Raw genomic sequence first — 144179 nt, 5'->3', positions numbered from 1 at the left:
GTATCTTGGAAAATGAACAGGTGCCCTGGGAGAGTGGAAGATTGAATTTTTAATCATTTCCAAAATGAGGGTGTTGCAGGATATTTGATCCCAGGGTGATCCCTTAGATTGTGAACTGTAAAAACCTGTGCTTTGTTTGGTATGGTTGGGCCCTAACACAAACCTTAATTCCAAGAATTTTCTGTTTATTCTAAAAAGGTGATTATGGGATGATTCTGTCAGCCCTGGAACATACCTTTAATTCAAAAGCTCTCTGTGCACAGGATGAAGTAATGTTAACCCTAGGTCAAGAGGCAAAGCAAGAAACCAGCTGACAGGGATTAAAGAGTAAGTGGAAGTTTCAGCTGAAATGTATTTAAGACAGAGTGTAAAAGTGGAAGGAGTTTTAGCTTGGTAAATTTTGGGATTTTTTTAACTTTGAGCTAGAAAGCTTTGGCCTTGGGTTCCTTTGGCCTAATCCCCCCTGAGCTGTTATCTGAACTGGTGAGCTTTTGGGGATTTTCCTCTTGGAGTAGAGGTGAGTAGCAGGGTCAGATGGGTGCTTTCTTTGCCTCTCTGCGCTAGCAGGTTTCAAAATCGAATAATTGGGATTTTCATTCTTTTAGAACAAAACTAGGGTTCTGTGTGCCCATAGGGGTTAGGGCAAAGCTAGAATGCCTCTGCTATCTGCATCATTTGATCTTTGATCCACTGGTAGAGGAGCTACTACTGTCCTGAGACTCAGCTGTATTGTTCAAGCTAATGAGGGACTCTGGGCAGGCCTAGCAGTCAGGAGCAATAGTGGGAGGTAGTTTATCGGTTTGTTCTGGGATTTTACTCTGATGTAGCTCTAAAGAGCTGTGAGTGAGACCAGACCATGTCATGCTGAGTGTGAGGCCATTGTCACCAGGCCAGGAAGAGCAGGCTGCTGAGCTATTCCAGCCTGATCTGCTTTGAACGAGATGGGCTGTGGTTCAGGCTGTGGTTCAGGCTGTGGTTCTGTTGGTCTCTATGTGGTGATCTTGGCAGAGACCCTTGGCCTCCAACCTGTCCTGAGTGTTGACTGTCCAGAGAAGTGAGAACTTTTTGGCCTGGGCAGTAGAAAGTTCTGGTGCTTATAATATCACTATCTAGTGTGCACACACAGGCATTGTTTTTGCAGTGGACAAATTGGAAAACTGAAGGTCTCATTTCTAGAAATGATGAATGATGTATTCCACACATAGTTTTGTGTAACAAATTTTACAAATAGTTTTGAAGCTGGAAGAAAAAAGTTGGTGGTGATCATCCTTCAGCAATAATTGATTATTTGTTTTTGATTTTTTTTTTTACCTTGCATCTACTACCAGGCACAATGGCATGCATTAGAGAAATTCAATTCCAGGGTATAAAATGAATTTCTGAGATGCAGAATTTTGTCAGGTGTGCCTGGTTTTAAATAATTGGATAGGGAAGATTCTACATCTTGTGACATAATTCATGCAGCAGGAAACAGATACTAAATTATTCTCCAACATTTTTTGTGTATGAGTGTCGGCAAGGGCTGGGCTCTGCCTGAATCCACAAGGGGACATGAGGGACTGCAAGCCATAGCCCAGCTTCTGATCACCTCCATTTTCCAAGAGACTTCCAGAGCAAAAGGACTCTCTGTAAAGGAGGTTAGTAGTAGCTGGAGGGTCAGAAATATAACAGTTTAGGTGTCACTTTGTGTTTGCTTGTAGCAGTTGTGAAATATGTGTTTATTTAATTTGTATTAATTAGAAAATCAAAGGTATCTCTGGTCCAGTGCACATTTTTCATGCTAGAGTTTCTTTAGGTCTTTTCATGTAAACTTGGCTATATTTTTGGCTTATGTTTTTGGCTTTTTTTCTCACCTCCTCATTCTTTCACAAACACTGTACACATTCTTGATTATTGAACTTTGTGTTAAGTACAGAAGTCACACCATGCCAGAAGATTATGAGATTTGTGACAATAGAATCATCCCTTATTTTTCTGTTTTCCTCTGTTTCTTACCAGGTGGCTTTTCTGATATGAGATAGAGATTTTGGATTGTTCTTTAGCAATCACATAAAGGCAATTTGCACTTATGTCTGTAGAAGGCAGAAGAGACAACATGAAGGTGAGTGATACCATTTGGCCAGTTTATTCCTTCGCTTTTGACATTTTCTTTTGGTGATCTGTCATTTTCTTCAGAAGTTTCATGTGTCCAGTGGTCTCCATATTCTTTAGTTGGATGATTTTATTCTCCTGAAAAGATTAAATAAAAACCCTGCCCCATCCCTAATTCAGGGGTGAGGGTTGTACCTTTTAGATATATTATATCTTTTATAGAGCAAAATGGTTTTTGGAAATAGAAAGAGTATAATATCTCAATTAAGTTAAAAAATCTTTGAAAGTTTACAAATATACCTTAAAGTGTATTTATTTCTAGACAATAAAAGGCACTCACTTTGATTTTCAGCCTGCCTTTTACAAGCAGCTTTTAAATAAAATCACTGTAAATCCTGTGTGCCTCCCTCTGCCTCCCAGATGGTATGTAAAGGGCATGTGCCTCCAAAATGCTGGGATTAAGGCTATGAACCACCAACACCCTGTCATTGTAACTTCTGAATTTAGAAAACAACTAATTAATAGATAACTGCTTGTCTCTGTTGGGATTAAAGGCACTGTCTCTCCCCACACTGCTCAAAAATTTTATATTCACTCCAAAGTATTCCAATGCAAACAAGTTTATACCTTTGAATTTACTTAAAACATTTTAAACCCCTTAACTGTTTTTAATATGAAACAACAAAAGTATATTTTTTATTTAAGAAGAAAACACTAGTCTTCATAAGTTTGGTTGGACTCAATGACCAAGCTGTCTGATGAAAAGTTACCTCTGCTTATTCAGGTGATCTCTACTATTCAAATATAATCATTATCAATTTTGATAGGATCCACTATTCTTTTCCTGTAGAAACATTCAGTTTTACCAGTGAAGACACAGTTCAACAGTTTCTCACTATCTACTCCTTTTAGTTGTGTTTACTTCTTTTTGTTCTACAGTATTTAGGTGTGCTGTTAAGTTGCTGGGTAGAGATCTCTCTGATTTTTTTTTTTCTGAATGTACTTAGTGCTATGAATTGTCTTCTGGTCAACACTTCTGTTGTGTACTACGAGTTTTGATATGTTATGTATTCATTTCATGAACTTATTGCAATTTTCTTATATCTCTTGAGACTTCCACTGTTCAAGTATTTCATCAATTTTGGAGCATAGTATATGAGTTGCTAAGAAGAGGGAATAATCTTTTGTGCTTGGGTGGATGTTCTGTAAACATCATTTGGGTATATTTAGTTTTTTGATGTTAGTTATCTGGAGCATTTCTCTGTTCCATTTGGTCAGGAGGACCTGTCCATTGGTGAGAGTGATATATTGAAGTCTTCCCCTATCGGCTAATGAGGGCTAGGATGTGATGCAAGCTGCAGAAGGGTTTCTTTTATAACTTGGGAGCTCTTAGGTTCAGGACATAGATGTTAAGTATTGAAATGTTATATTGCTGGATTTTTGTTAATATGTCATGTCCTTTGCCATCATTTGGTTAGTTGCTTTTGAAGTCTGTTTTGTTAGATATTAAAATTGCTATATGAGCTTGATACTCTAGTCCATTTATTTAGAATATCTTTTTCCAAACCTTTACCTTGAGATTATGTCTACCTTGAAGTGAAGCTGTGTTTGATGTGTTTAGAAGAAGGGTGGATTCTGTTTTATCACCCATTTTGTGAGCCTGTGTCTTTTCATTGGTGAATTTGGGTCAATGGTATTAAGAGATATCAATGAACAGTGATTGTTAATCTTGGTATTTTGGTGGTAAAGGTGTTGGTGGTTTTTTGCACCTTGTGTGGGGCTGTATTTATACATACATATTGTTTAAATTTGATCTTAACATGCAACATCTTATTTTGCCACTTGCTGATTAAAAGGTTCTGGGCATAGTTAGTAATTTTTCTTGGCTTCTCTAGTTTATTTAGAGTCACAAGAACACTGTCTATATCCTTCAACCTCTAGCATCTTTACTGAGAATACAGGATTAATTCCAATAGATCTGCCTTTATTTATTTCTTGGTTGGTTATTGTTTGTTTCGGTTTGTCTGATTGGTTTGTGTGGTCTGTTTGATTTTTTTAATTATAACTTTTAATATTCTTTCTTTGTTCTGTATATTTAGCGTTTTTATTATTCTCTGGTAAGAGGACTTTCTTTGCTGGTATTTTTGTATGCTTTTTGTGCCTTGATAGACATCTTCTTCTTTAGGTGAAGAAATTTTTCTTGTATGATTTTGTTAAAAATATCTTCTGGACCCTTGATCTCATCCTTCTGCTAATCTGATTATCAACATGTTTTGTCTTCATAATGTCTCAGAGTTCCTGGATGTTTTGTGATAGGGAACTTTTGGATTTAACATTTTCTTTGACACATGTATCTAGTTCAGCTTTTTTCTGTTTATTTTTTATTGTTTATTTTCAGACAGGATTGCTTTTTATAGGCTTTGCTGTCCTGGAATCACTTTGTAGACCAGGCTAGCCTCAAACTCACAATAGTCTAGCTGTTTCTGCCTCCCTGAGTTCTGGTATTAAAGGAGTGTGTAAACACACCTGTCTTCCATTTCTTCTATTTTATATTCAGTGAATAAATTTATCTCCTTGGTCTCTGTTTTCTCTGTGAACCTTGACTTTGTATTTCCTTGCTGTAGTCTTTAATTTTTTCATTTCCAGGATTCCCTAAATTTCTGCATTTAAAAAATATTTTTTTTTGTTTTTTTGAGCCTTGGATTCTCTGTGTAGCATGCTGTCCTTGCCTTGCTTTGTAGACCAGGCTAACCTCAAAGTCACTCTGCCTCACCTACCCAAGTGCTGGGATCACAGGTGTGCACCACCATGGCCAGCTTGTTTTTGCTTTCTTTATTGATCATATTTCCATATTTCCTGAATATGTTTCATTCTGTCATTCTCCATTCAGCAGAGGCCTGGAGCTCAGCTTCCAGATAGAGAACAGTGGTTCCATTTCTCTCAGGGGTAGCTAGAACAGTTTAGGGCAATACCCATGTTCACTAGATGGGGGTGTGGAAAGAATTTTCTATTGACTGTTACAGGTAGATAGCTCTTTTTGAATGAAATCACCAGTGGTAGTGGAAAGTTTGGTATTCCACAGCCTATGGCAATACCAAAGTGTTACCATTCTCGAATAAGCTGCTGTGACTTGCTCTAAGGACTTTCACCTCAGAGGTTCAAGTAAAAGCCCATGCCTGGTTGGCTTGCAACCAAGACATAGGCCTAGTGAGACACAGACCCAGTGAGGCCTAGGCCCAGTGGGCCAGTGAGCAAGACCAGATCGGTATAAATGATGAATCTCAGAGGCCATGATGGAAGGCTGATGGTATCAGGTGGCATAAAACCTACCAGCACACATGCACCCCCAGCATGGGCTGGATTTCTTAGGAAGAACATTGAATCTGTTGAATGGTTATTATTAATGAGACATTCAGGACCACAGTGAAAGAAAGAGTCAAGTGGAGCAGAAATAAATGTTGTCTTTGGTTTGTAGAGAAAAGCATCACTAGGTAGTTTCAGATGGCAGTCACATGCTGAAACAGAGACAGGAATTTTTAAGTAGATCATCATCATCAAAGAGAAGGTCCTAGGTCTGGATTTGAAGCCTAAGATGGTGTCCTTAAATTTACACTCCCTCCTGATAATTCTTCTGTTAATCAAAAGAGTAGGTAAATGATTCCTAGTACCAGGAAAGAACTTCATATAAAACCTGCTCCAAATGTGTTCCAAGTGTGGCACAGTCCATCCCAATTTGTCCATCCCAACTTAAAATCCAACTTGACAGGCTCACCCATGTTATGCACATTCTGGAAACAAGAAAGATGCAAAATTTAAGATTATTCATTTGTGTTTTCATTTTAACACTGTGACAGCCATCTGTGTTTCGCAGAGTCAGCTGTAAAAGTTCATTGCATGAAGCAGTGAGTGTGAAGCCTGAGTTGCATCTTGACAGTACAAGATGTTGAGGTACATAAGTTATGAGATACCTCCCATAGAGTGCTTCCTGTAGTGAGTGGAAGTAACCAAACTGAGATGTATGAGACATTGTAGGGATAGGGAAATCTAAGCCTTTAAAAATAGCAACAGAATTTGTTTTCCTAGCTAATCTTCTTGCCTTGGTCCAGTCTTCCCACACTATGTATACATTCCTCTTTACTGGAATGGGAAGGGGTTTTCTGTGCATCTAAGTTGGAATGATATGATTTTTTTTTCTGGTGTTACAAGATGTGGCAGCCAAGAGATTTTATTGTGTGTCAGAAGAAACATCGAATATTTGAACAGTGTATGAGCTATTGCAAAATTTTAGGATCATTGAAGTTAGACTACATTTTCATCATGGGATGACAACAAGCCTATAGGGAATTTGGTCAGAACTTATTTGCTTGAATCAAAAAAGCTTCCAGAGAAGATGATGTTTCTGTTTTTGACATTGAAGAAAAAGTTTCTGTGTAGCCCTTGTGGTCCTGAAAGTTGGTATGTAGACCAAGCCAGTTTCGAACTTACAGGTTTAGCTCCAGTGGAGTGTTGGGTTTAAAATTAGGCCAACATGCCTGACATCAACATCATCATCATTGGCTGCTGATCCTGTTTTTTTTTTTTTTTTAATTTTGTTTTGTTTTGCTTTGTTTTGTATATGTAAGTGTAGGTTACTGTGTTGATCTTCATCCATATCTTGCATTTAAAATTTGGCAGAGAGTATATTTAATTTCTTAGGATGACATGTATTCATGACACTAATACTGCCTGAGCTTTCTGAGTCATTGAATTGCAGGTGTGTGACATTCTTCTTACCTGTTGTGTTTTTTAAACTTTATGTATTTATTTAATTCACATTTAATTTAAAATTGTTTTCTGTAATTTATTCTCTGTCATGAACTCATGTCTTTGATCACCTCCTCCTGAGGGGTGCAGCCTTGTGAGGCCACAGAGGAAGATGACGCAGCCATCCTTGATGAGACCTAATAAGCTAGGGTCAGGCAGAAGTGGAGGAGTTCCTCCCCTATTAGGAGACTAGAAAAAGGGCATAGAAGGAGAAAAAGGAGGATGGATAGGGCTGGGAGGAGATGGGGGGGCTACTATTTGATATCTTTACCTGATCTTGATTCAACTTTAGTAGGTGAACAATTGTATATTTCATTTAGATTTTCAAATTTTGTGGCATATAGACTTTTGACATAAGAGTTAAAGTTTCTTTGGGTTTTCTCAGTGTCTGTTATATCTGTCTTCCTTTCAGACTTTGTTATTTTGGGTAGTGTCTCTCTGACATTTACTTAGCTTGGCTAAGAGTTTGTCTATGTTTTTGATTTTCTCAAAGAACTAGCTCTTGGTTTCATTGATTCTTTGAATTATTCTTTGTTTCTAATTTATTGATTTTAGCCCTGACTTTGGTTATTCCTAGTTGGGTGTGTCTGCTTCTTTTTTCCTAGGGCTTTCAGGTGTGCCATTAAGTTGCTTGTATGGGATGTCTCCAATAACTTATGAAGCTTTTAGTGCTATTAAAAGTCCTGTTAGGACTGCTTTCCTTGCATCCCATGAGTTTGGGTATGATGTGCATTCATTTTCATTGAACTGTAGGAAGTTCTTTCTTTATTTCTTCCCTGACCTAGATTTCATTGAGTAAGGAGTAGTTCAGTTCTCACATGTGTGTAGTCTTTTTATTATTTCTGTTATTGTTGAGGTCCAGCTTTAGTCCATCATGGTCTGATAGGATACAAGATATTATTTCAATCATGTTGTATCTTTTGAGGCCTGGTTTGTGACCTACTGTATGTTCAGTTTTGGAGAAGGGTCCATGAGTTGCTGAAAGAAGATAGATTCTTTTCTGTTTGGGTTAAAAAATTCTCTAGATATCTGTTAGGTTCATTTGATTCATGACATCCATTTGTGTCATTATCTCTCAGTTTAAGTCCTTTTCCATTGCTCTGTCCCTTGATGATAGTGACATGTTGACCTCCCCCACTATTAATGTACAGTGATTGATATGTTCTTTAAGTTTTATTAATGTTTCTTTTACAAATCTGGGTGTCCTTGTATTTGGGGCATTGTTGCTCAGAATACAGATGCCATCTTGGTGGAATTTTCCTTTGATGAGTATGAAGTATCATTCCTCATTTCTATTTATTTATTTATTTATCTATTTATTTATTTATTTTTATTTAGGAGCAATGACTGATATCAGGCAATATTTTCAAAGTTTGAAATTATGTATAACAGCATAGTTTTTAAAAAAAAATCTTTCAACATTTTATTGTGTTCTTTTTAAATTTTTATTAATAATGGTTTATTCACTTTGTATCCCCCCTGTACCTCCCTCCTTCCTCCCCTCCCAATCCCACCCTCCATCTTTCACACCCCTATCCCTTTCCCAGTCCACTGATAAAGGAGGTCCTCCTCCCCTTCACTCTGATCCTAGTCTATCAGGTCTCATTAGGAGTGGCTGCATTGTCTTCTTCTGTGGCCTGGCAAGGCTGATCCCCCCTCAATGGGAGGTGATCAAAGATCAGGCCAATGAGTTCCTGTCAGAGACAGTCCCTGTCCCCATTACTATGAAGCCCACTTGGATACTGAACTTTCATAGGCTACCTTTTGTGTAGGGGTTTCAGGCCATCTCCATGAGTGGTCTTTGGCTGGTGTATCAGTTTCAAAAAGACCCCTGTGTCCAGAATTTTTGGAACTGTTTCTGTCCTTGTGGAGCTCCTGTCCTCTCCAGGTCTTACTATCTCCCACTTCTTCCATAAGATTCCCTGCACTTTGCCCAAAGTTTGGCTATGAGTCTCAGAATCTGCCTCTATACCCTGCAGAGTAGTGCCTTTCAAAGGCCCTCTGTGGTAGGCTCCTGTCCTGTCCCTGTTCTCTCTCTCATCTGATGTCCATCCTCTTTGCCGTTCTGCATGGGGTTTGAGGATCTTAGCCAGCATATTCCTTCCTGATTAACTTCCTTAAGTGTACAGATTTTAGTATTTTTATCCTATATTTTATATCCAATATCCACTTATGAGTGAGTATACACCCTGTGAGTCTTTCTGCTTCTGGGATACCTCACTTAGGATGATCTTTTCCACTTACCACCATTTACCTGCAAATTTCATGTTTTCCTTGTTTTTCATCGCTGAGTAATATTCCATCGTATAGATATACCACAATTTCTGTATCCATTCCTTAACTGAGGGCCAACTGTGCTGTTTCTGGCTTCTGCTATTACAAATAAAGCTATTACAAACTTAGTTGAGCAGATGTCCTCGTTATATACTTGAGCGCCTTTTGGATATATGCTTAGGAGTGGTATAGCTGGATCTTGAGGAGGCGCTATTCCTAATTGTCTGAGAAAGTGTGCCAGGTTGACTTGTAAAGTGGTTGTATAAGTTTACATTCCCACCAGCAATGAAGGAGGGTTCCTCTTCCTCCAAATCCTATCCAGCATGAGTTGTCACTTGAGTTATTTGTCTTAGTCATTTTGATGGTTGTAATGTGAAATCTCAGGGTGGTTTTGATTTGCATTTCCCTGATGACTAAGATTTTTGAACATTTCTTTAAGTGTTTCTCTGCCATTCTATATTCCTCTATTGAGAATTCTCTGTTTAGCTCTGTACCCAATTTTTTAATTTGTGTTACTTGATTTGTTGGTGTTTAACTTCTTGAAATCTTTATAAATACTGGATATTAACCTTCTGTCAGATATAGGGTTGGTGAAGATCCTTTCCCAATCTGCAGGCAGTCATTTTGCTTTGATAACAGTTTCCTTTGACTTATAGAAGTTTTTTCAGTTTCATGAGGTCCCATTCATTGATTGTTGCTCTTAGAGTCTGTACTGTTGAAGTTCTGTTCAGGAAGTTGTCTCCTGCTCCAATGAGTTCAAGGCTCTTCCTCACTTTTTCTTCTAACAGGGTTAGTATGTCTGGTTTTATGCTGAGGTCTTTGATCCACCTGAACTTTAGTTTTGTGCAGAGTGATAAATATGGATCTATTTGCATTTTCCTACATGTAGACATCCATTTAGACCAGCACCTTTTGTTGAAGATGCTATCTTTTTTCCATTGTATGGTTTTGGGATCTTTGTCAAAAATCAGGAGTCCATAGTGTGTGGGTGTATTTCTAGGACTTCTATCTGATTCCGTTGATCCACTAGTTGGTTTCTAGGCAAGTACCATGCAGTTATTATTACTGTTGTTCTATAGTACAGCTTGAGACCAGGGATGGAGATACCTCCAGAAGATCTTTTATTATGGAAGATTGTTTTAGCAATTCTGGGTTTCTTGTTATTCCATATGAAGTTGGGAATTTTTCTTTCAAGGTCTGTTAAGAATTGTGTTAGTAATTTGGTGGGAATTGCATTAAATCTGTAGATTGCGTTTGGTAAAGGACCATTTTTACTATGTTAATCCTGTCAAGTCATGAGCATGGGAGATCTTTCGATCTTCTGATATCTTCTTCTATTTCTTTCTTCAGAGAGTTGAAATTCTTTCATACAAGTCTTTGACTTGCTTGGTTAGGGTCACACCAGGGTACTTTCTGTCCTTTTTTACTATTGTGAAGGGTTTTGTTTAAGTAATTTCTTTCTCAGCCCTTTTGTCTTTTGTATACAGGAGAGCTACTTATTTTTTGAGTTGATTTTGTATCCCGCCACTTTATCATCTGCAAATAGTGATACTTTGACTTCTTCCTTTCCCATTTGTATTCCCTTGATCTTCTTTAATTGTCTTATTGCTCTAGCAAGAACTTAGAGAACTATGTTGAAGAGATATGGAGAGAGTGGGCAGCCTTGCCTTGTCCCTGATTTCAGTGGGATTGATTTATGTTCCTTTCCATTTAGTTTGATGTTGGCTATAGGCTTGCTGTATATTGCTTTTCCTATATTTAGCTATGTGCCTTGTATCCCTGATATCTCCAATACTTTAAACATGAATGGATGTTGGATTTTGTCAAATGCATATTCAGAATCTAAGGAGATTATCATGTGTTTTTTTCCTTTCAGTTTCATAATATGGTGGATAACATTGATGGATTTCCATATATTGAACCACCACCGCATACCTGGGATGAAGCCTACTTGGTCATAGTAGATGGTATCTTTGATGTGTTCTTGTATTGGGTTTGCAAAGTATTTTGTTGAGTATTTTTGCATCAATGTTCATGAGGGAAATTGACCTGAAATACTCTTTCTTTGTTGGTCTTTGTGAATTGTAGGTACCAAGGTGACTGTGTCTTCAATGAGTAAGTTTGGTAGTGTTCTTTCTGTTTCTATTTTGTGGAATAGATTGAAGAGAACTGGAGTTACCTCTTCTTTGAAGGTCTGGTAGAATTCTGTACTGAAACCACCTGGCCCTGGGCTTTTTGTGGATCTGAGACTTTTGATGAATGCTTCTCTTTCCTTAGGGGATATAGAGCTATTTATTTGATTTACCTGGTCTTGATTCAGCTTTGGTAAGGGGAATTGATTAAGAAAATTGTCCATTTCATTTGGAGTTTCAAATTTTGTGGCAAATAGACTTTTGAAATAAGTCCTAATTGTTTGGATTTCCTCATTGTATCTTGTTTTCTCCCCCTTTTCATTTCTGATTTTGTTAGTTTGGATAGTATTTCTCTGCCTTTTAGTTTGCTTGGCTAAGGATTTGTCTATCTTGTTGATTTTCTCAAAGAACCAGCTCTTGGTTTCATTGATTCTTTGAATTGTTTTATTTGTTTTTAATTGATTGATTTCAGCTCTGAGTTTGATTATTTCCAGACATCTATTCCTTTTTGGTGTGTCTGCTTCTCTTTTTTCTTAGGGCTTTTAGGTGTGCCATGAAGTTTCTTTTTTTTTTTCAATGCAGTTTATTCAGAAACCTTGAACAATCCTTGGACCCTGGGGAAAGCCAACCCACAGCTTAAATAGCCTGTGGGTAGCCAACCCAGGCATGCCATGTGGGCAATGCAGATAGGTCCACATACATGGAAGCAAGCCAGATCCTCAGCCTTAGCCAAATGTGGAATTGTTCGTGACAGAGAGCACTCACCATCGGGAAGGTGGAAGGTGGAAACCAGCTCCATCTTTAAGGCACAGCATTCTGCAGCTCTCTACATTTCCCCCTTTTTGTTTTAGATGCATCAGGCAAGAGTAGAGGTCTGATCTCTGATATTAGAAATAAATTGGGACTTTGTACCGATGTTCGTTTGGGTGTCATCCACCCAAAGAGCATCAGACCCATCCGATACCTTTTTCTCAGAGGCGGGACCTGGGGCATCAACCCGCATGCAACCAGACATGCTCTTCTCTGGGTCCAAAGCAGCTGATCCTGAGTGCAGTGCTTAGCCTCGCATCCTGAGCATAACATTTTAGCTTTTTATGGTATCCAACCATGCTTGGGGAGAATGTCCTGCTTCAATGGCTGTAAAGGCCTGAATGATCAAGGCTGCATCACACTGTTGTGAGACTCTAATCTTGCATATATACCACAGGCAAACCAAGGGGACCAACACCAGAAGGCCTGCTAACGCTCCCATGCCCGCCCATTCCTTCAGATGATTCATGGCTGCAGCAATCCATGATGATAATCCTGTGGCTAGTCCTGTGTCCACTCTGGTAGAATTTACTGTGACAATGGCCACTCTCAGCTGCTCCTTCGTAGTATCGAATTCTCCAGTCCAATTACCTAAAATATAGCTCGACAATTGTTTAGACAGATTTGCAGCACAGGAAAAATTCTCATGTTATATGCTAGTGACTCAAAGTCCAGCATATTTTCATTGACAGCCAAGTTGAGCTCCTGCACGAGGTCAATCCTCTGATTGAACACCATCAAGCTTCCTTTTAGTTGAGCATTAATTCCTTTATGTGCAACTAAGGCATGAGCTACATTGGCTAAATGATTGTTCAGGGTCTGAGCAGTCTGCCCAGTATGACTCATGGCTAGTGCCCCGGTGGTAGCTCCAACAGCTGCCAATGAGATGGCAGTAACAATGGTGGCTGTAGTTCCAAGATTCCTTTTCTGTCTGAAGAGAGTCATAGCGTGAGGGGCATCAACGGGCACAGGCATGCAGTGAGGCATGCGAGTAACCAGGGCATACCTAAATTTACTAGCATTCCAGCATTGGGCAAAAAAGCAAGTATCATCACCACAATTACTTGGCTCTATCTGGCTAATAATGAATAAAAATGGGGGATATAGACAAACAGGTGTGGGCTTATAGGAAATATTATGAGAAGCCTTAACCCCCTCATTGGAACTTCCTGCATTAGTTCTAGAACTAGCAGTGGTGGTGTCGGAGGTCTGAGTAGGTTCAGGAGACCATTGCCCCCAGGGGCAAGACGTGCTCCATGCCAATTGACTAACTCCATGTTTTCCTCCACTTTTGAAAGCCATTTAGGGTTCTTAAATTATTTTTTTCCCTTTTTTTTCTAAATTTTTCATCAATTACACTTTATTCATTCTGCATCCCCTCATAAGCCCCTCCCTCCTCCCCTCCCAATCCCACCCTCCTTCTTCCCTCTGCTTGCATGCCACTCCCCAAGTCCACTAATAGGGGAGGTTCTCCTCTCCTTTCTGATCTTAGTCTGTCAGTTCACATCAAAAGTGGCTGCATTGTCCTCTACTATGGCCTGGTAAGGCTGCTCCCCCCAGAGGGAGGTGATCAAAGAGCAGGCCAATCAGATTATGTCAGAGGCAGTCCCTCTTCACATTACTATGTAACCCAATTGGACTCTGAACTGCCCTGGGCTACATCTGTGCAGGGGTTCTGGGTTATCTCCATGAATAGTCCTTGGTTGGAGTATGAGTCTCTGGGAAGTTCCCTGTGTTCAAATTTTCCTGTTCTGTTGCTCTCCTTGTGGAGACCCTGTCCTCTCCAGCTCTTACTATTTCCCAGTTCTTACCTAAAATTCCATTCACTCTGCCCAACAGTTGCCCATCAGGCTCAGCATCTGCTTTCAGAGGCTTTCAGAGGCTTTCAGAGGCCCTCTGTGGTAGGTTCCTAGGTTGTTTCCTGTTTTCTTCTTCTTATGATGTCCATCCTCTTTGCCTTTCCGGATGGGGATTGGACATTTTAGTTAGGGTCCTCTCTCTTGCTTAGTTTCTTTAGATGCACAGGTTTTAGTGGGTTTGTCCTATGTTGTATGTCTATATGAGTGAGTATATACCATGTGTGTCTTTTTGCTTCTGGGACAACTCACTCAGGATGATCCTTTCCAGATCCCACCATTTACCTGCGAATTTCATGATTTCCTTATTTTTCATTGCTGAGTAATATTCCATTGTGTAGATGTACCACAATTTCTGCATCCATTCTTCAGTTGAGGGGCATCTGGGTTGTTTCCAGCTTCTGGCTATTACAAATAAAGCTGCTACAAACATGGTTGAGCAAATGTCCTTTTTGTGTACTTGAGCCTCTTTTGGATATATGCCCAGTAGTTGTATGGCTAGGTCTTGAGGAAGCGCTATTCCTAGTTGTCTGAGAAAGCGCCAGATTGATTTCCAGAGTGGTTGTACAAGTTTACATTCCCACCAGCAGTGGAGAAGGGTTCCCCTTTCTCCACAACCTCTCCAGCATGTGTTGTCACTTGAGTTTTTGATCTTGGCCATTCTCATGGGTGTAAGGTGAAATCTCAGGGTTGTTTTGATTTGCATTTCCCTAATGGCTAGTGAGGTTGAGCATTTCTTTAAGTGCTTCTCTGCCATTCGGTATTCCTCTCCAGAGAATTCTCTGTTTAGCTCTGTTCCCCATTTTTTAAGTGGATTACTTGGTTTGCTGCTTTTCAGCTTCTTTAGTTCTTTATATGTACTGGATATGAGTCCTCTGTCAGATAAAGGGTTGGTGAAGATTCTTTCCCAATCTGTAGGTGGTCGCTTTGTTTTGATGACGGTGTCCTTTGCTTTGCAGAAGCTTTTCAGTTTCATGAGGTCCCATTTATTGACTGTTGCTCTTAGAGCCTGTGCTGTTGGTGTTCTGTTCAGGAAGTTTTCCCCTGTACCAATGAGTTCTAGGGTATTTCCCACTTTTTTTTCAAGCCAATTTAATGTGTCTGGTTTTATGTTGAGGTCTTTGATCCACTTGGACTTCAGTTTTGTGCAGGGTGATAAGTATGGATCTATTTTCATTTTTCTACATGTAGACATCCAGTTAGACCAGCACCATTTGTTGAAGATGCTATCTTTTTTCCATTGTATGGTTTTGGCGTCTTTGTCAAAGATCAGGTGTCCATAAGTGTGTGGGTTTATTTCTGGGTCCTCTGTTCGGTTCCATTGATCCACCATTCTGTTTCTATGCCAGTACCACGCAGTTTTTAAAACTTTTGCTCTATAGTACAACTTAAGATCAGGGATGGAGATACCTCCGGAAGATCTTTTATTGTAGAGGATTGTTTTAGCAATTCTGGGTTTCTTGTTATTCCAGATGAAGTTGAGAATTTTTCTTTCCAGGTCTGTAAAGAATTGTGTTGGTAATTTGATGGGCATTGCGTTGAATCTGTAGATTGCTTTTGGTAAGATGGCCATTTTTACTATGTTAATCTTGCCAAGCCATGAGCATGGGAGATCTTTCCATCTTCTCATTTCTTCTTCTAATTCTTTCTTCAGAGATTTGAAATTTTTTTCATACAAGTCTTTGACTTCCTTGGTTAGGGTTACTCCGAGGTACCTTATGTCATTTGTGGCTATTGTGAAGGGTGTTGTTTCCCTAATTTCTTTCTCAGCCCTTTTGTCTTTTGTATACAGGAGGGCTACTGATTTTTTTGAGTTAATTTTGTATCCTGCCACTTTGCTGAAGGTGTTTATCAGCTGTAGGAGTTCCCTGGTAGAGTTTTTGGGGTCACTCATGTATATTTTCATATCATCTGCAAAGAGTGATAATTTGACTTATTCCTTTCCCATTTGTATCCCCTTGATCTCCTTCAACTGTCTTATTGCTCTAGCAAGGACTTCCAGTACTATGTTGAAGAGATATGGAGAGAGTGGGCAGCCTTGTCTTGTCCCTGATTTCAGTGGGATTGCTTTAAGTTTCTCTCCATTGAGTTTGATGTTGGCTATAGGCTTGCTGTATATCGCCTTTACTATGTTTAGATATGTGCCTTGTATCCCTGATCTCTCCAATACTTTGAACATGAATGGATGTTGGATTTTGTCAAAGGCTTTTTCAGCATCTAGGGAGATTATCATGTGGTTTTTTTCTTTCAGTTTGTTAATATGGTGGATCACATTGATGGATTTCCATATATTGAACCACCCCTGCATACCTGGGATGAAGCCTACTTGGTCATAGTGGATAATATCTTTGATGTGTTCTTGGATTCGGTTTCCCCAATACTTCTGTGCTCCCTGCTTGGGCCCAGATCTGTGATGGCTGGGCGTACTCCCCTGTTTGCTATCTGTGGTCTGCTAGACTTTCCCCAGGCAATGCCTAGGTGACCCCAGCAGCACGGTTTCTTCCTTTCCTGTGGGGCCCTCTCTGGACAGGGATTCCCAATCTCTTTTGCACTGGAGCAAGCAGCTTGTCTGTACTGGTGAGCTGGGCGCGCGCAGCTGCTCTCTGCGTGGCGGGAGCTCAGTTCATATAAGTTTTTTAGCCTAAATAATTTTATACAAATGTGCAATATTATGACGTTTTTCTGTGTTGCCTTCAGACTCCTCAATCTGTTTGTGCACAAAGCTGTGGTCCAGGATTCTGGAAAGTTCTACAAGAAGAAATACCCGTCTGCTGTTTTTCTTGTGTATTTTGTCCAGAACAGCACATTACCAACCAGACAGGTAAAAAACTAATACCTTTCCTCACACTGCTTGGGAATGTACATGGGGAAAGTTAAAAAGTGAGCTTGGTGTCATAATCAGTGCTGTTCCCTATGGGTCTTTCACTCATCCATGAATTCATTAGTAACCACTGCTGATTTCACACAATATTTGAATGGGAGTTCTCATGCTATTGTGTCATATGCACTCAAAATTTAAAAACCTACCTTTGTGCTTAGAATGGCTATCTCAGCTCTTGCAATGATCCATGCTAAAGGTTGGCCATTGTACGTGAGTTTGCCAGTTTTCCAGGATTGATTGTATTTCTGTAATTAGAAAAACTTAATGATTCTTGCCTGAAAATAACTCCAGGAAAAGTGCATTTGTGGATGTTTCTTGAATGCACAAGAAATGGAACTGCATTTACAATACTTACAGTTGCCATTTTCAGTATTTACATTAGTAGAAAAAGCATGTCTTTGTAAATTAAAATATAGCTGCCTGTTTAGGGTTGTGTTCAACCATGTGATAACATATACAAGTAACATCATATGGAACGAGCAGGTTGCATTTTGAATACAAACACACACATACACAAAGATACAAACACAATATTTATTGAAAAAAGGGCATGAATTTGAGAGAGAATGAATATAAGGTGGGTCCAGGAGCCACCAAACAAGAAAAGGCATTATTATGAAGTAATTATGAAGTAATTATGTTATTTTTAAAATGAAAATTTTTACAAAAAAAATGAAGTCAGAAATACATTATAATGATGAGAATCTATATTTATTTTATTCAAAATGGCCAACCCTTAGACAACTGCATAACAAACGGAAATTTTTATGTTTTATTGCAAACAAGCAAATGTGGAAAAATTAAATATTCTTTATATTCTTAGATCTATAGGTTAAATTCCATTCCTTGCAGTGTTCTTTATAACTTCAAGTCCTATGTTGAAGAGATATGGAGAGATCAGGCAGCCTTGCTTTGTCCCATCTTGATTTCAGTGGAATTGATTTGAGTTTCTGTTTAATTTTATGTTGGCTATAGGCTTGTTGTATACTGTCTTTACTATGTTTAGGGTTGTGCCTTATATCCCTGATCTCTCCAAAACGTTAAACATGAATAGGTGTTGAATTTTTAGAAATGATCATGTGATTATTTTCCTTCTTTTTATGTGGTGAATTACATTGATGGATTTCCATAGAATGAGCCGCCTCTACATTCCTCGGGTAAAGTCTATGTGCTTATGGTGGATAATATATTTTATGTGTTCTTGGATTTGGTTTGAACGTATTTTACGGAGTATTTTTGCATCAATGTTCATAAGATAATTCGTCTGAAGTTAATTCTTTTTCTTGGGTCTTTGAGCAGTTTAGGTATCAAAGTGACTGTGGCTTCATAGAATGAGTTTGGTAATGTTCCTTCTGTTTCTATTTTATGTAATAGTTTGAAGAGTATTGGTATTAGCTCTTCTTTGAAGGTTTGGTAGAATTCTGAGCTGAAACCATCTGGCCCTAGACTTTTTTAAATGAGACTTTTGATGACTACTTCTGTTTCCTTGGGGGAGTTACAAATTTTCCATTTATTTACCTGTTCTTGATTTAACTTTGGTAAGGGTAATTTATCAAGAAAATTGTCCATTTCATATACATTTTGAAATTTTGTGATGTATAGGCCTTTGAAGACCTATTCCTTGGCTTCTGTCCTTATATCTCCCTTTATTGTTGTTGTTAATTTGCATAGTGTCTTTCTGCCTTTTAGTTACCTTGGCTAAACATTTGTTTATCTGTTTGATTTAACAAAAGAATTGCCTCTTGGGTTCTTGTTTTGTTTTTTTTTTTTTTGGTTTTTTTTTGTCGTGGTTTTTTTTTTTTTTTTTTGGTTTGTTTGTTTTTTTTTTTTTTTTTTTTTTTTGGTTCTTTGAATCATTTACTTTTTATTATAATGATTTTAGCACTGAATTTCATTATTTCCAGCTGTCTACTCCTCTTGGTCCTGTCAACATCTTGTGTCTTTTTGTTGTTGTTGTTTTGTTTTTGTTTTTTTTCTGGGTTTTTCAGGTGTGTCATTAAATTGCTTGTATGATACATCTCAAATTTCTATATGAAGGCACTGAGTTCTATGTACTGTCCTTTTAGAAATGCTTTCATTGTATACCACAAGTGTGGGCATGTTCTGCCTTCATTTTCATTGAATGCTATGAAGTCTTTAATTATTTTTTTTTATTTCTTCCCTCACATACCTGTCATTGAATAGAGTTGTTTGGGTTCCATCTGTGTGTGTAGGCATTGTGCTTTCTGTCATTGTTGAAGTCCAGCTTTAGAACATGGTGGTATAATTGGATACAAAGGATTATTTCAATCATCTTATGTCTGTTTATACTTGCTTTGTGTCTGACTAAATGTTCAGTTTTGGAGAGGGTTCTGTGATGTGCAGAGAAGAAGGTATATTTGTGCCTGGGAGAAAAGTTCTGTAGACGTCAATTAGGTATTTTACTCATGACCTCGGTAAGCTTCATTATTTCACTATTTAGCTTCTTTCCCAATGATCTGTCACTTGGTGAGAGTGAGGTGTTGAAGTCTCTCACTATTACTGTGCTGAGACTGATGTATGATTTAAGCTTTAATAATGTTTCTTTTACAAATGCAGGTGCCCTTGTGTTTGGGGCATAGGTGTGATATTGTTGTCCTCATGATGGAATTTTCTTTGATGCAGATTAAATATCTTTCACCATTTCTTTGGTGGAAGATTATTTAATTAGATATTAGGATGGTACTTCCACTTTCTCTATGGGTCCATTTGATTGGAAAACCTTCTTCCAACACTTTACTCCTAGGTGGTGTCTGTCTTTATGGCTGAAGTGTGTTTATTGTATGCAGCAGAATGTTGGATCTTGTTTCTGTAACTATTCTGCTAGCCTTTGTCTTTTTGAGTTTATTGATGTTGATAGTCATTAGTCACCAATGAATTTTAGTTCCTTTTATTTAGAAGTTGGTGCAGATAATGTGTTTGTGTGCTTTTTTCCTTTTGATTATTTTGTTCTTGAGTTATCTATATCCTGTGTTTCATGGGTGTAGTTCTCATTGGGTTGTGGTTTTCCTTCTATAAGTTTCCATAGGTCCAGAATGGTGCATTAACATTGTTCAAATTTAGCTTTGTTATGGAATATCTTGTTTCCTCCATCTCTGTTGATTGTAAATTTTGTTGGGTACAGAAATCTGGGTTGGCATATGTGGTCTCTTATTGTCTGAATGACATCCTCTGAGGCTCTCCTTGCTTTCATAGTCTTTGTTGGAAAGTCTTGTGTGATTCTGATAGGTCTGCCTTCATATGTTACTTGATCATTTTTCCTTACTGTTTTTAATATTTTTTCTTTGTTGTGTAGATTTATTGTTTTGATTATTATGTGGCAAGAGGATTTTTCTTTTCTGGTTTAGTCTATTTGGTGTACTGTAATCCTTTTGTATGTTTAAAATTATCTCTTTCTTAAGGTTGGGAAAAAATTTTATTTTATGGTTTTATTAAAGATATATTCTGCATCTTGGAGCCTGGAATCATGTAATCTATTCCTTATTATGCTTACATTTCATCATTTCATGGAGTCATTGAACTTTTCCTTTTAATGTTTTCTTTGAGATTTGAATCAGTTTCTTCAATTGTATCTTCAATGCCTGAGATTCTCTCCTCCATCTCTTATATTCTGTTGGTGATGCTTATCTCTGCGGTCCTTGATCTCTTCTCTTAAGTATGACATCTCTTGGTTTTTCTCTGTGTTTTCTTTGTTGATTTTCTAATTCTGTATTCTAGACTTGAACAATTTTAATCATTTCCTTCACCTTTTGATTGTGGTTTCTAGTCTAAGATGGTCTCTCTTTGTTTGCTTTGTATTTCCCTGTATTTTTTGAGAGGTTTGTTCTTTTCCTCTTAATATGCTTCTAATAACTGCATACACATTGATTTAAAGTCTTTTTTTCTGTTTTTCAGCTGCATTAGAATATCCATTGTTTGAGGTGTGTGTTTCTGGTGGAGCCATGATGTCCTGGTTTTTGTTGACTCTGTTTTTAGGCTGGCCTTTAGCCATCTGGTTTTCTGTAGCCTTAGCTGTTTGTTCTTGAAACCCACACCAAAGACTGGATCCACCTGTCTTTGGAATGTAGTGTTCAGGAAGAACACTACATTCAGTAACTCAAGAATGGATGCTGACAATTAAGATGCCAGTGTCTTGAAAGGCAGGGCAGAGGGCAGTGTGTGGGCAAACAAATATGCTGAGGCTGGTGAACCAAAAGTCAGAGGTCATGGATATACTAGAACCCTGAATTTTGGGGTGCTGGTGTTGGTCATAAGCCTTTTGGGTGTAAGTGACTTAAAAGGCTCCATGCCCAAGTGGCATCTGTGGGATTCCTCAGAAGAAAGTTGGACTGCAACTTACAGGGCTGCCCAAAACTTTACTCCCAGTACTCAGATTTCTCTGAGCTCTGCCATCTTGTATCAAGGAATCATAAGATTCTATTATTCACCTGGTGTCCACAGGGTGACCAACAGAACTGTGGCTTGGTAGCTGGGATGCTGTCCTAGGAATCATGATGCTGCCCTCAGGGTAATGGGAGGGATCTGGAGTCTGGCTGCGACAGCTGAGAGGCCATGAATCTGGGGATCCAAACTCACTGGAATATGTGGAAGGGCAGGTGGCCCACAGTTTGCTACTCCTGGACCAGTGAGATGTTCAGTGGGGACCTGGATCACATAGATCCCAATTCTGAATGTCTTTTTCAGAACAGGAAGCATCAAACTTGATGCAGTAGACATAGCCACCTATTCACTCACTAGTCTCAGAGTCTCTGATCCTCTGCTCTTCAGATATGGTGAACACTGTTCTCCACAATCTTGGATTCTCCTTTTTTTGATCTTTCATCCTTCCTTTCTCTTTTGTGACTTTTTGAATTTCCTCATAAGGCAGTTTAGGTCTATCTAGATTGTTGTATTATTGTTGAATTCATGTTTGAATCATGGTTGCTAAGGCAAATCTAAAACTTATCCATCTCTTGTACATTGTTGTACTTTTTATATTAATTAAAGTTTATTCATTTTGTATCCCAGCTGTAGCCCCCTCCATAATTCTCTCCCAATCCCACCCACCCTTCCTCATATCCTCCCATACCCCTCTCCAAGTCCACTGATAGGAGAGGACCTCCCCCTTCATCTAAACATAACGTATCCAGTCTCATCAGGACTGGATGCACTGTTTTCCTTGGTGGCCTGATAAGGCTACTCCCACATCAGGGGGGAGGTGATCAAAGAGACAGTCCCTATTTCCCTTAAAATGTAGCCAGTCCTGATGACACCTGATAGGCTAGAGTCAGATAATAGGGGAAGAGGAACTCCCTATCAGAGGAGTTAGAGAGTGGCATGGGTGGACATAAGGGTGGGAGGGTGAGATAGACAAGCAATGAGCAAGGAGGCTACTGTTGAGATACAAAGTAAATGAGCTGTAATTTAAAAAAATATGCCTAATTAAAAAAAAGACTCAGAAATATTTTTTCTGTAGAGAGAAATTGAATCATAGTGCAGAAAATACCCAGTAATACAATACAGAGAAAAAAAGAATCCAAAAGTTAGAGACAAAAGAACAATGATTTTTTAACAATCTTCTCAGTTTTGCTTGAATTGCATCAAGCAGCTGTGCTGGCTTAATGACTCTCACCAATTTCACTAAAAATGGCTGTGACAATCCCCTTTCTGATTTAATATTTTAAAGATTTATGGTACTATTGTATGACATGTAGGTCATTTTTTAGTCTTCAGAAAATGACTGGAAGAACAAGAGTGAAAATTAGAACAATTCCCAGTATTATCCTAGAATTAATAATGAAAGACAAAGAGTCCTATACTGGGTCAAAGGATGTCAAAGACTGTAAAAATTTATTTGAAACTTCCACAGCTGAGATAGGTAATGGTTGGTCTGAGCTTAAAGCTGGAGTTTGTTGATGCAAGTATTGGATATTTAACTGCCAAATCAGAATTATTCCATAGGCCATGGAGATGGGATCTATCTAACTTATAGACATAGTACTACAGAAAAATTACATAGAAGAGGGGTAACAAATATCCACTGAAAATGTGAGTAACAAGAAAAATGAGAAAAACTCATGATGATAGAAAGGAAGTGTATTTTTATACACTGATGTCATTAAAATACAATGTATACATACCTAGAAATTCAAAGTAATTTTAAAAAGCATTTGAAGGATTACTTGACAGTTTTACTTTATTTCAAAGTGAGTAAGATATATTTCACTGCCCTTAAGAAACAGTGATAAACTGTTGAACAGAAAGCTTATTGTTAATTAAACAAGATGAACAGTGGAATTGGGAATAATAAAGAGTTCATGTTCTTGGCAGTGTCAGGATGCAGATTATGCTGGGATACACACATCATTGGAAAGCATTATCATGAATTAAATGTGCAATGACCAAACGACTGTAAAAGCAGAAATGTTGAATCACTTTGTCCACACAGATGAGCACAAGTGCATCCCTTGCCTAAGTCAAGCGTACCCAAACCCTGAGAGAAACCAGTGCCTGCCCAAGGCAGTGACCTTCCTGTCCTTTGAAGATCCTCTGGGTATGGCTCTGGCTTGCACAGCTCTGTGATTATGTGTCAGCACAACCGCAGTTTTGGGGATCTTTCTCAAACACTGAGGATCAGCCATTGTTAAGGCCAATAACCAGACTCTCAGCTACATCCTGTTTATCTCCATCCTCCTCTGCTTCCTCTGTTCCTTTCTCTTCATTGGCCACCCAAACACAATCTCCTGCATACTACAACAAATAACCTTTGCAGTTGTGTTCACCTTGGCTATTTCCACTGTTTTGGCAAAAACTATAACTGTAATTCTGGCCTTTAGTCATGAAACCAGAGAGAACAATGAGAAGGTTGTTTGTCTCAGGCATCTATAATGCTGTCATCCCCATCTGTGTCCTGATTCAACTTATTCTCTGTGGAGTCTGGCTGGGAACCTCACCTCCCTATATTGACACAGATGAACACTCTGAACATGCTCATATCATCATTTTATGCAGCAAGGGCTCAGTTACAGTTTTCTACTGTGTGCTGGCTTACTTAGGTACCCTGGCCTTACGGAGCTTCACTGTGGCTTTCCTGGTGAGGAATCTGCCTGACACATTCAATGAGGCCAAGTTTCTGACATTCAGCATGCTGATGTTCTGCAGTGTCTGGGTCACCTTCATCCCTGTCTACCAGAGCACCAAGGGCAAAGCCATGGTGGCTGTGGAAGTCTTCTCCATTCTGGCCTCCAGTGCAGGGCTGCTGGGGTGCATCTTTTTTCCAAAGTGCTACATTATTCTCTTAAGGCCTGATAAAAACTCTTTGAGATGTTTGAAAAACAAAAAAATACCATACAAAAACTGATCATTTTGATGTATTGGTTTATCTAATAAAACCTATTAGTATACTAAAAATAAATTACTTACCTACTTTTCAGAAAATTTTCTGAAATGTATATTTAAACAAAAATAAGAGCCCCTCACTTTGTCTCACAATCACAGACATTTTATTTCAGAAGAGAAGCTGCTGCTAAAATTTTAGTATATTATTCATGTTACTTATGAATTCAATTCATAGACAATATAAATATTCCAAATGTAATTACATGACAGTAACTGAGATAAGTAGTACAAGAACTAAATACTTCTTCTCTTTGTTATTTTGGGGGTATAACAAGGCATTGGGTGGTATTTGAGAGTCTCTTTATAACAGGCAAAAAAAGTCAATCTCTGCAAAGGGGACGGACTTTTAAACAGGTTGAATCATTCCAGATATCAGTATAGAGAATTGTGTAAAAGATATAAATAAATCTACTGAATGAAACTGTTCTCTTTTCCTTTACATATGTAAAAATGACTAGATATCTCACTTAGAAATACTTGCTCAGTCATGTTCATTATTATTCTATCCACAATAGGTAAGAAATGGAAACCCATAAATATCTTTAACACGATAAATCGATAAGAAAAATATCACACATAAATATATGTAAGAGAAAAATTATAATTAAGGTAACCCGTATTCAGAAGACAAATATCTCCCATTCTATACTCTGGGGCATCTAGCTCCAAATATTCAGATGTGAGTATTCACCACGGAGTAACTGTAGAAACAGGAAAACATACAATGGCAGGGTATAATTGATCTGACTGGGATAATGTGGGGGAGGGACTCTAAATATGAAGATGGATAAATATATAAAAGAAGGAAGTCAGTGCGATAATAGTAAATATTTGTGAAAGAGTTTTAAGCAACCATTCTCTGAATTATCTACATAAATCCCTACAATACATGTAAGTCCATTCATGAATATAAACATCATAACCTAAATATTTTTAATAATGCACACAAATAAGTAAAGTTCACAGATAAAGTTTCATCAGTTCATGACTGATGAAAGAAGCTTTTCTTTACACCAACAATCATAACTGAAAAGCACAACCAATCATAAGGCAGAATCCTGGAGAACACTCACACATATCTACAAAACAATTTCCAGATCTAAGCCTCAGAGATCATGCAGCACAGCTGATGAAAAAAGTTTATAAAAAGAAAATCAGAGTAGGTTCTGGTAGTGTGTCTCCTAATAATACCAGAAGCCACAGCCATAAGACTTACCAATATAACAAATAAAGAAAAAAAAAAAAAAACACTTACCAATATACCTGCATAAACATGGACTGAAAGTTGAAAAATATAAGACATGTGAATGTGCTCCAGAAAGAAACCACTGGCCTCAATCATATGCAAAAATCTACAGGGAACTGATAAAGGCTGTGAGTGGGATAAATATTCTTCCCAGGAAAGAGCGTACAATCAGTTATCCAACACCAAACAATCAGCCCTGAAAACATCCATGGAAGCCACATTATTAAACTGAGCAACTAATGTTAAGAGTATAATACCAATTAACGAAAAAACAAACAAACATGAACTTAAGAGAGAAACGGGAGAGGTATCTGGGAAAGTTTGGAGAGAAGAAAAGAGAAGGCACAAAATGATATAATTATATTATAGCCTGAAAAACGAACTAAATATTACCTCTTTAGCTCATGATTTTAAAATGAATTGCTATTGAGTAGTATAAAAATTTTGCAGGTAAAGAGATGGAACTAGAAAAAAAATCATGTTATATGAGGTAATACGAACACAGACAGACAAACTTCACATATTCTCTCCTCTAAGGTTCCTAGCTTTAATCTGAGTATTTATGTACTCAGATGTGAGACCATATCTGGCAGTAATTGAAATAACAAGGAATGACAAAAAGAGCATTTCCCAGATGAGAATGGAGTTGTGGGAGCAGCAAAAAGTAGAAGATTTTAAGTGATTTGAAAGAGGAAAGGGGGAAAACATGAGGGGGTTATAATAATCAGGAGGTGAGAGTGAGAGAAATACAAAAGGGAGGAAGGTAAAAATAACAGTAAGGATGCCTGAAAAAGTAACATGGAATCATACTAGTAACTATCTACCTAAGATATGTATAATCCATATAAGTTGTATAAAACGAAAATTTAGTTTAAATGAAACGTTGTCCCTGTGATGACAATGGTCCTTCCATCTAACAAGAACTCCAACACCAGGCATGAGAAGTCAACTTTTGAGTTTTAGGTAAGGGATTTCTAAGAGAATCCCCAAAAATTATATGCTATTACCTATCTGACGTGAAAACTACAGTCCATTTCTAGCCCAAAAAGATGCTTTCTGTTCAGTCTGAAATACCTGAAAATAACAGGATACAGAATGATTCCAGAACTAGGAAAACGAAGAGGTGCCCTGCTACCTCTTGAACTTTGAATTCCCACCGACTGTCAGGTTCTTGGAATATTATAACCTTAAAGTTTTCCTCATGTGCCTGCTTTTTCAACATTACATACGACATTGAAAACATGGCATGTATGCTTGTGGGTCCTCGCGTTCCACTTAACATTCTCCACAGTCCTGGTCCAATCGCCCCTGTCTTAGTAGCCTTCCAGGTCCTGAATCTGTCTTCTGCATTTCAGCCCCACATCTAGCCACTCACGTTGTATTATAGGTGTCACTTAGAGAAAAATTATCTGTTTTATCTTGTACGACAGTGAACATCCTTATGACAGAGCACTGAACTACTGATGAAATGTCCCAGACATGGAGGTGAACGGTGGACCTGCAGAATTCCTATAGCAGAGCACTCCTTAGCCAGAGAACAACAAACAATCTCAGAGTGCATTGTGCAGGCTGCAAGCCTCTGTGAGAACTACAAACATGGCGGGCCTCGGGGCAAGGCCTTCTGGGATTGTTTGTAGTCACATATGCAGGTCAATTCCTGTCTTCTGGTTTACCGAGTCGCAGACGCGGAAATACAATTTGCAGAATGCTGTGCGCACTGCTCCCACGCCACCCTCTGTATCCTTGCTTTGCCAGGACCCAGAAGTATTCCCCAAAGCCCTTTCCCGTCGCCACAGCGCACACAGCATTTTCTCTGGTTCCCGGGGATCTGTAAATGTCCCTGCCCTGCGCTCCTCGCCATCTTCAGTATCACAAGTCTTTGGTGCCGATTCGTGACGTCATCACCACGCCCCCAGTATCAGAAGTAAACGTGCTGGGCTGCTAGAAGCTGCTTGTGTGCAGTGAAAATGTGCAGTTAGAATTCTCCTGATTAGACACAGTCTAGCCGGTCCCTGGTCCTTGGAGAAGGAATCCTGGGGTACCTACCCACTTTTCTTAGTCATTTCGATTCTCCCAGTCAAAGCAGGGCTGTTCTAGGAAAGAAGAAACGCGCTCACACAGAAAATAAATGATTTTTAAAAGATTTTTTTAAAAAGCTGGAGGCTGGAGAGATGTCTCAGAGGTTAATAGCACTGGCTGCTCTTCTAAAGGTCCTGAGTTCAATTCCCAGCAACCCGTTGTGGCTCAAGACTATCTATATTAAGATCTGCTGCCCTCTTCTTGGTGAACAGGCAGAATGCTGTAGAAGAGATGGATGGATGGATGGATGGATGGATGGATGGATGGATGGATGGACGGACGGATGGATCGATCAAAAGAAAAAGGAAAAGCTGGACTCAGTGGCTCACGCCTGTCATCCAAACTGCCAGGGCTCTGTGACACAGAATGCATATCCCAGGGTGCCGGGTTCAATCCCCAGTGACCACACGATGGCGCTCGACCCATCTCTCAAGGGATCCTGTGCCCTCTGGTGGCATGCATGTGTCACTTACTAACTAGATTTATAGAAATGATGTGCTTGATTTAATACTATGTATATATTTCAATTTAATAAGAACACACAAAGGAGTGTCTTGAGAGCTGGCCTCCTCCCAGAGTCCTGTGGGGTCAAGACGCGGGAGGACTCTGTGCTAGATCAAAGCAGGGCCTGAGGCCACCCAACCTGTGTCCATCCTCTCATGCTCTCCTCAACCTGATAGTAATAGTATGTTGCTGAGGACAACACCTCTGCAAGTCATTAGACACAGAGAATCCCAGCAGGCGCCTACCTAGAACCTTACCCCCTATGGACTACTGTTCATGATACTGGAACATTGCTGCGTGCCACCGGAAGAGAAAAGTACACACCAACCCAGCCATACACCCTTCACTCTCCAATGGTAACCTGCCTAAATTTTTGCTGGTGGGCTTGTGGCACAAATGTCATGGAAGTGACCAACTAATATCTGCTTGGGTTTCAGGACGCCCACACCATAAGAAGGAACCTGATCCAACACTGCTTGAGTGGCCAGGAGCCTGAGTCTTCACAGGCCAGGGATTTAAAGAGAAATCTAAATGCTACAGTTGTGCTAAAGGAGCACAGCCATACTCACAGATCAGTGCCTTGCTCATCCATAATCAGAAACTTCCTCCTACAGCAGATGGTAACAAATCCAGAGAGCCATGTCCAGTCGATACGCAGACAGTGAGAGGCCTTGGACCATTCCACTCTAAGTGAGATATCTCAAGCAAATCCCTCCCCACAGGGCTCAAGGAATTCTTTGTGCTGAGTGTAAGCGCCAGAGGGGATAAAGGACAGGAGGTAAACAAGGCCTTGTAAACACAGCAGGACCAACAAACATATGAACACACCCTGACCCACAAGCTAGCTTTTCTATCATTTTACCCTGTTGGGCTACCTCGACAGGCCACAGGGGAAGAGGATGTGCTCAGTCCAGATGTGACCATGATATGCTGGTGTGGGTGGGTGGGTATGGGGGAGAGGGATCTCATTCTCTGAGGAGCCAGGTGAGAGGTTATAGGGGAAACAGGGAGGGTAGGACCTAGAGGAGAGGAGGTGAGGGTCTATGACAGAGATGTAAAATAAATAAATAACAATAAAAAATAATAAATACGGGGCCTGGAGAGATGGGTCAGAGCTTAGGAGCACCGGCTGCTCCTCCAAAGGTCCTGAATTCAATTCCCAGTACCCAAACAGCAGCTCACAACCACCTATAGTAAAATCTGGTGTTCTCTTCTTTTATGCAGGCAGAAAACTGTACAAATAATAAAGAAATCTTCAAAATAATAAAAGAACTATACCATGGATCATAAATAAAGGTCTCCTTCCTCCAAAAAGAACACTCACTACGTCTTTTAATAATAATAATAATAATAATAATAAATGAAAAACTTAGTTTTCTTCAAGGGAGTGTCGTTGAGGCAACAAACCAGACTAACTTGTGGGTCCCATGAGCAGCAACAGATGACAACAGAAAAACTCAAGGACATATTGTGGGTTGTCAAGGCTTTTATGTGTATACACATACACACACACACACATATGCATAATGGCTTCTGGGTTCATGCTTCTATGGTATTTCTCTATGAATGAACATGTGTATCTCTCTCTGTGCACCCACAGGTATGTCTGGTTTATTATTCACTCTTTTATTGATAACAATAGACAAGTCGATCATTTTAGTGATGACACTACCCATTTCTGGAAAACTGGAGCTGAACAATTTCTTTATGAAATATGAAAGTGTATGTATTGAGATGAACCCACTTCCCCCAACAAATGATCTGCCCCTCATTTTTGGTTCCTCTGGTCATGGCTTTGGCACACCTCTGTGCATCTCCATTATCACTACTGTGGTTTCAGGTCATTTTCTGAAATACTAAGCCTTGCCCCATTGTCAAGGGCAATCCCAGAATTTTAAGCCATCTCTTTATTGTCTCCTGCTGCTGCTTCCTCTGCTATTTAGTCTTCATTGGCCACCACAGCACAGTTGTCTGCATCGCCCAGTAAGTTACTCTGAGGCTTTGTTCATGATTCATTTAGGGTGTGTGTCTGTTTGAGAGAGAAAGAGGCATAGAAAGGGAGATAGAAAGAAAGAATATTGCTCTCTCTCTCTCTCTCTCTCTCTCTCTCTCTGTGTGTGTGTATTACTTTAATGCAGGAACACTGAGGTGGTTGCTGGTATCAGTCGCCTGTCTGTACTCTTCATCTTCTCTTGGATTGGACTTGTGTGTGGAGTTTGGTGGGAATGTCTCTCCCACCATTGACAGAGTTGCACACCCTGAATGTGACTGCCCACCTCATCATGGGAATGAGAATTCCCAGAGGGGAACTGTGTGTACAGCGTCTGACTGACCCATCAGAGGTAGAGTGATGTGGAGATGTTGGTATGTCCAGAGCCTAATAACAATTTATCTTGGGCCATCTTTAGTCACTATTAGCCATTCCTTGCAAGCCTCCTTGTTGGACCTAGTGTCCTAAGACTGATGAATAACTGTAGAATCTAACTGTAACACAGGCTTCTACCAGGCCTGAGTTAAGAATTTTACCTGATGGCATTGGAAGCCTATAGCTGAGGTCTAACTGAAAAGCATTTCTGGTTGTTCTGATAGTATAAATCCTTCATGCAACTGCCTCCACACTGGAACATTGAATTTGGAGTGACCTGAATCTATGTTTACAGGCCTCAGCAATCATCATATTCAACAAGGACACTACTACTATTTTCCACAGTTTCCTGGGACACCCAGTGGTCCTGTCCCTGAAGAGTGTCCACTATGACTTTCTTGGATAGAGCTTTTGTGACTGATTTGGAGAAGCCAGGCTCCTCACACCAAGCATGCTGGTGTTCTGCAGTGTCTTGGCCAATTTCCAGACTGACCCCTATAGCATCAAGGGCAAGGTCACGCTAGCTGTAGAGCATCACAGGAACCCAGAAATTTCAGTGACCGCCTTCTAGACAATATCGTGAGAGGATTTCTACCAATATGCCACAACACTGAGGACAATAGCATTGACACCTTTCATAGTTCAGGGCCTGCAGAAATGGCTTGGGTGTTAAAGGTGCTTGTTCTTGCAAAGGACCAGATCTGTTTCACACCTGATAGTTCACCCTATCTGTAACTCCAGTTCCAGGGGATTCAGCTCCCTCTTCTGGCCTCTTCAGGCACCAGGCATTCATCTGATACACAGGCACATCTACACACTCAGGCAAAACACTGATACAAATAAAAACAAACAAATAGATGGGATTTACTTTTCTTAGGAGAGGAAAAAATACACAATTAGTAAGTAAATACTCCATTAGTAAGTAAAGCTAGTTTATTGCACACAAAGCCCCAGCTTAAATTTATGTAATACCACTTTAAATGTGTCCCATTTAAATTCTCCTGCTTAGCCCAACCAGTTCCTGCTCACTGGAGAAGGAATCCTGGGGTTCCTGGTCCCCTTTCTTTTAGTGAGTTCCGACTTTCCCAGTCAAAACAGGCCTGGTATCATGAAGGTAGACAGAGATTATAATCATTTTTAAGAACTATAAAAAAAGCCAGGTGTGGTGTCACGCCTGTGACCCTCAGTGGCACAAGCAGAGGCAGGTGTGAGTTCTGGGTCATCTGGGTTTACAAACTGAGTCCAGAACATGCAAGGCCACACAGAAAAACCCTGTCTCCATAAACAAGAGCTTACACCCCCTCCCAGCAATTCACACTCACAAGTCTAGACATGTTGTAAGTCACATAGTATGACCTCAACTGGGCTATAAGAAAGTCCTTCCAAGCATGGTGGTACAAACATTTAATCCCAGCACTGGAGAGTTAGAGGCTGGAAGATCTAATGTGAGTTTGAGGACTGCCTGGCATACAAAGCAAGTCCAAGACAGCCAGGGCTACACAGAGAAATCCTGTCTCAAATAATACAAAATGATGATGATGATGATGATGATGATGATGATGATGATAATTATAATCCAAACATCACAGCCATGCCTGCTGGCACTTACCCAGGTTCCTTTCACAAGGAAGGCACACAGTAGAGTTTACAGAAAAAATGGCGGCTGGAAGAAAGATTTAAATCTTCATTTATTTCAATTTTTAAATCTCCATTACAGGAAATTCTTAATGTGTTGAAAACAAAAGAAGTCAAAGAAGGCAGGAGAAACTACAGAAGTCCCATGGAATTGTAGGGAGACACAGCATTCTATTTTTGTTTTGTATAGGGAACATATGAACACCTTCTACTGAAGAAGAATGGCGTGAATCACTTGAGGAAATATTCTTCCAGTCAAGGCAACATTATCACGGTGCTTCTCAGCTGCATTTCTTCAAAATATGCTTTCTGGTTGTGATGCCGATTGCACACTTACTTTTTAAAACACATATATTCATGTGTGTGAGAGTGTGTGTGTGTGTTTCCATGGAGGATAGAAGAGGACAGTGGATCCCCTGAAGTTGGAATTACAGTTGGTTAGGGGTTGCATGATATGGCAGAGGGATACATTTTAATAATTATTAAATGTGTGAGATACATTAACCATATCAAGTTTGGAAACCTTAAAAGGTGATAATCCTTGCAAACAGATAAATGTACCATCTGTTTCAGTATTCTCACCTTAGCGGCCCAAGCTTTGAACCCCAGCATTCAGAAGGCTGACACAGGAGGATCACAAGTTCAAGGCTGGCCTCCCCACCTCCCCATGAAAAGGTGCAATTTACTCATCCATCCAGTTAGCTCAGCTAAGGCAGCATACAGCCTCCCAGTGGTCATGAGTAAGAAACATCATCCTGAAAACACAATGATAAATTTAATTCACCATATGGTGACATTTGAGATGAACTTGACAGTATTCATTCAAACTTATGTGTGACCATAGGAAAGAATCATTAAGACATTTGTTAATCATCTTTTCATTTTCTTCCTTGGAAAACAATGCCTCTTTCTACAGATGTTCATAACACATTCATTTATGTTTTAGAAAATTTAAGCAACATGAAGAAGAGTGGGACCAGGCCTAGAGAGGTTGCTCAGATGTTAATAGCATTGGCTGCTCTTGGTCCTGAGTTCAATTCCCAGCAACCACATGGTGGCTCACAACCATCTATAGTGAGATCTCATGCCCTCGTATGGCTTGCAGTGGTACATGCAGCAGAACAATGTAAAATAAATAAATAAATAAATAAACCAACAAATCGGAAGAAAGAAAGGACCACAAACAAATTAATACCTTAAGTTCCTCCTTAATGTTCTTGGATGAGGCTGAAGAGGTGGCTCAGAGTTTAAGGGCACTACTTGCTATCCTTCCAAAGGTCATGAGTTCAATTTCCAGCAACCACATGGTAGCTCACAACCATCTATACTGAGATCTAATGTGCAGGCAGAATGTTGTATAAATAATAAATAATTCCTTAAAAAGTTTTGGAAACATGATCCTCCTGCTTCTGCCTCCTGAGTGCTTATCCTACAGGTGTATTCCCCACACCTAGCTTTATCAGGCCACAGAGGAAGACAATGTAGCCAATCCTGATGAATCCTTATAGACTAGGATCAAAGGGAAGGGGAGAGGGACCTCCTTTATCAGTGGATTGGGGGAGGGGTACTGGTAGGGGAAGAGGGAGGGTGGAATTGGGAGGGGAAGTGAGAGGGAGCTACAAGGGGGATACAAAGTGAATAAACTGTAATTAATAAAAGTAAATTTAAAAAAACATGTAGCCTTGTAAGATGAATGCTAATTAACAGATATAAAGAGGGGGAGACAAGTAAACAGAGCAACTGTGCTTAGCCCACCTCATAGAAATTGTATGAACAGTTTCTAAGTATAAAATCAATGGGCAAGCTGGGTGTATTTTATCATGTCTTTAATTCCAACAACCCTCAGGAGGCAGAGGCAGGTATATCTCATAGAGCTGGATGGTAGCCTGGTCTATGCAATGAGTTCCAGAATACTCAGGGGCACAGAATACTCTGCCAAAATTAATCAAACAAACAATAGATAGAAAGAACTGACAGCCCTTTGCTCAAGTTTCTACACGAGCTATTCATTCCCTCTAGTTATGTACATATCTTCTAGAAACTTGAAGTGCCTCACTTTAAATTGTAAGATTGATATGATCTTCCTAAAATGAAGTCTATGTTTAAACAGTTACAAAAAAACAAAACAAAACAAAACAGATGAGAGCATCAGCAAAGTAAATGTTTATCAAAAATAGGCAACATAGGGTGTGAGAGTTGGCTCAATAGTAAAGAGGTTTTGCTGGTCTTGCAAATAACTAGTCCTGCTTGACAGTATTTACATAAATATGGGAATCAGGAACAATGAGGAACTGGAGTGAATGGCAACAGAGCCCATGCAGAATCCTGGGAATAAAACAACAGAGACAAGACTAAAAGGGGCAGATATAACTTCATTTTCCATTGTAACAGCCTGTAAATGACTGAAAGCCCAATCAGAACATCCCATACTATCCTCAAGTACCAGCAACAATCAATGCAGTTGGTTCAGCTATAAGGAAAAGTGAGAGTTGAGTGGGGAGGCAAGGTCATGTTAGGAGACAATTTGGGAAAGAATCTTCACCAACCCTTTTTCTAACAGAGGGCTAATATCCAGTATATATAAAGAAATAAAGAAGCTGAAAAACAGCAAACCAAGTAATCCAATTAAAAAATGGGGAACAGAGTTAAACAGAGAATTCTCTGTAGAGGAATATCGAATGGCAGAGAAACACTTAAAGAAATGTTCAACGTCATTAGCCATTAGGGAAATGCAAATCAAAACCATGCTGAGATTTCACCTTACACCCATCAGAATGGCAAAGATGAAAAACTCAAGTGACAACACATGCTGGAGAGATTGTGGAGAAAGAGGAACCCTCCTCCACTGCTGGTGGGAATGTAAACTTGTACAACCACTCTGCAAATCCAGCTGGCGCTTTCTCAGACAACTAGGAATAGCGCTTCCTCAAGATCCAGCCATACTACCCCTAGAGATATATCCAAAAGAGGCTCAAGTACACAATAAGGACATTTACTCAACCATGTTTGTAGCAGCTTTATTTGTAATAGCCAGAAGCTGGAAACAGCCCAGATGCCCCTCAACTGAAGAATGGATGCAGAAATTGTGGTACATCTATACAATGGAGTATTACTCTACAATGAAAAATAAGGAAATCATGAAATTTGCAGGTAAATGGTAGGAATTGGAAAGGATCATCCTGAGTGAGCTGTCCCAGAGGCAGAAAGACATACACGGTATATACTCACTCATATATACATACAACATAGGGTAAACCCACTAAAATCGGTACATCTAAAGATACTAATTAAGAGATGACCCTGACTAAAATGCTCAATCCCCATCACAAAAGACAAAGAGGCTGTACATAAGAAGAAGAAGAAAACAGGAAACAACCTAGAAACCTGCCACAGAGGGCCTCTGAAAGGCTCTGCCCTGCAGACTACCAAAGCAGACGCTGAGACTTATGGCCAACTGTTGGGCAGAGTGCATGGAATCTTATGTAAGAAGTGGGAAATACTAAGATCTGGAGGACAGGATCCCCACAAAAAGAGCAACAGAACCAGAAAATTTAAACACAGTGGTCTCTCCAGAGACTCATACTCCAACCAAGGACTATTCATGGAGATAACCTAGAACCCCTGCAAAGATGTGGCCCTTGGCAGTTCAGTGTCCAAGTGGGTTACATAGTAATGGGAAGAGGGACTGCCTCTGACACGAACTGATTTGCCTGCTCTTTAATCACCTCCTGCTGAGGGAAGATCAGCCTTACCAGATCACAGAAAATGGCAATGCAGCCCCTCCTAATGTGATCTGACAGACTAAGATCAAAAGGAAGGAGAAGAGGACCTCCCTTTTCAGTAGACTTGGGGAAGGGCATGTGTGAAGAAAGAGGAGGGAGAGTGGGATCGGGAGGGGAGGAAGGAGGGGCTTATCGGGGGATACAAAGTGAATAAAGTGTAAAAAAAATAAAATAAAAATAAAAATAAATACGCAAAAAATGGGAGGCCACAGGAAGGAGGAAGACTTTAAAGTCTCCTCCTTATCTATACATTGCATATAAGTAGATCATCTGTACATTCAACCACAAAGTTCTTCAATAACTGCTTCTCTCAATGATGCCCTCAATTGGTTACACATGACACTGAAAAACATTCCTTCACTATCTGTGTCCCTGGATCCTGATAACCCATCCTGTCACCTTGTACCTGTTTTGACAGCATGAAACTGAAAACTCAGATTTACAGTGCTTTAAACATATAATGTTATTATATGTTAAAATAAAGAAAATGAAGAATAAAAATAAAGAAAAACAAAACACAGAGCAGCTATCTAGATCTGCTATGGCAACCCTACTGTCAGTCATTAGTCATCTAGGATCCTTCCAGCTCTTTTCTCTGTTACTCCTACCCAAGATGGCTGCTACATCTCCAGTCCTTTGCTTGCTTGCTTGCTTGCTTGTTTGGATTGGGTTTCTCTGGGTATGTTTCATGGCTTTTCTGGAACTAGATCTATAGACCAGGCTGGCCTTTAATGCAGAGATCCAAATGCCTCTGCCTTACCTCCCAAATTCTGGGATTAAAGGTGAGCCACCACCTCCCAGCCAATCTCCAGTCTCAGCTAAAGAAAGGCTGGGAATACACACCATTACCTCCTTACAACCCTTTTGAAACATTCATCATTCTATTTATATTCAACTAATATAGACATAGTCACATGATTAATTAATTAATTTAGTCACATTAAATTTTTAATCTGTTAAAAATTTAAAGAGTGCTGGAGATGACTCAGTGATTAAGAGTACTGACTGCTAACAAAGTGGTGCAAGACTTTAATCACAGGGCTTGGGAGGCAAAGGCAGGTGGATCTCTGTGAGTCTGAGGAAGAGTTCCAGAACAGCCTGGACTACACACCCAGAGATACCATGTCTTGATGACTCCTTCCCTCCCCCACAAAAAAGAAGGAAAAAAGAAATCTAACAACTTTGTTTTAATTTGAAAACAATCTCTTCTGTACAACCATGTAACTAGACAAAAATTATGGCTCATATCACCTACAAGAAAAATAATATGTATTAGGGAGAGCTGAATATCTCTTCCAAGTTCACAAAATTCATTTGCTGCTCCTCTTCTTTCATCCCCTAAGTAATGGTGTACCCCAAAGCCTGGGCCTTCGTCATTTATTCATATCTTTGCTATGCTTGTAGAGAGGAGACCAGCATAACTGTCATCTGAGAAGCTTCATCCAGGAAATAATGGAAACAGTTGCACAGACCCACAGTCAAACAAACATTAGGCAGAACTCTGGGAATCTTGTGGAAGAGTTAGAGGAAGGATTGAGGGAGCTGGAGAGGTAGGACACCAAAAAGAAGACCTACATAGCCAGCTCACCTGGGACCATGGGGTCTCATAGAAACTGGACCACCAACAAAAGAACATGCCTGGACTAGCCCTAGGCCTCTTTCACATATAAAACTGATGGGCTGCTTGTCCTTAAGTCAGTTCCCTAGCAACTAGAGCAGGAGCTGTCTCTGACTTGGACTCTGTTGCCTCCCTTTGGATCCCATTTTCCTAGTAGGGCTGCCTTGTCTTGCCGAAGTGAAAGAGGAGGCAATTAATCCTGATGTAACTTGATGTGCCTGGGTGGGCTGGTTGAGGGAGGGACAGGGAAAGTGTTTGGGAGGTTGGGACTGGCAAGAGATGAGGGAGTAGGGTTGTAAGTGGGCTGTAAAATGAACAAATAAATAAATTAATGAAGAAAAAATATAACTGACCCATAGTCATCAAAGTGACAAGATCATGAAAAGATGAGGGAACTGTTCCATATTGAAAGAGACTAAAGAGATAAAGGACAATGCAACACTTAAATGTACCAGCTTCTTTTGACATTTATGTGAGTAATAACATAGTCAATAAAACCCACATTAAATGGAATACTATGCCAGCGTGAATTTCCTATTTTGATAACTGTACTGTCATTATGTAGGACCACATTCTTGTTTGCATAAAATTGACACTAAACCACTCAGAGTGACAGGACATAAAGTCAGCAGCTTCCTCTCAAAATGTCCAAAGTAAAACAGCAATTAACTGTGTGCCATACTTGGAACTTTTTTCAAGTTTGTTATTGTTTCAAAATTGTTGTGGGGAAGTTGTGCGTGGTCTTTAACTCCAGCACTAGGGAGGCAGAGGAAGGCAGATCTCTGTAGGTTCAAGGCCAGGCTGTTCTACATAGGCAAACCCAGGACAGCCAGGGTTCTGTAGAGAGAGTTTGTCTCAAAAAAAAACCTAAATAAAATTGTTGTAGGGGGAAGAACAATGTAACTGAATACTGAACAAAATTAAAAACAAAACTGATTCTCCACACTAGCAGTCTGGGTAAGACTAAGTCTTTAAGAGACTGACAAAGACATTTTGAAGCAGCAAAAATATTCTCTAAATACAGCACAATGTCTTCTTTTTTTAGTGTGTGTGTATGTGTGTGTGTGTGTGTATGTGTGTTCATGATGCCGGTGAAGCATGCATACTAGGGAACACATAGGAAGGTTAGAAGACAATTCTGTGCAATCACTTCTTGCCTTCCACCTTTTCATAAATTCAGGGATCGAACTCAGGTCTCCAGGCTTGCCCAGCAAGAGCCTTTATCTGCTGAGCCATCTCACCGACTTGCAAGCGATTCTCTTAAGTGACCTCAATTAGGCAGTAGTGAGAAAAAATGTGAACGATTCCTTCTCTTAAACAAATTCGTAGGAATAAATAAACAATAAAGAGATGAGTAGAACAGCAGTACTCTAATGCTACAAATGAATAACAATCATCCAAACACAACCTAAGCACCTCCTGAGACAAAGGGCTGCAGGGCTGGTAGCTAAAATTCCTTGCAAGTGTGAAACTGGAATTACCCTGGCATAAAAGCTTTCCAGGCTCTACAGTAAACTTGTAATTACATCCTGTTTATCTATACATAACAACACAAAGAGATTAAAAATAGCAAAATAAGCCTGCCTGAACCCTGTATACTCCTGATTGTGCAAATCCATCAAAGTATAAACAGCAATTTAACTGCCAAACTGTTCCTTCTGAACAATTCTTTGACAAATAAAGATAACAATCAAATCACGTGAAAGCTAAGTGAGAAAGAGCACCTGCAGTGGTTGGCTGGCTGTCTTAGGAAGAGTCATTTCATTCTGGAATGCCTGCACATAGGCCCTGAAAAAATGTTCCTAGGAATCTGCACGTATCCTGTGGCCTTTCCAATTACCCCACCTTAGTTTGACCGGAATGTCCAAGCTCCCCCACACAGCCTCCCCCAAGGCAAGCAGGAGGTAGCACAGGGCTCTGCACTTCCTTTCCAGGAGGCCTGGCCACAGTATCACTCTTCCTCAGGATGCAGGGCACAAGTGTATCCCTAGGAAATCCTCAAAGTGTGCTCCTGCCTTCCCAACCCCTGCGGCCCAAGGGCGTGGTCCCGGGTACCAACAGCCTCCACAGAAGCTCTTGGCAGAACCTGGGCAGGCTCTCCTGACCCGCCCAGCCCGCCAGCCCCCAAGTGCACAGTCCCGGCCTTGCCTCGCGACCGCGGGTCCCTAGACCGCGGGTCTAGCGGGTCCCTCACACACGCCCACAGCCAGCCAGGCTCGGCTGCTCCGCGATGGCCAACAACCGTGGACCCACCGCTCCTCCACCTTGGGGCCCAACCCTCTTTCCTCCACGACTCCCAGCCGCGATGCCAGGCCCAGCACTGCCTAGGACACTGGATGGCTGCTGGGGGCGAAGGCGGAGCCCAGAGGCGGAGGCGGGGGAGGAGCCCGCGGGTGGGGGCGGAGCCGGGGGGGAGGGAGCCCGGGAACAGAGAGAGGCGGAGCCCTGGTAGCAGAGGCGGAGCCTACTGGGGGCAGAGCCCCCAGGCGGAGAGAGGAGCCCGGGGGCTGGGGTGGAGCCAGGGTTGGGTCGGAGGCGGAGCCCGGGTCAGGCGGAGGCGGAGCCCGGGGGGGCAGGAGGCGGAGCCCGGGTTGGCGGAGGCAGAGCCCAGGCTGCGCCCGCCCCACACCCTTACCTGGCTTCTCCCGGTCTCTGCCTTCCACGATGAAGTAGTCCGCTAACCAAGCCAAGACCGCTGCCACTGCGCCCGGGAAGCGGATTCCCGTCGCCACCCTCGAGGCCGCCGCTGCCCACCTCAGCGGTTTCCCTTTGGCGGCTGTAGCCATAGCAACGGCGCTGCTGTCACGATAGACAATGGAGGCGCACACTGCGCCTGCGCTGCTCCTCGCGCTAGCCCCTCCCCCGCCCCCTCGAGTAGGTTCTGCCTTCGGGTTCCTCCGAGGCTGCTAGGACCCACGGCTCGGGAAGTGGGCGGCCGGGCGCATTCTCGCCACGGAGGCCGAGCTCTTAGAGGCCGGGCCTCTGCCTCAACGCCCCCTCCCCATTCTTTATTTTCCTGGAGCAGGGGTCTTTCTTCCGCCTTCTCTCTCCCTTTTGGGGAGAAGGGCATGGATGGGCGTGGGGTCACTTGGAAAGTTTGCTGATTTCTGCTGCCTGCTTGCCACTGGCAGCGCAGCAGAGATTCTCCCGCCCTCGGCTGGAAGCTTGGAATTTGCACCTCCAAGGCTTTTTGTTGCACTTTTCCTGTTTATGTTGTGCAGATGGGGATTTTAGAAACAAGACACCGAGCTGGCGGGGGGAGGAAAAGACTTGTGCAATCTTCAGAAGCGCCTATGGTTTCTGGGATTCCTGGGTTGGGGGCGCTCACCTTGGGCTTTCCTCTGAGTGCCCAAGAGAGTTGGGTTCCTCCTAGGGACAGGGCATCAGGGCATCCCAGGATCCTCCTGAAATGGTCCTGTCTTTCCTCCGGGAGCCCTGCCCACCTGAATATCACTGCTTTTTTTGTCTCAAAGTTCTGGTAGCTGAAGCAGGTATTAACTTCCAAGTTGCTTTATTGCAAACGTGCAATCAGATAAATTCATGGGGCTCTTTGTCCAGTCTAGAGATCATCCTAGTCGATTGAGTTTATTTTTTATTTCTTTTTTTTTAATTTTCATTAGTTAAAATTTATCCACTTTGTATCCCTCCTGTAGCTCCCTCCTTCCTCCTCTCCCAATCCCATCCACCCTCCCCCTTCTCCGCCCATGCCCCTCCGACAGTCCACTGATAGGGCTGGTTTTCCTCCCCTTCCTTCTGATCCTAGTCTATCAGGTCTCATAAGGACTGGCTGCATTTTCTTCCTCTGTGGCCTGGTAAGGCTGCTCCCCACTCAAGGGGAGGTGATCAAAGAGCAGGCCAATCAGTTCATGTCAGAGACAGTCTCTGTTCCCAAAATATCCACTAGTTATGTTTTCAAATTTGGCTGGCACAACAGTTGGATGAGTTTACTTTGTCACTTTTTCTTAATGATCATGAAGTTTTAGTAGTAGAATATGTACCCAAATTAAGACTGAAGCTTTCAGAACCTGTGGTTTAGAAATTATCTTTGTGAGGATATCATTCATTGAGGGGTTTGATCCTTAATATATTGTATGTAGTAGATGCCAATGAGCTTAGTGCAACACATACACCTTCTGCCAATGACTAGCAGGAAGCTAGTGACTAGAGCTGTGAACTCAAAGAGTCCAAAGGGTCATCACCTCAGTTGTTCTGATTGACTAGTTCTCTTTTATGGGCCAGCGTTTCCCTTCCCGATTCCATGCTGGTAATTGAACTTATGGTCTCATACAGTGTAGGAAAGCCTTCTACCATTAAGCTATATTCCCAGTGACAGGGCAGACTTTTCCAGCAGGGGTCTGAGTGGGTTGGGCTGGGCCATGCTGTAAGAATTGAAACTGAGGGGTACTTTAACTCAGGGCCTCCTTTGTAAATGGCTGCTAGTCAGACAGAGGAGTCACCATAACTGAAGTGATGAAGAGTAGGTTGTTAAAAAAAAGAGTAGGTTGTTTTTCAAAATAATTAAAGCAAACAAAACAGCCAACCACACCTCATATAGACATTTTCCCAAATCATGTCCTTGGGAGCTCTTCCTCCACCTTTTCAGTAAAGAGAATCTCACTTCCTCCCGAGACAGCCTGTTCCAAGGCTTAACAGCCAAGTTAGAAAGAGCTTCCTTATGAAGTCAGGATTGGCCCCCTGTAACTGCACTTGTGTTCTCTGAAGCTACCAGAAGGGGAGGGACACCACATGACTGTGTCTGATTTTTTAAAATTATTATTGTCGGGTTTTTTTTCCTTCAGTTTTACCTATTTTTTTTTTTTTGAAATTTGGGGTAAGGGACTGAAGTGATGACTATGCAGTTCAGAGCACTATTTTGCTCATCCAGAAGACCACATCCAGAAGACTAGATTCTACTCCAAGCATTTGTTTGACAATTCAAAACCATAACACCAGGTACATGATATCCTCCCCTGATCTCCTCCAGAAACAGGCATGCATGTGGCACATGAACATGCAAAATCAATACACATAAAATAAACAATCTTTTTATACTTGGAATAAATTTATATATCATAAAAGTAAATATACACTCCAGTGGCATTTAATATATCTCACCATTGGACAATGAATACAGCTGTCTTGTTTCAAACCATTTTCACCACACACCCTAAATCCATTAAATATACACTACCATTTCTCTCTCTAGGCCCTGGCAATAACCACTCATTTTCTGATTCTATGGGTGTGCCTGTGTCCTATAACTTGAATTAATCTTGTCTGAAATATCGTTTCCTAGGATTTCGGTTTTTGCTTTTCAAGTTGGTTAGTTGATATTTTGAGAGAGGGTTTCTCTGTGTAGCCTTGGATGTCCTGGAACTGTCTTTGTAGACAAGACCAGCCTTGAACTCACAGAGATCTGCCTGCCTCTGCCTCCTGATTGCTTGGATTAAAGGCATGAGCCATCACAGCAGCACCTGGCTTGTTTCCTAGTTTTATCCCTGCTGTATCATTAGGACTGCCTTGTACTACATCAGAGCATCAGTACTGCATTTTCCCTTACTACTGAATAACCCTCTACTGTATGTACACAACAACGCTTTGCTTATCCACTGGTAGTTTGGGGTATTCTTTCTGTCTATCACCATGACCATGTATAGAAAATATGTGAGCTAAAGAGATGTCTCAGTGGTTAAGAGCACTGGTTGCTCTTCCAGAGGTCCTGAGTTCAATTCTCAGCACCCACATGGTAGATCATAACCATCTATACTAGAATCTGATGCCCTCTTCTGGCATGCAGGTGTACATTCAGATAGAGCACTCACATACGGAAAATAAATCTTAAAAGAAAAATAATGTCTCTGAGTACCAATTTGGAATTCTCTTGGTATATCCTTTCGAGTAGCACTGCTGGACAGTGGTGAATTACATATGGTAATGATTTTACCTACCAGCACTGAACAAAGATTCTAACTTTATTTCAAACTTTATATCATTGTCAACACTTGCTTTCTTGTTTTTTTTTAATATTATAAGTATTTTAAGAGGTATGGATTACTTTTTGTTTGTTTGTTTGGGTTTTTGTTTTTTTGGTTTAGTTTTTGTTTGCTTGCTTTTTAAGACAGGGTTTCTCTGTGTAGCCCTGGCACTCACTCTGTAGACCAGGCTGGCCTCAAACCCAGAGATCTGTCTGCCTCATACTCCTGAGTGAGTGCTGGGATTAATGGAGTGCCCTGTCACTCACTCTGTAGACCAGGCTGGCCTCAAAACCCAGAGATTTGTCTACCTCATACTCCTGAGTGAGTGCTGGAATTAATGGAGTGCCCCACAACTGCCTGGCCAAATAAGTATGAATTATTAACCTTTGCTGATGCTTTTAAGACAGAGTCTCACTAGAGACCTAACTAATCTGTAACCTAGTTTACTCTTTTTTTCCTAGTTTGCTCTTAAACTCTGGATCCTCCTGCCTAACTTTCACCCCCAATACTGAGGTTAACAACATGGAATTGACCACCAGGTCTAGCTGAGGAGATGTCTTACTGTCCTTCTGATTTATATTTCTTTAATGACTCACAGTGTTCACCATTTTTTTCTGGTGTATGTCTGCCATTTCTAAATCTTCCTTGGAGAAATGTCTAGTCAAGTCCTTTGCCTAACCACACCCTTACCCTACTCTGCTGAGGCTCTAAACCTTGGCTTCTCCCATGCTAGGTAGGCTCTGTTGTATTGAGCCATACCCCTAACCCAGCCATGTTTGTGTTTTGTGTGTGTTTGTTTACTCTAAAAACAAGATTTCTATCAAATATAAACTCTGCAGTTGTTCTTCCTGTTGACTGTCATGTTATCTTCTTGATATTGCCCTTTGGTTGACAAAAATATTTTACTTTGATGAAGTCCAAACTTTTATTGGTTTTATATTATTTTTATATCTAAGAATTAATATTGAATTTAACATCATGAAGATCCACTTCTATGTAGGCTACGCATAATTATAGCTCTTATATTTGGACCTTTGATCCATTTTGGATTGACTTTGTAATGGTAGGATTTTCATTTTACCTTTTCTTTAAGATCTATGTTTATTTTCTGTGTGTGTGTGTGTGTGTGTGTGTGTGTGTGTGTGTAACTGTGTGTGTGTACATATGTATGGGTCTGCTTGTGATGACCAAAAGAGGGTGTCAGAGTCCCCAGAGCTGGAGTTAGAGGCAATTGTGATCTACCCAGCATGGACGCTAGGAACTGAACTTAGTTCTTTGGATGAGAATCAAGTTCTCTTAAACACTAAGCCATCTTCCCAGCCCCCATTTACTCTTTAAATGCATATTATTTAAATTATATTTGCAAATTTTGACATTAACCCAAGGTAATCATTGTTCTTCCTACTAATACTAAACTACACCCCAACCTGCAAGTTTATTTTGATTACTTTCTTTTTCTTTATCAAAGTTGTTTTTCAAACCAAGAATTGAGCATTACCTTCCTGAGTATACTTATTCTATTAAGGTCTTAAATAGACTAGTGGATATGTAAATTGCTGTTTTGTAAATAAAGTTTTCCCATGACCTAAGGTAAAGGCCTAAAAGTACTGTGTGTTCCTATCTACACATGAACACATTAGCATCCACTAAAACTCTACTTTGATTTCTCACCCCAAAACTGCCAGGCTGCTGAAACTGATAAGCCTGGACAGGGGAGCCTGATTGCTGAGGTTGGCTGAAGGCCATCCCACCTCCTAAGATAGATACCATCACCTTTCACTAACAAGGGCAAGAACAAAGCAAGTTCAGATTTGTTTTTCTGAAGGCTGGGAGCCACAAGGGAGGAAGGCTATACAGCATAGCGATGAAGCTACACAGGAGAGACTAGAGCCTTTTTTGTCTTAGAAGACAAAATGGAGCTGATTGCTAGTGGGAGGATTTCTCACCCTGGTCCTCTCCCAGTGGGCTACAGAGGGGCAAGTGGTTTCATTGTACAGTCATTGCAAGTGATTCTTGTGGTTAGCCACTACAGTTCAAGCAGGCAGTCTGAGATTTGGATTTGACTATATATCCAGCAGACACAACCAGGGCCCCTTCAGATTGCTTCTCCAACCCATAACAAAGGAGACTGAGAGATGTGTTGGAAATTTCCCTTATACATCACCACATCTCAGACCATTCAGTTGCCTAAGAAAGAATCTTAATGACTGCTACCCTTGATACTGGCCTTTCTCTCAGCCCCATATTCGTCATTCAGTCCTGTTGGTCCTACTTCCACCATGTCCACATCACCCTCATATCATTGTCATCTCTAATCTTGATGCTTTATAATAGCTTCCTCACCTGTTTCCTTGTTCGTGTCTTCCATGTATGTAAAAGATGGTTTTATATATGTAAAACTTATTTTTTAAGATCAGGTTTTACGTATATCAGGCTAGTCTCAAACTTGCCAAGTACACAAAGATGACGTTGAACTTCTGATCCTCCTGATTGCACCTTCTTATTGGGATTACAGCTGTGTAACAAATGCAAGGTTTCATGGATGCAACGCAAGACTTTACCAACTGAGCTACATTCCAAGCCCTTACATAGAAAACCTAAAGACAAAAAGCAGTCTATTGAGCCTCTCTTAAAATTAAATCTGCAAGCCAGGTGCAGTGGCGCATACCTGCGAGTCCAGCACTCAGAGTGGCAGAAGCAGGTAGGTCTACAAAGGCCAGCCTGGTCTACAAAGCCAAGACAGACAAGGCTACACAGAAAAGTCCTGTCTTGAGAAAAAAAATGTTTGTGTACAAAGCACACCATTTTCAGGTTAAACTATGTTTTGGATGCAGGAAAGAGAAATTCAGAGATGGTTGATGGACTGTGTCCTAGGCCTTTTAGTCTTGACATATTTTTCTGAAGTACCCATGACTCTAGTGGCTACAGTATAAATAGGTACTGTGTAGCTTAGCAGGTTGCTCTTACTTATTTGCATGTTTGGTAAAGAGGCCTTGGCAACAGTGCAAAACGAAAGTGAAAGACCCCTTGTTCAAAAGTTAAGGATTTCAAAATTTGGGTCTTTCTTAGATTTATTTGTTTATTCTACATACACCGCAGAAGAGAGCACTAGGTCTCATTATAGATGGTTGGGAGCCATCATATGGTTGCTGTGAATTGAACACAGGACCTCTAAAAGACTGGCTTGTATTCTTAACCTCGGACACATCTCTCCAGCCTGGGTTATTTTTTTTTTGTTGTTGTTGTTGTTATTGTTTTTCTTTTATGAGTGCTCTACCTGCATATACACCTGCATGCCAGAAGAGGGCATCATAACCCAGTATATATGGTTGTGAACCACCATGTGGTTGCTAGGAATTGAACTCAGGACCACTAGAAGACCAGCCAGACGTTTTAACCTCTGAGCCCTGATACTCTGCTTTTGTTGTTGGTATTTTGGAGCTGACAATGGGGCCTAGAACTACCTTGTGCATGCTTAGTACATGATTTACCACTGAGCTACACACCCCAGCCTCAAAACGATCTCTGGTTGCTGTTGTGTTGTCATCATTGTTGAGATAATCTCACTATATACCCCAAGCTAAAATCCTTATGCCCCAACCTCCTCAAAGTGCATCATTACACCCAATATTCAAAATTATTGTTTGTAAAATGTGTGTGTGTGTGTTTAGCTTTTAGGAACTTGATTTTCCTTCCACCTATTTTCCCTTTGCTCAGGTGTCTGCAGAGTTGCTCAGGACCATTCAGTGGTGGCTCCAACCCACTCAGTACCCTGTGCTGTGGGAGAACTGACCAGTCATCAGTGGCTGGCTGGGTACTCCAGTCTTCAGTAGGTAACTGCTGGGTGGGTACAGAGGGCACCTGCTTACCCTCAGACCAGTCTGCCACCTTGGGATGAGCGACAGTGAACTCAGGAACTGGCACAGTCCATTCACCCTGGAATTCCTCCTTGCTCATGGCCTTCTCAGCAACAGCCTGCTACTCTTTCTCAGTCTCCTCTGAGTCTATGTAGAAGTAAAGATCAAGCATAACCTCCCATGACTGCTCATGGGAGATAGTGCCATGTATGAGCAGTACTTCCTGGGCCAACATCCACCACATCTGGCCCACTGAGTGAACTCCCTTGTTGTTGCATGGATGGCAATGTCCACATAGAGCAGAAGAGAATCTGTGTTGCACTGAGCGATGGTGGGCAGGTTGACCTAAGCAGCCTCTGTGAGGGGCTGGTTTCAGCCCTGGGATCAGTTACCACTAGAAGCCATGGCTCCCTGAAAGCTGCTTGCATCTAGTTAGTGAATGTTCCAGGTGTGAAAGGGGCAGCAATTGGAGTAGTGGCAAACTTCAGCATAGCTTGCTCACCAGGGTCCCTGGAGGAGATGACACTGACATCAGCAAGGTTCTCAATGGCAACAATAGCCTGAGCTGCAAGCAACAGGTCCTCTTCAGATTTATGATATAGATACCATCACTCTTTCTTTTGTAGATGCATTGCTCCATCTGAAAGTCAAGGTTGGTGCCACATAACTGGGTTCCTGTGGCAAGGCATTTGAGGACATCCTCCTACTTCATCTGCAGGACATCAAGGGCTCAGAACATTGTGTAAGTTTCCCCTTTAAATTATTCTGGGAATCAAGAACAAGACCATATGGACCCATCCCCAGGTAGTGCATAAAAGTGTGTGTATGCTTAAATTTTTGAAATCTTACTATTAATTTTACAGGACAAAAAGATCTTTGAGATAAGTGTACACCAAATCAATTCTATCCTATTTTCAAACCACTTGTCTTAATTACTTTTCTATCACTATGCTAAGATATCATGACCAAAGCAGCTAATAGAAGAAACAGTTGTTTGGGTACTTAGAGTTTCAGATGTTAAGTCCATGAATATCATGGCAGGGACCATGGTAGCAGACAGGAATGGCAGGCAGAGCACCAGAGAGAACAGTGGCTGTGAGCCTACATCCTGATCTACAAGTATGAGGCAAAGAGCTAACTGAGAATCGTGTGGGATTTTAAAACCTCAAAGCCCAACCACAGTGACACACCTCTTCAACAAAATCACACTTCCTAATTTTTACAAAACAGTTCCTACAAATGGGGACCAGATTTTCAAACATATCATTCAAACAACTACACTCCTCAATAGCTTCCTATGTAGCCAGGAATTAAGATAAAATATTTGAATGTCCCAAAGCATCCCAGGCACTCAGATTCTTGTGCTGTTTTGTTGTTGCTGCTGTTTGTTATTAGACAGAGTTTCATATATTCCAGGTTGACCTTCATTCCTGAACTTCCTAATGCTCCATTTACAGGCATGTGTCAACACACTTGCTTTATGATCTTGTTTATTTTTGTATTGTTTTGCTTTATTTTGTTGTTGTTTTGCTTTTCAAGACAGGGTTTCCTGTTTAGCTTTGGCTGGTCTGGACTCACTCTGTAGACAAGGATGGCCTCAAACACACAGATCTGGTGGGTGCCACTATGCCTGCTGATCTTCTTTTTTGAAGGGGGGGTATTTTTAAATTTTGCATAGATCAGTGTTAAGAGTATTTTACTTGTATGAATATAAGTGTACCACATGTGTGTCTTATATCTCAGGAAGTCATATGTCATCAAATTCCCAAAAACAGGAATTATAGAAGATTGACAGCCACCATGGACATGCTAGGAACTTGGCAAAAAAAAAAAAAAAAGCAGAGAATGTTTTGTTTGGTTTAGTTTTAAGATTTTTATTTATTATGTATACAATGTTGTGTTTGCATGTACACCTGCATGCCGAAAGAGGGCACTATATTTTATTATAGATGGTTGCGAGCCACCATGTGGTTGCTGGGAGTTGAACTCATGACCTCTGGAGGAGCATCCAGAGCTCTTAACCTCTGAACCATCTCTACAGCCCCACAGAAAGTATTTTTCATCACTAGGCCATCTCTTCAGTCCCTCTGGCTTCCTCTTTAATTATCATCATTATTATTGTTCCTTTCTTCTTCCCTAGTATATTTCAAACAAATTCACCTTCTTTGATTTCCCCTACTGAACTAAAACTTTCTCACCTCGAGGCCTTTGAATATGTATATTCTTTATCCCTTTTGGGGTGTTAGGTACCTATTGCTTTTCTTTAGGTTTCACAGTGCAATTTATAGTGATGTACGCATTTCTATGCATGGTCTATAGGTTTGTTTATGGTGGATTCCCCCACAAGACTGTAAGCTTATAGAGAAAAAATGGTGTTTGTATGATTCATTTTCGTGTGTTCAGGACTTAGCACAGTACTGAATACCTAATTCACAAACAGTAACTATCTGCAGAAGGACAAATAACATGTTAAACAGTAAATGTTATTAACAAAGTTTTCATAATCTGATAGTAGTACAGAATTCCCACCTAGAGGATGGGAGCACAGAGCACTTTATTTCTTAATGCCAGCCATTATGCCATCTGTAATAAACTTCTCCTAAAATATTTTTTATCTTTCCTCTGTTTCTGCTGTTAGTAGGACAGCCTCTATGTCTGTTGCCTTCTCTGTGTTCTCTTTCATTTATCCCATAACAAGTTACTTTCTTTAAGCTTTAGTGAGTTTTAGCATCTGGCTTTATCATATGCAAAGACTATGTCTATCTGTCTGTTTTGTACAGAAGCTAGAAATACAGCTTGGGGGTAGAACATTTCCTTCACATATATGAGGTAAAGAAAGAAGAGGAAGAGGAAGAGGAAAAAAAGAAACAGAAGAAGCAAAGCATTGCTTTTCTTTATGCAGATGCTCTGCCTTAAATACAGGGATTAACAGTCTTCCTGTCTCTGCCTTCCAGATAAGTAGAAATTACAGGTACAACAACAGTGCTACTTATTTTCTGTTAGTTTTATCCTGGTCCTTCTCCTGACATTCGCTGTATACATGTTTTATACATAATTGGTTTTATGTACATGTTCATTTTCTGAAAAGAGTCTATGTTTTCATTAGGTTTTATGAGAGGTCAGGTCCTCAGAAAATGTCCTGGGCTTTGCATCCTGCCATACTTATCCCTAGGAGACCATATCCACAAAGCTGATCGTGTCCTCTCTGTACATCATTAGATGTTATGACTTCAGGATGCATCTTGAACTTTGTTTTTAAGAGCATGCTGTAAACAAACCCTAAGCTTAACAGGCATTTTGTTCCTCATGAGAAGATTTCATCATAAAATGACCTGTGTGAAAAGATCATCTGAGATCATTGTACAATGCATTCAGTTACTTTCATTTTAGTCACTAACATTACAAGTACTGTTTATTGTTTTTCATTACTTTTCTAGAGACCCAAGTATGATGACTCTGGTGTAATGGACTGTGGACACACTATTAACTAGGAAAATAAAACAACACATTCAAAACAAGCAAAACCTCCAAATATTGATAAGAATTGGGTCTAGATTTAGGGCCCAAAAATAATTCAGTTGAAATGTAAGGAAGACATTGAAACATCATTATTCAGCAAGCTTTTTCATCATATATGTAAATATGATGAAAGGATGTACACATAAACACAACTTAAGAATTCCTGGACACACAAAAGGTGGAAATTCATTAAGCAGGATGTTTTTTCCTTTTCGTTTTCTTGCCAGGAAGATTTTGAACATGTTCCTTCCCGCTCCCTCCATTCCCCTACTCTCTCCTCCCCTTCACTTTCCTCCCATTCCTTTCCTTCATTGCTCAGTGTGAATTTACAAACATTGCAAGTGAATGAATGCAATTCTGCAAAAGCATTGCCAAAAGGACCCCTACAGCCTCACTTTTAGACCTTGAACTAATACATTCTAGCTATTTTTTTCTTGCACTAGTGATTAAGTAAATTAACTTATTTTCTGGGGGGAGGGGTAGATACCCAGACATGGTGAATTCCTCATCTATCCATCTCCCCACCCTCTACTGCACCCTCCACTTAAGTCCTTTTGCTCTTTGAAGAGCACATTGACAGAAGTTCCCTGAGGAGTTTAAGTTAGCATGTGTGACTCCATTTTGAAATAAGGCACCATCTTGACCAGGAGCTGAACTCAGGTACCAGGAAATATCACAGAATGTGCACCTGACAGAATACAAAGTTAGCTCTCCAAGCAACGGCCTCCAGGAAATATGACAGAATAAATGTTTAGTGAAAAATTGAGACAATCTCCCGGGGAATTGTGATCATGTAAACGGTCACCTCTCCCTTATGGCTTCTACCCAATTCTGTAACATCAAGGCACGAACCTTCCTGCTTTCTCTCATGGAAATATGTATCCTCCTGCTTGCTGTTATGGAAACCCACCTGCTTAGAGTCTTTCCCTTTAAAAACCCTGCTCACTCAGGGCTCAAGGTCCTAGTTCTCTACTGCTGTGTCAGTGAGACTTGGGCCCCAAGTTCAGTCACTCTTGTAATAAAGCTCTCTTGCTCTTGCATCAATTCATCTCCTGGTGGTCTCTGAGGGTTTTGTGTTCCTGGTATTACATCCCCACCTAAGGAAACCACAATCATACATGTGCTTTCTAAGATTTTCTAACAAAATTCTTGTAGTTGCCAGTCTGAGACCTCACCTAAAAAAGAATTGGCTGGGTTGGAGAGATAGCTCAGAGGTTAAAAAGCAATGACTGCTTTTCCAAAGGTCTTGAGTTCAATTCCCAGCAACCACATGGTGGCTCATGACCATCTATAATGAAATCTGGTGCCCTCTTCTGGCCTGCTATTACACATGCAGGCAGCACACTGTATAAAAAATAAATCTAAAAATAAAAAGGAAAAGAATTGGCTTAGTTCTGAGGTGACAATTTCATAAGTGCAGTCAGGCTAATAAACCTTGTGCCAAGGTGTGCAGGTGGGCATTCTTGGCACAGTTCCAGTACACTGGCACAGACCCAGGAGCCAAGCCTTCTCCTTTTGGGTTTGGTCCATTTCCTTGTGGAAGCCACCTGTGGTTCAATACAAGAAGCTTGAGGAATTGGGGGGTAGCTCAGTTGTTAAGAGGTGGAGAAGAAGGATCATAAATTTAAGGTCATCTTATAGCTGTTTAATTTCAGGCCAGGCTGGGCTACAGGGAACCCTAACCAAATAATAATAGTAATAACCACAATACATTTTGGCTGTGAGCATATTTGGCAAATCATTATTCCAAGTCAGAGCTAACCTCAGGTCACCAACTTTCCTCAGAGAGGAAGCAAGGAGGCAAAGAGGTCCAGCCCAGCAAGATTTTCTGCACACAGACCCCTCTGCAACTGAGCCTTCCTAGCCAACCATGTAGAAATGTGTGCTCCTACTAGTGACCAGAGGTGCCCCTACTTGTAGTGCTGGAAACATGGGGCAGGCAAAGTCACAAAGAAACACAGCTGTTTGGTCACTGGCCTACTGAGACCATCAAAAACAAACAAAACCACAAAAGAACAACACAAGAAAAGAATGTACCAGGTACAATGTGCACAAAGAGAATGGAAGAAGAAAATACCAAAACTCAGAACAGTGGCCTGTCACTCTACCGGCCATCTATCCTGTTCCATTAGTGGTGGTCTACCACCAAATCAGGCTCCACCCAAGTACACCAGAGTTTGGAATGGTGACCGCATTCAGACAGACCATAGAATAGAGCAGCAACATATCTTTTGATCTCTACCAGATCAGAGGCCAAAGCAGCAGCCAATCTCTACCAAACCAGAGACCATAGCAGCAGCCAACCTTTTCCAGACCAGAGGCCAGAGCAGAGGCTAAGTTCTGACAGACCAGAGACCAGAGGACATTTGCAGAGGTGCCAAAACTGGGGCTCCGTATACCTTATCCATCCCTTGGTGCCTCCTTGCCACTGTCACTGAAGCCTGTGGAGCATGGCTCAAGCCTCCTGAAATGGGAAAGAATCAAGTCAAGGGGGGGTAGAAGGATTCTGTTACATATACTCAGTCAGTCCCAATTAATAAAAAAAGGCAGCTGGCAGCAACAGACAATACAGTCAAACAAAAAGACACAAACAGCCACAACCCACTGCTTGCACAGCAGAAAACAGAGGGCCAGACAACAAATACCACTACTCATGCAGCAGAAAAACTGGAAGTAGGACATCAGTGAATCAGTGCTGCAGGAGCTACCTGTCTTGTCCTTATCCAAAGATTCAGAGATCACAGAAAACTGGGTTCTCTCCCACCCTTTCCAGATAGGGGCACATTCATCATCTCTCCTGGTGACCTTGCAGTAGAGTCAGTAGTCTGGTGACCTTTGGGTGTTGATTTTTAGGCCTAGTTCCTGGTGACCTTGAGGGGTGTCAGGTCTGGTTCTTTCAGTTCAAAAAATCCATTTGGATTTTGTGGGGGTTGTCAATTGTATGTCATGTGTCAGAGAGCACTCCAATATTAAACTGTGATATAGAAGAGTAGAACTGATGATATAAAAGATTTCCTATTGCTGAGAAACTAGTGGCACCAATTAGAATTTAGCTGAGGGAAGCCTGCCTGTAAAACACTCCACAGATAAGTAGTATGCTAACCAGGCCTGTTAGAGAGTAGGATCTGGGGATACATGTTTGCTCACCAGGATTATCTAGGAATGTGGCAGGATGAGGTTTTTTAATTTGTAGTTTTCCAATGTGTATTTATTAATTCATGAATGAGAATGAAAACAGACCAGATTGGTGGGTGTACAGTTTGGGTCAGGTAGCTTGATCCAGTGAATATTGAATTTTGATTTAAGGGACTGTCCTATGCCCATATGTACAATCCTCATTAATACAGTTCTGTCAGTTCAACTTTGAGACACAGGCTATTGGTTAAAGCTGTGTCTGTCAGATTACAGGTCTCATCAGCTAATATGGTACACAGGGACAACCTTAAACAGTATCTTATTAATGGCTTTCCCTGTACAAGAGAATGGCCTGTGTTTTTCAAAGTCAGTATACCTATGTGTATTTTTCAACTAAGAGATTAAGAGCACTGGCTGGAATTTCAGAGGTCACAAGTTCAAATCCCAACAACCACATGGTGGCTCACAACCATCTATAATGAGATCTGGTGCTCTCTTCTGGTGTGCAAGTGTACATGCATGCAGAACACTGTATACATACTAAATAAATAAATCTTTAAAAAGTCAGTTGTTGGTATGATTAAATTTTATTTTGTTGATGCATCACTGCTCTAGTCTCTTATTAGTTAATATTCTCTGATAATCCCTAGTCATTAAGAATTTCATTCCTTTTTCTTTAGTGCTTTGATATTTATGTTTAAAGTAATGTCTCCTGTAGATCTACCTTTCACATGTTATGTAACTGAGACTGTCTTTGAACATGGAATGCTGCCCCTACTGCCCACTGCCTAGAACATAGTCCTGCAGTTTTTTTAGGTGGGCCCTGACTTGTGAGTGTGAAGTAAAAGAGACCAGTGAATGAGTGTCCACTGAACACCCTGAATTTTTGGAGGTGAGCAATTACAAATAAAGAGGGAACTGTGTAAGAATTGAGTTCACTGACCTACTTTGAAGAGTGTGTAGTCACAACACAGAAAGGGTGGGGGAGGAGGGAAGATGGCAATGAGTCAGGTAATCAATTTTAGATGGTCAATAAAAGTGAAAACTGTACATTTGGGGGAGTAATACACAAAGGGAATCAAGAATATAGATTAGTTGCTGAATTTGTTTCTGGAAAGCAAATTTCTATAGTTGCACGAGTTCAAACAACACAGAAGTTCTGGATAAACTGCTGTGGTAGTGACTAACAGGCATGTTTCCTCCCCCCCCCCATCTGAAAATGCACAACCTGAGAGAAAAGTTGTGAGTAATACTTGGTGTGCTCTAATACATATTAGAATTCCCTGAAGAATATTGGACTATAAAGTCATTTTCAACCTTTAAAAATAATTTTTGAGATTTTAATGAAATCATTTCAACCTCCTCATTCCTCTTTACTCTTATGTCTCAAATGCTGGGATGAATTCTTTTTTTTTTTTTTTTTCTTTACTTGGAATCTAACTTTATTTATTTTTTTTTTTTCAATGCAGTTTATTCAGGAACATTGTACAATCCTCGGACCCTGGGGAAAGCCAGCCCACAGCTTAAATAGCCTCTGGGTAGCCAACCCAGGCGTGCCACGGGGGCAATGCAGATAGGTCCACATACATGGAAGCAAGCCAGATCCTCGGCCTTAGCCAAATGTGGAGTTGTTCGTGACAGAGAGCACTCACCATCGGGAAGGTGGAAGGCGGAAACCAGCTCCATCTTTAAGGCATAGCATTCCGCAGCTCTCTACAGTTCCCCCTTTTTGTTTTAGACGCATCAGGCAAGAGTAGAGGTCTGATCTCTGATATTAGAAATAAATTGGGACTTTGTACAGATGTTCATTTAGGTGTCATCCACCCAAAGAGCATCAGACCGTCCGATACCTTTTTCTCAGAGGCGGGACCTGGGGCATCAACCCGCATGCAATCAGACATGCTCTTCTCTGGGTCCAAAGCGGCTGACCCTGAGTGCAGTGCTTAGCCTCGCATCCTGAGCGTATCATTTTAGCTTTTTATGGTATAGGTGACTACTTAACAATCAAAGCAAACGTGGTTGTCAAGTTCTCTCAGCATCCCTCAGTCCTTACCTGTTACAAGGTATGAGTGTCAAACACAGATCTCTAGCCCAGGAGTTGAGCCGCCCTTCTCCCAGCTGTCCTTCCTCCTGTATTCCAACCATTTTGGTTACCTGGTCTTTTTCATTTATCATTTACCCTCCTGGCCTTTTGTTCTGGCTCTCCACTTTCCTCTCTCCTCTCATCTCACATGGTCATGTCAACTCTAGACTGTCCCAGATGTTCCTGTGTCTGAGTATGTTCTCTCATCTATCTATAATAAACTTTCTACTCCAACATACTTAGGAACTGCCACATCCTTTTTGTTTTATTTATCATTTTCATTTAGCTCCCATTAACTACTCCTTGTTTTCAAATTCATGGCCATTTGTTTCTTTAATGGTTGTTACTGTTTGGCTTTGACTGAAGTTTGGCTGAAGGACTTCCCAACTATGAGGTAGAGATGACTGCACTGGACACTGATTTTGTAATGGGATGTGCAACATAAATGACCTGTATCTTGGAAGATGAACAGGTGCCCTGGGAGAATGGAAGATTGTATTTTAAAACATTTCCAAGATGAGAGTGTTGCAGGATATTTGATCCCAGTGTGATCCCTTAGACTGTGAACTGTAAAAGCCTGTGCTTTGTTTGGTGTGGTTGAGCCCTAACACAAACCTTAATTCCAAGAACTTTCTGTTTATCAAAAACAGGTGATTATGGTGTAGTTCTGTCAGCCCTAGAATATACCTTTAATTCAAAAGCTCTCTGTGCACAGGATTTAATAATGTTAACCCTAGGTCAAGAAGCAAAGCAAGAAACCAGCTGACATGGATTAAAGAGTAAGAGGAACTTTCAGCTGAAATGTATTTATGACAGAGTGTAAAAGTAGAAGGAGTTTTAGCTTGGTAGCTTTTGGGCTTTTTGAGATTTGAGCTAGAAAGCCTTTGGCCTTGGGTGTTTTTGTTTGTTTTTTGTTTGTTTTGGCCTATCCCCCCTGAACTGTCATCTGAACTGGTGAGCTTTTGGGGCTCTTCCCTCTTAGCGGTGAGGTGAGTAGGATGGTCAGCTGGGTGCTTTCTCTGCCTTTCTGAACTAGCAAGTTTTCACCCAAGTATATGGCTCCTGGGTTTGTTTTGGTAAAATTGAACAATTGGCATTTTTCATTCTTAATTTATAACAACACTAGGGTTCTGTGTGCCCATAGGGGTTGGGGCAAAGCTAGAATGCCTCTGATATCTGCATTATTTAATCTTTGATCCACTGGTAGAAGAGTTATTACTCTCCTGAGACTCAGCTGTATTGTCCAAGCTAATGAGGGAGTCTGCATGGGCCTAGCAGTCAGGAACAACAGTGGGAGGTAGCTTATGAGTTTGTTCTGGGATTGTCCTCTGATGTAGCTGTAGGGAGCTGTGAATGAGACCAGAGCCCATGCCATGGTGAGTGAGGGGTCATTGTTCCCAGGCCAGGCAGAGCAGGTCTTTTGAGCTATGACAGCCTGATCTGCTTTGACCAAGATGGGCTGTGGTTCAAATTCTGTTTCTGTTGTTCTCCATGTGGTGACTTCAGCAGAGATCCTTGTCCTCTGACCCTTCTTGAGTGTTGACTGTCCAAGGAGGAGGGGACCCTGTGGATAGGCAGTAGAATGTTGTGGTGCTTATAGTATCTCTATCTAGTGTGCACACCCAGGCATTGCTTTTGCTGTGCATTAGATAGATAGATTGGAAAACTGAAAATCTCAATACCTCATGTTATATTCCACACATGGTTTTGTGTAACAAATTTTACAAATAGTTTTGAAACTAGTAAAAAAAAAAAGTGGTGGTGGTCATCATTAAGCAATACTTGCTTACTTTTAAAAAAAATATTTTTTACCTTTCAACTACCACCGGGCACAATGGTGTGATTCAAGGAAATTCAATTCCTGGGTTCAAATGGATTTTCTGAGATGCAAAATTTTGTCAGTGTCAGGTGTGCCTGGATTTAGGTAAGTGGGAAGGGAAGATTCCACATCTTGTGACATAATCCGAGCAGCAAGAAACAGATATTAAATTATTCTCCAACATTGTTTTGTGTGTGAGTGTTGGTGAGGGCAGGGCTATGCTTGAACCCACAAGGGAACATGAGGGACTGCAAGCCATAACCCATCTTTATTATCGTCTCCATTTTCCAAGAGACTTCCAGAGAAAAAGGACTCTCTGGAAAGGAGATTAGTAGTAGAAGGAGGGTCATAAATATAGCAGTTTAGGTGTCACTTTGAGTTTGTCTTGTAGGAGTTGTGAAATCTGTGTTTATTTAATTTGTATTAAATTAAAAAAAATCAAAGGTATCTCTGATCCAGTGCACATTTTTTCATGTTAGAGTTTCTTTAGGCCTTTTCATGTAAACTTGGCTATATTTTAGGCTTATGCTTTTGGCTTTTTCTCTTATCCCCTCATTCTTTCACAAATACTGTGCATTCTTGACTGTTGAAGTTTGTGCTAAGTATAGAAGTCACATCATGCCAGAAGATTATGAGATTAGTGGCAATAGAATTGTCACTTATTTTTCTGTTTTCCTCTGTTTCTTACCAGGTGGCTTTTCTGATATGAGATAGAGATTTCGTGTTGTCCTTTAACAAGCATATAACAACAATTTGCACTTATGTCTGTAGAAGGCAGAGGAGACAACATGAAGGTGGGTGATACCACTTGGCCAGTTTACTCCTTTTCTTTGGGCATAATCTTTTGGTGATTTGTCCTTTTTCTTTAGAAGTTCCATGTTTCCAGTGGACTCTATATTCTTTATTTGGATGTTTTTATTCTCCTGAAAAAATTACATCAAAACCCTGCCCCATACCTAATTCTGGGGTGAGGATAGTTCCTTTTCAGGCAGTTATATCTTTTATAGGACAAAATGGTTTTTGGAAATAGAAAAAGTATAATCTCTCCATATAAGTTTAAAAAAATCTTTGAAAGTTTACAAATATACCTTCAACTGTATTTATTTCTAGATAACAAAGGACATTTACTTTGATTTTCAGCCTGTCTTTTACAAGTAGCTTTTAAGTGGAATCAACGCAAATCCTATGTGCCTGCCTCTGCCTCCCAGGTGGTATGTAAAAGGCATGTACCTCCCAAATGCTGGGATTAAGGCTATGAACCACCAACACCCTGTCATTTTAACACCTGAATTTAGAAAACAACTAATTAATAGATAACTGCTTGTCTCTGCTGGGATTAAAGGCACTGTCTATCACCACACTGCTCAAAAATTTTATATTCAATCCAAATTATTCCAACTCAAACAAGTTTATACCTTTGAATTTACTTAAAACTTTTAAACGTCTTAACTGTTTTTAATATGAAACAAAAAAAGTATCCTTTTTATTTAAAAAGAAAACACTAGTCTTTATAAGTTTGTGTGGACTCAATGACCAAGCTGCCTGAGAAACAGTTACCACTGCTTATTCAGGAGGTCTCTACTATTCAAATTTAATCATTATCAATTTTGATAGGATCCACCATTCTTTTCCTGTGGAAACATTCAGTTTAACCAGTGAAGACACAGTTCAACAGTTTCTCACTATCTACTCCTTTTAGTTATGTTTACTTCTTTTTGTTCTACAGTATTTATGTGTGCTGTTAAGTTGCTACTAAGAGATCTTTCTGATTTTTTTCTGAATGTAAGTGCTATGAATTGTCTTCTGGTCAACACTTCGATTGTGGACTATGAGTTTTGATATGTTATGTATTCATTTCAAAAACTTATTGCAAGTTTCTTATATATTTTGAGACTTCCACTGTTCAAGTATATCAATTTTGGAGAATAGTATATGAGTTGATGAGAAGAGGGAATAATCTTTTCTGCTTGTGTGGATGTTCTGTAAACATCATTTGGGTATATTTAGTTTTTTGATGTTAGTTAACTGGAGCATTTCTCTGTTCATTTTGGTGAGAGTCATATATTGAAGCCTTCCCCTATCAGCAAGCAACAGAAGGGTTTCTTTTATAAGTTGGGTACTCTTGTGTTTGGGGCATAGATGTTAAGTATTGATATGTTATATTGCTGGATGTTTTATTTTAATATATCATGTCCTTTGCCATATTTTTGTTTAGTTGTTTTTGAAGTCTGTTTGTTAGATATTAAAATTGCTATATGAGCTTGATACTCTAGTCTATTTATTTGGAATATCTTTTCCAACACTTTACCATGAGATAATATCTATCTTGATGTGAAGCTGTGTTTGATGTGTTTAGAAGAAGGTTGGATTCTGTTTTTTTTCATCCATTTTGTGAGCCCGTGTCTTTTTATTGGTGAATTTGGGTCAATGGTGTTAAGAGATATCAACAAACAGTGATGGTAAATCCTGGTATTTTGGTGGTGGTGGTGGTGGTTGTTTTAGCACCCTGTGTTGGGCTATATTTATACATACATATTGTTTAAATTTGACTTTATCATGAAACATCTTATTTTCTCCATTTGCTGATTGAAAGTTTCTGGGCATGGTTAGTAATTTGTCTTCACTTCTGTACTATTTTAAGAGTCAGAAGCACACTGTCTAAGCCCTTCAACTTCCAGCATCTTTACTGAGAACACAAAATTAATTTCAAAGATCTGCCTTTATTTAATTCTTGGTTGTTTTTTGGTTTTGTTTGTTTGTTTTTTGTTTTTTGTTTTGTTCTGTTTTGTAGTTTGATTGTTTGGTTAGTGTGGTCTGTTTTATTTTTTCTGTTGCATCTTTTCATATTCTTTCCTTGTGCTGTATGTTTAAAGTTTTGATTATTCTGGTAAGAGGACTTTCTTTTCTTGTCTCTTTGGTGTTTTGTATGCTCTTTGTGCCTTGATAGGCATTTTCTTTTTTTTTCTTTTTAGTTACATTTTGTTAACTCTGTGTCCCCATTGTATCCCGCTCCCTCATTCCCTCCCCAACCCCACACTCCCTCCCTGGTCTCCTTCCTGCCCCTTTCCAAGTCCACTGATAGGGAAGGACCTCCTCCCCTTTCATTTGACCCTGTTTTATCAATTTTTTTTGTATGATTTTGCTGAAAATATCTTCTGGACCTTTGATCTTATCCTTCTTCTGCTAATCAGATCATTAGCATGTTTTGTCTTTTCATAATATCCCAGAGTTCCTGGATGTTTTGTGATAGAGAACTTTTAGATTTAACATTTTCTTTGACACATGTATCTATTTAGTCTTTTTTCTGTTCTTTTTACTGTTGTTTTATTTTATTTTCAGACAGCTTTGCTTTTTATAGCCTTTGCTGTCACTTTGTAGACCAGGCTGGCCTTGAACTCCCAACAGTCCATTGGTTTCTGCCTCCCTGAGTTCTGGTATTAAAGGAGTGTATACACACACCTGTCTTCCATTTCTTCTATTTGTTTTCACTGCATATATATTTCTCTTGATCTCTGTTTTGAGTGTGAACCTTGCCTCTGTAGTTCCTTGTTATAGTCTTTAAATTTTTCATTTCCAGGATTCCCTAACTTTCTTTTTTTGTTGTTGTTTGTTTGGTTATTTTTTTAAATAATTTTCTTTTGGTTTTTTGAGGCTGGAATTCTCTGTGTAGCATTGGCTCTCTTGGACTTTGTTTTTAGACCAGGCCCGCCTCAATGTCACAGAGATCTATCTGCCTCTGCCTACACAAGTTCTGGGATCAATGGTGTGCACCACCATGGCCAGCTTGTTTGTGCTTTCTTTATTACTTTTATTTCCATATTTCCAGAACGTGTTTCATTCTGTCATTCTCCATTCGGGAGAGGCCTGGAGATCAGATTCTAGATGGAGAATGGTGGTTCCATTTCTCTCAAGGGCAGCTAGACCACTTTAGGGCAACACCCATGTTCACTAGGCTGGAGTGAGGAAAGAATTTTCTATTGACTGTTACAATGAAATCACCAGTGGTAGTGGAAATTCTGGTGTTCCAGAGCCTATGATAATAGCAAAGTCTTACTATTCTCAGTTAGGCTGCTGTGCCTTGCTCTGAAGACTTTCACCTCAGATGTGCAGGTGAAAGTCCATGCTTGGTTGACTTGGTTGACTGGTGAGATCCAGATCCAGTGAGGCCTAGGCCCAGTGGGTCACTGAGCAGGCCCAGAGAGAGATGAATGATGAATCTCAGGGACAATGATGGAAGTCTGCTTGTATCAGGTAGCATACAACCAGCCAGCATGCATGCACCCACAACTTGTTTATTTGAAGTCAGGGACTTATAAACCTTGTGCAGAGGGAAGGATTTTGAGGATAAATGTCTGATTTGCTGGGGTCTAGGGTTTAAGGATACTTGACTTACATATAGTGCTACCATGCCTCATTTTCCATGCAGTAGAATAGTTCTATCACAAGAAGGAGAACACAGTACTCAATTATCCTATGTGTGGGGAAAAAAATCTCTGAGTATAGTTGAAAGTCACTGCTGAAGACAAAGATCCTTAGCAGGGTAATCCATTTCTAGGAATTCCCAGATGCTTGTTCAAGCAGTTGTCTTCACAGGAAAGGGTTTGCCTAATAATCTACCCTGAGGGCTATGTGAGGCTCTTTATATGACCCAGGGTCATATAGATCAGGAGGCAGATTTTTAGGCCCTTCACTGAGAAAACAGAGTTCACCATCACAGACTGAATGTAAATAAGTGGCTATCCAGAGATGTCAGACTTCACCCTAATCCTGCAAAGCCTCATATCCCTCAAATGTTTGTTGTTTCATGGCTTTATTTAAGGAAATTATTGGTTTCCTCCAATTTTTTGATTATGTTTTGCCTGGATTTCTATATGGAATTTATTCATACCACATACCACAGCACATATTGAATATACACACATAGCTGAGAGAACAAGAAAAAGATATTAAAACAAACTACATGAACATGATATTGATTGTTAAAGCAATTAGTGCAAAAAAGATGTTTAAGCATATAAAACAAACACAGTTTCTTTAAAATTCTGCTTCCTTCCACTTGGCTTGAGAAGTGTCCATTTTCTTACACTGATGCAGACATATATCCAGTCATAGAAAATAATATGGATTCCAAGTGATTCTAACAGATATCTTTTGATTTATCATAAGAATATGAGATAATTTTAGTAGGCAAAATCATTTATCTAATATTGAAATATTTGTATGCTTTAATGGAAGCTCTTCAATTGGAATAGCCCTCCACCTCCAATACATATTTTATTGTTGCCAAAGGAAATAACCAGATTGCACAAGTTGAGTAATGTCCAGCGATTTCTTTTATTTTGATTTTGAATATAATCCTATTGTATTTGCTTATAGGACTATGTTATATTTATAGGCCTATCTTTGTGTTTGCTTTTGGCAAGGATGCTAGGTATATTGTGTGATTTAATCAGTTATAATCTAACTATATTGTTTCTCTTGAAAGTCATATACCTTTACATATTTTTGCCTTCTGAAAATTTATTATATTAGCTATAATTCCTTAGTTTTTGTTGATTTGGAGACTTGATTTAGAGAAACAGTTTTACTTTTCTCTTCTTGATCTTAAAGGCTTGCCTCTTCTCATTTCTTGGTATATCTGTGTTTTCAAGTTGTTGCAATCATCAATGTCTTGGTTTTTGCTTCTTAAGTGACTGATAAAATTAACACACTGTTTTGGGGTTTTTAAAACTTTCTCCTATATTGTTGTCTCTTTGTCCTTATTAACTTCAGTTGTCAACATTTCAAAGCCTGCAGTTATCTGAGGGAGCCTCAATAAATGGCATGCCCTCATCATTGAAGTTGTTTGCTATATCTGTGAGAGATTGTGATGATAGATGATTGATGTGGGAAGGCTCTTCCACTGAGAGATGCAATATCCCTAAGCAAGTGAGCCTGAGCTGCATAAGACAACTACCTGAGCATGAGACAGTGATGAAGCAAGAAACCAACCTAGGAAACATTTACCCATGGCTTTTGTCTTAATTTTCTTCAAGCTTAATTTTCTATGCTGAGCTCCCAAAACAGTGGACTATGATCTGACAGTACCAAACTAAACAAGAAATCCCATTATTGACCTGAGTGGCTTTTGGTTAGGGGATTTAGTCACAGCAACAAAGTAGCAAATTAGAACAAAAATTATATGCACAGTATGATTTTGTTGCTGGACAGAACCTTGGAATGTTTTCTTTTTAAGGAAAGTGCAAAACATCAAGATTTAAGATGGTAAAAGCATTAGAAAGTTTTATACAAAGCTTCATTAGATTTTCTGGTAGGACCTAGAAGATAGAATGATGAGATTATTGCAGACAGCAGAAGTCCATGTCAAAGGATTTCAGTGAAAAATAGACCTCATGAAAAATTAAACTAGAGGTCATTTGTGTGATATTTTAGTTGCAAATCATACTTATTCTGCCCATGCCTTGGAATTGAGTAAGGCAGAAGTTAAAAATAGTGGGCTGGATGTCTTAGATGGAATATTGAATCTGTTGAATGGTTATTAGTGAGATGTTCAGGACCACAGTCAAAGAAAGAGACAAGTAGAGCAGAAATAAATGTAAATTCTTTGGTTTGTAGAGAAAAGCAGAAGTAGGTAGTTTCAGGTGGCAGTCACGTGCTGAAAGAGAGGCAGGAATTTTCAGGGAGATTATCCAAGAGATGGTTCTAGCTCTTGATTTGAAGCCTATGATGGTGTCCATAGAGTAATACTCCCTCTGGCTAATTCTTCTATTAATGGAAGGAGTAAGCAAAGTGATTCCTAGTGCCAGGAAGGAATTTCATATAAAAGCTGTTCCAAATGTGGTCCAACTGTGGCACAGTCCATCCCAATTTGTCCATCCAGATTTAGAATCCAACTTGACTGGCTCACCCATGTTCTGCTGGTTCTGGAAACAATAAAGATGCAAAATTTACAGTAATAGAGTCTTTCTTTGTGGTTTCAGTTCAGCATTGTGCCAGTCAAGTGTGTTTTGGAGAGTCAGATCCCCAATGAAGATACTGTAAAGGTTCATTTGCATGAAGCAGGGAGGGTGAAGTCTGAGTTGCATCTTGACACTACAATATGTCGAGATACCTAAGTTATGAGACACTTACTATAGAGTCCTGCCTGTAGGGAGTCGGAGTAACCAAACTTGGAGATGTATGAGACATTGCCGGGATAGGACCGTCTAAACCTTTTGAAACAGCAACAGGATTTGTTATTTTCCTTGCTAATCTTCTTTCCTTGGTCCAGTCTTCCCCAACTATGTACACATTGCTCTATATTGGAATGGGAAGGGGTATTCTGTGCATATTTTGGAATGATGTAAGTTGTTTCTGATGTTTCAAGATGTAGCAGCCAAGAGATTTTCTTGTGTGTTAAAGGAGACTTTAGACATTTGAACAGTGTATGAGCTATTTCAGAATTTTAGGATCATTGAAATTAGACTATATTTTCATCATCAGATGACGATAATCCTTTAGTAAATTTGGTCAGAATTATTTGATTGAATCAGAAGGCTCCCAGAGACAATGATGTTTCTGTTTTTGACATTGAAGAAAACGTTTCTGTGTAGCCCTGCCTGTCCTGAAAGCTTGTATGTACACCAGGCTGGTTTTAAACTTACAACTCTAACTCCAGTCGAGTGTTGGGCTTAAATTTAGGCCAACATGCCTGGCATCAACATCACCATCATTGGCTGATGAGCCTGGAATATAGGGTTTTAGGTATTTTGTTTTGAATATGTAAGCATAGGTTTTTGTGCTGATCTTCATCCACATATTGCATTTGAAATTTGGCAGCGAGTATATTCAATTTCTTAGGATGGCATTTTTTCATGACACTAACACTATCTGAGCTTTCTGAGTCATTGAATTGTAGGTGTGTGACACTCTTCTTATCTTTTGTATTTGTTTTTAAAGTTTATATGTTTGCTTTATTCACATTTAATTTATTTTTAATTTAAAATTTTTTATAATTTATTCTCTGACATGAACTTGAGTCTTTGATAACCTCCTTCTGGGTGGTACAACCTTTCAAGGCCACAGAGGAAGATGATGCAGCCATCCTTGATGAGACCTGATAAGCTAGAAGGGAAGGAGTTCCTCCCCATTTAGGAGACTAGATAAAGGACATAGCATGAGAAGAAGTGTGGGTAGGACTGGGAGGAGATGAGGGAGGGGGCTATGGTAAGGATACAAAGTGAACACGTTGTAATAAATAAATAAAATAAATTAAAAATAATTTATCCACTTAACATCCCAATTGTAATCCTCTCCCTTGTCTCTTCCTAGTCTCACCCTACATTCTTCTTTCCCCCTTATCCCATTTCCTATATCTCAGATACAGGGAGCCCTCCTCGCCTACCATCTGAACCCAACCTACCAAGTCTCACTAGGACTGCTTGCATCCTCTTCCTCTGTGGCATAGCAATGCACCCACCACCAAGGGGAAGTGATCCAATAGCAGACAACAAAGTCCATGTCAGAGCCAGCACCTTCTCCCCTTATTATGGAACCTACATGGAGACCGAGCTCCCTATCAGCATCATTTGAGCAGCAGTCTGGGTCCTCTTCATGAATGGTCTTTGGTGGGTACATCAGTCTCTCCAAGTCCCATGGGCCCAGATTTGTTGTCCTTGTTGGTTCTTCTTATGGAGGTCCTGCCAGCTCTGGGTCTTTCTACATTCTATCTCCCCACTCTTTCCTATGATTTCCTGTGCTCTACCCAAAGTTTGGCTGTGAGTCTTAGCATCTGCTTTGAACCCCTGCTGAGTAGAGTCTTTCAGAGAATATATATATGTTAGGCTCTCATCTCATGCTATTCCCTCTCCTCTGTCACTTCTGGTGTCGATTCTATTTGCCCTTTTTAATAAGAATTGACCATCCTCCATAGGGTCCTCCTTTTTATTTACCTCCTTTAGGTCTGCAGATTGTAGTATGTTTATCCTATATTATGGCCATTATCCACTTACAAATGAGTATGTACCGTACATGTCTTTCTGATTTTGGAATAACTCACTTAGGATAATCATTTCTGAAATGATGGTTTCCTTTTTTCTTTTTTAAATACCAGAGTAGCATTCCACTGTGTAAATGTACCACAATTTCTGTAAAACAATGGTTCATTGGAGAGACATGTAGCCAGTTCACTATTCTGACTATTATGAACATAGATGCTATGAACATAGTTGAGCAAATATCTTTGTTGAATGGTGGAGCATCTTTTTGATATATGCCCAGGAATGGTAGAGCTGGGTCTTGAAGTAACACTATTTCCAATTGTCTGAGAAAGCATCAGATTGATTTCTAAAGTGGTTGTATAAATTTGCACTCCCACCAGCAATGGAGGAGTATTCCTCGTTCTCCACATTCTCACTAGCTTGCTGTCACTTCAGGTTTTGACCTTAGTCATGATGGGTTTAAGATGGAATGTCATTTGCATTTCCATTATGACTACAAATATTGAGCATTTAATGTCCACCATTTGATATTCCTCTGTGGAGAACTCTCTGTTTAGTTCTGTACCCCAGTTTTAAAGTGGATTATTTGAATTTTTAGAGTTTAATTTCTTGAACTCTTTATATATCTTGTTTATTAGCCCTCTCTGTTGTATGAAGGGTTGGTGAAGATCTTTTGTCAGGCTGTAGGCTGTCATTTTGTTCTATTGAAAGACTTCTTTGCTTCATAGAAGCTTTTTGTTTCATGAGATCCTATTCATTAATTCTTGATCTTAGAGCAAGTGTTCTTGGTGTTCTGTTGAGGAAGTTACCTTCTATGCCAATGAGGTTGAGGATCTTTCCCACTTTTTTTCATAACAGATTTAGTGTATCTGGTTTTATGTTGAGGTCTTTGAACAACTTGGACTGCAGTTTAGTGCAGGGTGATAAATATGGATCTATTTTCATTTTTCCACATGTAAACTTCAGGTTTGACCAGCACCATTTGTTGAAGATGCTGTCCTTTTTCCATTGCATGGTTTTGGGTTCTTTTTCAAAAATCAAGTGGCCATAGGTGTGTGGGTTTATTTATGGGTCTTCACTTCAATTCCATTGATCCACTGATTGTTTTTATTAGAGTACCATGCAATTTTTATTACTATTGATTTATAATAGTGCTTGAGATGAAGAATGGTGATACCTACTGAAGATCTCCTATTGTACAGGATTGTTTTAGCTATTCTGGCTTTTTTATTTTTTCATATGAAGCTGAGAATTGTTCTTTCAAGTTCCTTATTGAATTGTTTTGATATTTTGATGGGAATATCATTGAATCTGTAGATTGTTTTTGGTACGATGGCAATTTTTACTATGTTGATCTTACTGATCCATGAGCATGAGAGATATTTCTATTTTCTGGTATCATTTTCAATTTCTTTCTTCAGAGGCTTAAAGTTTTTTTTTTTTCATGCAGGTTTTTCACTTGCTTGTTGAGGAGAAGTCCAAGATACATTATGGGTTTTTTTTTCCTGCCTATTGTGAAGGTTGTTGTTCTCCTAATTCTTTCTCAGTCCATTTGTCTTTTGCATACAGGAGTGCTACTGAATTTTTTTTAGTTAACTTTATATCCAACCACTTTGATAAAGTGTTACTCAACTGTAGGAGTTCCCTACAGTAAAATATTTGGGGTCACTTTTATATACTGTCATATATGTGAATAGCAATACTTTGACTTCTTCCTTATCAATTTGTATCCCCTTGATCTCCTTTAGTTGTCTTATTGCCCTAGATAGGACTTTGAGTACTGTACTGAAGAGATTTGGAGAGAGTGTGTGGCCTTGTCTTGTCCCTGAGTTCAGTGGAATTGATTTAACTTTCTTTCCATTTAGTTTGATGTTAGCTATAGGATTGCTGTATATTGTCTTTACTATTTTTAGATCTGTGCCTTTGTCCCCAGTCTCTCCAAGACTTTAAACAAGAATAACTGTTGGACATTGTCAAATGCTTTTTTGGTTTCTAAGGAAATCATCTGGTGCTTTTTTTTTCCAATTTGTTTATATGATGGATTAAGATTCCATATATTGAACCATCCCTGCATGCCTGGGATGAAGCCTACTTGGTCATGTTGGATGATATTTTTGGTATGTTCTTGGATTTGGTTTACAGTTAATTTATTGAGTATTTTTGCATCATTGTTCATAAAAGAGATTGGTCTGAAGATCTCTTTCTTTTTGGGGGTCTTTGAGGATTTATCAAGGTGACTGTGGTCTTTCTTCAAATTATTCCACAAAATAGAAATGGACACAATATTTTGTGGAATAATTTGAAGAATATCAGTTTTCACTCTTCATTGAAGCTCTTGTAGAATTCTGCTCTGAAATCATCTCGCACTTGGCTTTTTTTTTTTGGTTGGAAGGATATTGATGGCTGCTTCTATTTTTTTAGGCAGTATAAGACTATTTAATATCTTTACCTGATTTTGATTCAACTTTGGTAAGTGGAATCTAACAAAAGAATTTTATATTTCATTTAGATTTTTCAAATTTTGTGGCATATAGGCTTTTGACATAAGAGCTTATAGTTCTTTGGATTTTCTCAGTATCTGTTATCTCTCTCTCTTCCTTTCAGACTTTGTTGATTTGGATAGTGTCTTTCTGCCATTTACTTAGTTTGGCTAAGAGTTTGTCTATGTATTTGATTTTCTCTTGGTTTTGCTGATTCTTTGAATTATTCTCTTTGTTTCTAATTTATTGATTTCAGCCCTGAGTTTGGTTATTCATAGAGGTCTACTCCTGTTCGGTGTGTTTGCTTCTTCTTCTTTTTTTTTTTTTAGGGCTTTCAGGTGTGCCATTAAGTTGCTTGTATGGGATGCCTCCAATAGCTTATGAAGGCCTTTAGTGCTATTAAAAGTCCTCTTAGGACTGCTCTCATTGCATCCCATGAGTTTGGGTATGATGTGCATTCATTTTCATTGAAATGTAAGAAGTTCCTTCTTTATTTCTCCCCTGACCTAGATTTCATTGAGTAGGGAGTTGTTCAGTTCCCACGTGTGTGTAGTCTTTTTATTATTTCTGTTATTGTTGAGGTCCATCTTTAGTCCTTCATGGTCTGATAGAATACAAGACATTATTTCAATCTTGTTGTATCTTTTGAGGCCTGGTTTGTGACCTATTGTATGGTCAGTATTGGAGAAGGGTCTGTGAGGTGCTGAAAGAAGATATATTCTTTTCTGTTTGGGTTAAAAAATTCTCTAGATATCTGTTAGGTCCATTTGATTCATGAAATCCATTAGTGTCATTATCTCTCAGTTTAAGTTCTGTTCCATTGCTCTGTCCCTTGATGATAGTGACATGTTGACATCTCCCACTATTAATGAATGGTGATTGATATATTCTTTAAGCTTTATTAACATTTCTTTTACAAATGTGGGTGTCCTTGTATTGAAGACATTGTTGCTCAGAAAACAGATGCCATCTTGGTGGAATTTTCCATTGATGAGTATGAAGTACCCTTCCTCATTTCTATTTATTTATTTATTTATTTATTTATTTATTTTTATTTAGGAGCAATAACTGATATCAGGCAATATTTTCAAAGTTTGAAAGTATGCGTAACAGCATAGTTTTTAAAAAAATCTTTCAACATTTTATTGTGTTCTTTTTAAATTTTTTATTAATAATGGTTTATTCACTTCATATCCCCCCTGTACCTCTTCCTTCCTCCCCTCCCAATCCCACCCTCCATCTTTCCCACCCCTATCCCTTTTCCAGTCCACTGATAAAGGAGGTCCTCCTCCCCTTCATTCTGATCCTAGTCTATCAGGTCTCATTAAGAGTGGCTGCATTGTCTTCTTCTGTGGCCTGGTAAGGCTGATCCCCTCTCAATGGGAGGTGATCAAAGAGCAGGGCAATGAGGTCCTGTCAGAGACAGTCCCTGTCCCCATTACTATGAAGCCCACTTGGATACTGAACTTCCATAGGCTACCTTTTGTGCAGGGGTTTCAGGCCATCTCCATGAGTGGTTCTTCGCTGGAGTATCAGTTTCAAAAGAGACCCCTGTGCCCAGAATTTTTGGAATTGTTACTGTCCTTGTGGAGCTCCTGTCCTCCCCAGGTTTACTATCTCCCAGTTCTTCCATAAGATTCTCTGTACTCTGCTCAATGTTTGGCTATGAGTCTCAGCATATGCCTTGACACCCTGCATGGTAGAGCCTTTCAAAGGCCCTCTGTGGTAGGCTCCTGTCCTGTCCCTGTATTTCCCTCATCTGATGTCCACTCTCTTTGCCTTTCTGCATGGGGTTTGAGCATCTTAGCCAGCATACTCCTTCCTGATTAACTTCCTTAGTTGTACAGATTTTAGTATTTTTATCCTATATTTTATATCCTATATCCAGTTATGAGTGAGTATATACCCTGTGAGACTTTCTGCTTCTGGGATAGCTCACTCAGAATGATCTTTTCCATTTCCCACTATTTACCTGCAAATGTCATGTTTTCCTTGTTTTTCATTGCTTTCATTTTTTCATTGAGTAATCTTCCATCGTATAGATATACCACAATTTCTGTATCCATTCCTCAACTGAGGGCCATCTGTGCTGTTTCCAGCTTCTGGCTATTACAAATAAGGGTATTACAAACATAGTTGAGCAGATGTCCTTGGTGTATTCTTGAGTGCATTTTGGATATATGCTTAGGAGTGGTATAGCTGGATCTTGAGGAGGCGCTATTCCTAATTGTCTGAGAAAGTGCCAGGTTGATTTGTAAAGTGGTTGTATAAGTTTACATTCCCACCAGCAATGAAGGAGGGTTCCCCTTTCTCCAAATCCTATCCAGCATGAGTTGTCACTTGAGTTATTTGTCTTAGTCATTTTGATGGGTGTAAAGTGAAATCTCAGGGTGGTTTTGATTTGCATTTCCCTGATGACTAAGAATGTTGAACATTTCTTTAAGTGTTTCTCTGCCATTCTAAATTCCTCTATTGAGAATTCTCTGTTTAGCTCTGTTCCCCATTTTTTAACTTGGGTTACTTGATTTGTTGGTGTTTAACTTCTTGAAATCTTTATAAATACTGGATATTAACCCTCTGTCAGATATAGGGTTGGTGAAGATCCTTTCCCAATCTGCAGGCAGTCATTTTGTTTTGACAATAGTTTTCTTTGACTTATAGAAGTTTTTCAGTTTCATGAGGTCCCATTTATTTATTGTTGCTCTTAGAGCCTGTACTGTTGAAGTTCTGTTCAGGAAGTTGTCTCCTGTTCCAATGAGTTCAAGGCTCTTCCCCACTTTTTCTTCTAACAGGGTTAGTATGTCTGGTTTTATACTGAAGTCTTTGATCCACCTGAACTTTAGTTTTGTGCAGAGTGATAAATATGGATCTATTTGCATTTTCCTACATGTAGACATCTAGTTAGACCAGCACCATTTGTTGAAGATGCTATCTTTTTTCCATTGTATGGTTTTGGCATCTTTGTCAAAAATCAAGAGTCCATAGTGTGTGGGTGTATTTCTGGGACTTCTATCCGATTCCATTGATCCACTAGTTGGTGTCTATGCAAGTACCATGCAGTTTTTATTACTGTTGCTCTATAGTACAGTTTGAAATCAGGGATGGATATACCTCCAGAAGATCTTTTATTATGGAAGATTGTTTTAGCAATTCTGGGTTTCTTGTTATGCCATATGAAGTTTGGAATTTTTCTTTTAAGTTCTGTAAAGAATTGTGTTGGTAATTTGATGGGAATTGCATTAAATCTGTAGATTGCGTTTTGTAAGAGGACCATTTTCACTATGTTAATCATGCCAAGCCATGAGCATGAGAAATCTTTCCATCTTCTGATATCTTCTTCTATTTCTTTCTTCAGAGACTTGAAATTTTTTCATACAAGTCTTTGACTTGCTTGGTTAGGGTCACACCAAGGTACTTTATTTTCTTTTTTACTATTGTGAATTGTGTTGTTTACCTTATTTCTTTCTCTGCATTTTTGTCTTTTGTATATAGGTGGACTACTTATTTTTTGAGTTGATTTTGTATCCAGCCACTTTGCTGAAAGTGTTTGTCAGCTTTAGGAGCTCCATGGCAGAATTTTTGGGGTCACTCAGGTATACTATCATATCATCTGCAAATAGGGATATTTTGACTTGTTCCTTTCCCATTTGTATCCCCTTGATCTTCTTTAATTGTCTTACTGCTCTAGCAAGGACTTCGAGAACTATGTTGAAATGATATGGAGAGAGTGGGCAGCCTTGCCTTGTCCCTGAATTCAGTGGGATTGCTTTAAGTTTCTTTCCGTTTAGCTTGATGTTGGCTATAGGCTTGCTGTATATTGCCTTTACTATGTTTGGGTATGTGCCCTGTATCCCTGATCTCTCCAATACTTTAAACATGAATTGATGCTGGATTTTTTCAAATGCTTTTTCAGCAACTAAGGAGATTATCATGTGTTTATTTTTCTTTCAATTTGTTAATGTGGTGGATCATATCAATGGATTTCCATATATTGAGCCACCCCTGTATAGCTGGCATGAAGCCTACTTGGTTGTAGTGGATGATATCTTTGATGTGTTCTTGTATTGGGTTTGCAAAGTATTTTGTTGAGTATTTTTGCATCAATGTTCATAAGGGAGATTGGCCTGAAATTGTCTTTATGCTGGGGTATCCAAGGTTGCTTGTTCCTGAATAACTGGGTTCTGGATATGCCATATTGTTCTATATTTTGATGGTTGAGCTTTTACGCTGGCCTCTACCCATTGGGCTATCTTAGGTGTTGGGTGTTTGTTTCTGGTACTTTCTGGAATCCTGTGGTGGGTCGAATCCCCTTGGCAGGAAGATGATTTTTTCCAAAGGAGGTCTCCTCAGCTTTTTGGGTATGGTCACTGAATGGCAGGTGTTTTTTAATAATTTCCACAGCTCACCTCAGACATACAGACCTGAGCAATAATTTTGGCCTTTGTTAGTAAAGGGGGCTATCCTCTCACCCAGAGAAATTCTGGAGACAGCTGCCCTGCTGCTGGGTTTCTTTCTGTAAATTTAGTGAGCTGCTACTGTAACCTGAGTGCCCCATGGTTTGGTCAGTTTAGTTAGGGATGACTGGTTGTCCCTTGGAGCAGTTGATCTCAGGGAACCCAGGATTCTGTAGGTCTGAGTTTGGAGCTCTGTGCCCCAGTACCCAAGTGGTAATCAGTGGCAGGTGTGCACCACTCTCATGTGTGCAGCAGGAGGCTAGAGTCTGGAGCCTGTGGATAACTGAAACTTTTCTGGAGCTAGGTGTCCTGAGGTAGGGCCAGATATTTCCCCCACCTTTGGGCTTTCTCCCAACAGGAAGACCCAGTCTGTAGTGTTGGGGGGGGGTGTAGAGTGCATAGGTGCTTGCGAATGGTGGCTCCAAGCTGGTGACTGGACAGAAACCTGGAAAAATTTTCTGATAATATTCCCATATGTGGTCATGGTGGTGGTGTTGGTAGTGGTGGTGGGCGGGTCAGCTGAGTGCTCTAAGCTGGGACCTGCTGTTTACCTCCCTGTGGGGTTTTCTTTCTACAGGGAAACCCATCCTTTAGTGCCCTGGGGTACACAGTTCTGTCTGTGATGGAGAGTTGGTTACGTGGGTCTGGCGGCTGAAGTCCCACTCAGGGCTGGCTGCTGTGCACCTGCAAGTCTACAGGACCTTTTCCATGGATATACTGGATGGCATTCAGTCAGTCCCACTTGCTTCCTTCCCTGTGGGTTTTTCTTGAGAGTGGGACTCCCAGTCTCTGGTGCTCTGGGGCACACAGTTCAGACTGGGAAGGTGATCAGGACACACTTCTTGGGTCTATTTCCTTGAAAACCTTATTCCTGCCAAAACAGCCCAGGAAATTTTCCAGGGATTAGCTGGGTGCTCTGAGGTTGAACCCAATTGTTTTTCTCATCATTGGCTTTCTTATCACCTGGTAAACACAGTCAATATTGTTTAGGGACCAACTGTTCCAACTATTTGTCACTGTGCAGTCTCTGTTACCCCGCTGATCAGTATGCAATCAGCCCTGCAATCTGGAATCTGTTTTTAATTTTAAATGAATATGAGTATTTTGATTGTAGTCATGAACATGAACCTCTTGTGTGCCTGATCGTCACAATAGTCCAAAGATGTGTTCAGAACTCATGAACTTATAGCAATTGATAATAGTGGGTCCCAGTTAAACACTGACATTTCAGACCAATTATTTGCAAGAGCAGCAAGAGCTCCTCACTGCTGAGCCATCTCTCCTGCCTTATGTTGCTTACATATATCATCATTTACATTGCTAATATTGTCATCTTTGTATTTTTAGCTATTTAAACATGCATTCCTTTTAGTAGATCTTATTAAAGTTACAGTTTAAGCTAGGGCATTGTAGATTTCTGGAAATTGAATATACAACTGGAGTGAATGTATAATTTCTTGTAGAAGCTTCAGTAAACACCTCTCAGTTCTTTCCATCTTTTATGTTTGTTTTATTGAATTAAAGGGGAGACTCTGTCTTACTATATAGTTTTGGCTGTCCTAGAACTCTTTGTATAGATCATGCTGGCATCCAATTCAATAAGATATACCTGTGTCTGCCTCCTGAGTGATGGAATTAAAGGCATGACAGACTATACCAGCTTGTCCATAATTTTTTTTGTAGTTAGACACTGTTCATAAATTTCTCTGGTGTGTACTTAGTACTGTTCATCTGTTAATTTCTCTCTGTGTGTCTCTGTCTCTCTCTTTCTATTTTGCTCTCTTCTCTCTGTTTGTCTTTGTCCACATTAATTGCCATGACTATTACAAACCTCTATTCTATTCAGATATGACACAGTTAAACTTTGTTATTCTGTTTTCCTCTAAAATGACTTAGTGATAACATTCACACTTATTTTTTAATAGAAAAGTTTTAATCTTCATTTTAAACTATAGACTATACATGATTTAGAAAGGAAAATATACAAAACAATGATCAAAGAATAATCATGTGTTCTATGCCTTTTCTTTTGTCTGGGAACTCAGAAATATGATGTTATCAGCTATGATTATTGTTGCTTGCCACTCACATTATTTTTATCCATCTATTCACTGTAGTACAATTTCCCTTCCACAAATATATGAGCCCCCATTTTCATATACTGGTATGCCAAATCTCTGATCCCTGGTCAAAACATGATATCCAGTGCCATGTTGTCTTTTGACTGACACCACCCATCTGTTCACTGTCACCTGATAGCCACATCTCATTTGTTGCTAGATAAGATATGATGACTGTGTTTTTTCCTTCCACCTGTCTCATGACAGGGTCCTGACCTACTTGCCCAAGTAACTAAAGATGATTCATACATCACTCAAGAACCCAACTAATGTCTAATTCATATTCATGCTTTACAAACTAATGAAACGCCTTTAGAAAGGTTTCCAAAGCATGCCTTTGGTTTTCCTTACAATCTAAACTTTAAGCTTTTTCTTCTCCCCTTGTTCACCTGATGCACAGCACCCAACTATCTAACACTAGCACTTCTGTGTCAGAAAATAAATGGAAGCAGCACTAGAATTATATGATTCTATTGCCAATGAAGTATAAATTTATATTGTTGCTACCCTTTCTGTTGTACAAATGCATGGCATATTTTAGAATTCAGTGACCTTCAATGATGTGCATGTGAAATTCAGCCAAGAAGAGTGGGCTTTGCTGGAACCATCACAGAAACAACTCTACAATGATGTGATGTTAGAGACCTGTAAAAACCTCACTGCGATAGGTAAGACAGCAAATTTTCTTTCACTTTTAAAATAAGGAGACAAGTCTTACTTTGTTATTGATCCTGTTCTATGATTCCAATTGAGAATGAGGAGGAATGAGGTGAATAAATCAGGCATGGTTCTAAGGGTCATAGAAGATAGTGATTTAAGTTTTGCTTTAATAATAATATGATATTTCCAGTCATATATATTTTCTGGTACTCTATTTTAGGCTACAATTGGGAAGACCATACCATTGAAGAACATTTTCAAAGTTCTACAAGTAATAAAAGGTAACTTTATTTGCACACTGATATAGATATGAATCTTAAGAAATTTTAATGTGTCCTGGAAGTTTGTTTTTTGTTTGTTTGTTTGTTTGTTGGCTGCTTTTTATTTTCTGTTTTTGAAATAGTTTTTTTTTTCTGTGTACTGTGGCTTGACTTAGACTTGCTTGTTAGAACAATGTGATCTCAAAATCACACAGATCTGCCTGCTTCTGCCTCCACAAATGCTGGGATTAAAGGAATATACCAGCACACCTGGCTGTGTCCTGGAGGTTTTAAAGAAAAGCAACAGTGTAAAAAGAGCACTGTTTTAAGTGTACTGATGATCATTAAAATCTCACAATTCCACGTACCTCAATGTCAGGTATCTGATTTCTATTTGCAAGGCACTCCCCTAAGATAGAAGAAAACAAAATAATGTTGTAACAGAAAATACCATTGAAATCATATAGACATTACAGCTACTGAGTTAAACTGCCAATCTGTTTAGTCTCATTCTATCTACTCAGATATTGTAAGAGGTATACACATTGAATAGGTGATCACTATGTTTCAAAACCTTCTAATGAGCAGATATTTCATAGTACAACCAGTGTTACACATATTCATGTAGTAACACTGTAAAGTTTAGTGAAAGGACCAGCTTATGAGAGTCAAGAATATAATTGTGGAGAAACCTTAATCCCTATATGACATGTCTATGATGAACAAAAAAAAACGTGTTAATTCAATGTGGGAATCTTTTATTATTCTTGTAATTTAAATTGGTATATCATATGTCACAATGTTTATAAGACACATGAGCATAGAGATATTGAAAGAAGCAGTGTACCTGTGTTTCTCCAAGAATAATTAATTTTGTAGAAGTCCTCACTTTGAGTAGATTTTCTGAATGTGATAAAAGGTAACAGTTAATTGGTTTTGCAACTTCACTGAGAATTCATCAGCAAAATCATACTGCTGAAAATACCTATGAATACTAGAAATTTGGAACTTCTTCTGCTTGTCCTGGCTCACTTTGTAAATGAAGTGTCATTCATACCGTACAAAAATTTGTGAATGGGATTGCTTTGGTAAAACTCTGAATCCTTATAATACTCTTCATATACACGAGAAAACCTCCTATAGAAAAATGATGCTATAAAAGTGAACCACATAATAAATGCTCTTACCATCACAGAGATCTTCAAAAATACCCATAATGAAGGGGAATGCCATGAATGTAAATAAAATGATAAAACTTTAAGATTTGATTCTTCTTTATCATTAGACCAAATTATAAAATTGATTCATATAGATAAATATATTTATTAGTGTAATGAAATGACTGTGGTCAATATTTCACATGTGCCAATTATCTTTGCAGGCATGAAAGCAGTCGTACTGAAGAGAAACCTTTTAAATGCACTCTATGTGGTAAATCCTTCCACCATACCACTGGTCTCAAAAGCCATGAAAGAACACATACTGGAGAGAAGCCTTACAAATGTAATCAATGTGGTAAAGCCTTTACAAAAAACAGTCAGCTCATACGGCATAAAAGAACACACACTGGAGAGAAACCATATGAATGTAATGAGTGTGGCAAAGCCTTTTCACAAAACAGTAATCTCATAAGCCACAAAAGAACACACACTGGAGAGAAACCATATGAATGTAATGAGTGTGGCAAAGCCTTTTCACAAAACAGTAATCTCATAAGCCATAAAAGAACACACACTGGAGAGAAACCTTATGAGTGTAACCAGTGTGGTAAAGCTTTTGCAAAAAACAGTCATCTCATAAGCCATGAAAGAACACACACTGGAGAGAAACCTTATGAATGTAACCTGTGTGGTAAAGCCTTTGCAGAAAACAGTCATCTCTTAAGCCATAAAAGAACACACACTGGAGAGAAACCTTATGAATGTAACCAGTGTGGTAAAGCCTTTGCAGAAAACAGTCATCTCATAAGCCATAAAAGAACACACACTGGAGAGAAACCTTATGAATGTAACCAGTGTGGTAAAGCCTTTGCAGAAAACAGTACTCTCATACGGCATAAAAGAACACACACTGGAGAGAAACCTTATGAATGTAACCAGTGTGGTAAAGCCTTTGCACAAAACAATCATCTCTTAAGTCATAAAAGAACACACACTGGAGAGAAACCTCATGAATGTAATCAGTGTGGTAAAGCCTTCGCACATAACAGTACTCTCATACGGCATAAAAGAACACACACTAGAGAGAAACCTTATACATGTAACCAGTGTTGTAAAGCCTTTGCACAAAACAGTCATCTCATAAGCCATACAAGAACACACAATGGAGAGAAACCTTATGAATTTAATGAGTGTGGTAAAGCCTTTGCACGCAACAATAATCTCATAAGCCATAAAAGAACACATACTGGAAAGAAACCTTATGAATATACCCAATATGATAAAGCCTTTGCACAGCTGTCTCCGGAAACATGAAAAAACGCACAGTGGAGAGAAGCCTGGTGAGGATAGTGTGATAAAACCTTTGCATATAACAGTCATCTCCTAAGACAACAACACATTCTGGAGGGAAACCATATAAATTAACTGTGTGGCAAAGCCTTTGCACATAACATCGCCTAATACATAAAAGAAAACATACTGGAAAAAAGCTATCTGACTTTAACCAATGTGAAAAAACTTTTGCACTTCAGAATCATCCTCACACTCATGAAAGAAATCCTAATGGACAGTGCTTTTAACATGGTGAAACCATTCCGTATTTTTATAATCTTCATCATCATGAAAGGATTCATACTGGAGAGAACTTTTGAATGTGTTAAAATGGTGAAGCCTTGCACAAATCTAGAGTCATCATCATCATAAAAGTATCCTTACTGGAGAGGAATTCTTTGACTATAAGCAATATAGAAAGGCCTTTGTGTTCTTTGGTCTACTGAGATCCAACAGAACTGAAAAACTAGCTCAATGGAAATGACTTCCCTTTTGTGAAGGGGACGGGGAAAGGGAATGGGGGCAATAGGAATGGAGGGTAGTAATGGGGGAGAGAAGGGAGTGGGACTACAATTGGAATTTAAAGCAAATAAAATTATTTTTAAAAAGAATACAATGAATGGTGAATATCAATTACATGCAAAAGTATTATAAAATGTGTTTAGGGAAGACTTATTGATAAATCTGATTCTCAACATTTACTGTTTTCAATTGCCTCACTTTAGACAAGAAAAGTTCAGTCCAGTGGATGAATATGTAGGGAATGGTGAACTAACACCAGCCAGGAAGTTCTCTGAGAGTAATATAACAGTGGTAGCCTGTAGAAGTTTCTTTGTGTATACATATATATTGTTCCAGGGGTTCTATTGAAAACCATCACAACCCAGACTGAATTTTGAGATGTGAACGAGGAGGCTTTCTCTTCCATGTATGACCCTGCTGCTGGCCTAGTTGTGTAACAATGTAAGGGTGAGTTTTCTGTCTGACTTCAACTGGGGAGTGTCTTTAGACATAGATGCTACTAGACAAATTTAATAGATGGCTTTTGACACTGATCCCTGCTAACTCTCTCCTCCTTTTAAATATAGGATGATTAGGATCTATGCTCTTGTTCATATGATAGGAATGTGCTATCTAATGCAAATCAAGCATTCTTGAAGTACCTAGTTTTGAATGATTATATACACCTATCCATGGAGCATCCCAATCATTTCCCAAGGGGTATATAGCCTCTGTTTTCTGGAATTCAATTTGAACTTATTTCCTGAGGTGGTTCCTCTAGACAGAAGGAGAACCAAGTTCTTTGAAGTGCTTGTGATCAAATGTTTCAGACTTCATAGCATTTCATATTTCACATGTTTCTGGATGTGAGATGGTCAATTAAACATTGTCTTGTGAGTGGGACTCTGTAAAATGAGTTATGCTTAGTGTTAATTTCACAGTAAGGTTGCAGGCAAGCTTCAGGATATGGAGTCTTCTGACCTGAGCAGAGTGGCCTATGGAGAAGTAATAAAAACAGAAATATTACTTCCTTGTTTTAATAGCTGAGTAGTACTGTGATAAGACATAGGTGGATGGCAGAGGAGGGAAACTCATCTTTTGAGTGGGATAGAGGGAAGAGAAAGGATGTGACCAGTAGGAGTTGAGGGAGGGGCCTTCAGTCAGGATATATAATGAATAAACTGTGAAAAAATTAAAAATAATTAATAAAAGAAAAAAGAATTAGAAAAACAAAACCAGAGAGCAAAAATTTGAGTTCAGTCTGGGTAAATGCCCTTGCTCAAAAAAAAAAAAAAAAAAGATATAAAGAAAGAAAAGAGTAAGCATCTTACCATGGTCTTCCTTCTTGATTACCTTCCCTAGGTCTACAGATTTTAGTATGAGCATCCTATATTATATGTCTAATATCCACTTATATGTGAGTATGTACCATGTGTGTCTTTTTGCTTCTGAGATACCTTACTAAGGATGATAATTTCTAGATCTCACCATTTGCCAGCAAATTTCATGATTTCTTTGTTTTTAACTGCTGAGTAGTATTCCATTGTGTAAATGTACCACAATTTCTTTATCCATTCCTCAACTGAGGGACAACTGGCTTGTTTCCAGCTTCTGGCTATTACAAGTAAAGCTGCCATGAACATGGTTGAGCAAATATCCTAGTTGTATACTTGAGCATTTTTTGGATATATGCCTAGGCGTGGTATGGCTGGATCTTGAGGTATGACTATTCCTAATTGTCTGCAAAATAACAGGAACCTATCACAGAGGTCCTCTGAAAGACTCTACCCAGCAGGGTATCAAAACATATGCTGAGATTCAGAGCTAAACATTTTCAGAGTGCAGGGAATGTTATGAAAGAAGGGGGAGATAGAAATATCTGGATGGAACAGGAGCTCCACAAAGAGAACAACAGAATCAAAAGGTCTGGGCACAGGAGTCTTTTTGAGACTGATACGCTAAACAAGGACCATGCATGGAGAAAAATTAGAACCCCTACACAGAAATAGTCCAATGTGTCTCTGTATCCAAGAGGGTTCCCAATAATAGTACTAGGGACCATCTCTGACATGAACTTGTGGGCTAGTTCTTGGATCAGCTCCACCTGAGTGGGGAACTATCCTTCCAGTCCACAGAGAAAGACAAAGAAGCCAGTCCTGATGAGACCTGATTGACTATAGTCAGATGGAAGGGGAGGAAGTCCTCCCCTATCACTGGACTGGGTGAGATACATAGGAGAAGAAGAGGGAGGGAGGGTGAGATTGAGAGGGGATGGTGGAGGGGCTACATCTGGGATACAGAGTGAATAAACTGTAATTATTAAAATAAAAAAGAAAAGAAAAAATAAAAAAAAATGTTTAATAAAAGAAAGGAGAATCAAAGATGGTGGTACCAAGAGGACAGTTTCTGCAGAGCAGTAGAGCAGTGACTACACAGCAAGCAACAGACCAAACTCTGAGCCCTAAAACAACAGCAATTGTGTTTCCAAGTTAAGAACAAACCCCATGGAGTGGAAAGTAATCGCTTCTTTTCTCAGGCCACCCAGATAAACCATGGAAGAGTTCCTGGGTCCCTGCAGGCAATAGGTCACCAGCCCAGAGCCACATGACTGTGTGCTCTGGTCACCATCCCAGAATGTACTGTGGGCCCCACAACACCAGAGATTGGGATTTCCAGGCTAGAAAAAACCCCATGGAGTAGGAAGCAATCACGCCAGACCTCAGGTCACCCAGAAAATCCCTGAAAAAGGTCTGGGCTCTAGAAGGTGCTCAGGCCAGAGAGCTGCTTGTCTGCCCAAATCACTCTCCCACACAGAACTGTGGGCACCAAAGCACCAGGGACCAGGTTTCCTGTTGGGAGGAAACCCCATGGTGAAAGAAACATCAAGTCCAACCTCAGGGCATCCAGTGGAATTCCCCCACACTCCCCCAACAACTTCTCATGAAAAGTTTTTGGGTTCCTTCAGATGCCCAGTCAGCAGCATAGAGCCACTTACCTGCTCCTGTGTGTTCTACTCAACATCCTAGACTGAACTGTGGACCCGAAAACAGGACAGACTGGGTCACCCTGTTGGGAGGTAACCATAGGGTGGGGGAAACATCAGTTCCAAACTCAGGACAGCAGTTTAGGAAAAGTTTCTGGGTTCCCACAGGCTCCAGGATCTAGCGTCCTGCTGCATGCATGACTGCTGCACTCACCTGCTGCTGATTACCACTTGGGTACTGAGGCACAGAGCTCCAACCTCAGATCTATAGAAACCTGGGATCCACAGATCAACACTAGACAAAACAGTCCCAGCATGATTCTTAAATCCCTAGCAGGGTGGCAGTTCTACCCTAGCTTCGCTCTAACAACAGAGGAAACACTCTGTATGCCCTCAGGGACACAGAGCTAAAGTCAGTTTCACTGTTATCTGCAGTCTGTGGCCTGGAACACAAAATGAGTACCTGAAACCATTCAAGAAAAAGACTGGCAGGCATGAAGGTGCAGACTTGTAATTGGAGGACAAGAAGCTGAGGGAGGATGATGAGTTCCAGACAAACTTGGGCTTCATGTTTCCAACTGCTTGTCCCATCAAAACCCAGAGAACTGGACTGAAGATATAGCTCAGTAATTAAGACACATACTGCTCTTGCAGACGACTGTTTTAGGCTTCCCAGAACCTGTATCAGGTGGCTCACAACCACCTCTAGCTCTTGGGCATCTCTTACCCTCTTCTGGCCTTTGACAGGCATGTATACCCACATGCACACAGATAAATTAAATCTACTTAAAAATTGAGAATGACAGACAGAGAGATATGGATGGGTGGACACAGCATGAGCTCGCCCTGCACTGGAGACTACTAATGTGCCTAAGACCTCTCACTGTGCCTGTCAAGCTGCTGCACCCATCAACCTGCTGCAGCTCCTGCTAACCCTATGTCGAGTCCATCAAATCTTCTGCTACTTTCTCTGTTCATCACTGCCCACTAGTTCACTCTTTTTTTCTCTTTCTTGAGATGTGGTCTCATATGCCCTTATCTTGGTCTGTAGCTGAGGGTACCACAATCCTGAATAGTCTTTTGAGCTTTTGATCTTAGCCATTCTGATGGGTGTAAGGTGAAATCTCAGGGTCATTTTGATTTGCATCTCTCTGATAACTAAGGGCATTGAGCATTTTTAAGTGTTTCTCTGAGATATTCCTCTACAGAAAATTCTATGTTTAGCTCTGTCCCCATTTTTGATTGGATTACTTTTGATTTAAAACATTGTTTTTGAACAATTTTTGAACCACGTTTCTTTGAAAGAAATAACAGATTTTCACAACAATATGTATGTATGTGTGTGTAATAGATATATGACAAAGATGATAGATAGACAGATGATAGATGTGAGATGGATGGCTAGATAACTGTAATAATATGTGTGCAACAATAGGAGGCATGCTTGTATAAAACATCGTGATAGGCTACGGTCAAATAGAAGGGGAGTAGGACCTTGCCTATCAGTGGACTAGGGGAGGGGCTTAGGCGCAGAAGAGGGAAGGAGGATGTGAGCAGATGGAGATGAGGGAGGGGGACACAGCCACAGTACAATTTGAATAAATTATAATAAATGATAATAATAAACAGTAATGTAAAAAAGCATTGTGAAATTTATATTCATCTCCAAAGATTATGAATTCCTAATTCTTTTAAACTGTTAAAGGTCCATGTGAAAAAAGCAGCATTCAAAATCATTAAGTCTGTGAACCTTAGAGTAAAACACATGTAAAAATCACAGCCGATTTTAAAGATGACTGCACTGTACTGAGATATAGTCAGAAAGTTTCAAGCACAAAGAAGTCAGAAAGTTTTGAAGAGTGGAGAGGACTACACATGCTTATTAATATATAGTAAATTTTATATGTTAATCCTGGAGACACAAAGAATTTTGACTGAAGAGATATTCTGTCAATTTTATAATAAAATATGTAGTATACATTGAACATATAATAACCATGGATAAATTATTCAAAATAAGAATGCCTGTCTTTAAAATGATTGTGTTTTGGTAACATTAAAAATTTTTAGCTCTTGCAAAGTGTTTTATTTCATTAACACATGTCATTATACAGTTCTAATTAAGATAACAAAATTCCACCAGACTGTAAAGTTCCTCATTAAGATATTTTACTGAATAATAGTGATATTAAAATTATGACATTTAGTTATGAGTCTCAGCATCTGCTGTGATATGCTGCTAGGTAGTCTTTCCAAGGTCCTCTCTGGTAGGCTCCTGTCCTGTTTCTTGTTTTCTCCTACTTCCAATGTCCATCCCATTTGTCTTGCAAAGTGAGGACTCATCTTACTCCAGAACCTCTTCTTGTTTAGCTTCTTTATGTGTACAGATTTTAGTATGTTTATCCCATTTTATAGGTCTAGTACCTATGTATAAGTGAGTATATACCGTGTGTGTCTTTCTGCTGCTGGGACACCTCACTCAGGAAGATCTTTTCTATATTTCACCATTTGCCTGCAAATTTCATGATTGCCTTGTTTTTAATTGCTGTAGTATTCCATTGTGTAAATGTAACACAGTTTCTGTATCGATTCATCCTTTGAGGGACATCAGAATCCATAACCAAACTTTGGGCAGAGTATTGGGAATCATATGAAAGAAGGGGGAGTTAGTAAGACTAGGAGAGGATGGGAGCTCCACAAGTACCAAATATATCTGGCCACAGGGGTCTTTTCTGAAACTGATTTTCCAACCAAGGACCATGCATGGATATAACCTAGAACCCCTGCTCAGACATAGACTATGGCAGCTCAGCATACCAGTGGGTACCCTAGTAAGAGGAACAGGGACTGTCTCTGACATGAACTCAGTGGCAAACTCTTTGACCTACCCCCAAAACCCGAGGGAGGAGCAGCCTTGCTAGGCCACAGAGGAATACTTTCAGTTAGTCCTGGTGATAACTGATAAGCTATGGTCAGAGGGAAGGGGAGAAAGACCTCCCCAATTGGTCAACTTGGAGAGGGGCAGGGAGAAGATGAGGGAGGGAGGGATTGAGAGGGAATGAGGAAGGGGACTACAGCTGGGATACAAATAAACAACATGTAATTAATATAAAAAATAAAAATTATAAAAAAATGACATTTGAATATTGGAAACAAAAACACATCAGAAGGATATCTATATAATGGCATGTCATAACTAAACCCATTACTATTTAAAAGGACATGAATAGATGTGATGAAAGTAATCAGGCCTTCCTAACAGTTGAAATTAGTTCAGTCCCAGGGAGTGCAAATATTCAAAAATGCCAGTTTAGACCTGCTCAACATGCATTATCAAAGGAATTTGGGTTATTAGAACCAAATAAGAAAAAAAAAAAACATAAAAAACAGCATTCAGCAAAAATTTGTGAAATACTTTTTGTTCATCAAAGTAATCATTCTCCTTGTTCCAACAAAAGGGACCTGAGGATCTCTATTGCCCTGTGGCTCCTATCAGAATACCAACACCCATGGTGGCCTCCAGGTTACCTGAAGGGGAAGTAAATGTTCTTGTTACACATCTCAAAACACACATTTAGATTCCTGTCCCTTCCCAAACATCCTAATCTCTCCTTGCACTATCCAAATCTTCTAAATATTCTAGAAATACCCTGTCTTTTTCCACTAATTAACTTATTAAATTTATATCTTCACCATACACCCCTCCCTTCTTTCCTCACAGTCCCCAAATCATTCTTCCCCTCTCCCTTTTTTTTTCTCTTCTGAGAGACACCCTAAATGTACCAACCCATGCTGACACATCACATCAGGCAGTACTAAGAGCATCTTGTCTCACTAATGACAGGCAAGACATCACCGCTTGGGGAAAAGAAACTAAGGGCAAGAAACAGAGTCAAAGAAAGCTCTCAGTCTAATTGTTAGGGGACCCACATGTTGAGTATCCTGCACATCTGCTACATATGTGTATAGGGACCTAGGTTCAGCCTATGCATTTATGAAATCACAGTTTGTCTCGGTGTAAGCTATCTCTACTTTTCTCCTAATAATCTCTATTCTCTTCTAGACAGCCTCGGTCATATCAAGTCTGCTTCTTTTACTCTCTGCTCTGAACTCTTCCAGGTGCCTCTGAACATTTTTCCTCTCTGACCCAATAATAAAATCATTCCCTGTAATAATGGAGTGGCTACTATTTTGCTGGTCTCTTTGCTGTCCCTGCACATACAGTTTGAATATTTAAAGTACATATTTTGTTAAGTGAATATTACTATGCCTAAATCATGTTACACCATTCAAGGAATAGGTACTGAGAAGCCACAGTTTTTACTTGGGGAGGATTAAAGATACCTGTGAATAGAAGAGTCAAAGAGAAGCATTGGCAATGGTTGTCATCAAACACACCAGGCAATAATGTAAAGGTATTTTATAAAATATTGTCAACTCAGTTTTATGATGAACTTGAAATTAAATGCTTATGTCCAGAAAGTCATTCCTATCTAGCTGAATCAGTGTTAAAATAGTGACAAATAAATGTTTAAACCCAGAATGTTGTTGGACTTTGGGCTGAAATCTGACCAGTTTCCAACAAATCTTTGTTGACATAGTGGGTAAAACAACTAGATGAAACAGAATATAATCTCTCATAACTTAGGCAGATAGTATTGAAGATACATAGATATCATTCTCTTGTATATCTCAGAGCATACCTCTTTGACATGATAACTGTGTTTCTTTGGGGTAATGGTATTGACTATTTCTAACAGGAGTAGTTGTCATGAAGGAACTGTTAAGAATTAGTTCACATGTTCTAGAGAAATCAAGACTGAACACTTCTCGAAACCACTAGTCTATCAAGAGAATAATAACAGTCATTTAAAAATACCTTCACAGTGGAGCCTGGAATAGAGAAACTCTCATTGAGCATGAAATTATTTTTTTCTTTGCTGGTGCTAACCAAAAATGGCTACAGCAGTCTGTATACAAACCACTGAAGTGTAAACATTCTGTAGTAGTCAGAGGGAGAAACCACAGTGATGTCAACATTCCAAGGCTTAGGCCATAACAGACAAAGTGACACATGCATTTCATTTCCTTCAAACTTTTGACTTTAAATCACTCTTTTGGATCAATTTTTGAAACATATTTATGGAAGAAATAACATTTTCACAACCTTGTGTGTGTGTGTATAATAGATATATGATATAGATGATAAATGGATGATAGATGTTAGAGAGAAGGATAGCTTACTGTAAAAATATGTGTGCAACAATAGGAGGAATACTTGTATAAAACATCGTGAAAGGCTAGGGTCAAATAGAAGGGGAGTAGGACATTGCCTATCAGAAGACTAGGGGAGGGGCTTAGGGGCAGAAGAGGGAAGGAGGGTGTGATCGGATAGATATGAGGGATGGGGACACAGACACAGTACAATTTGAATAAATTGTAATACATGATAATAAACAATAATGTAAAAAAAGCATAGTGAAATTTATATTCATCTCCAAAGATTATGAATTCCTAATTCTTTTAAACTGTTAAAGGTCCATGTGAAAATAAAAGAACAACAAGGCAAGAATTCTAGAAAAACCAGAGTGTGTAATCTTGACTGCTTAGAAGGACAGAAATGCCCCAGGTGAGGCTTACTTCTCAACCATTATTAACTACTCATACAATGCCTTTGAGTCCTTTAACAATGCCTTCAAAAGCTTCAAAGCTCATTATCACAAGTAAACAGTGAACAGGTCATACAACTTGCTAAGAAAGAAAGAGAGGAGACTAGGCCACCAGTCTGCAATTAACTTTTTTTTCCAGTAAAGCCGCATTTTCCCAAGGTGTTACCTGATTAGTACATGTAGCTGAAAAGGAATGACAAGGATTTGAAAGTCTTTAGCAGTGATTCCCTAGACTTCAACACTAAAACACAGTGTTTACAGCTTTCTGAAAGCTAATTCTGGCGGACATGATACCTATTTCTACTAATTTTACTTACAGAATACAGAGAAAAATTATTCCATTTTTTGGAAATACTGAATATTAGATTAAGTTCTGTGCTTTCCTTCCCTAAGGTAGAATGTAAACCTCATGAAACTAAAACCTGCTTTACTTATGGAACTTTATTCCCTGTTTTTCTATGGTTTAACCATTGTCCTGGTTTGTTTCTCTGTTGCTGTGATAAACACTGATCAGAGCAACTTTGGAAAGGGTTTATCTGGTTTATAATCCATCGAGGGAAGACATGGCAAAAACTCAAAGCAGGGACTGAGGCAGAAACCATGAAGGAACAATACTCATTGGCTTGCTCAATTACCTTTTTTATACAGCCCAGGCCCACCTGCAGGAATGGTACCATCCACCTGCAGGTGGTACTTCCACAATGGACTGTGCCCTCCTACATCAATTAGCAATTGCCCCCATGGCAATCTGATGGAAGCCAAATTTTATTTAAGGTTCTTTCCTCTCACGTGAGTCAACCCGACAGTTTGAGTTAGCCATTATAACAGTCTTTGGCTATAGAAAAAAAAAACAAGGCTGGGCATGTAGCTCAGTCTGGTAGGGAAGTAAGAGGGGGGAAGGAAAGAGAGGGAGCAAGAGAAGGAGCGGAAAGAGAGAAAAAATTGCGTTTTCAAGGTACAGTCCCTAGTACAGGGAAAAAAGAAGGGAAGAAGGGAGGAAAAGAAGAAAGAAAAGTAAATAACAAGGCAAACCAAGGCCTCCTAATACTCCCCAACACCCAGGATTGAGAATTGAACCTGGGGCCTCACTAGGCAGCTGCTTCACTATACTGAGCTTTGACCACAGACATTTTTCTACATTTTATTTTTTGTTTGAGATTAAGTTTCCCATTCAGGCCTTGAACTCATTCTGTAACTCACAAAAGCCTTGGACTTGGTATCTTCCAGCATCTGTCCCCCAAATAGCTGGGATTATAGACATGTACCACCAGGCTGAACAAAGAAATTGTTTTTATAAAAAAATGAAAAATATTTAAACAAAGAAAACCACATGAAGAGAGGACAAAATTAGAATTATGGTGCCATAAATGGTAGAACAATGGGGACCACCAGAAACTAGAAGAGATGAATATTCTTCCCTAGAAGCCCTCAAAGGCAGTTACCTCCTGACAAGTAAATTTCAGAGAAACCCCCCAAAATTATGCAAGAATAACCACCTGTTGTCTTAAGCCTCCACATTTGTGATACTTTGTTATAGCAGCCCCTATGCTGGAAAACTAACTTTTAACTAGTATGTAAAATATCATTAAGAAACAGATTTAATCCTGATGGTGATGGCCAACACCTCTAGTTCCAGAATTTGAGAGGCAGAAGCCAGCAGATCTGAGTTATGGGAAAACCAAGACTACACAGAGAAACCCTATTTCAAAAATTTAAAATATAAAAAGTGAAAATAAAATAAACTGAGAGAGGAAGATAAAATGTTTTTAAAAAATAAAGATTTGAAGTTGGGCATCTTGGCACCTATAATTCCAGCAACTCAGGGAGGCAGAGGCGGGTGGATCTTTATAATTTCCAAGCCATCCTGGTCTACAAAATGAGTCCAGCATATCCAAGCTACAAAGACCAACCCTGTCTCAAAAAATATGTCCTTTGTATTTTCCTCTTAAAATGTAATGTTTGCAAGTACTGGTGGCAACTTCCTATTGAGTTAAAGGCAAGACTAGGCTGCGGAAATTCTGTCTCAAAAGTAAAAAGGAAGGAAGGAAGGAAGGAAGGAAGGAAGGAAGGAAGGAAGGAAAGAAAGAAGGAAGGAAGGAAAGTAGGAAGGTTGAAAGGAAGGAAGAAAGGAAGGAAGGTAAAAAGCCAGACCATACTAGTACATGCAGCTGGTCTTTTTAAGTTTTAATAAAACACATTCAAAGTTTTCCAAACATATGTTCATACCTATCACAATGAGATTTCTCACATGGGGGGTGTTTAAGCAGCTAACCTCAATTCTTATCATTCCTTCTACCAATATTCTGCAATTTGGTTAGTAAAAACAGGAATCAAATAAGAAAAGTCAGAGTTAAAAATGATCCTTTATGCCAAGCAGTGATGGCACACACCTTTAATCCTGGCCGTGCTCTGGAGGCAGAGACAGGCAGATCTCTGGGTTTGAGAACATTCTTGATTTACAGAGGAAGTTCCAGGATAGTCAGAGCTACGTGGAGAAACCCTATCTTGGGAAAACAAACAAACAAACAAACAAACAACAACCAAAAACTGAAAGAAAAAAAGGAAAAAAAACCTGTATAAATTCTCAGAAGAGTACATAATTCATTAGAGTGAACTTGAAGTTCATGATTTGCTGTTCAATGATGGAGTTAAATACTCACAAGTAAAAATGGGAGACCACAGGAAGGAGGGAGACTTTACAGTCTTCTCTTATCTGTGCATTGCATATAAGTAGATCATCTGTACATTCAACCACAAAGTTCTTCAATAACTGCTTCTCTCAATGATGCCCTCAATTAGTTGCACATGACACTGAAAAACATTCCTTCACTATCTATGTCCCTGGATCCTGATAACCTATCCTGTCACCTTATACCTTTTTTGCCAGCATGAAACTGAAAACTCAGATTTACAGTGCTTTAAACATATAATGTTATTATTTATCATGTTAAAAATAAAGAAAAACAAAACACAGAGCAGCTATCTAGATCTGCTATGCCAACCCTACTGTCAGTCATTAGTTATCCAGGTTCTTTCTAGCTCTTTGCTCTGTTACTCTTACCCAAGATGGCTGCTACATCTCCAGTCCATTGCTTGCTTGCTTGGATTGGGTTTCTCTGTGTAGGTTTCATGGCTGTCCTGGAACTACTTCTATAGACCAGGATGGCCATTAATGCAGAGATCCAAATGCCTCTGCCTTGCCTCCCAAATTCTGGGATTAAAGATAAGCCACCACCTCCCAGCCAATCTCCAGTCTCAGCTAAAGAAAGGCTAGGAGGGAATACACACCATTATCTCCTTAAAACACTTTTGAAACATTATATTCATCATTCTATTTATATTCAACTAATGTAGACATAGTCACATGATTATATCTATTAAAAATTTAAAAAGCACTGGAGTTGACTCAGTGATTAAGAGTACTGACTGCTTATCAAGTGGTGCAAGTCTTTAATCCCAGTGCTTTTGAGGCAAAGGCAGGTGGATCTCTGTGAGTCTGAGGAAGAGTTCCAGAACAGCCTGGACTACACACCCAGAGTCCATGTCTTGATGACTCCTTCTCTCCCCCACAAAAAAAAGGAAAAAAGAAATATAAAGAATTTGTTTTAATTTGAAAACAATCTCTTCTATACAGCCATGTAACTAGACAAGTATTATGGCTCATCTCATCTAAAAGAAAAATAATATCTATTAGGGAGAGCTGAATATCTCTTCCAAGTTCACAAAATGCATTTGCTGATCCTCTTCTTTCACCCCTAAGCAATGGAGTACCCTAAAGCCTGGGCCTTCATCATTTATTCATATCTTTGCTATGCTTGTAGAGAGGAGACCAGCATAACTGTCATCTGAGAGGCTTCATCCAGGAAATAATGGAAACAGTTTCACAGACCCCCAGTCAAACAAACATTGGGCAGAACTCTGGGAATCTTGTGGAAGAGATAGAGGAAGGATTGAGAGAGCTGGAGAGGCAGGAAACCACAAGAAGACCTACATAGCCAGCTCACATGGGACCATGGGGCCTCATAGAAACTGAACCACCAACAAAAGAACATGCCTGGACTAGCCCTAGGCCTCTTACACATATGAAACTGATGGGCTGCTTGTCCTCAAGACAGTCCCCTAGCAGCTAGAGCAGGAGCTGTCTTCGACTTGGACTCTGTTGCCTCCCTTTGGATCCCATTTCCCTAGCAGGGCTGCCTTGTCTTGCCACAGTGAAAGAGGAGGTACTTAATCCTGATATAACTTGATGTGCCTGGGTGGGTTGGTTGGGGGAGGTACAGGGAAAGTGTTTGGGAGGTTGGGACTGGCAAGAGATGAGGGAGAAGGGTTGTGAGTGGGCTGTAAAATGAACAAATTAATAAATTAAGGAAGAAAGAAAAAATATAACTGACCCATAGTCATCAAAGTAACAAGATCATGAAAAAGATGAGGGAACTGTTCCATATTGAAAGACTAAAGAGATAAAAAACAATGCAACACTTAAATATACCAACTTCTTTCAACATTTCTGTGAGTAATAACATAGTAAAAAAAAACCAAATTAATTGGAATACTATATCAGCATGAATTTCCTTTTAATAACTGCACTGTCATTATGTAGGACAACGTTCTTGTTTGTATAAAATTGACACTAAACCACTCAGAGTGACAGGGCATAAGGTCAGCAGCTTCCTCTCAAAAATATCGAAAGTAAAACAGCAATTAACTGTACATACTTGGAACTTTTTTCAAGTTTGTTATTGTTTCAAAATTGTTGTGGGGAAAGCTGGGCATGGTCTTTAACACCAGCACTTGGGAAGCCAAGGAAGGCAGATCTCTGTAGGTTCAAGGCCAGCCTGATCTACATAGGGAATTTCAGTACAGCCAGGACTCTATAGAGGGAATATGTCTGACAAAAAAAAAGAAAGAAAAAGAAAACAAAACAAAATTAAATAAAATTGTTGTAGGATGAAGAAAAATGTAACTGAAAACTGAACAAGATTAAAAACAAAACTGATTCTCCACACTAGCAGTCTGGGTAAGTCTATGTCTGTAAGAGACTGACATAGGTCATTTCGGTGAAATGACATGACATTTTGGAGCAGTAAGATTTTCTAAATACAGCACAATGTCAATGTCTTTTTTAGTGTGTGTGTGTGTGTGTGTGTGTTTATGATGCAGGTGAAGCATAGGGAACACGTAGGAAGGTTAGAAGACAACTCTGTGCACTCATTTCTTGCCTTCCACCTTTTCATAAATTCAGGGATCGAACTCAGGTCTCCAGGCTTGCCCAGCAAGAGCCTTTATCTGCTGAGCCATCTCACCGACCTGCAAGCAATTCTCTTAAGTGACCTCAATTAGGCAGTAGTGAGAAAAAAATGTGAAGGATCCCTTCTCTTAAACAAATACTTAGGGATGAATAAATAATAAAAAGTGATGAGAAAAACATTAGTACCCTAGTGCTACCAATGGCTAACAATCAGCAAAACACAACCTAAGCACCTCCGGAAACAAGGGGCTGCAGGGCTGGTAGCTAAAATTCCTTGCAAGTGTAAAACTGGATTAAACCTGAAATGAAAGAGCTTTCCCAGCTCTACAAACAGCAATGTATATACCAAACTATGCCATAAGAAGAATTCTCTGATGAAATAAAGATAATAATCAAATCACTTGAAAGCTAAGTGAGAGAGAGCACCAGCAGTGGTTGGATGTCTGTCTTTTATTTAAGAAGCATCATTTCATTCTGGAACGCCGGCACATACATTCTGAAACAATGTTGCGAGAAATGTGCAAGGCTCCTGTCGCCTTTTCCAGTACATTCATTAGACTGGGATGTCCAAGCTCCCCCACCCCACCCCACCCCACGCAGCACTGGACTCTCTGCATGTCCTTTCCTGGCGAACTGGCCCCAGCGTTACTCTTCAGTGTGCTCCTTCCCTCCCAACCCCAGCGGCAAGAGGGCGCGGTCCCGGGTAACAGCAGCCTCCACAGAAGCTCTTCGCAGAACACCCGCAGGCTCTCCCGACCCGCCCAGCCCGCCAGCCCCTGGATGCAAAGCTGAAGCCTCGCCCCGTGACCGCCATCCCGCGGGTCCCTCACAGACGGCCACCGCCAGGCAAGCTCAACTGTTGGGCGATGGCGGACACCCGTGGACCCGCCGCTTCTCCACCGCGGGACCCAACCCTCTTGCCTCCCCGCCTCCCAGTCACGACGCCCCGCTCCGCAGAGGCTACTGGATGGCAGAGGCGGATCACGGGAAGAACGGAGGCGGAGCCCTGGACGGAGACGGGGGAGGAGCCCGGGAACAACGGGAGGCGGAGCCCTTGCTGGTAAAGGCGGAGCCCGGGGAAGGACGGAGACATAGCCCGGGGTCGGGGACGGAACCGAGGAGGGCAGAGGCGGAGCCTGGTAGGGCGGGGGCGGAGCCCGGGAGACAGAGGCGGAGCCCAGGGCGGGGTGGGGGTAGAGCCCTGGGATGGAGGGAGGAGCCCAGGGCGGAGGCGGAGCCTGAGGTGGAGGCGGAGCCCAGGCGGCGCCCGCCCCACACCCTTACCTGGCTTCTCCAGGTCTCAGCCTACCACATTGAAGTCGTCCACTAGCAAAGCCCGGACCGCCGCCACCGCGCCTGGGAAGAGGGTTCCCGTCGCCGCCCTCGCCGCCGCCGCCCACCAGGCCTGGGAGGAGCTCAGCGTTTTCCTTCAGCGTCTGTAGCAACGGCGCTTCCGTCACGCTTGACAATGGAAGCGCGCACTGCGCCTGCCCTGCGCCTGCCCTGCGCCTCGCGCCCGCCCCTCCCCCGCCCCACCCGAGAGGGCTCGGCCTTCAGGTTCCTCCGTGGCCACTGGGACCCGAGGCTTGGGAAGTGGGCGGCCGGGCGCATTCTTGCCACCAAGGCCGAGCTCTTAGAAGCCGGGCCTCTGCTTCAACGCCCTCCTTCCCTATTCTTTATTTTCTTGTATCAGGGGTCTTTCCTTCCGCCTTCTCTCTCCCTTTTGCAGTGGGGGGAGAAGGGCATGGAGGGGTGCGGGGTCACTGGAAAGTTTGCTCTTTTCTGCTGCCTGCTTGCCACTGGCAGCAGGGAGGAGATTCTCTCGCCCTCGGCTGGAAGCTTGGAATTTGCATCGCCCAGACTTTCTGGCTGCACGTTTTTTGTTTATGTTGTGCAGATGGGAATTTTAGAAACAAGCCACCGAGCTGGCGGGGGAGGAAAAGACTTGTGCAATCTTCAGAGGCACATATGGTTTCTGGGATACCTGGGCTGGGGGCGGTTAGCTTGGGCTTTCCTCTGAGTGCCCAAGAGAGTTGGGTTCCACCTAAGAACAGGGCATCCCAGGGATCCTCCTGAAATGGTCCTGTCGCTCCCCAGGGAACCCTGCCCACCTGAATTTCACTGCTTTTTTGTTTCAAAGCTCTGGTAGCTGAAACAGGTATTAACTTCCAAGTTGCTCTATTGCAAAAGTGCAATCAGATAAATTCATGGGGCTCTTTGTCCAGTCTAGAGATTATCCTAGTCGATTGAGTTTATTTTTTATTTCTTTTTTTATTTTTTAAATTTTCATTAGTTACAATTTATTCACTTTGTATCCCCCCTGTAGCTCCCTCCCTCCTCCTCTCCCAATCCCACTCACCCTCTCCCTTCTCCACCCATGCCCCTCTGCCAGTCCACTGATAGGGGTGGTTTTCCTCCCCTTCATTCTGATCCTAGTCTATCAGGTCTCATAAGGACTGGCTGCACTGTCTTCCTCAGTGGCCTGGTAAGGCTGCTCCCTAAAGGGGAGGTGATCAAAGCAGGCCAGTCAGTTCATGTCAGAGACATGCAAAATCCATACACATAAAATAAACAATCTTTTTATACTTGGAATAAATTTATATATCATAAAAGTAGATATACACTCCATTGGCATTTAATATATCTCACCATTGGACAATGAATACAGCTGTCTTGTTTCAAACCATTTTCATCACCCACCCAAAATCCATTAAATATACACTACCATTTCTCTCTCTAGGCCCTGGCCATAACCACTCACTTTCTGATTCTATGGGTTTGCCTGTTTCCTATAACTTGAATTAATCTTGTCTGGAATATTGTTTCCTAGGTTTTGGGTTTTTGCTTTTGGGTTGGTTGGTTGGTTGATATTTTGAGCGAGGGTTTCTCTGTGTAGCCTTGGATGTCCTGGAACTCTCTTTGTAGACAAGGCTGGCCTTGAACTCACAAAGATCTGCCTACCTCAACCCCCTGAGTGCTGGGATTAAATGTGTGAGCCATCACACCACCACCTGGCTTTTTTCCTAGTTTTATCCATGCTCTATCATTAGTGCTGCCTTGTACTATATCAGAGCATCAGTACTGCATTCTCCCTTACTGTTGAATAACCCTCTTCTCTATGTACAAATCAGGCCTTGCTTATCCACTGGTGATTTAGAGCATAGAGCATTGTTTCTGTCTAGCGCCATGACCATGTATAGAAAATATGTGAGTGGGGCTAAAGAGATATCTCAGTGGTTAAGAGTACTGGTTGCTCATTCAGAGGTCCTGAGTTCAATTCCCAGCACCAACATGGTAGCTCATAACCATCTGTACTGGGATTTGATGCCCTTTTCTGACATGCAAGTGTACATACAGATAAAGCACTCACATACATAAAATGAATAAATCTTAAAAGAAAAAAAAAGTGCCTGAGTACCAGTTTGCAATTCTCTTGGTATATCCTTGAGAGTAGCACTAATGGACAGTAGTAAATTACATATGGTAATGATTTTACCTACCAACACTGAACAAGAATTCTAACTTTAGTTCTATCTTTATATCTTTGTCAACAGTTGTTTCCTTGGTTGTTTTTTTAAAATATTATAGATATCTTAAGAGGTATAGATTACTTTTTGTTTGTTTGTTTGGGGTTTTGTTGTTTTGCTTTACTTTTTAGCTTGTTTTAAAAAAAGGGGGGTTTTCTCTGTGTAGCCCTGGCTGTCCTAAAACTCACTCTGTAGACAAGGCTGGCCTCATACTCAGAGATCTATCTGCCTTGTACTCCTGAGTGAGTGCTGGGATTAAGAGTGTGCCACCACTGCCTGGCCCAATAAGTGTGAATTATTAATTTATGCTGTTGCTCTTAAGACAGGGTCTCACTAGAGACCCAACTAACCTGTGACCTAGTTTACTCTTGTACTCTGGATCCTCCAGCCTAATTTTTACCCCCAATACTGAGGTTAACAGCATGGAATTAACCACCAGGCCTAGCTGAGTAGATGTCTTACTGTCCTCCTGATTTGTATTTCTTTAATGACTCATGGTGTTCAGCATATTTTCCTCTGTATGACTGCCATTTCTAAATCTTCCTTGAAGAAATATCTATTCTAGTCCTCTGCCTAACTACACCTTTACCACACCCTGCTGAGGTGTCTAACCCTTGGCTTCCCCCATGCTAGGGAAGCTCTGTTCTACTGAGCCATACCCCTAGCCCAGCCCTGTTTGTTTTTGTTATTCTAAAAACTAGACTTCTGTCAAATAAAAACTCTGCAGACTTTCTTTCTGTAGACTGTCATGTTATCTTCTTGATATTACCCTTTGGTTCAAAAAAGTATTTTACTTTGATGAAGTCCAAAGTTTTATTGGTTTTCTATGATTTTTGTGTCATATTTAAAAATTAATTATTGAATTTAACATCATGAAAGTTCACTACTATGTAACCTTTGCACACTTATAGCTCTTATATTTTGGCCTTTGATCCATTTTGGGTTGACTTTGTAATGATAGGGTTCTCATTTTATCTTTTTTAAAAGATCTATGTTTATTTTGTGTGTGTATAACTCTTTGTGTGTGCATATGTATGTGTGTGCATGTGATGACCAAAAGACAGTGTCAGAGACCCCAGATCTAGAGGGAGAGACAACTGTGAGCATCCAGCATGGATGCTAGGAACTGAACTTAGTTCTTTGGATGAGAATCAAGTTCTCTTAACCACTAAGCCATCTCCCCAGCCCCCATTTACTCTTTAAATGCATATTGTTTAAATTCTCTTTGAAAATATTGACATTAACCTGAGGTAATCATTGTTCATCCTACTAATACTGAACTACATTCCCAACTTTCAAGTTTATTTTAATTTCTTTCTTTTTCTTTATCGAAGTTGTTTTCCAAACCTAGAATTGAGCACTACCTTCTTGACTATGTTTATTCTATTAAGGTCTTAGATAGACTAGTGGACATTTAAATGGCTGTTTTGTAAATGAAGTTTTCCCATGACATAAGGTAAAGGCCTAAAAGTACTGTGTGTTTCTATCTATGCATGAACACATTAACATCCACTGAAGATATACTTTGGTTTCTCACCTAACAACTGCCAGGCTGCTGAAACTGATAAGCCTGGACAGGACAGCCTGATTGATGAGGCTGGCTAAAGGCCATCCCACCCCCTAAGTACCATCCCACCCCCTAAGTACCATCATCTTTCACTAACAAGGGAGAGAACAATCCAAGTCCAGATTTGTTTTGCTGAGGGTTGGGAGCCTCAAGTGATGAAGCTATGCAAGAGAGAAGACAGCCTTTCTTGCCTTACAAGACAAGATGAAGCTGATTCCTAGTGTGTTGGGGATTTCTCACCCTGATACTCCCCGTGTGGACTGTGGTGGGGTAAGTGGTTTCATTGTACAGTCATTGCCAATGCTTGCTGGGGTTAGCCACTACAGTTTTGGCAGGCAGTCTGAGAGTTGGATTTGATCATATTTCCTGCAGCCACAACCAGGGCTCCTTCAGATTTCTTCTCCCAACCCATAACTTAGGAGACTGAGAGATGTGGAAATTTCCCTGATGACTGCCATATCTGAAAACACGCAGTTGCCTAAGCAAAAATCTCAATGACTGCTACCCTCGATACTGGCCTTTCACTCAAGCCCACATTCGTCTTTCAGTCCTGTTGCTCCTACTTCCCACATGTCCATTTCACACTCACATCATTGTCATTTCCCATCTTGATAGTTTATAATACCTTCCTTACACTTTTCCCTCTTCATTGGTTCCATGAAAAAATGGCATTTTATAAATGTAAAAAAAAATGGTATTTTATATGTAAAACTTATTTTTTTAAAATCAGGTTTTACTTATCTCAGGCTAGCCTCAAAAATTCCAAGCACATTAAGATGATGTTGAACTTCTGATGCCCCTGACTGCACCTCCTTATTGGGATTACAGGTGTGTACAAAACATGAGGTTTCATGGATGCAAGGCAAGCACTTTAACAACTGATCTATGTTCCAAGTCCTTATATAGAAAACCTAAAGACAAAAAGCAAGATATTGACCCAGTCTTAAAATTAAGTCTGTAAGCCTGGAGCAGTGGCACACATCTGTGAGCCCACACTCAGAGAAGCAGAGGCAGGTGGGTGGCAGTGAGTTCAGGGCCAGCCTGGTCTACACAGAAAAGCCCTATTTTGAGAAAAAAAAAAGTTAGTGTACCAAGCACACATTTTCAGTTTGAACTATGTTTGGAGTGCAGGAAAGAGAAATCCAGAGATGGCTGACAGACTGTGTCTTAGGCCATGGTGTCTTGACATTTTTTTTCGAAGTATCTGGGACTACAGTGGTCACAGTGGTACTGAGAGGCTTTGCAGGCTGTTCTTATATAGATTGAATATTTGGTACACAGGCCTTGGCTACATAATTTGCAGAGTCCAGTGCAAAACAAAAGTGAAGGATCCCTTGTTCAAAAGTTAAAGATTTCAAAAGCTTTAGCAGAGCATTAGAACAAAGGTGGGCTCCTCTGAGTGCAGATCCCTAGTACCTGAATAGGGTGTGTTTCCACAAAGCTGACTCTGTTGGTGCAGTCTGTGTGCATGCTGGAGTAGAGAGGGGGTGTGGTTGCTGGGAATTGAGCTCAGGACCTTTAGAAAAGTAGCTAGTGTTTTTAACCTCTGAGCCATCTCTTCGGCCAATTTTTTTTTCTTTTTTTGATTTTGATTTTTATGTCTATGAGTTCTCTACATGCATATACACCTGCATGCCAGAAGAGGGCATTAGATCCCTGTATAGGTGGTTATGAACCACAATGTGGTTGCCAGGAATTGAACTCAGGTCCTCTGGAAGGACAGCCAGTTCTATTAGCCTCCAAGTCATCTCTCCAGCCCCAATATTCTGCTTTGGTTGTTTGGTATTTTGGAGATAACAACGAAACCTAGAACCACCTTGTGCATGCTTAGCACATGATTTACCACTGAGCTATATACCCCAGCCTCAAAACAATCTCTAGTTGTTCTAGTCTTGTCATTATTGTTGAGATGATCTCACTACATAGCCCAAGTTCACCATCCTTCTGCCCCAACCTCCTGAAAGCCAGGATTACAGAAGTGTACCATTACACCTAACACTCAAAACTATTGTTTCTAAAATGTGTGTGTGTGTGTGTGTGTGTGTGTGTGTGTGCATATTTTCAGCTTTTAGGAACTTTATTTTCCTTCTACCTTTTCTGTTTGCACAGGTTTCTGCAGAGGAACTCAGGACCACTCAGGGGTTGGCTCCAACCCAATCAGTGGCCTATGCTGTGGGAGCTGTTCAACAGTCCTCAGTGTCTGGCTGGACACTCCAGTCTTCAGTAGGGAACTTCAGGATGGGTACAGAGGGCACCTGCATACCCTCAGACCAGTCTGCCACCTCGGGATGAGCGACAGTGAACTCAGGAGCTGGCACAGTCCATTCACCCTGGAATTCCTCCTTGGTCACGGCCTTCTCAGCAGCAGCCTGCTATTCTTTCTCAGTCTCCTCTGGGTATATGTAGAAGTAAAGATCAAGCATAACCTCCCATGACTGCTCACAGGAGATAGTGCCATGCATGAGGAGTACTTCCTCGGCCAGCATCCACCACTGAGTGAACTCCCTTGTTACGTGGATGGCAATGTCCACATAGTGCAGAGAATCTGTCTTGCACTGAGCAATGGTAGGCAGGTTGACCTAAGCAGCCTCTGGGGAGGGCTGCTTTCAGCCCTGAGATCAGTTACCACTAGAAGCCATGGCTCCCTGAAGCTGCTTGCATCTGGTTAGTGAAGATCCCAGGTGTGAAGGGGGCAGCAATTGGAGTGGCTACAGTGGCAGCGGCAAACTTCAGCACAGCTTGCTCACCAGTGTTCCTGGAGGCGATGACACTGACATCAGCAAGGTTCTCAATGGCAACAGTAGTCTGAGCTGCAAGCAACAGGTCCTCTTCAGATTTATGATGTAGATACCATCACTCTTCCTTTTGTAGATGCATTGCTCCATCTGAAAGTCAAGGTTGGTGCCACATAACTGGGTTCCTATGGCAAGGAATTTGAGGACATCCTCCTCCTTCATCTGCAGGACATCAAGGGCTCAGAACATTGTGTAAGTTTCCCCTTTAAGTTATGCTGGGAATTGAGAACAAGACCACATGGACCCATCCCCAGGCAGTGCATAAAAGTGTGTGTATGTTTAAATTTTTTTAATCTCACTATTAATTTTATAGAACAAAAAGATCCTTGAGATAAGTGTACACCAAATCAATTCTATCCTATTTTCAAACCACTTGTCTTAGTTATTTTTCTATCACTATGCTAAGATATCATGACCAAAGCAGTTTATAGAAGAAACAGTTGTTTGGGTACTTAGAGTTTCAGATGGTAAGTCCATGAATATCATGGCAGAGACCATGGTGGCAGAAAGTAATGGCAGGCAGAGCACCAGGGCAAACAGTGATTAAGAGCTTACATCCTGATCTATAAGTATGAGGCAAAGAGCTAATTGAGAATGGTGTGGGATTTTAAAACTTCAAAGCCCACCCACAGTGACACAACTCTTCAACCAGATCACACTTACTAATGTTTCCAAAATTGTTCCACCAACGGGGGACCAGATTTTCAAACATATGAGATAGTAGGGGTCATTTTCATTCAAAGAACTACACTCCTCAATAGCTTCCTATGGAGACAGGAATTAAGATAAAAATTTTAATGTCCCAAAGCATCTCAGGCACTCAGATTCTTGTATTGTTTTGTTGTTGCTGCTGCTGTTTTGTTTTTGAGACTGAGTTTCATATAGTCCAGGTTGACCTTCATTCCTGACCTTCCTGATGCTCCATTTACAGGCATGTGTCACCCCACTTGTTTTATGATCGTTTTTGTTTTGTTTTGTTTTGTTTGTTTGTTTGGTTGGTTGGTTGGTTGTCATTTTGCTTTGCTTTTCAAGACAGGATTTCCCTATGTAGCTTTGCCTGACTGGACTAGCTCTGTTGACCAGGGTGGCCTCAAAATCACTGAGATCCAGTGTGTGCCACCACACCTGCTGACCTCTTTTTTTTGAGAGGGTATTTTTATGTAGATGAGTGATAAGATTATTTTACTTGTATGTATAGAAGTGTACCACATGTGTGTCTTATTTCCCAGGAGGCCATATGGCATCAAATTCCCTGTAACAGGAGCTACTGAAGATTGTGAACCACCATGGACATGCTAGGAACTCTGCAAAAAAAAGTAGAGAATGTTTTGCTTTGTTCTAAGATTTATTATGTATATAATGTTGTGTTTTCATATACACCTGCATGCCAGAAGAGGGCAACAATTTTCATTATAGATGGTTGTGAGCCACCATGTGATTGTTGGGAATTGAACTCATGACAAAAAGCAGCCAGTCCTCTTAACATCTGAGCCATCCCTCCAGCCCCCACAGAAAGTATTTTTCATCACTAAACCATCTCCTCAGCTTCCTCTTTAGTCTTTGTTATTTCTTGTTGGGAACTGCTGTTTTACCAGCTGCTTTGATATTTAAGTCTCAGCAGAAAGACTGCTTTTTCCAGGCCTTCACTGGAGTTAGTGAAGAATTTCCAAGTCTAGCTTCTTTTCTTTGAGACAGCATGTAGGATACCTTGTCAAAATCACACCTCTTGTTTCACCTACTTGTGAATTTAACTCATTACACTAAAGTGCTTTTACTCTGTCTTAAGAGGAGTCTGATATAAAGCAAGGCATCTAGCTTCCACTAGAGCCTCTCGGAAAGGTTCCATGTGTTGTCTGTTGGTTTATCAATTTCAGTCCTCACTCCAGACTCAAGAACAATTCAACTCTACTGGCGGGCTCTGGCAATTACTATTATTATTATTGTTTTTAATATTATTTTTACTTTCTTCCCATTTATATTCCAAACAAATTCACTTTCTTTCATTTCCCCTATGGAACTAAAATATTCTCAACTCTGGACCTTTGAATACGTATGTTCTTTATCCCTTCTGGGGTGTTAGATCCCTCTTGCTTTTCTTTAGGTTTCATAGTGGATTTTATAGTGATGTATACATTTCTTTGCATGGTCTATAGGTTTGTTTATGGTGGATTACCCCACAAGGGTGTAAGCTTTTAGAGAAAGAATGGTGCTTTCATGAATCATTTTCTGTGTGTTCAGGACTTAGCACAGTACTGGGTACCTAATTCACAAACAATAACTCTCTGTAGAAGGACAAATAACCTTTTAAGTAGTAAATGCCTTGAACAAAGTTTTCGTAATCTGATAGTAATACAGAATTCCCACCTAAAGGATGGGAGCATGTAGCATTTTATTTATTAATGCCAGCCATTGTGCCGACTGTAATAAACTTCTCCTGAAGTCTTTTTATCTTGTTCTGTTACTGCTGTTACTAAGACATCCTCCTCTATGCCTGTTGCCTTCTCTGTGTTCTCTTTCATTTGTCCCATAACAAGTTACTTCCTTTAAGCTTTAGTGAGATTTAGCATCTGGCTTTATCGTATGCAAAGACTATCTGTATCTACTTGTTTTGCACAGAAGCTAGGAATGCAGCTCAGAGAGAGAACATTTGCTTCACATATACAAGGTAAAGAAGGAGGAAGAAGAGGAGGAGAAAGAAAAGGAACAGGAGATGCAAAGCATTGCTTCTCTTTATGCAGATGCTCTGCCTTAAATACAGGGATTAACTGTCTTCTTGTATCTGCCTTCCAAACAAGATAGAAATTCCAGATACAGCAATAGTGCTACTTATTTGGTGTTAGTTTTTAACCTGGTCCCTCTCCTGACATTCACTGAATACCTGCTTTATACATAGTTGGTTTTATAAACATATTCATTTTCTGGGAAGAATGTATGTTTTCATTAGGTTTTATAAGAAAATGTCCAGGCTTTTGCATCCTGCCATACTTATCCCCAGAAGACCATATCTATAAAGCTGATTGTGTCCTCTCTAAATCATTTGATGTTATGACTTCAGGATGCATTTTGAACCTTGTTTTCAAGAGCATGCTGTAAACCAGCCCTAAGCTTAAGAGGCATTAAAAAAAATTTTCATCATAAAATGTCCTGTCTGAAAAGAGCATCTGAGATCATTGTACAATGAACTCAGTAACTTTCATTTTAGTCACTAACATTATTAGTACTGTTTGTTGTTTATCATTACTTTTCTAGAGACCCAAGTATGATGACCCTGGTGTAAGGGACTGTGCACACACTGTTAACTAAGAAAATAAAACCACACATTCAAAACAAGCAAAACCTTCAAATATTAACAAGAATTAGGTTTATATTTAGGGCCCAAAAATAATTCAGTTGAAATGTGAGGAAGACATTGAAACACCATTATTCAGCAAGGTTTTAAAGTATATATATGATGAAAGGATGTACATATAAACACAACTTAAGAATTCTTGGGCATACACACAAAATGTGGAACTTAATTAAGCAGGGTTATTTTCCTTTCTGTTTTCATGCCAGGAAATTTTTGAACATGTTCCTCCCCTCCCCTCCTGACAGCAGGGGTCCCTTTGGCAATGCTTTCACATAATTGCATCTTTTCAAGAGCAATGTTTGTAAATTCACACTGAGCAAGGAAGAAAGTTGTCAAGAGGCAGAGCATAAGGATCAGGAATTCAAGGTCATCTTATAGCTGTTTAGTTTCAGGCCAGGCTGGGCTACAGGGGATCCTAACCAAATAACAATAACAGTAATAACCACAATATGTTTTGGCTAAGAGCATATTTGACGATTATTGTTCCAAGTCAGAGCTAACCTCAGGTCACCAACTTTCCTCAGAGAGGAAGCAAGGAAACAACGAGGTCCAGCTCAACAGGATTTTCTGCATACATACCCCTCTCCAACCAAGCCTTCTGACCCAAGCATGTGGAAATGTGTGCTCCCACTAGAGACCAGAGTTGCCTCAGCTTGTAGTTCTGGGTGTGTGGGGAAGGCAAAGTCACCGTGGAGCACAACTGTTTGGTCACTGGCCCACTGAGACCATCACAAGCAAACAAAACCACAAAAGAACAACACAAGAAAATATGTACTGGGTACAATGCACACAAAGAGAATGGAAGAAGAAGAAAATACCAAAACTCAGAACAGTGGCCTGTCTCTCTATGGGCCCTCTATCCTGTTCCATTCGTGGTGGCCTGCCCTGAAATCAGGATCCACCCAACTACACCAGAGTTTGGAATGGCAAGCATTCAGCCAGACCAGAGACTGGAGTAGCAACTCCAGTATCTGTTGATCTTTACCAGATCTGAGACCCAGAGCAGTAGCCAAGCTATGCCAGACCAGAGACCAGAGACCAGTGGCAGAGGTGCCAAGCCTGGGGCTCTGCATACCACATACATCCCTTGGCACCTCCTTACCACTGTCACTTAGCCTTTGGAGCATGGCTCAAGGCTCCTTGAAATGGGAAATAATAGAATTTAGGGAGATTCTGTCCCATGTCCTCAGTCAGGCCCAATAACAAAACCAGGCAGTGACAGACAAGACAGTCAAACAAAAAGACAAAACAGCCAGATCCCACTGCTTGTGCAGTAGAAAAATAAACAGAGCCACACAATAGATCCCACCACTCCTGCAGTGGAAAAACTGAAAGTAGGAAATCAGCAAATCTGTGCTGCAGGAGCTAGCTGCCTTGTCCTTATCCAATGATCCAGAGATCACAGAAAACTGAGTTCTCTACCACCCTTTACAGATAGGGGCACATTCATGCCCTCTGAGATCCAGAGATCACAGAAAACTGGGTGTTCAACTCTCCTTACAGATGCACCCCTTCAAGGGGGATCTGGACTGTCTTCCAGGCCCCGTGTGGCTCACAGCTCTCCAGAGCATCAGCTCTAACCTTTCTGACCACATAGATTACAGATTTTGCCTCAAGGCTTGAAAACAGAAACTACGGAAACACAGAGGCAGATGCAAACAGACATGGGCAGAGTGCTCAGTTAACAGGCTGGTGTTCAGCTTCATGTGCCAGTGGTGCTTGGGGCTCTTGGGAATCCTGTATGAGTACCCAAATGTTATGCCCAGATATTAGGGTCCCCAAAGATCATCAGGAGCTGGATGACATATGCAAGAGCAGAGAGCTTTATAGGGGCTTAAGCCCAGTCCCTCCATGATCACCAACACAGCAGACCAGAGAGGAAAGCCCTGAGCAGTTGCATGGCAGGGTTTTGATTGGAGTCTGAAGAAGGAACAGGAAGTTCCAGTTTAACAGTTACAGGATTGGGTGACCTTCAGTGAGGGCAAACTTTTTACAAAGTGATTGGCTAGCTAACATAACTAACACTGAGTGAGGTAGCTATAGGTCTCAGGAATGTTAGTTAATTTCTGTGCCATGGAATGTTCTAATACAAGGTTGGTGGGCTGCTCAGCACAAATATCCCAACTTGAGATAAGATACTTTCACATTCTTGTAGTTATCCTCAGACTGTTCCTTGGGTAGGGAATCTTATGACCTTATTTCTGGAATTGGTGACCCATCACCTAGTTCGTGGTGACCTTGTGGAGGGGCCACTAGTTTGGTGACCTTTAGGTAACCAGTTTTATTCCTAATTCATGGTTACCTTTGGAGGTGTCAGGTCTGGTTCTCTCAATTCTAATGATGCATTTGAATTTTGTGGGGGTTGTAAATGGTATGTCCTGTGTCAGAGAGCACTCCAATATTAAGCTGTGATATAGAAGATTAGAACTGATGATGTAAAGTATTTACTATTGCTTAGAAATGAGTGACACCAGTTAGAATTTAGATGAGGGAAGACTGCCTGTAAAACACTCCACAGATAAGTAGTATGCTAACCAGGCCTGTTAGAGATTAGGATCCCGGGATACATGTTCGCTCACCAGGATTATCTAGAAATGTGGCAGGATGAGGTTTTTAATTTGTAATTTTCCAACGTGTATTTATTAATTCATGAATGTGAATGAAAACATACCAGATTGGTGGGTGTACAATTTGGGTCAGGTAGCTTGATCCAGTGAATATTGAATTTCAAATTAAGGGACTGTCCTATGCCCATATGTACAATCCTCATTGACATAGTTCTGTCAGTTCAAATTTGAGACACAGGCTAGTGGATAAAGCTGTGTCTGTCAGGTTACCGGTCTCAGCAGCTAATATTGGACACAGGGGAAACATTAAACAGTATCTTATTAATGGCTTTCCCTCTACCACAGAATGGCCTGTGTTTTTCAAAGTCTGTATGCCTATGTGTTTTTTTCAACTAAGAGCTTAAGAGCATTGGCTGCTCTTCCAGAAGTCATGAGTTCAATTCCCACCAAGCACATGGTGGCTCACAACCATCTATAATGAGATATGGTGCCCTCTTTTGGTGTACAGGTGTGCATGCATGCAGAACATTGTATACATAATAATAAATAAATAAATACTTAGAACAGTCAGTTGGTTGGTATTATTAAATTTTTTGTTGATGCATCATTTTCCTAGTCTCTTATTAGTTAATATTCTCTGATAATCCCCAGTCATTAAAAATTTCATTCCTTTTTCTCTAGTACTTTGATATTTGTTTTTGTTTAAAGCAATGTATCCTGTAGATCACTTGTTATATAGTTTACAGTTTATTTCAACACTGAATGCTACCTCTACTGCCCAGTGCCTAGAACACAGTCTTGCAAGTCTTTTCAGGTGGGCCCTGACTTGTCTCTGTGAAGTAAAAGAGACCAGTGAATGAGTGTCCACTGACAGCCCTGGTTTTCCTGGTTTTTTTGTTTGTTTGGGTTTTTTTTTGTTTTTTTTTTTGAAGATGGGACTTGTGTGAGAATTGAGTTCACTGACCTACTTTGAAGCTGGTTACAACACAAAAAGGAGGGAAGATGGTAATGAGTCAGGTAATCAATTTCAGACAGTCAGTAAAAGTGAAAACTGGATGTTTGAGGGGATTCATACACAATGAAATCAAGAATATGTATTAAGAGCTGAGATTGTTTCTGGAAAGCAAATTTTGATAGTTGAACTAGTTAAAACAATACAGAAGATCTGGAGAAACTGCTGTGGTACTGCCTAACAGGAATGTTTCCCCCATTTGAAATTGCAAAACCAGAGAGAAAAGGTGAGTAACAATTGATGTGCACTAATATATACCTGAAGTCCTCAAAGAATATTGGACCATAAGGCCATTTTCAACTTTTAAAAATAATTTTTAAGATTATAATGAAATTGTTTCAACCTACTCATTCCTCTCTACTCTTAGGTCTCAAATGCTGAGATGAATGGTTGAGGAGCCTACTTACCAAATCAAAGCAGACCTTGCTGTCAGGTCCTCCCAGCATCCCTCAGTCCTTACCTGTTACAAGGTATGGGTGTCAAACACAGATCTCTAGCCCAGGAGTGGAGCTGCCCTCCTCCCAGCTGTCCTTCCTTATGTATTCTAATTGTTTTAGTTACCTGGTCATTTTCATTTATCATTTATCCTTCTAGACCTTTGTTCTGGCTCTCCACTTCCCTCTCTCCTCTCGTCTCACATAGCTCAGGGTCATGACAACTCTAAACTGTCCCAGATTTTCCTGTGTCTGACTATGTTCTCTTGTCTATCTATAATAAACTCTCTACTCCAACATTTCTAGGTACAGCCATATCCTTTTTGTTTTATTTCTCATTTTCATTGAGCTCCCATTAACCACTCCTTGCTCTCAAATTCATGGCCATTTGTTTCTTTAATGGTTGTTACTCTTTGGCTTTGACTGAAGTTTCGATGAAGGACTTCCCAACTATGAGGTAGAGGTGATTGCACTGGACACTGAGTGTGTAATGGAATGTGCAACATAAATGGCTTGTATCTGGGAGGATGAGCAGGTGCCCTGGTACAGTGGAAGATTGTATTTTAAAACATTTCGAAGATGAGGATGTTGCAGGATAATTGATCCCAGGGTGATACCTGAGATTGTGAACTGTAAAAACCCGTGCTTTGTTTGGTGTGGGTGAGCCCTAACACAAACCTTAATTCCAAGAACTTACAATTTATTTTAAACAGGTGATTATGGTATGGTTCCATCAGCCCTAGAACATGCCTTTAATTCAAAAGCTCTCTGTGCACAGGATTTAATAATGTTAATTCTAGGTCAAGAGGCAAAGCAAGAAACCAGCTGACAGGTATTAAAGAGTAAGTGGAACTTTCAGCTGAAATCTACTTAAGACAGAGTGTAAAAGTGGAAGGAGTTTTAGCTTTGTAGATTTTGGGCTTTTTGAGCTTTGAGCTAGAAGCCTTTGGCCTTGGGTTCCTTTCGCCTATCACCCCCAGAGCTGTCATCTGAACTGGTGAGCTTTTGGAGCTTTTTCCTCTTAGAAGTGAGGTGAGTAGCAGAATCAGATGGGTGCTTTCTTTGCCTTTTCTGCGCTAGCAGGTTTTAAAATCGAATAATTGGGATTTTCATTCTTTTAGAACAAAGCTAGGGCTCTGTGTACCCATAGGGGTTAGGGCAAAGCTAGAATGCCTCTGTTATCTGCATCATTTGATCTTTGATCCACTGGTAGAGGGGCTACTACTTTCCTGAGACTCAGCTTTATTGTTCAAGCTAATGAGGGACTCTGGGCAGGCATAGCAGTCAGGGACAATAGTGGGAGGTAGTTGATGGGTTTGTTCTGGGATTTTCCTCTGATGTAGCTCTAAAGAGCTGTGAGTGAGACCAGAGGCCATGTCATGCTGAGTGTGGGGCCATTGTCCCCAGGCCAGGAAGAGAAGGCTGCTGAGCTCTCACAGCCTGATCTGCTTTGAAAGAGATGGACTGTGGTTCAGGCTGTGGTTCTGTTGGTCTCCATGTGGTGATCTCGGCAGAGACCCTTGGCCTTCAACCCTTGCTGAGTGTTTATTGACCAGAGAAGTAAGGATTTTGTGACCTGAGCAGTAGAAAGTTGTGGTGCTTATAATTTGACTACCTAGTGTGCACACACAGGCATTGGTATTGCAGTGGACAAATTGGAAAACTGAAGGTCTCATTTCTAGAAATGATGAACGTTGTATTCCACATACAGTTTTGTGTAACAAATTTTACAAATCATTTGAAACTGGAAGAAAAGAGGTGGTGGTGGTCATCTTTCAGCAATACTTGATTACGTTTTGTTGTTGTTGTTGTTGTTTTTTATCTTTCAACTACCACTAGTCACAATGGTGTAATTTAGGGAAATTCAATTCGAGGGTACAAAAGGAATTTCTGAGATGCAGAATTTTGTCAGGTGTGCCTGGTTTTAAATAAATGGATAGGGCAGATTCCACTTGTGACCTAATTCATGCAGCAGGAAACAGATACTAAATTATTCTCCAACATTTTTTGTGTGTGTGCGAGTGTCCAAAAGGGCTGGGCTGTGCCTGAACCCACAAGGGGACATGAGGGACTGCAAGCCATAGCCCATCTTTATGATCACCTTCATTATCCAAAAGACTTCCAGAGCAAAAGGACTCTCTGTAAAGGAGGTTATTAGTAGCTGGAGGGTCAGAAATATAAGAGTTTAGGTATCACTTTGTGTTTGTCTTATAACAGTTGGGAAATCTGTGTTTATTTAATTTGTATTAATTAGAAAATCAAAGGTATCTCTGGTCCAGTGCACATTTTTCATGTTAGATTTTCCTTACATCTTTTCAGGTAAACTTGAATATATTTTAGGCTTATGTTTTTGGTTTTTTCTCCCACCCCCTCATTCTTTCACAAACACTGTACACATTCTTGATTATTGAAGTTTGTGGTAAGAACAGAAGTCACATCATGCCAGAAAATTATGAGATTCGTTACAATAGACTCATCCCTTATTTTTCTGTTTTCCTCTGTTTCTTACCAGGTGGCTTTTCTGATATGAGATAGAGATTTTGGATTGTCCTTTAGCAATCACATAAAGACAATTTGCAGTTATGTCTGTAGAAGGCAGAAGAGATAACATGAAGGTGAGTGATACCAGTTGGCCAGTTTACTCCTTCTCTTTTGACATATTCTTTTGGTGATCTGTCATTTTCTTCAGAAATTTCATGTGTCCAATGGTCTCCATATTCTTTAGTTGGATGATTTTATTCTCCTGAAAAGATTAAATCAAAACCCTGCCCCATCCCTAATTCTGGGGTGAGGGTTGTGCCTTTTTAGGGATGTTATATCTTTTATATGGCAAAATGTTTTTTTGGAAATAGAAAAAGTATAATATCTCAATTAAAGTTAAAAAAATCTTTGAAAGTTTGCAAATATACCTTAAAGTGTATTTATTTCTAGATAATAATGGGCATTCACTTTGATTTTCAGCCTGCCTTTTACAAGCAGCTTTTAAATAAAATCACTGTAAATCCTATGTACCTGCCTCTGCCTCCCAGGCCATATGTAAAAGGCATGTGCCTCCCAAATGCTGGGATTAAGGCTGTAAACCACCAACACCCTGTCATTGTAACTCCTGAATTTAGAAAACTACCATTTAATAGATAACTGCTTGTCTCTGCTGAGATTAAATGCATGGTCTATCACCATGCTGCTCAAATATGTTATATTCACTCCAAATTATTCCAACTCAAACAAGTTTGTACCTTTCAATTTACTTAAAACATTTTAAACCTTTTACCTGTTTTTAATATGAAACAACAAAAGTATCCATTTTTATTTAAGAAAAAAAAAACTTTAGTCTTTATTAAGTTAGTTTGGACTGAATGACCACACTGTCTGATGAACAGTTACCTCTGCTTAGTCAGGAGATCTCTACTATTCAAATCTAATCATTATCAATTTTGATAGGATCTACCATTTTTTTTTTCCTGTGGAAACATTCGGTTTTACCAGTGAAGACACGGTTCAATAGTTTTTCAGTGTCTACTCCTTCTGGTTATGCTTACTTTCTTTGTTCTAGAGTATTTATGTGCAGTGTTAAGTTGCTAGTAAGAGATCTCCTGATTTTTTTTTCAGAATGTAAAAAATAGTGCTATGGCCTGTCTTCTGGTCAACACTTCCATTGTGTACTGTGAGTTAATTTCTTTATATCAGTCTTGATCCATTTTTTTATTCAGTAGAGAGTTGTTCAATTCCCATGAGTTTGTAAGCTTTCTACTATTTTTATTATCAATGATGTGCTGCTTTAAACCATAGTGGTCTGATAGGATGCAGGAGGTTATTTCTAGTTTCTTATATCTTTTGATACTTCCACTGTTCAAGTATTTCATCAATTTTGGAGAACAGTATATGAGTTTCTGAGAAGAGGGAATAATCTTTTTGTTTGGGTGGAATGTTCTGTAAACATTATTTGGGTATATTTAGTTTTTGATGTTAGTTAGCTGGAATATTTCTCTGTTCAGTTTGGGCTGGAGGACCTGTCTTTGGTGTGAGTGGTGTATTGAAGTATTCCCCTATTCATTTATCAGGGCCAGGATGTGATGCAAGCTGCAGAAGTTTTTCTTTTATAAATTGGGTGCTCTTATGTTTGGGGCATAGATGTTAAGTATTGAAATGTTATCTTGCTGGATATCTTTGAATATGTATTGTACTTTGCCATCTTTTGATTAGTTTTTGTTTGAAGTCTGTTTTGTTAGATATTAAAATTGCTATACCAGCTTGATACTTCAGTCCATTAATTTGGAATATCTTTTTCCAATCCTTTACCTTGAGATACTGTCTATGATTGATGTGAAGCTGTTTTTGTTGTATTTAGAAGAAGGATAGATTCTGTTTTATCATCCATTTTGTGAGCCTGTGTCTTCTTATTGGTGAATTTTGGTTAAAGGTATTAAGAGATATTAACAAACAGTGATTGTAAATCCTGGTATTTTGGTAGTGGTGTTGGTTGATTTAGCACCCTGTGTTGGGCTACTTTTATAGATACATATGTTTAAATTTGACCTTATCATGAAGCATCTTATTTTGTCCATTTGCTGATTGAAAGTCTCTGGGCATGCTTAATAATTTGTATTGGCTTCTGTAGTTTATTAAGAGTCAGAAGCACACTGTCTAAGCCCTTCAACTTCCAGCATTTTTACTGAGAATACAAGATTAATTTCAAAGATCTGCCTTTATTTATTTCTTGGTTGTTTTTTGTTTGTCTATTTGATTGGTTGGTTAGTGTGGTCTGTTTTATTTTATTTTATTTTTTTCTGTTGAAGCTTTTTCCTATTCTTTCCTTGTGCTGTATGTATAAAGTTTTGATTATTCTGTGGTAAGAGGAATTTCTTTTCTGGTCCAGTCTCTTTGGTGTTTTGTATGCTTCTTTTGCCTTGATAGACATTTAGGTTAAGAAAATTTTCTTGTATGATTTTGTTGAAAATTTCGTGTGCACCTTTGATCTCATCCTTTTTCTGCTAATCTGATCATTAGCATGTTTTTGTCTTTTCATAATGTCCCTGAGTTCCTGGATGTTTTGTGGTAGGGAACTTTTAGAGTTAACATTTTCTTTGACACATGTAGCTATTTCATCTTTCTTTCTGTTTTTTTTTTTTTTTTTTTTTTTTTTTTTTTTTTTTTTTTTTTTTTTTACTATTGTTTTATTTTCTTTTCAGACAGGTTTGCTTTTTATAGGCTTTGCCTATGCTAACCTCCAAAAATGATGGACTGTGATCTGACAGTACCAAACTAAATTAATAAACCCATTCATGAGCTGACATGCTTTTGGTTAGGGGATTTAGTCACAGCAACAAAGTGGCAAATTGGAACAAAAAATTATATGCAAAGACTTATTTCACTGCTGGACAGAACCTTGGAATGTTTTCTTTTTATGGAAAACATCATGATTTAAGATGTCAAAAGCATTAGAAAACTGTATACAGAGCTTCATCAGCTGTTCTTGTAAGACCTAGAAAATCAGAGTGTTGAGAATAATGCAGACAGAGGAAGTCCATATCATAGGACAACAGACTCCATGGAAAATTAAGCTAGAGGTCATTTTTGTGATATTTAAGCTGCAAATCATACTTACTCTGTGCATTCCTTGAGAAATTGAGTAAGGCAGAATTAAAAAATAATAGGTTGGATTTCTTACTTGGAATACTAAATCTGTTGAATGGTTATTTTTTTGGTTTGTTGAGAAAAACATCACTAGGTAGGTTCAGATGGCAGTCACATGCTGAAACAGAGACAGTAATTTTCAAGGAGATTATCAACATCAAAGAAAAGGTCATAGCTCTGGATTTGAAGCCTAATATGGTGTCCATACAACAATACTCCTCACTGTTAATTCTTCTGTTAATGGAAAGAGTAGGCAGAGTGATTCCTAGTGTCAGGAAGGAACTTCATATAAAACCTGCTCCAAAAGTGGTCCAAGTGTGGTTTGGTCCATCCCAATTTGTCCACCCCAATGTAGAATACAATTTGACAGGCTCACCCATGTTGTGCTGGTTCTAAAAACAAAAAAATGCAAAATTTAAAGTAATAGATTCTTTCTTTGTAGCTTCAATTCAGCACAGTGCCAGCCATCTGCATTTGGCAGAGTCAGATCCCCAGTGAAGATAATATAAAGGTTCATTGCATGAAGTGGTGAGGGTGAAGCCTGAGTTGCATCTTGACACTACAAGTTGTTGAGATACCTAAGTTAGGAGACACCTCCCATAGAGTGCTGCCTATAGGTAGTGGAAGTAACATTTTCATCATGGCATGACAATAAGCCTATAGTGAACTTGGTCAGAACTTATTGATTGAATCAAAAAAGCTCCCAGATCATGTTTCTGTTTTTAACACTGAAGAAAGTTTCTTTGTAGCCTTGGCTGTCCTGAAAGTTGGTATGTAGATCAAAAAGGTTTTGAACTTACAGATCTAACTCCAGTCTAGTGTTGGGCTTAAATATAGTCCAACATGCCTGGCGTCAACATAAATATCAACATTATCTGCTGAGTCTGGAATGTAGTATTTTGGTTTCTTTTTTTAATTTTGTTTTGTTTTGTATATGTAAGCATAGGTTGTTGTGCTGATCTTCATCCACATCTTGCATTTGAAATTTGGCAGAGAGTATATTTAATTTCTTAGGGTGGCATATATTCATGACACTAACAGTGTCTGAGCTTTCTGAGTTATTGAATTGCAGGTGTGTGACATTCTTTCTACCTGTTGTGTTTGTTTTTTTTAGACTTTATTTATTTATTTATTTTATTCACACTTAATTTGTTTTTGTTTTTAATTTTTTTATTTTTCATCAATTACACTTTATTCATTCTGCATCCCCCCATAAGCCCTTCTCTCCTTCTCTCCCAATCCCACCCTCCCTCCTCCCTCTGCATGCATGCCACTCCCCAAGTCCACTGATAGGGGAGGTTCTCTTCTCCTTTCTGATCTTAGTCTATCAGTTCACATCAAAAGTGGCTGCATTGTCCTCTACTATGGCCTGGTAAGGCTGCTCCCCCCCCCCAGGGGGAGGTGATCAAAGAGCAGGCCAATCAGATTATGTCAGAGGCAGTCCCTCTTCACATTACTATGTAACCAAATTGGACTCTGAACTGCTCTGGGCTACATCTGTGCAGGGGTTCTGGGTTATCTATATGAATAGTCCTTGGTTGGAGTATGAGTCTATGGGAAGTTCCCTATGTTCAAATTTTCTGGTTCTGTTGCTCTCCTTGTGGAGACCCTGTCCTCTCCAGCTCTTACTATTTCCCAGTTCTTGCATAAAATTCCATTCACTCTGCCCAACAGTTGCCCATCAGGCTCAGCATCTGCATTGATAGTCTGTAGGGCAGAGGCTTTCAGAGGCCCTCTGTGGTAGGTTCCTAGGTTGTTTCCTGTTTTCTTCTTCTTCTGATGTCCCTCCTCTTTGCCTTTCCGGATGGGGATTGGACATTTTAGTTAGGGTCCTCTTTCTTGCTTAGTTTCTTTAGATGCACAGGTTTTAGTGGGTTTGTCCTATTTTGTATCTCTATATGAGTGAGTATATACCATGTGTGTCTTTTTGCTTCTGGGACAATGTACTCAGGATGATCCTTTCCAGATCCCACCATTTACCTGCAAATTTCATGATTGCGTTATTTTTCATTGCTGAGTAATATTCCATTGTGTAGATGTACCACAATTTCTGCATCCATTCTTCAGTTGAGGGGCATCTGGGTTGTTTCCAGCTTCTGGCTATTACAAACAAAGCTGCTACCAACATGGTTGAGCAAATGTCCTTTTTGTGTACTTGAGCCTCTTTTGGATATATGCCTAGGAGTGGTATGGCTGGATCTTGGGGAAGCACTATTTCTAGTTGTCTGAGAAAATGCCAGATTGATTTCCAGAGTGGTTGTACAAGTTTACATTCCCACCAGCAGTGGAGAAGGGTTCCCCTTTCTACACAACCTCTCCAGCATGTGTTGTCACTTGAGTTTTTGATCTTGGTCATTCTGATGGGTGTAAGGTGAAATCTCAGGGTTGTTTTGATTTGCATTTCCCTAATGGCTAGTGAGGTTGAGCATTTCTTTAAGTGCTTCTCTGCCATTTGGTATTCCTCTACCGAGTACCGAATTAAAATCAATTTAGTAAAACTGATTTTTTAAAAATAATTTTGTTTCTGCTCACCAAACGATTTTATGATATCAATCCACTATGACTTCTGAGTCATTGGAGGATGGCAATTTTTTCCTGTTTCCTTGTAGTGCTTGTTTTTTTTTTTTTTTCAACTCTGCTTTATTTGGGGGCGTTTAGTCCTCAGCCTCCCTATTGGGGAAATAGGAGGAGCAGACTGCTTTATTTCTCTGGGCTGTTGGGGTTCGAGGGGCCTTTTAGGGGTCTCTACACCAATCCCCATCAACTGCAGACACAGCCACCTTCTCTCTTCCCTCGGATGCACTCAGAGGCCTAGGTCACACCACTCTTGGTACATGAGGCAGGCCTGTTATCAGCTGGCAAGAAGCCACGCCCCTTGAGATGTGTGTGGCTGAACAGGTGTGGATGAACTATGTGCAAACCAAAATCCGACACGCGGGATTAAGACGGAAACAAATTTACACAACATCCCCACGAATTCCCTTCTGTCTCCTCACTGTGGCCTCCAGCTGTCGGGAACCCATTTGACTCCAATCAGGCTTGTTACCCCGAATAAAAGGAGGAGGCCCCTGCCCAGGTTCTAGTTATGCAAAAGCCAAAATAGACAGAGACACTGGACACATATAGAAGAAGGACCAACTTCCAGTGGCAACTCACCCAAAACCACCGTTATTCCCAAAGGAATTAAATCAGTATGTCCTTAAAGGACTGGAGAGACATCTCAGGTATGTCTACGTGCTGCCAAGCTGGCTCTTGTATAGTTTTACTGGATGAATGGATTGTTAAATCGGGTCACTGGGAAACATTTTTGTTTCCATTCAAGAGAGTCCTTGCACAACCAAGCTTTCACCGAGTGACTTAATATCTTTCCTGCAAAAATCAGACTGGTATGCACACCCCGTTTCCTCCCATATAGTCAGTCCTGCATCTTCCCCAAACAAATGTCCATTTCCAAGGGAAACTGTCTCATTAAGGGCCTCCTCTGAGGCCAGAATACGCATTGTTCCCTTTTGGGTACATTGCAGTTAGAACTGTTTTTCAGATTACAGGCCTCGACTTCCCCTCCAGAGTTCAATATAATCTTGTTCTTTCTAAGCGGGGACTGTGTTTTCAGAACAGCCCCTGGTAAGGACTTCTGGAAGGTTTGTACTTTGGGAGCCAAGGTGGCCCTGGCCTGGCTGTGGATAGGCCTGTCTTTTAAGTGGTTCACCAGCATACTGACTCCCTTCAAATTCTTTGGATCTGCACCAAACAGAGCATATGTTTTGAGCTTTAAGATCCAATCTTAGACAGATCCAATTTTAGACAGTTGTGGGTCACCATGTGGGGTTCTGGGAATTTAACTCATGACTATCTGGAAGGGCAGCCAATGCTCCTCACCACTGAGCCATCTATCCAGCACCCAACCATGGGTTTTTAAATCAGATAAGGCCATTCAGGTCTTCGGCCATTAAGCTCTGGTTTCTCACAGCTCCCCATCAAAGCAACCTCACCAAATAAAGAAAAGTGTCTGGCTTTTTCCGTGCATAATTTTTATCTGCAGGGAAAACCTCCCCAAGACCCGCACATGCACACACACACACACACACACACAAAACCTCTCTCATTGGTCCTTGTGTGCACACAGTTTTTCACAGGTACCAGGTGAAACTTAGGTGTAGTTATCTGAGCCCAGCATGAAGCCACAAAACAAAAATCTTGTTTCTTGAAATTTCTCTGATAGGGGAGGTCCTCCTCCCCTTTCATCTGACCCTAGCCTATCAGGTCTCATCAGGACTGGCTGCATTGTATTCCTCTGTGGCCTGGTCAGGCTGCTCCTCCCCCCCCCCCCGTAGGAGGAGGTGATTAAAGAGCCAACTACTGATTTCATGTCAGAAACAGTCCCTGTTCCCCTTACTAGAGTTCCCACATGGATACTGAGCTGCCATGGGCTAAATCTGAGCAGGAGTTCTAGGTTATCTCCATGCATAGTCCTTGGTTGGAGAATCAGTCTCAGAAAAGATGGAGTGGGGCATGGATAGAAATGAGGGAGCAAGGGTGAGATCAGGAGAGATTGAAGGAGGGGGCTATAGATGGGATAGAGAGTGAATAAATTTTGAGTATTATAAAAAATAAAATTTTAAAAAAATCATTTATATTCAGAAATGAAATGTATAAGGAACTCAGTCTCAACCCAAATTCTGTTAGCAGCTTTTACACTTTTGCCAAGAGTGCATTTTGCACTTATTACAAAACACAATCCATATTGTTCTCTGAAAAGACTATATGACTCCTTTGGGAGTCATTTATAAAATCTAATAAACTCCTCTGTAGTACTTGTAAATCACTGTAAACTCGACATTTCACCAAAGATGAATATAATGTAGCATAACTTAAGAATCCTGCAATCATTTTTTTGTCAGCATTGTTTGATTGTACTAAGTATGTTCTCTAGACATATTAATCATTTCACAAGAATGGGCTTCTTGGAGTATGTGATTCCTACATTTTATATTTTATTATATATATATATATATAGGTATATTACTGCAAAAGCATTTAAACACCAAGGTAGTTTAATAAAGAAGTCACCTTAATTTGTATTTTGTTCTTTAATTATAACATGTATAAATAATTAACAAAATTCTCTTTACTTGTTAATATTCTAGGACCCCTTCCATTTGTTGGACAGATTGGTAACTCCACTGCAGTTGAGTAATGGGCTATGGAAGCCTGATCCACCAGGAAGAAGAAAGAGAACTGCTTACTGAATGCTGTGGGGGGCCTCCGGCATGCCCTGAGATCTTGAGTTGGGAGCTTAGAGTCCCCTCCCACAGAGGGGAGCAGCAGGTGGCTGAGCAGCCAAGGTGGGAAGGCTGGGTTGTCCCGAGGCTGGGTGTGCAGACAGGCATAGGCTATCAGAGGACAGGCACAAGCGCTGCTGAAATGCGAATCTCTGCAGATCTGGAGAAGGCACGGTCCTGGACTGGAAGCCAGGGTCAGGGACTAAAGGGCTGAGTCCCTTCCGCACACTCTAACCCTAAGGGAGACAACCTAACCCTAAGGGAGGGGATCCTGTCACTCAAGACACTGGCCAATCAGGGCTCTGCCCGGACCCACCAGTCAAGGAAGGGGGCGTGTTCTTCCAGATGCCTTTCTGCTCCTTCAGCTCCCGCTGCTGAGCAGCCTCGCGTGGTTCCGGGTGGTGTGCTCTGAGCGCCAGGGCCGGTGTTTGGGTGCTGCGAGGGGAACTGAGGCAAGCTCCGAAGTTGCAACATGGTGAATGCGGGGAGGAGATGGCGGCTGAGCAGCTGGAGCTGCTGTACGGGGTCTCTTCCAGGACTGGCTGGTGAGCGGCGGCCACTGGGGAAGGACCTTGTGGTCCTGATGCTCGCGTACCCAGTGATGGTAACTGAGTCACTCCAGTGCGGGAGCTGCATCCACGCAGAGCTTTTGCAGCAGGGGTTTGTGGGCAGAATCATCCTCGTGGCAGGATGCCAAACTCGGAGTACTTTAGTTTGTCTTTGTGTTCCAGTTTCTACCGCGTCTTGTACAAGTTCTGCTGTTAATATTTAACCTTTAGGTGTGAGATCCATTCGGAGGTGGTTTTGTGGGGGTTGTAAACAGCATCTTGTGTGTTGGGTAGCACTCCAATATTAAGCTGTGATGAGGAAGAGAAGAATTGATGATGTAAAGGATAGCCAATACTTGGGAAATAATAGGTGACACTAAATAGCATTTAGCCAGGGGAAGGACTGCCTCTAAATCACCCCACAGGTAAACAGTATGCTAACCAGGCCTATTAGAGATTAGCATACTAACATACACATGTTCACCGGGCTTCTCCAGAAATTAGGCTCCAACCCTAGCAAAGGAGAGAGACAACTCTGATTTACAACCAGCTTCCAGGCCAATCCTCATATCAAATAACAGGCCTCTACCAAGCTGCTCAAGGTGGTTTTACAGGGTCACAACGAACATTATAGCCTGCGATGACATAAAGGTGTTAAAGTAACTTATTCTCCTGATGTAATTGTCCTCCAGAAGCTTAGTGCCTTCATCTGCTAACCTAGGCCTACTCCTGCAAGCTTCTAGCCTCCATACCATCCAGTCTAGGCCTAGAATGTTTTCATCCTCTGAGACTTAATGCTGAAAAAGCTCATCCTTTCTAGTTCTTTCTGAACTCTTGGTGGCCTGTTCAACTCAGCTGTTCTGGCTTAGACTCCCCTCCAAGGTGACTGAATCAATCTGCCTTTTCCTAGTTTATGACTAAATTGCTCCACTTGGCCTCATACTCACTTTGGCAATATGTTATAATCTTCTGGATGGTTCTCATTCTCTGGCTCTGTCTGTGTTCACCTGTGCCTAGTTTCTCTGTTCAACTTGTGTCTGTAAAAGTCTCCCAGTAAAACTTTTGAATTTTGCCAACTCAACTTGACTGCATTCCCTCTCAACTCACTGACTCAGCTGAACAGCCTGAGCAGAAATGGCTAGAACTCAAACATCTGCATACCACTGTTTCCTGAGGGCTAGGGTTAAAGTTTTGTACCACCACACCCAAACCTAAGCTTTTCTTTACCTGAAGCTTTCTCTACTGGCTGGCCTTGACCACAAAGACTGCTTATCTCTTTCTCCTGGGAGTAAAGGTGTGTCTATATTCCAACCAGATCATATAGACCTAGAAAGTCTTTGGATGTGATCTCTTGCCAGAACAGCCATGATTTGAATTAAAATTCATTTACCTAAAGGTCCAGTTTTCTTTGTGAGAAAAGAATAGTTTTGCCACAGGGGCAAGCCTATACTGGTTTACAACTGTTTGAAAAGGAAAAAAAAAAGACAAAAACAAAACAAAACAAATGTGTTTGTGTTCACAGCTGTCCTGATTAATGAAGGCATTCCATGAGGCCTTCATATAAGGGGAATGGCATAGTTCTTTCTCAGTCCCATTAACATTTTTGGCATAGCCAGTAACAGACTGGGACCTAGGCCTTGGGAGCTTTCACTAAGTTCTCCATGTATTGAGAATAAAATGGAGTTCCTTCTTAAAAGCCAGGAATATGTTTGAGAGAGCCTGTAATGGTCTGAGTCTCAGGCCTTTGGGGAGGCATTGCTTCAGATCATGAGATCCCAGCTCTTCCCACCACATTGGGCTGTGGTTGTCAACTCCAAGGCCACTGTAGGCTTTGTTAGTAATGTTCCTCAGAGACCCTGTGTTCCTCTTAATGCAGCTCTGTTTCATTAGACTCCTCGTGAATTTGTTTCTACTTTTGATATTTTCTGCTGACATCACAGAAGTTAACCATTTCCTTCCATTTCCCCTGAAAGTAGTATACCAGATGCTATTCTTGAGAAGCTAACTTGGCCATAGACCTCTCAGAGGCTGAACCACCAACTAAATAGTATTCATGGGCTGGATATAGAACCCCTCCACATATGTAGCAGATGTGCAGCTTGGTCATCATGTAGCTCCCCTAACAGTGGGAGTCCTGACTGTTTCTGACTCTGTGCCTGGGTTTGGATCACTTTCCTTCCACCTGGACTGACTTGCCTAGCTTCAGTGGGAAAGGGAACAATTGGTTCCATTTAGACTTGATGCATCAGGGTATGTTGGTACTTAAGTGGGGAAGGGGATCTGCTTCTATGAGGATAGAGGTAGGGAGGAGTGGGCTGTGGGGGTGAGACAGGGAGGAAAGGAGGGTGGATTTTTCCATCTGGCTGTTAAGTGATTAAATAAATGAACTGAAGGACAAAAATGCTTACTCGGCTTAACACATACCTTGCATAAGACCTCCCCGCCCCAGCTTTTATTTTTTCCAATGTTACCTTTTCCTGTCTTTTCCTCTTCTGGCATACTTACTTCAGGACCCTGTCACTGAATAGTGACCTGCTGTTTGAGGGCACTAGTCTACTTCTGGCAATATTTTTGCTGTGTAAATCTCTCTAAGTGGCTAGACTTAGAAGTCTCCAGTCCACATTCAAATTGTTGAAAACATAACCTGGGACTGAACCTAAAAGTGACTTAAGGGTTACAAGATATGTGTAATGCAAAATTCTGTCCTCAACTGGCTCCTTTTAAGCATTGGCCAGAGCTGAATGTATGCTGTCATTAAATGTATTCTGTCTTAATTACTCTTTTAATTGTGTTTGCAGTGATTTCTCCTTGGGAGGGGATATTAGTTCTAGAACAGTTGCATCTTCACCCTTGTAGATAAATGTTTTCAAGGCAAGCTATTCGGACTGAGGTCACCTTCATCCCTGTCTGTTTCTCCCTAGGGCAATGACCTTGCTTTCCTCTTGATTAAAATTTCTAAATTCTTTAGTTAAATGGCTGTACCACAAAAGAGCTTTATAATTTGAGTTAGTAATAAATTGTTCATTGTAGTTACAGTGAAAGGATTTACATGTAGAGCATGGTTTGTGCTTTCTGTTCAGAACAGGAAGAACGATCTATTATATACAATTGCTGTGTGAATCACGGAAGGCAATAGCTAGATCAAAGACTAAGGCAGTCAGCTGCAGGAACATCTCACAACTGTCTGTAATGCCAATTCCAAGCAATCTGACACCTTCATACTACTTCATACTTCATACATGCACAAAAAATAAAATTAAATATTTTTTAAAAAGAATTTTATGCCTAATTAAAAATGATTTCTCATTATTTTCTGTTTAGAGAAATGTCTCCAAAAACTCAGCCTTTCTTTATGCTATGTAGTTAAGACTTGCTTTGAACCACCTAATCCTGCCTTTGTGGCCCAGCGTCTTGCAACTCATGTCAGGCTGGACTTTAACCTGATCAGTGAAATAGAAAAGGAACAAGTGAATGAGGTCCCTCAAACATCCCTGGCTTTCATAGGGTGGGTAATTACAGATAAAGAGGGACCTGTGTATGAATTGAGTTCAATGACCTACTTTGAAGCTGGTGTCATCATAGCACAGAAAGGGATGGAGAAAAAGGATGGTGAAAGCTTTCCTGCTTGGACAGAAGTGTCAGTTATTCAATTTAAATGGTTAGGAAGTCCAAACTGGCACTACTTGGAGTTCACAGACCAAGACAATCAAGATTCTGGAAGAGGAACTAAACTTATTTCTAGAAACCAAATTTCTATAGTTACACTGGTTCAACAAACACAGAAGACCTGGGCAAACTGGTGTGGTCGAGCCTAACAGGAATGTTATTACTCTAACAATAATGGTGCATCCCAAGAGAAAAGGAGTGCATAATACTTGGTGTGCTCTTCTATGCATGTCTAGTCCCAGAAAAATCTTGGGGCATGAAGCTAGTTTCAACTTTTTAAAACAAGTTTTGAGATTATAGTGAAATCATTTCAACCTCCTCATTCTTCCCTACTGTTAAGTCTCAAATCCTGGGACAAATGGCTGAGGTACCTATTTAACAAATAAAAGCAGGCTCAGCTGCTGGTTCTCCCAGCATCCCTGTTTCTACCTGCCATAGGGTAATTGTTGGCATACCCAGCCTTCTGAGTAGGTCTGAGTTCCCCTTCCCCTGGGTGGTCTTCCTTATGTAATCCAACCATTTTGGTTACCTGGGCTTTTTCATCTATCATTTACCATCCAGGCCTCTTGGTCTAGCTTTCCCCTCTCCCCTCCTACTTTTCCTCATAATGCTCACAGTCATGTCCCCTCTGGACTCCCCCAGATGTCCCTGCATCTGGCTATTCTGTCCCTTTTCTCTATAATAAACTTTCTACCCCACCATACCTAGAATCATCCATGACCTTTCCTTTTTATTTCTTTTTTTTTTTTTCATTTATTTCCCATTTACCACTCCTTTCAAATTCTTCGACAGTTTTTCTTTTAATTGTTACCATTTGACTTTGACTTGTCTGGCTTCAGGATTTCTCAGTTATAAGATAGAGATAGCGACACTGAACAATGATTGTGTGTTGGGATGTGCACACAAAGGACCCTGTGAGGTAGAAGAGGAACTGTCTCCTTGTGTCTTGGAGACGGGAAAGTCATACTAAAATACAGATTTCTTAGAGTACGACTCTGTGTGTGCCTAAGGTGTGGGCCCAGCTGGGAAGGTCTCAGCTCCCTGAGGTATTTGATCTCATCCCCCAGTAGAGTAGCTGTTAGTGTCCTTAAGCCCAGCTGAGTGGTCAAAGGAAATGAGGGACTCTAGGCAGACCTATCAATCAGCAGCACCAGTGGGAGGTAGCTCATAATTTCTTTTCTGGATTCTTTTCTGATGCAGCTGAAGAGAACTGTGAGGGGGACTTCAAACCATGCAATGGTGAGTGTATGGCCCACTGTACCCAAACCAGGAGGAACAGGTCTGCTAAACTCTCAGAGTCTAATATTATAATGCTGAGACTGTGGGTCAACTGTCATTCTGTTGATCTATGTGGTGACTTTGGGATTGGTCCTTGGTCTCTGACTCTTCCTTGAGTGTGGATTCCATGGGGGCAGTGGGTGGGGTTGGGAGAATTCCTCTGCATCCCTGGCAGCTTAAATCTGTGATACTTAAAATATCACTGTCCATTGTGCGCGCACACACACACATTGCTTTTGATGTGTGGTAAGAAGAGAAATTGGAAAACTGATGGTCTGCTCTCTAGAAGTTCTGAACCTTGCATTCTACATTCAGTTTTGTGTGGCAAATTTTATAAGTAGTTTTGAAGCTGGTAGAAAGGGGGCAAGGTGCATTCTTCAGCAATTTTTGTTTGGAATCCTTTTATCTTTTCAATACTTTCAACCATAGTGGTGTGATTCAGGAAAATTTAATTTCAGGACACAAAAGGAATTTCTGAGATGCAGAGGTTTTTAAGGTGTGCTAGTGTTGGGGAGGTGGATAAGGCAGATTCCATATCTTATGGCACAATCCATGTGGGAGTAAGCAAACATGAAAACACTAACCAGATTGGTTTCTGTATTGCTTTCAGTGGGGCTGGATTTGCCTGAAACCACAAGAAGGCATGAGGGGCTTTAGAATCGTAGCCCTCTTTTTTGATCACTTTTTTTCCACAGTGAGCTCCAGACCATTGAGCATGTGGTCTCTCCTTTTGGAAGAGCGATTTGTAGTAGCTGGTTTGTCAGAAATATACTTTAGGGGTCAGTTTGAGTTGCTTTTGTAAGAGTTTTGCAGTCTGTGCTTATTTAATTTCTATACACATATAACCATAAGTAACCTTGGTCAAGTCACATTTTTCCTGGCAGAATTTTCTTGGGTCTTTTGAGGAAAACTTGAATATATTTTTAGGCTTATGATGTTGGCTTTTTCTCTTTGTCTCCTAATTTGGTCACAACTGTTGTACACATTCTTGATAGTTGTAGCTCTGAGATACGTTCTGAGGTCACAGCTGCATATGTGTGTACTCTTACTTCATTATCCTATTTGGAATTCTTTGTCATTTTTTCATGGGACATAGCTTTGGAATCAGCTTTCCTCTTAGAAATTCATAGAAATTTTCTTTGGATTCTGGTGAATTCATACTGAAATAGAAAATAGCCAACATCTTTTTTTTAAATACATCATCCCATTGGTGTTGTTTACTCTAGTATAAAAGGGTAAATGATATCCTACATAATCATTTGTTTAGCAAACTACAGTTAGTATATAAAATTGAAAGTGATGAAATAATTTACACAGCCATAGAAAGAAGACTTCAGTATAGAGTTTACTGACACAAAATGCATTGCTATGGTCACAAAAGCTACCCCCCCATGTATAATTTGAGAAGACAAAAAGTGAAAGTAAAACATGGTTCTCAATTGAACAATAAATTTGAATGTGGTATGGGATCATGTATTAGCATACAAAATAATCTCATGATAGCAGAATTTAGGAATTCCCACAGATTCAAACTAAAATTAAGTAACATCAGGTTGTGTTCTTATAGTTCATGTAAAACTGCAAGTATTTAGTGTTTGTAATCTGATGCATTTGTTAGTGTTACCTACAACCACACCTCCTCATTACCAAAAAACTCACAATAAATCATGTTCTTCTCACATTCTCATTTTATCCATGTGTTTATGTGTGCCTACATTGCACGTAGCTCTCATAAAATGACAAAATTGCGATTGATCCCAGCAGTCTTCTCAGTAAAGTTTTATGTACTTTTGATTGGTTTTAAAACAGTATTTGAATTCTCATGATTTTTGCGTTCATGTTCATGGTAAATAACTTTTAAAATAACCTAATTCCTTATTTGTTGAGGTTATGGTTTGTGACTCAGAAGGATGGTAAGGTAAATCAATGAAGACAATAGCAATGGTAAAGGGATTACACACTTATAAAAGACTTTCACAGTCAGTGCTGTATTGGTCATGAAACTGTATAATTACAGCATAATCAATGTCAAATCAAGAAACTTCTCTCTCTCTCTCTCTGATTTCAATCTTGCTGCATTCCCATTTATCCTTTGGGTAGGAGAGCTTCAGTCATCTTGTCTACCTTATAGTTCACAAGAGAAAATGAAGGGCAGAAACAGCACAACCTAGCTGAAGCAATCACTTTCAAAGAATTTTTGTAACTTATTTTTATTTGGTATGTGGAGAAGGAAAATCAAATATCAGGCTTTTTAGAGCAAAACTTGTGACAGAAATAAAAAGCAAGTGTACTTTTACAATATACTATAAAAATGCAGAAAGTTGGTTTATTTTGATGGCATAAGAGTTTTCTGCCAATGAGTCATGCAGCATGAAGTGAAAATGAGTTAAGAAACAGAATGACTTGTTTTGTTTGAATTGAAATAATGACAAATTACAGTTGAATAAAAATGTAATAGTCTTAGACAAGTAACACTTTTCTTAGTTTTGTTTTGATCAGCTAACCCACCTTAAATGATGACACTTTTATTTTTATTGGGAAAACATGCTTAAACACTTGGCATTTTAAAATATCAGTTTGTGTATGCTTAATGTATTATATAGTTAATGTATAAATAGTGTATAACATTACATACTTATTTCTATTATTGTGACTATTATTCAAATTTACTTTTTTTTGTTTTCTTAAAGGCTTTATTTAGTTAATTAATGTTCTATCAGCATTTGTACCTGCATGCCAGAAGAGGGCAACATATCTCATTATAGATGATTGTGATCCACCATGTGGTTTCTGGGAATTGAACTCAGGACCTCTGAAGGAACAGAGGGTGTTCTTATCTGCTGAGCCACCTCTCTAGCTCCAAACTTCAGTTTTTATTATAGAGAAGAAAGAGTACTCTTTTGGAATTAAGTGAGCAGGGACCCCTGTAATTCCATATAACAGCAGATAATTACCTTATTTTACCTGCATGATATATATTTCACATTGGTAAGAGCAAAATATCTGATTTCATAGATCTACATAAGACTAAAAAATAAGCTTGTTAAACTCCTGAGTGATGTTTCCCCTCTTTGCACACAGAATAATAACTGTACATCATGATTTTGTTTTCCTTGTCTTCACTATTTCACTTCTCTTTGATTTCTTCCCTTCTTTGCATTTTTAGGTAGGAAAATTAAATTAATGCTTTTTAATTGAAAAGGATTCTTCCCTCATACAATATATTCTGACCACTCTTTTCCCTCCCTCCACTTCTCCCACATCCAGCATACCTCCCTTCTTTCCCCATATCTATGTCCTTCCTCTGTATCCATTTCAGAAAAGGCCTCTAAGATAGGACTGCCAAACAAGATACAAAAAAGACAAGGCCAACAGACCTCACAGTGCAGATGGACAAGGAACTCTAAATAGGGGAAAAAGAGTCTCAAGAGCAGGTGAGAGAGTCAAAGCTATACCTGTTCTTAATGTTAGGAGTCTCACAAAAATATAGAACTAACAGCCATGACATCTCAGCAGTGGACCTGTAGCGGACACATGCAAACACAATCCTTAATGTTTATGTCTTGGAGACCTTCCTGGCCATCAAGGGAGTGGGTTCCATCTAATGGATTGTGCTGCAAGTTAAACCAAACATTAGCTCACCACTCAAGCAAATTTGGTGTAATCGTGCCCCCTTTACATCTTGTAAGCAGTACAGATTTTAGGTGGAGTGGTTTTTATTCTGGGTTTATGTCTGGGTTTCTCTTTTGATATCCTATACAGTACTATCTTACCCCAAAGAGACTAGAACATAGGGGTGAAATCTTTTAACCTGCACCTCGTCCACCTCTCCACTTTCAGTTCACTGTGTATAAGCTTTCCTCCAGAGTGTGGCCCTGCTGTTGTTTTTCAGAGAGCAACGCTCTCTCCTAACATCAGCCTGGGCTTTTAGGCATCCTCATACAACCTCCTGGGACAACTACCCAGTTGTGTGAGAAAATACAATGTTGGCTGTATTTGTTTGCCCTCCAACCAGCAATGGAGGAGTGTTCCCCTTCCCCAACACCTTTGTCAGTGTGAGTGAGCTGTCACTTTTCCTGTTCAACTTGACCATCTGACATGTGTAAAATTAAAGCTCAAAGTAGTTTCCATTTGCATTACCTTAAAGGCTAAGGATGCTGAACCTGAACAGTGTTTCTCAGCCATCTGAGATTCTCCTGATGAGAATTCTACATTGAGATCTGTTCTCTGTTTTTTATTTTATTTATTTTATTTTTTAATATTAGTTACAGTTTATTAACTTTTTATCCCAGCTGTAGCCCACTCCCTCACTCCCTTCCAATCCCACCCTCTCTCCCTCATTTCCTCCATGCCCCTTTCCAAGGCCACTGATAAGAGAGGTCCACATCACCTTAGCTTATCAGGTATCTTCAGGACTGACTGCAATGTCCACCTTTTTGGTCTAGGAAGGCTGCTCCTCCCTGGAGGTGGGGGGTAGATCAAAGATCCAGCCATTGAATTCATGTCATAAACAGTCCCTGTTCCCATTACTAGAGAACACACTTGGCTACTAAGCTACCATGGGCTCCATCCGAGCAGGGGTTCTAGTTTATATCCATACATGGTCCTTGATTGGAGATACAGTCCCATAAAAGACTCCTGTGCCCAGATATATTTGATCCTTGTGAAGCTCCTGTCCTCTCCAGGTGATACTAACTCTCTCTTCTTTCATATGATTCCTTGCCCTCAGAGGATCAGACCCACAGTGCAAGTGATGCTCAGCACAGAACTCACTGCCTGCGGAGATGTTTTTCTAAAAAAATAAAATAAAATTTCTTAAGCATAAGATCTGATCTAAGAAGGTCTGTGAGGATGGCAACAATGTCTGATTTAATGCACACACAAACACATATAATAATAATCAGAGGTCCCCTCATCCACCCAGTCAAAAATCTTATAAAAATTTAGTTAGATAAGAAACCCTCCCTTAAAGGAATCCTTAAAAGTCTAAGGTCTTGCCAGCCATGCATGCGCAAGCCTTTAATCCTGGCACCTGAAAGGCAGACACAGGCTGTTCTCTGTGTGTTCAGTGTTGGCCTGGTTGACAAAGAGAGTCCAGCACAGACAGGCCTACATGATGAAACCCAGTCTTAAAAAAAAATAAACAGAAAATCTGAGATGGATTTAGTGGCGCAGGGCTTGAATCCCAGCCCTCTGGCAGGAAGAAGCAGGCCAGTCTCAGCGAGTTCAAGGTCAGCCTGGTCTACAGATCTAGTCCAAGACAACCATGGCTAAAAGAAGAAGCCCTGTCTCAAAATGCCAAATCGTGTGGTGTGTGTGTATACATACATATATATGTATTAGCTGTATACATACACAGAGAAATTTATTCTGTCAGTTCATTTCATGCAGAGAGCCTTCACTAGTGCAGGTTTCTGTTTTCTTCATCTTTCTATTGAGGAAGAAGTTTAACTGATAGTACTCCAAAGTGTCATGTTTTTTCCTGCCTTTTTTCTCCTGGGTTTTCTCTTATCTTCCAGGAGAAAAGTGGCAGCAGTTTACATGACCCCAGTGTGAAGTCAGAGAACAAAAAACTCCTTGCATTTTCTTAAATCTCTCTTTAATTCTTAAAATTCTTGGCACCCTTCCACCTGTTGGACAGAGTGTTCACTCTGCTGAAGGTTGTTGAATAATGGTTGTGCCGCTATCCAAGCTGATTCGAGGAGGAAGAGGGTAATTGTATCCTGAGTGCTGAAAGACACAGGGTAGGCTAGGGGAGGACAGGCACAAATGATGATGAAATGCAAACATGCAGATCTGAAGAAGGTTTGGTCCTTAAAGAGAAACCTGGACCAGGAATCACTAAGCCTTGTCCCTTCAGTACACTCTAATCCTAAGGGAGGTGCTCATGTCACTCAAGACTCATTGGCCAATCAGATGTTTTCATTCCTCCAGTCAGAGGGAGAGGCGGGTTCTTCTTGGCGCCTTGCTGCATGTTCGCTCTTTAGCTGAGCGGGGTTGAATGGTTGGTCTGCTCTGGTATAAGCAATGCTGCTGTGTACTGTGAGGGGACTTCAGCCAAGTTCCAAAGTTGCAACATGGTGAGAGTGTGTCCACTGCCCCCAGCCTGGTGGAGCAGGAGGCTGAACAGTAGGAGAAGCTGTTTAAGATCCTTCCTGATGCTGGGTGGGAACCGGCAGACAGAAACAGCCACCAGAGAGGCCCTGTTTCCTAGCCCTGAACATAGCAGGGCATTTGCATATCTCCAGTATATTGACTTGTGTTTGGGAACAGAGAGAACTCACTTCCGGAACAGGAGGTTAAAATGAAAGCTTTATTTTCTGAGCTCAGGGAAGCGGCCAGTTCAGATCTGAACGGTGCCCCAGGGTATGCTTTATTGTATATTTAAAGGGTTAAATCCACAAGGTGAGGGCCCCTTGGAGAGAGTCAGGGTCATCCAATCAAATGTGGGTTAAGCAAGGGAGTTTATGTTGGAGGCTGTGGTGATCCAGTACACCTGGGCTCAACACTTTTAAATGTTTTCTGAGACATTCGGCCTGGAACCTAAGGTCTCTAATTTATATCACTTGACATTTGTTCGAGAGCTCAAGGTGATAAGGCAACAGAGAAGTGTGTCCTTTGACTGTTAGTAAGTGAGGGCTTTGTAAGATATATATACAATTTAAGCCACCTGGTTAAAGTAACAGCAAGTTTAACCAGTTAACTGATAATTAGGAAAATGTTTCAATGTGTTCAGTGGAAAACGGCGCTGCAACCTTGGGACTGTAAAGTTAGATTTACCTTGCTAGTAAAATGGAAGAGCTGCTTGGGGAAGGTTGGGCTCTGGAGGCCACCTCTTACACACTATGTGTATGCATGTTTTATGGAAGTTGTAAGTAACATATGTATTGAGTAGCACTTCAGTGTAAAGCTGTGATGTAAATGCATAGAACAGTTGATGTACAGAATTTTTCAGTGCTTAGGTGACAGGACATCACACCAAGTAGATTAGCTAAGGGCTATTTTAAAACAGATAAGTAGCATGCCAACCCAGCCTGTTAGAGATTGGGATGCTAGGAAACCCATTTGCTCAAGAGGATAGTCAACAAATTTGTCTCCAGCCATAACCAAGGAGAAAGCTCCTGATTCATACCAACCATTGGCCCATCTCCATGTAAAAAAAGAGACATCTAACAAGCTGCTTAGTGGGCCATTACAGAATCAGAGCCAACATTAAAGCCTGATGTGCCATAAAGTTGCATTTTTCTTCTTAAGAAAAGCATAGTTCAGCCAAACGGGCAAGACATCTGATGAAAACAGTTGAACAGAGAAAACACTGTTGTGTTGAGGGCTGCCCTGACCAAACAAAACCTTCCTTGAGGTCCTCATGATGGAGAATAATCTAACTTCTCACACTCCTCAAATATGCTTTGCAGAGCCAGTATATCCTGTGGCCTAGGCCTTGGGAGATTTCCCCAAGATTCTGAGTTATTTAAAATAAAGCACTGTTCCTTTTCTAAAACCAGAAATAGGGTGAGCAGCAAGGTAAGGACATTTGAGGAGTGCTTGCTTCTGATTTTGAGAACCCACCTCTTTCAAACACATGGAGATACCCTCATCAGTTCCAAAGTCACTGTGGTGTTGGTAAATAATGTTATTGAGATCTTGTGTTTCCCTCATGCAGTATTGTTTTTTTAGACTCCTCATGATTTTATCCCATTGTATGAGAATTTCTGATCAATTCATAGACGTTTCCTGTTTCCTTCCATTTCTTTCAAGGAAGTAGTGTACAAGATGCTATTCTTCTCAAGAAGCTTAGTTAGGATAAGATGTAGCTTGTGCAAGACCTTCCCACCCTAGCTTTTTGTTGTTGTTGTATTTTTTTAATTTTATTTTTATTAATTTTTATTTTATTACTTTATTCACTTTTCATCCCAGCTGCATCCCCTTCCTGTTTCCTCTCCTAATCCCACATTCCCTTTCTCCTTCTCTCCCATGCCCCTCCCCAATTCCAATAATGGGGTAGGTCCTTCCCACTTCCATCTAACCCCAGTCCATCAGGTTTCATCAGGACCAGCTTCTCTGTATTCTTCTCTGGACTGACAAGGCTGTTCCCCCCTCAGGTGGAGGTGATCAAAGAGCTAGTCATTGAGTTCATGTCAGAGACAGTCCCTGTTCCCTCTACCAGGGAACCCCCTTGGACACTGAACTGCCTTGGGCCACTTCTATGCAGGAGTTCTAAGTTATCTCCATGCATGATCCTTGCTTGGAGTATCAGTCTCAGAAATGACCCCTGTGCCCAGAGTTCTCGGTTCTGTTGATCTTGTGGGGCTTTTTTTCCTTCCAGGTCCCCCTCTATCTCCCCCTTCCTCCCCCAAATTCCCTGCACTCTGCAAAAAGGTTGGCTCTGAATCTCAGCATATTTTTTTTGATATCCTGCTGAGTAAAGTCTTTCAGAAGCCCTCTGTGATAGGCTCCTGTCCTGTTTCCTGTTTTCTCCCTCTTCTGATGTCTGTCTTGTTTGCCTTTCTCAATGAAGATTGAGCATCATACCAGGGTCCTCCCTCTTGATCAGCTTCCTTAGGTGTACAGATTTTAGTATGATTATCCTATATTATATGTCTAATATCCACTTTTAAGTAGTATATACCATGTGCCTCTTTCTGCTTCTGGGATACCTCGCTCAGGATGATCATTTCTAGATCCCACCTTTTGCTTGCTGATTTCATGCTTTCTTTGCTTTCAAATGCTGAGTAGTATTCCATTGTGTAAATGTACCATAATTTCTGTATCCATTTCTCCGTAGAGGGACATCTGGGTTGTTTCCAGCTTCTGACTATTACAAATAAAGCTTCTATGAACATGGTTGAGCAAATGTCCTTGTTGTATACTTGAGTAACTTTTGGATATATGCCTAGGAGTGGTATAGCTGGATCTTGAGGAAGCACTATTCCTAGTTGTCTTAGAAAGGGCCAGATTGATTTCCAAGATGGTTGTACAAGTTTAATTTCCCACCAGCAATGGAGGAGGGTTCTTCTTTCTCCACATCCTCTCCAGCATGTGTTGTCATTTGAGTTTTTGATCTTAGCCATTCTGATGGGTGTAAGGTGATATCTCAGGGTCATTTTGATTTGCATTTCCCTGAGACTAAAGATGTTGGGCATTTCTTTATGTGTTTCTCTGCCATTTAATGTTCCTCTATTGAGAATTCTCTCTTTAGCTCTGTACCCCATTTTTTAATTGGGTTACTAGATTTGTTGCTTCTTAATTTCTTTATGTATTAGGATATTAGCCCTCTGTCAGATAGAGAGTTGGTGAAGATCCTTTCTCAATCTGTAAGCTGTCGTTTTGTTCTTATGGCATTGTCCTTTGATTTATAGAAGCTTTCCAGTTTCATGAGGTCCCATTTATTGATTGTTGATCTTAGAGTCTGTGCTGTTGTTCAGGAAGTTGTCTCTTGTGCTAATGAGTTCCAGGCTCTTCTCTACTTTCCTTTTTAAGATGTTTAGTGTGTCTGGTTTTATGTTGAGGTTACAGAATGGTGTCAAGGAAGAAATGTTGATGAAACTTCAGCAGTATTTTTCCTTTCCACTAACAGCAAGCACAATGATGTGCCTTAAGGAATTCAATTCCAGGATTAAAAGAAGTTTCTGAGCTGCATAGGTTTCTCAGGTGTACATGGTGTTATGCATTTATATAGGACAGATTTCACATCTTCTGCTGGAATACATGTGGCAAGAAGGAGACATAAAATTACTATTTAACATGGTTTTGTTTATGGGAATCAGTAGGACTGGGTTTTCCTGCAGTCACTAGGGGGAATAACCTACAGCCTAATAGCCCACCTTTCTGGTGAGCTCCATTTACAGAGAGAGGTCTAGAGCATGGGGACTTTGAAGAAAGATCAGTTGTATCTAGAAGGTAATATGAATAGTGTAGGTGTCACTTTGAGTTATTTTGTGGGTGTTGTGATGTTTCTGTTTATTTAATTTCTATATTTATACAATCATAGGTAACATTGGTCTACTTTTTTCTTGGTTGAGTTTCCTTAGGTATCTTGATGAAATCTTGACTATATTTTTGGGTTTATGTTCTTGGCACTTTTGATTCATTCTTTCACAAAAATTTTGCATAATTTTAATTGTTGTGGTTGTAAAGTAAGTATAGAATTCATATTTGTCTCTGTGTGTAATACATCTTCATAATCCTGTTGAGAATTCTGTTAGTTTTTCACGTGGTAAATTCAGTTGGTGGAATGCCATCATAAAATGGCTGGTTGCCACCAACTAAAGAGCATGCAGGTGCTGAACCTAGGCATCGTATGCATATCAACTGCTAGGCATCTTTGTCTTCATGTCGGTCACTAGCAATTGAAATAGGGCTGTCTGTGACATGGACAAAGTTGTCTGTTTATGAATCACTTTGCACTAGCTGGGCTGCCTTCACTGTCCTCAGTGGAAGAAGATGCACTTAGTTCATATGTAACTTGATGTGTTGAAGGAGAGTTGGTGTGGGGAGGCTTCCCTTGCCTGAGAATAAGGGGAGGAGGAGTAGGGTAAGAGAGTGGGTGGATGATACTAGGAAAATAGGAGGTATGAAACTGCAAGCAGGATATAAAGTGAAAAAATAAATAAAGTAATGAGAAAATGGCTGGTTTCTATGTAAGTTAGAGATTCTTGTTGAGTTATGATTTTTATAGGATGCTCTTCAATTGAGGGTGGCAGTATCCCTAAGCAAGTGGCCCTGGGCTGGGTAATAAAGCTAGCATTACATGAGAGGATGAAAAACAAGAGAGCAAGGCAGGAAACAATATTTACCATGGTTTTCGCCTAAGATTTTTTAAAACGTGAGTTTTCTAAGCTTCCAAACTGAGGAGTCTGATCTGACAGGACCAAATAAGTTAACCCATTCATGACATGAGATGTTTGTGGTTAGGAGATTCATTCAAGGCATTACAGTAGCAGTTAGAAGAAAAAAGTTATGCCCCAAGTGACTTGGCTCCTGGAAAGAACTGATAATGTTCTCTTCTTTGAGGAATGTGGAAAATATTAGGACTTGAGATAGCAAAAGTCCAAAGCTTAATTGGCTCTTCCTGTAGGACCTGGAATTTCAGAATGTTGAGTGTAGTACATAGAGAGGAAATGGAGCTCATAGGATTTCAGTAGAAAATAGGCTCAATGAAAAATTATGCTAGAGGACATTTGTGTTTTAATTTGGCCTCAGATCTTTCTTATTATGGTCATAATCTAAAAAAAAATTAAGTAAGGTAGAGTTAAAAATTGGGGACTTATTACTTAGGTTGTGATGTTTGTTTTAAAATCTGGCTTGGATTTTAGTAATTAGTCAAGGCTATATTTGAATTCTTGATTCTCATGTGTCAGCTTTCTCAGTACAAGTGCAAAGATGGAAGATGCATCCCCAATGTGTTCTGTTTAGTCAACATGTTACCAATGTTAATATTAAAATGCTTAATAGAATGTATATATGTATATGTATGTATGTATGTATGTATTGTTTGAAATTACATGCTTCTTTACGTTCTCATTTGTTACTCTATGGCACATCATGCAGAAGTTATACCTTGTACAACAATTTTCTAGAGGTTCTAGATAATACCACCACAATGACATTTCAAAAAAGAATGTCTGGGATGAAGCCTACTTCGTCATGTTAGATGGTATTTTTGGTATGTTCTTGGATTTGGTTTGCGATTATTTTATTGAGTATTTTTGCATCATTGTTCATAAAAGAGATTGGTCTGAAGTTCTCTTTCTTTTTGGGGGTCTTTGAGGATTTATCAAGGTGACTGTGGTCTTCCAAAAGGAGTTTGGCCATGTTGTGTCCATTTCTATTTTGTGGAATAATTTGAAGAATATCGGTTTTCACTCTTCATTGAAGGTCTTGTATACTTCTGCTCTGAAATCATCTCGCCCTTGGATTTTTTTGGTTGGAAGGATTTTGATGGCTGCTTCTACATTTTTAGGCAGTATAAGACTATTTAATATCTTTACCTGATTTTGATTCAACTTTGGTAAGTGGAATCTAACAAGAGAATTGTATATTTCATTTAGATTTTTAAATTTTGTAGCATATAGGCTTTTGACATAAGAGCTAATAGTTCTTTGGATTTTTTCAGTGTCTGTTATCTTGCTCTCTCTTCCTTTCAGACTGTGAATTTGGATCGTGTCTTTCTGCCATTTACTTAGTTTGACTAAGAGTTTGTCTATGTATTTGATTTTCTCAAAGAACTAGCTCTTGGTTTTGTTGATTCTTTGAATTATTATCTCTGTTTCTAATTTATTGATTTCAGCCCTGAGTTTGGTTAGTCCTAGTAGTCTACTCCTGTTGGGTGTGTCTGCTTCTTTTTTCTAGGGCTTTCAAGTGTGACATTCAGTTGCTTGTATGGGATGCTTCCAATAGCATATGAAGGCCTTTAGTGCTATTAAACTTCCTCTTAGGACTGATTTCATTGCATCCCATGAGTTTGGGTATGATGTACCTTCATTTTCATTGAATTGTAGGAGGTTCTTTATTTCTTCCCTGACCTAGATTTCATTGAGTAGAGAGTTGTTCAGTTCCTACATATGTGTAGGCTTTTTGTTATTTCTGTTATTGTTGAGGTCCATCTTTAGTCCATCATGGTCTGATAGGATACTAGATATTATTTCAGTCTTGTTGTATTTGTTGAGGACTGGTTTGTGACCTACTATATGTTCAGTTTTGGAGAAGGGTCCGGGAGGTGCTGAAAGAAGATAGATTCTTTTCTGTTTGGGTTAAAAAATTCTCTAGATATCTGTTAGGTTCATTTGATTCATGACATCCATTTGTGTCATTTTCTCTCAGGTTAAGTCCTTTTCCATTGCTCTGTCCCTTGATGATAGTGACATATTGACCTCTCCCACTATTAATGTATGGTAATTGGTATGTTCTTTAAACTTTGTTAATGTTTCTTTTACAAATGTGGGCATCCTTGTATTTGGGGCATTGTTGCTCAGAATACAGATGCCATCTTGGTGGAATTTTCCTTTGATGAGTATGAAGTATCCTTCCTCATTTCTTATTTATTTATTTATTTATTTATTATTTAGGAGCAATAACTGATATCAGGCAATATTTTCAAAGTTTGAAAGTATGTGTAACAGCATAGTTTTTTTAATCTTTCAACATTTTATTGTTTTCTTTTTTAATTTGTATTAATAATAGTGTATTCACTTTGTATCCCCCCTGTATCTTCCTCCTTCCTCCCCTCCCAATCCCACCCTCCATCTTTCCCACCCCTGTCCCTCTCCCAGTCCACTGTTAAGGGAGGTCCTCCTCCCCTTCATTCTGATCCTAGTCTATCAGGTCTCATTAGGAGTGGCTGCATTGTCTTCTTCTGTGGCCTAGCAAAGCTGTTCTCCAATCAAGGGTAGGTGATCAAAGAGTAGCCCAATGAGTTTCTTTCAGAGACAGACCTTGTCCCCATTACTATGAAGCCCACTTGGATACTGAACTGCCATACTGAAACTTTGTGCAGGCGTTTCAGGCCATCTCCATGAGCGGTCCTTGGCTGGAGTATCAGTTTCAAAAAAGACCCCTGTGCCCAGAATTTTTGGAACTGTTGCTGTCCTTGTGGAGCTCCTGTCCTCTCCAGGTTTACTATCTCCCAATTCTTTCATAAGATTCCATGCACTCTGCCCAAAGTTTGGCTATGAGTCTCAGCATCTGCCTCAATACCCTGCAGGGTAGAGCCTTTCAAAGGCCCTCTGTGGTAGGCTCCTGTCCTGTTACCTGTTTTCTCCCTCTTCTGATGACCATCCTTTTTGACTTTCTGCATGGGGTTTGAGCTTCCTAGTCAGCATATTCCTTCCTGATTAACTTCCTTAGGTGTACAGATTTTAGTATTTTATCCTATATTTTATATCCTATATGCACTTATGAGTGAGTATATACCCTGTGAATCTTTCTGCTTCTGGGATACCTCACTCAGGATGATCTTTTCCACTTCCCACCATTTACCTGCAAATTTCATGTTTTCCTTGTTTTTCATTGCTGAGTAATATTCCATCGTATAGATATACCACAATTTCTGTATCCATTCCTCAACTGAAGGGCATCTGTGCTGTTTCCAGCTTCTGGCTATTACAAATAAGGCTATTACAAACATAGTTGAGCAGATGTCCTTGCTGTGTACTTGAGCGCCTTTTGGATATATGCTTAGGAGTTTTATAGCTGGATCTTGAGGAGGCACTATTTCTAATTGTCTGAGGAAGTGCCAGGTTGATTTGTAAAGAGGTTGTATAAGTTTACATTCCCACCAGCAATGAAGGATGGTTCCCCTTTCTCCAAATCCTATCCAGCATGAGTTGTCACTTGAGTTATTTGTCTTAGTCATTTTGATGGGTGTAAGGTGAAATCTCAGGGTGGTTTTGATTTGCATTTCTCTGATGACTAAGAATGTTGAACATTTCTTTAATGTTTCTCTGCCATTCTATATTCCTCTATTGAGAATTCTCTGTTTAGTTCTGTACCCCATTTTTTTAATTTGGTTTACTTGATTTGTTAGTGTTTAACTTCTTGAAAACTTTATAAATACTGGATATTACCCTTCTGTCAGATATAGGGTTAGTGAAGATCCTTTCCCAATCTGCAGGCAGTCATTTTGTTTTGACAATAGTTTCCTTTGAGTTATAAAAGTTTTTCAGTTTCATGAGGTCCCATTTATTGATTATTGCTCTTAGAGCCTGTACTGTTGAAGTTCTGTTCAGGAAGTTGTCTCCTGTTCCAATGAGTTCAAGGCTCTTCCTCACTTTTTCTTCTAACAGGGTTAGTATGTCTGGTTTTATACTGAGGTCTTTGATCCACCTGAACTTTAGTTTTATGCAGAGTGATGAGTATGGATCTATTTGCATTTTCCTACATGTAGACATCCATTTAGACCAGCACCTTTTGTTGAAGATGATATCTTTTTTCCATTGTATGGCTTTGGCATCTTTGTCAAAAATCAGGAGTCCATAGTGTGTGGCTGTATTTCTGGGACTTCTATCCGATTCCGTTGATCCTCTAGTTGGTGTATATGCAAGTACCATGCAGTTCTTATTACTGTTGCTCTATAGGACAGTTTGAGATCAGGGATGGTGATACCCCCAGAAGATCTTTTATTATGGAAGATTGTTTTAGCAATTCTGGGTTTCTTGTTATTCCATATGAAGTTGGGAATTTTTCTTTCAAGATCTGTAAAGAATTGTGTTGGCAATTTGATGGGAATTACATTATATCTGTAGATTGCTTTTGGTAAGAGGACCATTTTTACTATGTTAATCCTGCCAAGCCATGAGCATGAGAGATCTTTCAATCTTCTGATATCTTCTTCTATTTCTTTAGAGACTTGAAATTTTTTCATACAATTCTTTGACTTGCTTGGTTAGGATCACACCAAGGTACTTTATATCCTTTTTTACTATTGTGAAGGGTGTTGTTTCCCTAATTTCTTTCTCGGCCCTTTTGTCTTTTGTATACAGGAGGGCTACTTATTTTTTGAGTTGATTTTGTATCCAGCCACATTGCTGAAAGTGTTTGTCAGCTTTAGGGTCGCCATGGTAGAATTTTTGGGGTCACTCAGGTATACTATCATATCATCTGCAAATAGGGATACTTTGACTTCTTCCTTTCCCATTTGTATCCGCTTGATCTTCTTTAATTGTCTTATTACTCTAACAAGGACTTCGAGAACTATGTTGAAGAGACATGGAGAGAGGGAGCAGCCTTCCCTTGTCCCTGAATTCAGTGGGATTGCTTTATGTTTCTCTCCATTTAGCTTAATGTTGGCTATATGTTTGCTGTATATCGCCTTTACTATGTTTAGGTATGTTCCCTGTATCCTTGATCTTTCCAATTCTTTAAACATGAATGGATGGTATATCATATGTCACAATGTTTATAAGACACATGAGCATAGAAATATTGAAAGAAGCAGTGAATCTGTGTTTCTCCAAGAATAATTAATTTTGTAAGAGTCCCCACTTTGAGTAGATTTTCTGAATGTGATAAAAGGTAACATTTAATTGGTTTTGCAACTTCACTGAGAATTCATCAGCAAAATCATACTGCTGAAAATACCTATGAATACTAGAAATTTGGAACTTCTTCTGCTTGTCCTGGCTCACTTTGTAAATGAAGTGTCATTCATACCGTACAAAAATTTGTGAATGGGATTGCTTTGGTAAAACTCTGAATTCTTACAATACTCTTCATATACACGAGAAAACGTCTTATAGAAAAATGATGCTATAAAAGTGAACCACATAATAAATGCTCTTACCATCACAGAGATCTTCAAAAATACCCATAATGAAGGGGAATGCCATGAATGTAAATAAAATGATAAAAGTTTAAGTTTTGATTCTTCTTTATCATTAGACCAAATTATAAAATTGATTCATATAGATAAATATATTTATTAGTGTAATCAAATGACTGTGGTTAGTATTTCACCTGTGCCAATTATCTTTGCAGGCATGAAAGCAGTCGCACTGGAGAGAAACCTTTTAAACGCACTCTATGTGGTAAATCCTTCCACCATACCACTGTTCTTATAAGCCATAAAAGAACACACACTGGAGAGAAGCCTTACAAATATAATCAATGTGGTAAAGCCTTTGCAAAAAACAGTAAGCTCATACGTCATAAAAGAACACATACTGGAGAGAAACCTTATGAATGTAACCAGTGTGGTAAAGCCTTTGCACAAAGCAGTCATCTCATAAGCCATAAAAGAACACACACTGGAGAGAAACCATATGAATGTAATGAGTGTGGCAAAGCCTTTGCAAAAAGCAGTAATCTCATAACTCATAAAAGAACACACACTGGAGAGAAACCTTATGAGTGTTACCAGTGTGGTAAAGCTTTTGCAAAAAACAGTCATCTCATAAGCCATGAAAGAACACACACTGGAGAGAAACCTTATGAATGTAACCAGTGTGGTAAAGCCTTTGCCGAAAACAGTCATCTCATAAGCCATAAAAGAACACACACTGGAGAGAAACCATATGAATGTAATGAGTGTGGCAAAGCCTTTGCACAAAGCAGTAATCTCATAACTCATAAAAGAACACACACTGGAGAGAAACCTTATGAGTGTTACCAGTGTGGTAAAGCCTTTGCACAAAACAGTACTCTCTTAAGCCATAAAAGAACACACACTGGAGAGAAACCTTATCAATGTAACCAGTGTGGTAAAGCCTTTGCCGAAAACAGTCATCTCATAAGCCATAAAAGAACACACACTGGAGAGAAACCTTATGGATGTAACCAGTGTGGTAAAAGTTTTGCACAAAACAGTCCTCTCATAAGACATAAAAGAAAACATACTGGAAAGAAACCTTATGAATATACCCAATGTGATAAAGACTTTGCACAGCAGTCTCCGGAAACATGAAAAAACGCACAGTTTAGAGAAGCTTGGTGAGGATAATTAGTGTGATAAAACCTTTGCATATAACAGTCATCTCCTAAGACAACAGCACATTCTGGAGGGAAACCATATGACTTAACAGTGTGGCAAAGCCTTTGCACATAACATCTCCTAATACATAAAAGAAAACATACTGGAAAGAAGCTGTCTGACTATAACCAATGTGAAAAAACTTTTGCACTTCAGAATCATCCTCACACTCATGAAAGAAATCCTAATGGACAGTGCTTTTAACATTGTGAAACTATTCCATATTTGTATAATCTTCATCATCATGAAAGGATTCATACTGGAGAGAACTTATAAATGTGTTAAAATGGTGAAGCCTTGCACAAATCTAGAGTCATCATCATCATAAAAGTATCCTTACTGGAGAGGAATTCCTTGACTATAAGCAATATGGAAAGGCCTTTGTGATCTTTGGTCTACTGAAAAATTAGCTCAATAGAAATTACTTCCCTTTTGTGAAGGGGAAGGGGAAAGGGAATAGGGGCAATAGGAATGGAGGGTAGTAATGGGAGAGAGAAGGGAGGGAATTATGATTGGAATGTAAAGTAAATAAACTTATTCTTTAAAATAATACAATGAATGGTAAATATCAATTACATGCAAAAGTATTATAAAATGTGTTTAGGGAAGACTTATTATAAACCTGATTCTCTACATTTACTGTTTTCAGTTGCCTCATTTTAGACAAGAAAAGTTCAGTCCAGTGGATGAATATGTAGGGAATGGTGAACTAACACCAGCCAGGAAGTTCTCTGAGAGTAATAGAACAGTGGTAGTCTGTAGAAGTTTCTTTGTGTTTACATGTATATTGTTCCAGGGGTTCTATTGAAAACCCAGACTGAATTTTGAGATGTGAAGGAGGAGGCTTTCTCTTCCATGTATGACCCTGCTGCTGGCCTAGTTGTGTAACCATGCAAGGATGAGTTTTCTGTGCCTGACTTCAACTGGGGAGTGTCTTTAGACATAGATGCTACTAGCCAAATTTGATAGATGGCTTTTGACACTGATCCCTGCTAACTCTCTCCTCCCTTTAAATATAGGATGATTAGGATCTGTGCTCTTGTTCATACGATAGGAATGTGCTATTTAATGCAAATCAAGCATTCTTGAAGTACCTAGTTTTAAACGATTATATACACCTATCCTTGGAGCATCCCAATCATTTCCCAAGGGGTTTATAGCATCTGTTTTCTGGAATTAAAGTTGAACTTATTTCCTGAGGTGGTTCCTCTAGACAGAAGGAGAACCAAGTTCTTTGAAATGCTTGTGATCAAATGTTTCAGACTTCATAGCATTTCATATTTTACATGTTTCTGGATGTGAGATGGTCAATTAAACATTGTCTTGTGAGTGGGACTCTGTAAAAGGAGTTA

At 40.1% G+C, this 144179-nt stretch overlaps 1 protein-coding gene across 1 annotated transcript; it reads left to right on the top strand.

The window, feature by feature from the left end:
- The first annotated feature begins 40285 nt into the window (after window positions 1–40285).
- On the top strand, window positions 40286–143032 carry LOC132650959 (zinc finger protein 431-like). The gene is made up of 5 exons (XM_060376277.1): window positions 40286–40345; window positions 76445–76559; window positions 76772–76832; window positions 78193–79238; window positions 141875–143032. Exons 1-5 carry the CDS (start codon window positions 40286–40288, stop codon window positions 142759–142761), a joined length of 2169 nt encoding a protein of 722 aa, XP_060232260.1. The 3' UTR covers window positions 142762–143032.
- Window positions 143033–144179: the final 1147 nt, after the last annotated feature.

Source organism: Meriones unguiculatus (genome assembly GCF_030254825.1).
Source record: "Meriones unguiculatus strain TT.TT164.6M chromosome 13 unlocalized genomic scaffold, Bangor_MerUng_6.1 Chr13_unordered_Scaffold_37, whole genome shotgun sequence".
Taxonomy (NCBI): Eukaryota; Metazoa; Chordata; class Mammalia; order Rodentia; family Muridae; genus Meriones; species Meriones unguiculatus.
This window is presented reverse-complemented; position numbering and strand designations above follow the sequence as displayed.

Coding starts and splice junctions, on each gene's coding strand:
- LOC132650959 (XM_060376277.1), top strand. CDS start 40,286: ATGGAGGCGCACACTGCGCCTGCGCTGCTCCTCGCGCTAGCCCCTCCC. Junction 76,833..78,192: donor AGTTCTACAAGTAATAAAAG/GTAACTTTATTT, acceptor TTATCTTTGCAG/GCATGAAAGCAGTCGTACTG. Junction 79,239..141,874: donor TGGAAAGAAACCTTATGAAT/ATACCCAATATG, acceptor AACCTTTTAAAC/GCACTCTATGTGGTAAATCC.